The sequence below is a fragment of the Vitis riparia genome, chromosome 16 (assembly GCF_004353265.1).
Source record: "Vitis riparia cultivar Riparia Gloire de Montpellier isolate 1030 chromosome 16, EGFV_Vit.rip_1.0, whole genome shotgun sequence".
Classification (NCBI taxonomy): domain Eukaryota; kingdom Viridiplantae; phylum Streptophyta; class Magnoliopsida; order Vitales; family Vitaceae; genus Vitis; species Vitis riparia.
This window is the reverse complement of record NC_048446.1, coordinates 19,854,691-19,993,280: the sequence shown is the minus strand read 5'-3', so window position 1 is coordinate 19,993,280 and position 138,590 is coordinate 19,854,691. Positions and strand designations below refer to the sequence as shown.

The 138,590-nt window shown below is 33.7% G+C and overlaps 12 protein-coding genes and 2 long non-coding RNA genes across 25 annotated transcripts; 11 read left to right on the top strand and 3 right to left on the bottom strand.

The window, feature by feature from the left end:
• Nucleotides 1–3,505: 3,505 nt before the first annotated feature.
• LOC117934318 (ABC transporter C family member 10-like) lies at nucleotides 3,506–10,079 on the top strand. Its single transcript, XM_034856005.1, has 12 exons — nucleotides 3,506–3,754; nucleotides 4,030–6,113; nucleotides 6,304–6,624; nucleotides 6,717–6,803; nucleotides 6,947–7,534; nucleotides 7,620–7,784; nucleotides 8,119–8,413; nucleotides 8,581–8,795; nucleotides 8,863–9,168; nucleotides 9,286–9,349; nucleotides 9,428–9,667; nucleotides 9,755–10,079. Exons 2-12 carry the CDS (start codon nucleotides 4,056–4,058, stop codon nucleotides 9,865–9,867), a joined length of 4,452 nt encoding a protein of 1,483 aa, XP_034711896.1. The 5' UTR covers nucleotides 3,506–3,754; nucleotides 4,030–4,055; the 3' UTR covers nucleotides 9,868–10,079.
• Nucleotides 10,080–10,156: 77 nt separating this feature from the next.
• Nucleotides 10,157–12,174, bottom strand: LOC117934319. Its single transcript, XM_034856006.1, has 2 exons — nucleotides 11,657–12,174; nucleotides 10,157–10,548 (listed from the first exon to the last, which is right to left on the bottom strand). Exons 1-2 carry the CDS (start codon nucleotides 12,016–12,018, stop codon nucleotides 10,443–10,445), a joined length of 468 nt encoding a protein of 155 aa, XP_034711897.1. The 5' UTR covers nucleotides 12,019–12,174; the 3' UTR covers nucleotides 10,157–10,442.
• Nucleotides 12,175–12,641: 467 nt separating this feature from the next.
• On the top strand, nucleotides 12,642–17,980 carry LOC117933019. The gene is made up of 3 exons (XM_034854364.1): nucleotides 12,642–15,369; nucleotides 15,486–15,677; nucleotides 17,132–17,980. The coding sequence occupies exons 1-3, from the start codon at nucleotides 13,079–13,081 to the stop codon at nucleotides 17,703–17,705; spliced, it is 3,057 nt and encodes a 1,018-aa protein (XP_034710255.1). The 5' UTR covers nucleotides 12,642–13,078; the 3' UTR covers nucleotides 17,706–17,980.
• A 486-nt stretch (nucleotides 17,981–18,466) lies between these two features.
• On the top strand, nucleotides 18,467–24,618 carry LOC117932905 (putative pentatricopeptide repeat-containing protein At3g49142). Of its 7 annotated transcripts, none has more exons than XM_034854215.1 (4): nucleotides 18,467–19,158; nucleotides 19,240–19,313; nucleotides 19,657–22,475; nucleotides 23,895–24,618. In XM_034854215.1, the coding sequence occupies exon 3, from the start codon at nucleotides 19,872–19,874 to the stop codon at nucleotides 21,906–21,908; it is 2,037 nt and encodes a 678-aa protein (XP_034710106.1). In that variant the 5' UTR covers nucleotides 18,467–19,158; nucleotides 19,240–19,313; nucleotides 19,657–19,871; the 3' UTR covers nucleotides 21,909–22,475; nucleotides 23,895–24,618. The 7 variants fall into 7 exon arrangements, with proteins under 7 accessions (XP_034710106.1, XP_034710107.1, XP_034710110.1 ...); XM_034854216.1 differs by having other exon boundaries at nucleotides 18,467–19,313; nucleotides 19,657–22,169; nucleotides 22,284–22,475; XM_034854219.1 differs by lacking the exon at nucleotides 19,240–19,313 and having other exon boundaries at nucleotides 18,467–18,820.
• Nucleotides 24,619–25,920: 1,302 nt separating this feature from the next.
• Nucleotides 25,921–29,075, top strand: LOC117933985 (protein CURVATURE THYLAKOID 1A, chloroplastic-like). Its single transcript, XM_034855574.1, has 5 exons — nucleotides 25,921–26,144; nucleotides 27,385–27,479; nucleotides 28,026–28,133; nucleotides 28,229–28,300; nucleotides 28,821–29,075. The coding sequence occupies exons 1-5, from the start codon at nucleotides 26,000–26,002 to the stop codon at nucleotides 28,884–28,886; spliced, it is 486 nt and encodes a 161-aa protein (XP_034711465.1). The 5' UTR covers nucleotides 25,921–25,999; the 3' UTR covers nucleotides 28,887–29,075.
• A 168-nt stretch (nucleotides 29,076–29,243) lies between these two features.
• LOC117933987 lies at nucleotides 29,244–38,404 on the bottom strand. The gene is made up of 2 exons (XR_004654400.1): nucleotides 38,035–38,404; nucleotides 29,244–29,577 (listed from the first exon to the last, which is right to left on the bottom strand). It is a non-coding gene; the product is annotated as an uncharacterized LOC117933987 (long non-coding RNA).
• LOC117933984 (acidic endochitinase-like) lies at nucleotides 32,053–33,179 on the top strand. The gene has a single exon (XM_034855573.1). The coding sequence runs from the start codon at nucleotides 32,095–32,097 to the stop codon at nucleotides 32,986–32,988; it is 894 nt and encodes a 297-aa protein (XP_034711464.1). The 5' UTR covers nucleotides 32,053–32,094; the 3' UTR covers nucleotides 32,989–33,179.
• Nucleotides 38,405–44,316: 5,912 nt separating the features above from the next.
• Nucleotides 44,317–45,363, top strand: LOC117933066 (acidic endochitinase). Its single transcript, XM_034854431.1, has one exon. The coding sequence runs from the start codon at nucleotides 44,348–44,350 to the stop codon at nucleotides 45,239–45,241; it is 894 nt and encodes a 297-aa protein (XP_034710322.1). The 5' UTR covers nucleotides 44,317–44,347; the 3' UTR covers nucleotides 45,242–45,363.
• An 11,838-nt stretch (nucleotides 45,364–57,201) lies between these two features.
• On the top strand, nucleotides 57,202–58,250 carry LOC117934070 (acidic endochitinase-like). The gene has a single exon (XM_034855669.1). It carries the CDS (start codon nucleotides 57,206–57,208, stop codon nucleotides 58,097–58,099), a length of 894 nt encoding a protein of 297 aa, XP_034711560.1. The 5' UTR covers nucleotides 57,202–57,205; the 3' UTR covers nucleotides 58,100–58,250.
• A 7,355-nt stretch (nucleotides 58,251–65,605) lies between these two features.
• On the top strand, nucleotides 65,606–71,462 carry LOC117934310. 2 transcript variants are annotated; one of them, XM_034855996.1, is made up of 2 exons: nucleotides 65,606–65,711; nucleotides 68,611–71,462. In XM_034855996.1, exon 2 carries the CDS (start codon nucleotides 68,897–68,899, stop codon nucleotides 71,003–71,005), a length of 2,109 nt encoding a protein of 702 aa, XP_034711887.1. In that variant the 5' UTR covers nucleotides 65,606–65,711; nucleotides 68,611–68,896; the 3' UTR covers nucleotides 71,006–71,462. The 2 variants fall into 2 exon arrangements, with proteins under 2 accessions (XP_034711887.1, XP_034711888.1); XM_034855997.1 differs by lacking the exon at nucleotides 65,606–65,711 and adding an exon at nucleotides 67,165–67,413.
• An 829-nt stretch (nucleotides 71,463–72,291) lies between these two features.
• Nucleotides 72,292–79,049, bottom strand: LOC117934311 (plastidial pyruvate kinase 2). The gene is made up of 12 exons (XM_034855998.1): nucleotides 78,604–79,049; nucleotides 77,292–77,579; nucleotides 76,957–77,122; nucleotides 75,757–75,891; nucleotides 75,561–75,671; nucleotides 75,371–75,459; nucleotides 74,917–74,979; nucleotides 74,625–74,800; nucleotides 74,075–74,177; nucleotides 73,783–73,931; nucleotides 73,297–73,405; nucleotides 72,292–72,763 (listed from the first exon to the last, which is right to left on the bottom strand). Exons 1-12 carry the CDS (start codon nucleotides 78,835–78,837, stop codon nucleotides 72,656–72,658), a joined length of 1,731 nt encoding a protein of 576 aa, XP_034711889.1. The 5' UTR covers nucleotides 78,838–79,049; the 3' UTR covers nucleotides 72,292–72,655.
• A 795-nt stretch (nucleotides 79,050–79,844) lies between these two features.
• On the top strand, nucleotides 79,845–116,667 carry LOC117934058 (protein timeless homolog). 4 transcript variants are annotated; one of them, XM_034855652.1, is made up of 20 exons: nucleotides 79,848–80,002; nucleotides 80,420–80,572; nucleotides 80,699–80,858; nucleotides 81,702–82,020; nucleotides 82,498–82,635; nucleotides 82,714–82,903; nucleotides 83,014–83,144; nucleotides 84,106–84,318; nucleotides 92,543–92,709; nucleotides 93,064–93,142; nucleotides 94,607–95,131; nucleotides 95,229–95,599; nucleotides 95,904–95,987; nucleotides 96,081–96,185; nucleotides 96,418–96,675; nucleotides 96,915–96,983; nucleotides 97,128–97,355; nucleotides 98,272–98,379; nucleotides 99,081–99,194; nucleotides 99,425–99,882. In XM_034855652.1, exons 1-20 carry the CDS (start codon nucleotides 79,900–79,902, stop codon nucleotides 99,708–99,710), a joined length of 3,801 nt encoding a protein of 1,266 aa, XP_034711543.1. In that variant the 5' UTR covers nucleotides 79,848–79,899; the 3' UTR covers nucleotides 99,711–99,882. The 4 variants fall into 4 exon arrangements, with proteins under 4 accessions (XP_034711547.1, XP_034711544.1, XP_034711545.1 ...); XM_034855653.1 differs by lacking the exon at nucleotides 95,904–95,987 and having other exon boundaries at nucleotides 79,847–80,002; XM_034855656.1 differs by lacking the exons at nucleotides 98,272–98,379; nucleotides 99,081–99,194; nucleotides 99,425–99,882 and adding an exon at nucleotides 116,349–116,667 and having other exon boundaries at nucleotides 79,845–80,002.
• An 8,824-nt stretch (nucleotides 116,668–125,491) lies between these two features.
• Nucleotides 125,492–129,686, top strand: LOC117934103 (receptor-like protein EIX2). 2 transcript variants are annotated; one of them, XM_034855719.1, is made up of 3 exons: nucleotides 125,492–125,926; nucleotides 126,017–126,685; nucleotides 129,418–129,686. In XM_034855719.1, the coding sequence occupies exons 1-3, from the start codon at nucleotides 125,530–125,532 to the stop codon at nucleotides 129,453–129,455; spliced, it is 1,104 nt and encodes a 367-aa protein (XP_034711610.1). In that variant the 5' UTR covers nucleotides 125,492–125,529; the 3' UTR covers nucleotides 129,456–129,686. The 2 variants fall into 2 exon arrangements, with proteins under 2 accessions (XP_034711610.1, XP_034711609.1); XM_034855718.1 differs by having other exon boundaries at nucleotides 126,017–128,625.
• Nucleotides 129,687–130,436: 750 nt separating this feature from the next.
• On the top strand, nucleotides 130,437–135,117 carry LOC117934173. Its single transcript, XR_004654446.1, has 5 exons — nucleotides 130,437–130,573; nucleotides 130,660–131,078; nucleotides 131,999–132,138; nucleotides 132,714–132,794; nucleotides 134,163–135,117. It is a non-coding gene; the product is annotated as an uncharacterized LOC117934173 (long non-coding RNA).
• The last annotated feature ends 3,473 nt before the right edge of the window (nucleotides 135,118–138,590 follow it).

Below are 138,590 nucleotides of genomic sequence, written 5' to 3'. Positions count from 1 at the left end.
TGAATTTAAAAAAAATAAAAAATTTAAAATAACATATAACAACTGTATATTTACTTTGAGCTATTTGATAATTATTTTTAGAAGTAGTTTTGTATTCTAAATATATATATATATATTTGATAATTAAAAATTATTTTTAATTATTTATTTATTTATTTATTTTGAAAAAAAGGATGTTTCCATAAAATATCTTGGCTTTTATTATTTTTACTTGTTTTATGATAATAATAATTATTAAAATATGTAAAATAATTAAAAATAAAATATTAGACTTAAAAATTACTTTTAAAAATATTAAAAAAAAACAAGTTTAAAACATTTTTAATTTCTAAATAGACTTTTTTTTTTATAAAATATTAAAGAATAATTTTCAAAAACTATTTTTTAAAATCATTTTTGAGAACAATTACCAAAAAAACTCTTTAAATTTATTTTTTTATTTTCCTACTTTTTCTCTATATAAATATTTTTTTAGCATTTTCTTTCACACCTTACGGGATCAAACCTAATAAAAAAGTTTGAAGAAAAGAAAATAAAGACAAAAATAAATATAAGAAAAAAAGATAAAAATATTTATAAAACTATGGTATTAGTTATCTTTACAAAAATTGAGGAAAAGAAAATTAGATTATTAAGGAATGCACTTTTTAACCTGAAGGAAAATCTTAGTTTTTTTTATTCATATTTTTTTTTTTATGAAATTCAAATTAAGAAAATTATTTTTTTAAAACAATTTTTTACTTTTTCTAATATTGAAAATATTAATCAAGTATAGTCTAAATATTTAAAAAAATTTGATAATTATTTTACTTGCATAAATTTGGATGACTTGTCCTCTACGGTATGACTGAATCCCAAAAGGAGCTGACTTCTATAGAATTGGCTAGTGTGGAAGATCACCTTTTGGTCTTGCGAGCCTACATGGAAGCTTAGCAAGTGGAGCATGGCTTACAGATTACGGCATTGCTAGAAGCCTCCAAGCAATTACGCTAAGAAAATGAGCACCCAACGCATAGCTGTTTCCGGTCACACAGCACCCCTATTGTTTAACCAGCCCGCGGACCCACAACCTCCTTAGGTACGGCATCGGCCAGATGACACTGGACCCTAACCTCTTCAACAACATGTTGCCTTACCAAATTGAGCCTGAGATTCACACGGGTCGGCCCTTGATCTAGTGACTAAGTTTTTCCACATACGACACGACAATCTAGGAGAGCCATTTGATCACCTCGTGCACTATCGTCTGGCTATGACATTGAAATCGATGATAATTACTCCCTATTATGCAAGGTTTTACCAACGACACTTCGTCCTCCAAGGGTCAACCTTAGACTAGTTTCATAGGTGGCTTCCAACTATATCTTCAACTTTTGCTAGCTCGTCCGATATCAGTTATACTTCATGTGTGGGCAGTTTGATAGCGTCAACAACTTCATGAAACACTTTGGCAATGTTGTTTTACTGTTGGATTAGGTGAGTAGGGACATCATGATAGAAGCTTTTAAAAGAGGTCATTCTCTTGAATCCATTGATCTTGGAACCCATCCGTTTGGATCCTCCTTCATCAATGAATAAGTTGTTCCAGCATGCTAACTAATATGCATTACTCAGGCGATCTTAAAGTAGCTTCTTTATGCGTTGCCTTCTGAACCCATGCAAACACATGTCGATCGACCAATGGCGAACGCATCCCAATTTTCCTTTTTGGTTGAGCCAAAAACATAGGACTCCCCCTACTACAGGATCATGAAAATCGTTTGGTAGTTGAAGTCACGAGATGAGACACAATCCATATAGTGAAATCCCCTTAGCAACAGTTTTTATACCCCATTCCTAGCTGCTCCCAATGATTAAAGGTGGGATAGACTTCCAAAGCTTTCAACCAAAGCCTTAAACCTATACACTTGGCTCAAAAAATATAAAGAAAACTAGAATTGAGTGGTCTTGAAGCCATTCATAGGAGATCCATTGGGAAAATAATTGTTAAGCACTTTTTGTAATTTACTATTATCGATTGAACAATCACCATTCCACTAGTTGTTGGAGGAATAAAGGTATAATCGGTAGCCACTAAGAGGTACAAAGGTATAATAGATAGCCACTAGGAGAAAGATAACCTCGACAAGTGCCTACTGCGAAAGCAATTCACAAACCCCTCCTTGATTAGTGGATCGATGCCCCTTAGACTTCAAAGTTTTTGTCAAACTTGTAGATCAATTCCTAACAAGTAGCATCAGGGTTTTTGCTCATTAGAGTTGTCAAGAAAAAAATTGCTATTTATACAACCTATGATCCACGTAAGTTCAACAAAAATATGATAAAAATCACTTTAACCACTCTTAGTTCAATAAAAAAAATTGAGCAACTTGGTAATGAAATTTACTTTACGTAAAATGATGGTTTTTTTCCTTCTTTCTCTAGTTGGGTGTAACAACCCGCTCCCAATTATATAGATATTATCCGCTTTGGACCCAAAGGGGCCCTCATGGATTTAAAATGCGTCTACAGGGTTAAGTATGGACTCTTCTTAACCTTGTAAACGCGTTTTAAAGTCGTGACGGTCCATTTGGGTTCAAAGCGAACAATATCTACACGATTGGGAGTGGGTTATTACAAATCGTATCAGAGTTGATCCCCGACCTCGATGTGGGGGTTTGTTTGGCCTTGTAGGGGGTGTTTGTCTGTTTGACCCCGTAATCCTATGGGACACAACGAGAACATTGTGTCTACATAGAAGGGGTATTTGTGACATCCTACATTGGATAGAGGGAAAAGTTTCTGACACTATATAAGTATAAACTCTTCTTAACTTTGCAGACGCGTTTTAAAGCAGTGAGGGCCCCTTTGGATCCAAAGCGGACAATATCTACACGATTAGGAGTAGGTCGTTACATTGGGTGTTTGCAATAGTAGACTTCATTACAGCTACTTCAATGGAAAATAGAAATGACAAGAATCACTTCCATCTCTTCTACTTCAATGAAAACATAAAATATATCTATATATATTCCCCTCTTGTTTATTTCTACCTAAATCCTATTCTTTTATATCTTAAGTCAACAATTTAGACATATCAATACCCGGATCAACAGTCCATGTATCAAATCATTTCCTTAAAGTTGTCCTCAAAATATAAAAGCTCTTTCCAATAGAAAAAACCAAAATCTTGAAAGGCATATATGGTTTTGACATGAACCATTGATTTGAAACAAACATTATTTTATAGCATTCGGCCATATTTTGACGTCTCGTTGTCTGATACCATGCTTTTATTATTTTGGCAAAGGCTAAAGCTTCCCATCAACATGTGGCCTCATGAGATATTTAGAATTAAATAGCTTCAAATGCTTGTCCTCCTTGTTTGTTTGCTTATTATGAGCATTTATTGTTTTAATCGTGTGCTCATTTCTTATTGCCAGGGATCCAATGCACTTGCCTTGGACGGTAGTTGATCAGCCTTTGTAACATCTTGTGACTGAGCCATCTTCACATGGGGGGACTTCAAACTCCCTGAGGAAACTATGGTGTAAGAAATATATACGAACTGTGGGAGGACTTCAAACTGACTGGAGAACTTTTTGAACTTGGAGACACTACTTTCAAAGATTTTCTCCAAATCTAAAGATCTCATCATATTCACAAAATCAGAGCATGTTTTAAACTTCCTAAAGTAGTGTTGATAGGGTTCTTCAAGAGAAACCTCTTTACTAAAACTGTAAGAGTTACCGGTTTTCTGAAGGAAGGAAGAAAGGTATTTTCAAGTTTCACTACTTTATAGAAGCTCCATTGAAGCTTCAATCACTGTGTTTAAGCCTAAGTTTTGCATTTGAGCTTCCCTAGTTCTGGGTTTACAAAGAAGTCTCTGTAAGTCATTTCTCTCATTTGCACTTGTTAGTTTCAGGGCGTCTACCAGTGTTTTTCTACTAAAAGCTATCAAATACTTCCTTTTCCTTCTATTCATATCCTTTGGAGATCTAGTAGACAAGTTTTCTTATCGATGTTCTATTTTTCATACATGTGGAACAGGATCTAGAAAACAGAGGAGGAGACAAATGGGGGACTTATGGACTCTGTTTTGTGGGGAATCTAACTGTTCAGACACTGGTAGGAGGACAAGCAGTTTCAGTTTTGCAGCTTTTGCCAACCCCTCCTCATGTATCAACCATGCATTCCTAGTTTGCTTTGATATCCTGCTCTTAGCTATGTTTGTATCCAATATGATTCAGAAAGCATTATCAAAAAGAGTTCGCATTCCACCTCGATTTCAAGGCTTTTCACCATTGCAGATAATATCTGCAGTCTTTAATGGTTGTCTTGGATCAGCATACTTGAGCTTAGGCATTTGGATTTTGGAAGAGAAGTTGAGGAAAACCCACTCTGTTTTGCCTCTTCATTGGTGGATACTACTTCTGTTTCATGGATTCACATGGTTGATCCTGGCTTTAATTGTGAGCCTTCGGGGAAGACATCTTTCAAAAGCCCCATTTCGGGTTCTATCCATTTTTGCCTTCCTGTTGGCAGGAACTATCTGTGTTTTATCTCTTTTCCCTGCCATTGTCAACAAAGAAGTTTCACTCAAAACAACTATGGACGTTCTTTCTTTTCCTGGAGCAAGTTTATTGTTGGCATGTGTTTTCAAGGATTACAATGATGATGAGAGTGAGGAGATTGTTCATGGAAGTGGCCTATACACTCCTCTGAAGGAAGAGACTACTGGCAACAGTGAAGCTGATTCTGGTAGCTTTGCTACTCCATTTGCCACTGCTGGATTCTTCAGCAGGATGTTTTTTTGGTGGTTGAACCCTTTAATGAGAAAGGGTACCGAGAAGATTTTAGAAGAAGAAGATATACGTAAGTTGCGTGAGGTAGATCAAGCAAAAAACTGCTACTTGCAGTTCTTGGAGCAACTGCACAAACAGCAACAGAATCAGACATTGTCTCATGCGTCAATCTTGAGGACAATTATTTCATGCCACTGGAAAGAGATTTTCATTTCTGGTTTCTTTGCACTGCTGAAGACACTCTCTCTGTTGACTGGTCCTCTACTTCTTAAGGCCTTTGTTGAGGTTGCAGAAGATCAAAAAAATTTTACATTTGAGGGCTGTGTGTTGGCCTTATCACTTTTCCTTGGGAAGACCATAGAATCCTTATCCGAAAGGCAGTGGTACTTTCGCAGCAGGATTACTGGTATGAGGGTAAGGTCTACTCTAACAGCAGTCATTTACAAGAAGCAACTGAGATTATCCAATGCTGCTAAAATGGTGCACTCACCAGGAGAAATAACAAACTATGTTACAGTAGATGCTTATAGAATTGGAGAATTCCCTTTCTGGTTTCATCAGACATGGACAACAATCCTTCAGCTCTGCGTAGCACTAGTTATTCTCTTCCAAGCGGTGGGGTTCGCAACAGTTGCAGCCATGGTGGTAATAGTTCTAACGGTACTCTGCAATGTGCCCCTTGCCAAATTACAGCACAAGTTACAGACTAAGTTCATGGCTGCACAGGCTCAGAGGGTGAAGGCTAGTTCTGAGGCTCTTGTGAACATGAAGGTGTTGAAATTATATGCCTGGGAAACCCACTTCGAGAATGTGATAGAAGCTTTAAGGAATGTGGAGCTCAAATGCCTGTCGAGGGTGCAGCTGCTAAAAGCGTATTATTCATTCGTCTTCTATGCATCCCCTATACTGATCTCTGGTGCCACTTTCGGGGCATGCTATTTTCTTGGAGTTCCTCTATATGCTAGCAATGTTTTCACCTTTATAGCAACTCTACGGCTTGTTCAAGACCCTGTTAGATTTATCCCTGATGTTATTGGGGTGGTTATTCAAGCAAAAATTGCATTCTCACGGATTGTGCAGTTTCTTGAGGCACCTGAGTTGCACAGTGGGAATGTCCAGAAGAAGAATAGCATGGAGATTGTAGATCACTCTATTCTAATCAACTCGGCCAATTTTTCATGGGATGAGAGTCTATCAGAGCTGACACTAAGAAGCATCAACCTAGAGGTTAGACCTGGTGAAAAAGTCGCTATATGTGGAGAAGTCGGCTCAGGTAAGTCAACCCTTCTGGCGGCAATTCTAGGGGAGGTTCCTAATACTCAGGGAACTGTAAGTTCAGAGTGCTTTCCCTCTTCTTCACAGTTATTGTATATATCGTAATATTTTTTTTTTAACAGTTATTTCTTTTCATCTTAGACTACAATATTTCAGAATGAGAATAGCCTAGTTGCCTCTAGATTGAAAAAACTATACTTATCATCGGGGAGTACTCAGGCACACTTTTGTTCATACTCTACAGATACAAGTCCGTGGGAAGATTGCTTATGTTTCTCAGACAGCATGGATTCAGACAGGAACTATACAAGAGAATATTCTTTTTGGGTCTGAAATGGATACTCAAAGATACCATGAAGCACTTGAGAGAAGTTCATTGGTAAAGGACCTTGAGATGTTCCCCCATGGTGAACTCACTGAAATAGGTGAAAGAGGAGTTAATCTAAGTGGTGGGCAGAAGCAGCGGATTCAACTGGCTCGTGCACTCTACCAGGATGCCGATATATATCTCTTGGATGACCCATTCAGTGCAGTTGATGCACATACTGCAACGAATCTACTGAATGTAGTTATACTTTCCTAACACCATTAGATTTTACTCCTTGTTTGCTCACTAGCTCGTGACAAAGACTAACTAGTTGGTCTTGATTATTGCAGGAATATGTAATGAGAGCACTATCAGGGAAGACAGTCCTACTTGTGACTCACCAAGTTGATTTTCTTCCTGCTTTTGGTTCTGTTTTGGTTAGTTTCTTTCACTGGGCTCATTAACTTTCTAACCCTTTTTCCTTTTTGGTATTTTTTATGGAAGTAACTTTTGGTTAGAATGATCAAATAAAACCTGGCTCTTCAGAATCATTTAATAAAAGTTCTAAGTTTTTTGACAGTTAATGTCAGATGGGAAAATCCTACATGCAGCTCCTTATCATCAGCTATTGACGTCAAGCCAAGAATTTCAGGACTTCGTGAATGCACACCAACAGACTGCTGGTTCTCAAAGGCTTACAGAGGTTGCTCTACCCCGGAGATGTGAAACCTCTACTGGAGAGATCAAGAGAACTCACATTGAGGGAGGATCTAATGCGTCTGGACATGATCAATTAATCAAGCAAGAAGAGAGAGAAATAGGAAACCCAGGTTTTAAGCCCTACATGCTGTATCTAAATCAAAATAAGCAATTCTGGCTCTTCCCCATAGGTGTTCTCTGTAACATTGTGTTTAGTGTTGGTCTGACATTACAGAATGTTTGGATGGCTACTAATGTTGAAAATCGTAATGTTAGTACCTCGCAGCTCATTGTGGTTTACTTGTCAATTGGATGTGCCTCAACAGTGTTCTTGCTCTGTAGAACCCTTTTGATGGTTTCCTTGGGCCTTCAATCATCAAAATCTCTATTAGCACAGCTATTAAACTCCTTTTTTCGGGCACCCATGTCTTTTTATGACTCCACACCTCTAGGAAGGATGATAAGTCGTGTAAGAATCTCAAAAACAACATTTCACTTACTATTATTACTATCATTATTATTATTTGGATTTAGAGAGTTTCACCCTTGTACAGGTTTCATCAGATTTGAATATCATCGATCTTGATCTCTTGTTTGGCATAGTCTATACTGTTTCAAGCACAGCAGCTGTTTGTGTCATTCTTGGAGTACTGGCTGCAGTCACCTGGCAAGTCCTATTGGTTTCCATACCTACAATTTATCTAGCAATGCGGTTACAGGTAGCTGTTTTATCTTCAAGTAACATTAAGAACCCGTTTGGCAGTGATTTCAGGAAGCACTTTTAACCTTTTTAATACTTGAAAAATTTTATCATCCAAGTGTTAGAAAGACTATAAACGTTTTCTAGAATCACTACCAAACACACTCTAAATGACACATCTCCAAAAAACTTGTGGGTGCATGGAAGAAGAGAAAGCACAATTGTTTTACAAGTCATGTTTTTCATTCTTATTGTGATGTCTTGGCCAGAACGCTTGGTTTTGTGTGCCAATTGCTATTCCCTTTCTAACTGAACGAGTAAACCTGAAGGTGTTTGTTTTGTCTAATCAACAGAAATACTACTACGCCTCTGCAAAAGAAATGATGCGGATCAATGGCACAACCAAGTCTTTGGTAGCAAACCATCTAGCTGAATCCGTAGCAGGAGCTATGGTAATAAGAGCATTTGAGCAAGAAGACAGATTTTTTGCAAAGATTCTGCACTTAATTGACACAAATGCCAGTCCATTCTTCCACGCTTTTGCAGCAAATGAGTGGTTGATTCAGTGGTTGGTGACACTCTCTGCAACTATTCTCTCATCTTCAGCTCTCTGCATGGTTTTGCTTCCTAAAGGAACTTGTAGCCCTGGTGGGTACTTAATTTTCAGCAAAGAGTTACTATTTCCATTTTCTGATACCATGCACACTTAATATGATTGTGCTTCAATTTTCTCGAGAAAATAAATCGAAAAATATAATTATCAGCTAGAGATTGTAGTATATGATATAGTTCTAAATACCACTAATCTTTTCCAGGGTTCATTGGAATGGCTCTATCTTATGGGTTATCATTAAACTTGTCCCTGGTTAACAGTACTCGAAACATATGCACTCTAGAAAATTACATCATTTCTGTAGAGAGGCTTAACCAATACATGCATATACCAAGTGAAGCCCCTGAAGTGATACACAATAATCGTCCTCCACCCAATTGGCCTGATGTGGGTAAAGTTGAGATTCAGAAGTTGCAGGTATTGTCTGTGGTAACATAAAAACTAATTATTATTAGGGTATTGAGAAATTCTAATGTCAAAACAGATCAGGTATAGGCCCAGCTTGCCACTAGTTCTTCTTGGGATCAATTGTACATTTGAAGGAGGGCACAAGATTGGCATTGTTGGCCGGACTGGCAGTGGGAAGACCACGCTCATAAGCGCTCTATTTCGCCTTGTGGAGCCAGCAGGAGGGAGGATTTTAGTAGATGGCCTTGATATCTCTATGATTGGACTTCATGATCTACGTTCACGTTTTGGGATTATACCTCAAGATCCTACTCTTTTCAATGGGACTGTAAGATACAATTTGGATCCCTTGTCTCAGCATACCGAGCAAGAAATATGGGAGGTAGTATTCAATTCCTTTTTGTGTAGCTGAGTCAACATTAGGAAGGATTCTCGATCTGCCAGTGGTTGAACAATACTTTGTATAACCAATAACAATCATCCCTTTAAATTTTCACAGGTTCTTGCTAAGTGTCAACTTCAAGAGACCGTTCAGGATAAAGAAGAGGGCCTAGACTCCATGGGTAAGATTTCAACATTTAAGCACATCGTATGTGTAGTTGCTATACTTGGAAATGACTATGAACAGCCTATTGTTTCAGTTGTAGAAGATGGATCGAATTGGAGCATGGGGCAAAGGCAATTGTTTTGTCTGGGACGTGCTCTATTGAGGAGGAGCCGAATACTGGTTCTTGATGAAGCAACAGCATCAATTGACAATGCAACTGACTTAATTCTACAGAAAACCATTCGGACTGAATTTGCAAATTGCACTGTGATCACAGTGGCTCACAGAATACCAACTGTGATGGATTGCACCATGGTTCTTGCAATCAGTGATGGTGAATTTCATTCCCCCTCCTAAAATTTTCCTTACAAGTATGTAAATTCCTTAGATAATCCAAACAACATGTTTTGTTTTATTCCAGGAAAACTGGAAGAGTATGACAAGCCAGCAGATTTGATGAAGAAAGAAGGATCCTTGTTTGGGCAGCTTGTCAAGGAATACTGGTCTCATTTTCACTCTGCTGATTCATATTGAATCTCATCTAATATAGCTGTTCTCACTTGGGCTCTTGTAGGAAAGAAGTAAACAGGATGAAAAATACCATAATAAGACTAGTCCAGGATCAGATAGGATATCAGTCAACTTTTGAGTGATTTCCAAACAATTCATGGCAGAAACTAACTCCTGTATTTTTTGCAAGCCTAAATCTCAGGGCCCTAAATTAATCAAGCTTACTTAAGTCAAAACCAGGGGAAAAAATCTGGAATTTTGTTGTATCCTGCATTATTTTCTTTCAGAATGTAATGAGAACAAAAGGAAATAAAGGGAAAAAAGGAACTGAGTACTAATGCTACAAACTTCAAGGATATTGAAACAGAAAAATTCAACAAAAAATACTTTATGCTTATGTAATTGAACAAGCATACTTAGTTAGAATCTCTTTCAAGAGTATGAAAAGCAGAAGGCCACTGGCATATCTGAATGAAGAATGAACAACTAACTCTAAGTTCTATTATCTAGCTATTAGGTAAAAAAGAGATCTGGTGGGAGGTAGTTGGGCATGAATGCATCAAATTCAGCCAGTAAAAAGCTGGACTTAGTTCCGTTTCTTATGGTCCTCCAAGTATGGCATTCTCAATATCCTCTCTGCTCAGTGCATAGCTGAATCTCCTCTCTACATCCTTCTCCAGATTTCCCGGTCCACTCTTCAGGTACCTGCATGTTAAATACAATATTCATGGTCCACATGGTGGGCACAAATAAAAAGGGAAATCCAGACAAAAATAAATTGTAACCTAAGTGCACAAACAACAACACTGAACAAACTCTTGAGATGGTACAGGATCCTTTGGCATGGTACCTTGTCTTAGGACTGAAATTTTGTCTGGTCAGGGTTGGGTTTGCCATCAAACCATAACAAACAATAGTCCATAACATCAACCAAAAAACCGTGCAACCCAACCCGCCTCCACCCCTCCACCGCATACACATGCACGAGCACAGTTGCACACATCAGGACCCAAGCTGAGAAATGATACGTGCCAAGGTTTCCAATCCAAGTTCTTTCTTTAGGAAAATGCTAAATAACACATGAACTATACAGTTTGCTTCTTCAAACAAACATGATGGATAAATGTAATTCTTTGGAAATTCATGGATAATTATTGTCTGTATCAATTTGAAGAAGTCAATTGGAGAATTCATTCATGTTATTTAGCAGTACTCTTTTGTTTATACATGCCTTTCCAACAGTGAAGATGACCTTGAATTTCAGCCAAGAAATTACAAGAGAAAATGGCTTCCTAGGGGGATCTCTTTCCCAAATTCCTTAATCCTCATTCACTTTTTAACCAAAAAAACGGCAGTTTTGCAAACTTTCAATATCAAAACACCAACAACATTCTCATTTACAGTTCTATGCTTATTCCTATTCAATTAAAATTATCTTCCTCACCACCAACATGCATCAAGAAACCTCCTCCAAAATAGCCCACCTATCCATTTGCAAAGAATCCAAATATCAAGGAGCCTCATTTCAAGCCTTATTTTAAGCCTATTTCGATTGAAAATTCACTTCTAACTTCTCCAACCTGTTCTCATGCAAGTTGCAATTCAGCAAGCAATCGGACTAATTGATAACATCCAGGCTATATATATATGGGTGGACTAAGGCAGACAGATTATTCAGAAATCCAGTTTAAAAAATATTTTGCAAAATTTCGCCAAATTATTTAAAATTTTCCAAATTCAACTGTAGCAACTTCAATACCATGAATCTATTCAATGAAATAATCCGAACCCATATCACAAAACCACCAAAAACCTGATATAGAGATCGGTGACATCGAGCGAGAGCTGGGCGTGCCACTCAGGCTTTTCCACGAACCAAATGGCTCGATCCTCTTTGCTCTGGAAAAACCCTAGATTCCTCAACCACGCCTCCAAACAAGGAAGACTGTGGGAGTACAGGGGCTTCTTCTTCTCCGGAAGCTTCTTGAGCCACTCATCTTCTGCAGCAGAGGAGAGCTCTGCGCCAGAGGAGCTTGAGAAAACTAGCGTTAGGGGTTTTCTGGGTTTGGAATTTGGAGGGAATTTGGGGTAAAAACAAGGGTTTATAGTTGAAGATTTGGGGGAAAACAATGTGGTGTCAATGCTAATGAACTTGGATACAGAAACGGTGGACATTTTGTTTTGGATTTTTTTTTTATTTTGAATAGAATTTTCTTGCGAATTTTCAGATTTTTTTTGGTGATTTGGAGGGAGAAAAGCTCAGTTCGTTATCTTCATCTTTGATTTGAGGGTGGTCTGGCTGGCAAACGGAAGAACGTTCGAGAAGGAAGAGACGAACGGTAAGACTAAAACGACGTCGTTCTGAGTGTTAAATGGGAAAAACCAATGACGTTTTTGCTTGGTACACTTATTTTTAATATAAATTGGATTTCACCAAAAAAAAAAAAAAAATTATAGTAAATGTTAAAAGTGGTTAATTTTTTTCTTTTTCAAATTAATTTATATTTTTTATTTTTTATTTCATCTTCATTTATTAGAATATTTCAGATTTTTTTTCTGACTTTGGATTAAAAAACAAACGTCATCTTAGACACAATAAGAAGTTGGTGGGCCATTTAGGGCTTGAACATGTGAGATAAGCCCGTAGCGTAGGGGTTGGGCTAGCCTGTGGATTTCTGGGCTTTTGCATTATTGGGCCGAGAGCTTCGGCCCAGGTGATCACACCAGAGGCATTTTTTATTTTTTATTTTATTGTCACTTTGTCAGCTGAAAATTTCCGTCCGCCATTTCTGCTTTCCCGCCAATCAAACAGCATTCAAAGTTCCATCTCGAGCTCTGGCACTCTCATATCCATCCAAACGACCTTTGGCATCCATCTCTGACGGCGCACGTTAGCCTGCTCCATCTGGAGAACATTCATCTCCCTCTGTTCGATCTTCGAGATTGAAGATTCTATCTCAGACTCTCAGCTGATCTGCAACATCCATCTCCCTGGCGCACGTTAGGCTGCTCCATCCGCAGTCAACGCCTCCTTCTCTCTCTGTTCTTTCGACGGCACTGGCATTAACATCATTCCGACTATCTTCACAGAATTCATCCAGTCGGCGCACGTTAGTCTTTTCCATCTACAGTCAACACCTCCGTGTTCCATCCAGAGTCCGATCGCGAAATTCAGCAACTGTGAGGGCGCACGTCTTCCCCGGCGCGCCTTAGCCCAGTCCCTCTGCAGAACGATATGGCAGAAGCCCTAGATTTCTCACAAACGCAGCGCATAGTCCTCCTTATAGACCTGAACCCTCTACTCCAACTCCAAAACCCTAGCCCCTACCTCTACACAATCCTCACCTCTGCCCAAACCCTACTCTCCTTTTCCTCGCTTTCATCCTCTCTCTTCACCTTCAAGCTCTTCTTCTCCTCTCTTTCACCTTTTCTCTCCTCCTCTAAGCTCCATCGCCTCCTGGGTAAATCCGCCGCGGCCTTCTCCTTCGACCACCCGCCTGAAACCCTTGTTTCCCTTTCCAAAACATTGGAATCTCTCTCTTCGGCTTGTGAATTATCAGATTCGGCTCCATCACGGGCTTCTCATATTGCTGAATCTATGATTCAGCTTGTGCATGATTATTCGTGGGAGCAGCAGGTTCATGATATTCTAGGTAAGCCGAACCATGATCATGATCGTTTCCCTGTTGTTAGGTCGAATTTGATTGTTTTGTTTTCACCAATTTATAGATCTTTGAAATGGGTATCTGAGTTTGTGAGTGTGGAAGTGGAGGATGAATTATTAACCAATGTAGATGCATTCTCTAGGAAATTTTGTGGATTTTTTGATAGTGCGAATGATGCATTTGTTAGTAGAGATATTCATTTCACTTGGGTTGATGTTAGGCACAGATTAGCATGTGGTGAAGGAAAGGGTGAGACTAATGAATCCAATGAACCTGAGTTGGATATAGGGTTTTTTAAGCATGGGATCAAGAACTTGGGCTGGGGCTTTTCTTCAACTGATACAATTATTCTGGGTTCTGCTCTTGTTCCTTTTGGGTTAATTTATCCAAGGATTGGGATTTCGACTAGTCCTTTCAATTGTAGTAATTTTTGTAAGGTAATTCATGGACAATTGACTCTTGAGATCTCAGATGTAAGTGGGAAACCTTTGGAATGGAAATGTTGTGACCTTGATTTGATCAATTTGAAGATGTTACCTAGGCATAGATGCGAGAATGTTTTGCATACATCAGAACCTACATATTTACAAAGTATAGGTTGTGATGAAGGAAAAACATTTGGGGGGCATTTTAGTGAAGGAATAACAAAAATCCATGTTAAGGCAGTGCAGAAATATGATGAATGTGTGAAAATTGCGGGATGCTTGTCTGACCCCATTCTAGTGCGTGGATTCTCTGGGGAATCATGGAAAGATAAAAAGGAAAGTTCAGGTGATTTTTTTGCAGATAGGGTTCTTGAAATTCTAGCAACTGAAACAGGAGAGTTGATGCAGAGAAAATGTGAACCCTTCTGGCAAATACTTCTGAGTTTTCTCTTTAAGGAGGGCTACTGGGCCTTGGTGTCTCTATCGAATGGCAATGGGGATTCATGCATGGGAATTCTCAAGCCTTTTACTGTTCATTCGGGTCTACTTTCTACTATAGATAATGAATTCTACCCTCAAAACATGGTAGATGGTTTCTGTGGACCAAAGGTGGCCCAGTTTGTTACACAGAGAAGCCGTGAAGTTTGTAAACATAGTGATGATATGAATGCATCAAATGGGATTATTGACTCTCAAAGTGGGCATTTTTCATCTCAGGAATCCGGGGCTCCAGGAAGTGGCAAACAAAAAATGAATAAAAAGCATTCCCATTTGCATCAGCCCCTTGCATGGAGCTCCTTCTGCAAGGCGGCCTTTGAGCACAATGAGATGGAAATAGGAGAGATTTACTTTGCCAAGGAAGGTAAGAACACAAAGAAGTTGAAATTTCTTAAATGCTGGATGAAACAGATTAAGAAATCAAGTTGTAGCATAATCATACCAGATGGGTCCCAGCTACATCAGGATATTCCAAAAGAAACCCAAGAGCGGCTGACAGTGTTGCACCAAGAAAGCGAACAGCCAATCTCTCTATCTGTATCAGCTCAAGAGGATGTTTTGACTGGGGCTTCTAGAATACAGGATGAAGCTGCTCTTGATTTTTGCTCAGAAACTTCAGAAGCTTTTTTCAGCGTTCTTTCAGGAAAGATACAGGAGGGAATTGAATCTGAAGGGGTGGACTTGGGGGCTTTGGCAGAGCGACTTGTGAGCTCGTCTATCCACTGGTTACATCAGAAGTTTGAAATGGAAACATCAGAGAGTCAAAATGCTGAGCAAAAAGTAGATGATCCTTATGGTAGTAAAGCTGTTGTTGAACTAATTAAACTTCTAGTAAAGGAGCCTAAGGATTTGGCAGCAAAGCACAAAAACAATGATCCACCTTGTGAATCATCTGATCCAAGATCAACCAGATTGACTTCAGAAAAAATAGTTAGAGAGTATCCTTATCTCTTTTTCACATTTACATATAGCACACTATTGCTTTATCATTCTAATAAGCTGGAGTCAATTGTTTGCCTCCTATTACTGTAACCTTTTCCTTAATAAGCTCTAGATATCAGTTGCAGATTTTGTTTAGAATGGAGATACTTTGCTCAGGAGTCACACAGAGTATTGAAGAGTCTACAAAACAAAAGTTTGTGAAGCAAATTTGCTTGCTTTTAGAGACTATCCAGTGCCATATGGAGGGAGGCTTTTTCGGTGATTGGAGCCTTGATAATTATGTGGGAAAGATCATAAAAAGCAGGTAAACATATCACTCATATAACTAAGTTGACAATACCTTTGCTTATGAAACTATTATTAGATCCCCATCTTATGCTACCCCGGCTTTTCCCCGAGGATGTGGTCATTCTTCAGATATCTCTTCCTCGTAGTGTTATTGTCAGGAGCACCTTTCTCCCAAATTGTCAGAGCTCCTTTTTCAATTTTTATTTTTATTTTTCAGTTCAAACACACATAAAATTAAGTGCATACATGCTTATGTACATATGTGCATTCTTTGCTTGTGAATCGATATATAGTTGTAAGTCACGAAATATGATTTACTAAGTTGTAATTGTCTGTTGATTGAGAAGGCAGCAAAGAATAGTCACTCTAGACAACAGTAAGAGGCTTCAATGCAATAGTCACAAACTCTGATTATCAAGAGAGGAGCATTATATATCTTACCAACCTTTTGTATGAGAATTTCCTTTGGACACCTTCCTTGAGCTATAAGTCACGTTGGTCTTATTTTATGCTAGCTGTATCATGTGCATGAACAACAATCCCCTTGAAACAATAATCACTTTTAAATTTTGATGGGCTTGAAACTTTTGATTTAGATCATCTCATGCTCTTTGCTTGTGATATACTCACATTCTTTTGTGGGTATTGCTCTTTCGCATTCATTTTTTATGAGTGTTGGAAATTGATGCAATTCAAAGCAGATAGGAAGAAACATGAGAAATAAGAGACTAACATACCCCACAGTATATTTGAAGAATAATGATGGAACACAACTGACTTTGTAAATCAGTTTAAATTATGAAGAACTGTTATATGCAACATACTTACCGGACTGTTGTACCAGATCTGATGAGAGTCAAAACCTAACACTTGTTGGACATTATACTTTGCTCTTTATTGTCAACCCAACCTGCCACTAGGGCCCCATTTGCTTTGCAAAGGAGCTTTTAAGTTCAGAATAATGAAGCTTGTCGCTCCATGTAGCAGCCTAGAAATATACTTGCCAATTGCACACTGGGAATGCCAAAACTGGATTGTGGAAATCCTTATTCCAGATAAGTGGAAAAAGGTGAAAATCTCTTATATTAGGTCACATTTCTGTTTTGGAACCACAATTCTATGCCTCATCTTGGAACCTTGTAAGGTTCACCACACTCTTGGTAAGAGTCTAGCTTCTATTATGTTGAAATATTCAAGAATAAAAAAGAAAAAGAAAAGTGAAGATAAATTTAATTCATGCAGCATAGACAAATTATATGGATCTCCAAAATAGTGGAAAGGAGTTCTCTTTATTTATTTATTTTTTTATTGCACTTGATTTTTGAAGATGATTGTTTATGCTCATGTTTTATTCATCACATGCTATGCATATACTTGCCTGAATAACAGAGCATATTAATACTAGCATTCCATGCTTAAAAAGAGATGAGTAGCTGTGACTAATTAATGTTTGAATTGCTAAAATGGCAGGTATTCTCACACTCTTGGAGATATAGTCCATAAAATTTATACTCGAATGGACTTGTTGCTGTTTGGTGATGAGGATGAATCCCCCGATCCCTTACTCAACAGTGAGGACAGCAACCAATCCTGGAGAGATAAACCAGATAGAGACGAGATAGGTGACAGTGAAAGAGCAAACGAACTCATCTCTGCAGAAAATGAGTCATCTCAACCACTAGAAGACGACAATGGCATCCCTACAGGGAATAAGGGAGAGGAGCATGCCCGCAGGTTGATTGAAGCTCGTGAGAGGAGAGAGAGGGCTCGAAGATTTGCATCTTTCACAAGCTGGGTGCCAGATTTGCAGAGAGTTTGGGCCCCCAAGCAACCAAATGCAATGAAACCTAAGTCAGACTCCTATAGGAAGCTATCAAAAAGGAAGGACCGTCGTAGGGCAAGCTATGACATGGTATGTGAGACCCCAATGTCCTCAAAGAAACGGTCACTCCCAAGAAGAAGCAGTAGTGATGACAACGACCCCCAAGATCATGGGACTCACTCCAGCTCAGTCTCAAAAGCTTTGTTTCAGGATGACCGGTGACAATCATTGCTTGAGGCAGCCCCATTAATGGCTGCTTGCACATAGTTTTTCATGAAGATGATACATACAGGCTTATAAGTTATAACAACTAGCTTTCAGGTACATGCTTGCATGGAAGTTAACCTGGACCAGGATTAGATCATGAAGGTTATCAGATTTGTACACTTTGTCACTTCTCTGATTTAGCTAATGTCTGTAAAATGATTTCAATGTTTAATGGCTTTTTTAATTAAAGGCCATTTAAATTATATATACATTATTCAAAATCTTCAAAATCGTTATAAATAATTATAATTTATCAATATATTATACGATAATAAATAAAATAATTAATAATTTTGAAAACAATAAACTACATAATTATTATAATTTAAATGACTTTAAATAATAAAATCTTATTTTATCTTAATAATTAAAATTTTAATATATTTAATTGAATTAGAAATATTAATAATTTAATAAATCTTCATGTTATCTTATTATAGTTTAAATTGTTAGTATTAATAATAAAATATTGAAATGTATTTAAAATCTTAATTATTTATAAAAAAATTATAATTATTTTTAATTTTAATAATATATAATTTATATATTTATAATGTTAGTCGTGAAAAACTAATCCTAAAAATATAGTAAGTGAAAGATGGGACCCGATTGGAGCAATCGGAGAGAGTGGCAGGTGCAGAGGAGTGTAGCCCATTGATAGCCTTCAACTTACCGCACTTTCTCAACGTCTCTCTCTTTGCTTTTGCTGGCACACTAGAAACCCTAGTTTTCTCCTCTCTCTCGAAACGACGCCGTTTTCGAAGTGCCTCTCCTGCCCTTGAAATCCACCATTTCTAAAGGCAAGTACCAGTGATTCAGGTCCGGCGCCCATCTCTATGTTTTTCCGTCTCTGTTTGGTTCCCGAGAAAACGGAGGAAACTGTTGAAATTTTTTTGAATCTTGTGTTAAATGTTGTCTTGGTTTCTGAAAAGTGAAATAGTCACCCTTACTGAGCAGTTGACTGCAGGTTTCTTTGTTGTGCTTCGTTTTTCTCGTGTTCCGACCTGAGAATTTCGATTTGTTTTCCTTTCCTGCGGTTTCTCGGCGACCGAACGGAGGTTTAATGGAATGTGCGGTTTGTTCTCCTCTTGTAGCAATAATAATTATAATAATAATAACAATTATTCCCAAATATCACAATGAATAAAATCAAAAGGTGCAACCAATGAGATTGAACTGTGGGAAAAAGGTAAACTGGTTTGTTTGGCTAGTGGACAAATGTCACAAACATGCTGAGAAGTAAAAATTACTTCTGGATGATGGATGCCCCAGCTGTTGATGCCAAATTTTTGAGGTACAATTGACACTGAGCTAGGTGTGGATTCTGGTTGGGTGTAAGATAGTACAACCCGTTATGTTGCTTGTCCAGACCAATCATCTTCTTCGTAAACACCAAATGAAAATCAGGGTAAAATATCACATTGCATCTCAATGCTTGAGTAAGTTTGCTAATTGATAACAAATTAACTCCAAATTTTGGAACATGTAGCACCCCATCAAGAATCAAGTTAGGTGACAACTTAATAGACCCAGTGGATTTAATTTCTGCTTCACCATCATCAGGTAATTCCACAAAATCATGATTAGTATCGAATTTATTTTGGGTCAGTGGTGACTTGGATATGTGATCTGTCGCACCACTATCCACAATCCAATATAAGGTTGAATGTGAACCATATTGAGTAGTATTGCAATTGGATGTGATTATACCTATGGTATTTGCAAAAGATTGGTTATTACCATTCCCTCTCCAAGGCAAGGCCATGAGTTGATCATATTCCTCAGCGGTAAATGTAGTCACCCCTGTAGTTGGTTCAACTGTATTAGTTTGAATGATGTGTGCAACTAATTTCTTTGTCTTCACATTCTTGCCATGCTATTTGTGACCAACCGGAAATCCATGCAGGTAATAACAACGATCAATGAGGTGGTGGTTTCGATCACAATAGCTGCAAGTTGCTTTCTTGGAGTCTCATTTTCTTGCATTGCAGAAGGCCAACTTGTTTGAGCAACTTGTGTCATCATACCAGATTACAGTACGATTTGTTTTCCTTTGATACATATTTTCATATTTCATGAAAATTTTGTAGAAAATTTTTTTAGGCCTAAACTCCAAAATTTATGACAGCAATAAATCCTCTTCACCGCCATTTCCCAGCTGCGAAACAGTTACAAACCCTGGTTTTATCAATCCAAAAACCCAAATTCACCCAACAGAATGTTGTTCTTACTGAAAACTTGTGTGGTCAAATACTGGACAAGAACCCAGACATCAAATATTTGAAAAAACTCCACTCCAAGATTTGCATTGATCATGATCTTCACTCAAACCCGTCACTTGGCATCAAATTGATGAGAGCTTATGCTGTTTGTGGAGAACCCTGGTCCACTCGCCACATATTCGATGAAATTCCTAAGAAGAATGTTGTTTTCTTTAATGTTATGATAAGAAGTTATGTGAACAACCATTTGCACAGTGATGCTCTTCTTGTTTTCAAGAACATGGCCGGCCATGGGATTGATCCTGACCATTATACGTACCCTTGTGTCTTAAAAGCCTCTTCTGGGTCAGAGGATTTGTGGGTTGGTATGCAAATTCATGCTGCGGTTGTGAGAGTTGGGCTTGACTTGAATGTGTTCGTAGGGAATGGGTTAATTTCCATGTATGGGAAATGTGGTTGTTTGGTGGAGGCTTGTAGAGTTCTTGATGAAATGCCTTGTAGAGATGTTGTTTCATGGAATTCATTGGTTGCCGGTTGTGCACGGAATGGGCAATTTGATGATGCCTTAGAGGTTTGCAAAGAAATGGAGTTGTTGGGTTTGAAACCAGATGCTGGTACAATGGCTAGCCTCTTGCCTGCTGTGACTAATACATGTCTTGACAATGTTTCATTTGTTAAGGAAATGTTCATGAAGTTGGCAAATAAGAGTTTGGTTTCTTGGAATGTGATGATTGCAGTTTACATGAATAATTCAATGCCTGCTGAAGCGGTTGATATATTTTTACAGATGGAAGCTCATGGGGTGGACCCTGATGCAATCAGTATTGCTAGTGTGCTTCCTGCTTGCGGGGATCTGTCAGCTCTATTGCTTGGAAGGAGGATTCATGAATACGTTGTTAGGAAGAGGCTTCAGCCAAATTTGCTATTGGAGAATGCCTTGATTGATATGTATGCCAAGTGTGGATGTTTAGAGTATGCAAGGGAAGTGTTTGATCAAATGAAGTTTCGTGATGTTGTGTCATGGACTTCAATGATCTCAGCTTATGGTATGAATGGGAAGGGCCGTGATGCTGTGTCTCTCTTCTCAAGGATGCAAGACTTGGGTCTGAATCCTGATTCCATTGCCTTTGTTTCAGTTCTCTCAGCTTGCAGCCATGCAGGATTATTGGATGAGGGCAGATACTACTTTAAATTAATGACTGAGGAGTGTAAGATAGTTCCACGGATAGAACACTTTGTTTGCATGGTAGATCTGTTAGGACGTGCAGGGCAAGTAGATGAGGCTTATGGTTTCATCAAACAGATGCCAATGGAACCCAATGAAAGAGTTTGGGGGGCTTTGTTGAGTGCTTGTAGGGTGTATTCTAACATGATAATTGGGCTTCTTGCTGCTGATCAACTTTTCCAATTATGTCCTGAGCAGTCAGGCTATTATGTCTTGTTATCCAATATTTATGCAAAGGCAGGTAGATGGGAGGATGTAACAACAGTCAGATCAATCATGAAGACTAAAGGAATCAAGAAAATGCCTGGTGTTAGCAACTTCGAGCTTGACAATCGGGTTCACACCTTTCTTGCTGGTGACCAATCACATCCACAGTCCAAGCAGATCTACGAAGAGCTAGATGTATTAGTAGGGAAGATGAAAGAAGCAGGCTATGTCCCTGAAACAGATTCTGCTCTTCATGATGTCGAAGAGGAGGATAAAGAATGCCACTTAGCAGTTCATAGTGAGAAGTTGGCTATTGCCTTTGCTATTCTAAATACTGCCCCTGGATCACCTATTAGGATTACTAAGAATCTTCGTGTTTGTGGGGATTGCCATATTGCTGCCAAGCTTATTTCCAAGATTGTTGGGCGTGAAATCACTATCAGGGATACTAATCGTTTTCACCATTTCTACAATGGTGTTTGTTCATGTGGTGATTATTGGTGAGCCAAGCCTTCAGGGAGTACTCCTCAGGTGCAGGAAATAGTCTATCCACCGGTTATATTGAAAGTTTGAAATGGAAACATCACAGAATCAAAATGCTGAGGTAAAACTAGATGATCCTTATGGTGATAAAGCTGTTGAACTAATTAAACTTCTAGTAAAGGAGCCTAAGGATTTGGCAGCAAAGCACAAAAATCTTGATGCACCCTGTGAAGCATCTGATCCTAGATCAACCAGATTGACTTCAGAAAATATAGTTAGAGAGTATCCTTATCTCCTTTTCATATTCACATAGTACACTATTGCTTTATCATTCTAATAAGCTGGAGTCAATGTTTTGCCTCCCATTGCTGTAAAATTTTCCTTAGTAAGCTCTAGAAATCAGTAGCAGATTTTGTTTAGAATGGAGATGCTTTGCTCAGGGGTTTCACTGAGTATTGAAGAATCTACAAAACAAAAGTTTGTGAAGCAAATTTGCTTGCTGTTAGAGACTATCCAGTGCCATTTGCAGGGAGGCTTTTTTGGTGATTGGAGCCTTGATAATTATGTGGGAAAGATCATAAAAAGCAGGTAAACATATCACACATATAATTAAGTTGACAAAACCTTTGCTTATGAAAGTATTAGGTCCCCATCTTAAGCCATTCAGGCATTGTCGCTGAGGATGTGGTCATTCTTCAGATATCTCTTCCTCGTAGTGTTATTGTCAGGAAGCACCTTTCTCCCAAATTGTCAGTTCTTCCTGTTCAATTTTTATTTTTATTTTTCTGTTCAAACATACATATAAAATTAAATGCATACATGCTAATGTATATATGTACATTCTATATTTCTGAATTGATATATAGTCTTATGTTGCAAAATATGATTTACCTTGTAATTATCTGTTAATTGAGAAAGCAACAAAGAGTAGTGACTCTTCAATGCGATAGTCACAGACTTTGATTATCGAGAGACGAGCATTTATTCTATATATCTTACTAATCTTTTATTTGAGAATTTCCTGCGGACCCCTTCCTTGAGCTATTAGTAATCTTGTCTTATTTTATGCCAGATGTCTGTTATCATGTGCATGAACCACAATCCCCTTGAAACAATCATCACTTTTAAATTTTGATGGGTTTGAAACTTCTTATTTAGATCATTTCATGCTCTTTGCTTGTGATGTACTCACATTTTTGTGTGGGTATTTCTATTTTGCATTAATTTTTTATGAGTTTTGGAAATAGATGCAATTCAAAGCAGATAGGAACAAACAGGAGAAATAAGATGACAAACACCACAGTATATTTGAAGAATATGATGGAACACAACTGACTCTGTAAAACTATTTAAATCAAATATTAGTACATTTTATGAAGAACTGTTATATGCAACAGACTCAGGACTGTTATACTAGATCTGAGGAGAGTCAAAACCTATCACATGTTGGACATTATACTTTGCTCTTTATTGTCAACTTAACTTGCTACTAGGACTCCAATTTCTATGGGAAGGGGATTTTAAGTTCAGAATGTGCAATTTCTATGCCAATTGCACATTAGGATTGCCCTGCATGGGTTGAGGAAATCCTCATTCTAGAATCGTGGAAAAAGGTGAAAATCCCTTATTTTAGATCACATTTCTGTTTTGGAATCACAATTATATGCTTCATCTTGGAACCTTGTAAGGTTCACCACACTCCTGATAAGAGTCTAGCTTCTATCATGTTGAAATATCTGGGAATAAAAAAAAAAAAAGTGAAGCTAAATTTAATTCATGGAGCACAGACAAATTATATGGATCTCCAAAATGGTGGGAAGGAGTTCTCTTTATTTATGTTTTTTATACCACGTGATTTTGAAGACAACTGATTGTTTATGCTCCCATCTTGTTCATCGCATCCTATGCATATACATACCTGAATATATTAATACTAGCATTCTATTCTTACTTAAAAGAGACAAGTAGCTGTTGGACTAATTGATGTTTGAATTGCTAAAATGTCAGGTATTCTCACACTCTTGGAGATATAGTCCATAAAATCTATACTCGAATGGACTTGTTGCTGTTTGGTGTGAGGATGAATCCCCCAATCCCCTACTCAACAGTGAGGACAGCAACCAATCCTGTAGAGAGACCAGATAGAGATGAGATGGATGATAGTGAAAGAGCTAATGAACACATCTCTGCAGAAAATGGCAGCCCTAAAGGTATAAGGGAGAGGAGCATGGCCACAGGTTGATTGAAACTCATTAGAGGAGAGGAAGGGCTCGGAGATTGCATCTTTCACAAACTGGGTTCCAGATTTGCAGAGAGTTTGGGCCCCCAAGCAACCAAATGCAATGAAACCTAAGTCAAGACTCCTAAAAGAAGCAATCAGAAAGGAAGGGTCACCCCCAAGAAGTGTGATGACGCCGACCCCCAAGATCATGGGACTCAATCCAGCTCAGTCTCAAGGACTTAGTTTCAGGATGACCAGTCACTCGATCATTGCTTGAGGCAACCCCATTAATAGCCGCTTGCACATAGTTGTTCATGAAGATGATACATATATAGGCTTTATAAGTTATAACAACTAGCTTTCAGGTACATGCTTCCATGGAAGTTAACCTGGATTAGAAATTTGTACACCCTCTGCCACTCATCTGATGTAGCAATCGTCTGTCAAATGATTTTAATGTTCTACTTTTCTTTGACTTGCTAACATGAAAAACTGTTAGAATGCTAGTAACTAACAGGTTTATGATTAATTTATATCATGTGATATTTGACCTGATTTATACTTCTCTGCATTTCTTACTAAATTTAATGAAATAAATTATTCATTTCAAAAAATAAAAATAACAGAAAAAAAAAGGGAAGGAGAAAAGAAAAATTGCCCTAACAATCTATTTGTTAGTGTCAGCAGGTATATATCGTGAGCAAGTATTTTAAGGTTTAAAAGCTTTTAGGAATTGTGTATAACTTATGATTTAGTTACAATGCCCAAATAGAAGAAAAAGTTTACGACGTTATATTATGGATTTTTCTTAACTATGTAGGAAATGTTTTAAAGCCCTGAAGGCTTCTTTATGTATGTAATTAAGCTATTAAATTGATTTGTCAAAATAATTTTTAATTTTGAATTATAATATTGCGATAATTGTGTTTTGGTCCATATAAATTCATCGTTTAAGTCCAAGATCCAAAAACAAGTGTGAAAATTGAAAAGAAAAATATAAATTTTTTATCTTTTTAGAAATGACCTTTATTGACTATTAAAAAAAAAGTAGAAAAGTATTAATTTAAATTTTATTCCTTTTGTAAACCTCAATAAATTTAATATAATTTAGTGATTCGAAAAAAAAAAAAACCATTTTCCAAAAAAAATAAAAATAAATTATTATTATTATTTAAAAATCAAATATCTTGGAAAATATATATTTTTAAAATTGTGTATATGAAAGATAACTAAAAATATGTCAAATTTATTTTTTTTAAATGATATATTTTTTAAAAAATAATAAATTTTCAGAATAATTATTAAAAAAAATTTAAGATCAAAAAGTTTGTTATGGTGAAAAATAATTTTAAAAAATATATTGGTATTTTCATATTTTATATTCTCATCATCAGTTATATAATTTATATGAATCAAAGTTTAATTTTTGTATCCAGTACAAAACACTATTGTCTGTATAATATAAATTATGTCATCAATTATTTTTAATTTATTAAATTAAATTAAATTATAACAAAGAGTACCAAAAATCAACACATGTTCAATTACATGCCCTTGTGTTTGGATTTCCGATTGTCCTTGTTTAAAAGGAGAAAAAGATGGGACTAGTGGGCTTTGTCTGTGGGGTACCCTACAAAAAAAAACAACAACAGGGTGTGGACGGTAGTGTGGATTTTAGATTAGGCAATCCACCAATCAGAGTCCTCCATATGCCACGTGTCATCCAATGACTCCATTGTTGAATCTAAGAAAAAAGGGGTGAAAAATCATGGATAAATAAACAAATATCAGTAATGAATGACAGAGAGGTCAACCACGTAAGGAGCAGTGGAGGACAGAGGGTTTTAGAGAGAGGAAGTAGAGAGAGAAAGAGAGAGAGAGAGGCATTGCCATGGCTACAGCTTACACAGCAGGCGCGTCTTCCATGGTTGCAGCCATATCAAGGCCACGCCTCCCGTTGACGTCGTTTCATCCCCGCTCTTCTCTGCCTTATCTTCCACCTCGCCCCTCTTCTCTTTCTCTCAAGCTTTTCTCAGGTACAACCGTTCTTTCTTTTTTCCTTTTTTTTTCAAGCTCTGTTTGGATGCTGAGAAAATGTAGGAAAATGCAAGAAACCAACATTGCATAGTGGTTTGTTTATGTACAAGGCATCCGTTCTACTGAACTGTATATTGGTTAATTGTGGTTTGACTTGTTCTGGAATCTTTGCTCCTTCGATAGCTTTAAGCTGGATTTTACAAACCCAGAAAATACGGTTGATGAATGATGTGGGTACTGGGTAATTTCAATTTTTCTAGAATGTCTGTGTATTTTGTTGATTTAAAATTGCGAATAATTTGTTGGGTTTCAGCTGTAGTTCAGATAGCTATGCCCTAAAGGCTGCAGTGTACTTTTGTTGAAAATTTTGGGCTTTGTTGGATTTGGTAAAATACCAAACCCCTTCTCGAAATTGAGTACCCAATGGACCCAAGCAATATCCACACTTGGTTTTTTGAAAGATTACTCCAAGCTATTGCGTCTATTGTAAGAAGTTAGTCAGAGAAGGGTTAGAGATTTTGGCTTCTTTTTCTATTTTTTGGTGAAAAGATAGCTACTTAAAGCTTTATAGATTGAGGGGTTGTTGTTGATTCTAAAGCATATCAGTTAAAATCTATTAAAGGTGGAACTTCTTTTCCAGGACTTTGATTAGTTGATCTCAGAGTTCCCTTTATCCAAATATTTTTTCCTTAAATGTGTGGGAGAAATTTTGATTTACTGAACTAGAAGCCCCATGTTGGAGTGCTGTCTCTACTGAGAGTAGTTTCAGCTTCGGGCTGGTATCTTTTTGAGGTTAAAATGAATGGGGATTTTGTAGATTTTTATAACATCATGTTTATGACCAATATTTGAAATCATAAGTTAGATAAAACTTTGGTGAATACCATGGCAAATGGTAAATTCGATGGAACTGAACAAATAAAAAATGATACAAATAAAGTATGATGATCTTAGTGTGAGGTGGAGGTTAATATTTTGAGTTGGGTGTGAGCATCCTGGTTCATTTGTTTTCTTTCTCGTGGGGTTTAACAATTTTTCTGGTAAATGAGAAGGATGGCATTATGTTCTCCAGATAGGATTGAGACACAGATGACCTGACATGCTGGTTCCATAATATACTGGAATTTCTGTTGTGATTTCCTACCATTTGTATCTTAAAAAATTTAGCAATTGTCTCATGAAGATTCATCTCTTGGAAAACCGTGTGCATAATGAATAATGATAATCTCTGTGAAACAGATTCCAACAGGTTTTCTTCGCTCCAGATCAAAGCCTCTTCAGATGAATCTGGTCCAGTTGATGCAGGAGAGTTATTCTCGGATTTGATGGAAAGGGTGAGAACTGATCATTTTCTCTCATACTTTGCATTTAGTATTTGGTCGTGAGAAATGAGTCAGAAAATGCATGCAGTGAACTCCACCTATGGCCATTGGATTTTGGTGTCTTTACACACATATGAGACTTATCACAATGTGTAACATTAATGGGTATAAGCATTGATATCCGAATGATCACCCTTTAGTACTACATGGTTTCAACCCTTCTTGAGTTTAGCCTTTACCAGGTAACAAACTTAGGCATAAAGATGAATCACTATTACCTTCAATTTTTCAGTAATATGGAAGTGACACCATCCTAGTTACTGTGTCTGTCCTCTGATCTATGACTACATGATCTAGTGGGTCTTTGCACTCCTAGACCGACAACAATGGCCTCTAGGTTATAGAGTGCCGAGTTTTCTCTTTTTCTTTTTTTTTTTTTTTCTTTTTTTTTTTCTTTTTTCTTTCAAGACTGGGATCATGTCTGACTGCCCAAGCAGTCAGTCATATTTTTCCATTTTATTACAAGCCTCTGTCTAAATTTCCTTTACCTTTTAACAGTGGGATGCACTCGAAAACAAATCCACAGTTTTTATCTATGGAGGTGGGGCAATAGTTGCAGTTTGGCTGTCTTCCATCATTGTTAGTGCTATCAATTCGGTCCCTTTGGTAAGTGATCTTACTGTTCTGTTATTTTTAATAAACAACATACATTTGGGTAATGAATATAAAGCTTCTGAATTAATCCGTCTTTCATTTGCCAGCTTCCAAAAATCATGGAGTTGGTGGGACTTGGATATACTGGATGGTTTGTCTACCGATACCTTCTCTTTAAGGTAAAATCAGAAAAACCTCTCTATGAGTTGACATGTCTGATATTGAAATTAGCATCTCCAGTGACTATAATATGCCACGAATGTGACTCCATACTCTAATCAAATATGTCGTCTAAGAAACAATTGGATTATAAGCATAATATTAAACTATCTCTGACTTCTTTGGAGGTCCAAGTTATATGAGCGTGCTTCTTTAAGCATGTTTAACCTCAATTTGTGGCATTATTTTCAATAATTCACAAATCATTACAAAATTGCTGCAACTTATCTTCTAATTATTCTTGACTGATCCATAGTGGCAGGCACTGTGAATGCTTCTTCCATGCTATTTAAACTTTAGTAAATTTTAATTACTTTCTTATCCCAAAAAAAAAGGAAAAATTCCTAATATTGCAAGTCATACTTGTTCTTAATACTTCATGGATTTATGTGTTCAATTTCCTTTTAATATTGTTTTGGCATAAGCTATGGTCTTATAATGCAAACTACATGTTGCTAACAATTGTGGTTATTTTCCCAGTCAAGCCGAAAGGAACTGGCCACAGATATTGAAGCATTGAAGAAAAAGATTTCAGGAAGTGAATAGCCTCACCAATTGCAAGGCAATAGTATGTTTTGCATTTTGTATGATCCTTGATCCTAAAAGATATGGATATTCTAATGTTCTTCATAAGAGACACTTGGATCCTGTACTATATTCTTGGGTAGTGGTCGATGTATCAACCAGATTGTTTTTGAAAATATAATTAGCAATTCTCTTCACAAATAGCTTCAACTATGCTAGCATATCTATTGGTCCGGCCTTGGGTTTGCTCCTCAGTGGTCACCAGTTCGAGTCCCCATAAGGCCATTGGAGGTTTACCCAATCATTAACTTCAGGGTCCCATGGGATTAGTCAAGATGCGCGTAAGGTAGCTCGGACATCCACGGATATCAAAGAAAAAAAAAAAACCATGCTAGCATATCTACTAAGAAAATCAACTTAAACAGGTTCTTCTTGCATTTACTTATATGCTACCACAAAAGCCCTCATGCTATATGTTTGTTGTCTGGATTTAACCCCATCAGCACACAATTGTTCCTGGGTTTTGAGCATTTCGTGAAATGACTCGCTCCCTTTTGCATCCAATTTGTACATTCCATATGGAGGAGTGTGTTGCAATAAATTATATCAGTGTCAATCGATCCTGCATTGGGTGTTTGTCCAAATGCCTTGCAATTTTGTCGAACACAATGTCATGGTATCATTGTGATATTCCATATCTGGAGAGAAATTCCTATATATGTAAAGAACCCATCTTAACTATGTGGATGTATTTTAAAACCGTAAAAGCTAAAGTGGACAACAGGATTTTAGTAAAAAAAAAAAAATCATAAAGCTGAATAAGCTTAGCCGAAAAAAGAAACATGTGGCTGATTCACCTTAGAAAATCTATCAATATTGAGAAGAAATATTTTAAATGCAACTAAATTCAAGAAATCTTTATCCACTACCTGAAATCTATTAGATATCCTTTCCACTCTACCACTGTGCCTAGAAAGTCTTAGATAATTATTTCAATTTCATTTTTAATTGGCTTATTCTAAATCTATAAATGGACTAAAGTATGAATCCTCTACATGAACTGAGAGATGATTCTGGGATGATGTTTGATTGATGCATATTGTTGCACAAATTTCTTAAAGAGACTAGGAGACTTAGAACGCGTTTAACAGTGATTTTTATAAGTGTTTATAGTATTTTTAATACTTAAAAAATAAAAAATTTTAAACATTAGAAATGTCAAAAACATTTTCTAGAGTCACTGTCAAACATATTCTTATTGTGCCTGAAGGTACAGAATGATAAACCATCAAAAATAAAATAAAATTGTTCAGAAGCAAGGAGTAAAGAAATGTGAGAAGATAGACTCGAGGCAAGAACAAAAAAAAACACTAAAGAAGAAAAGAAAAAGGTAGCAATCAGTGCACTCATGAGAACCTAGAAACAGAAACCATACATGAGGAACAAAGATGAACGGGTCTGGACCCAGTAAAGAGCAAACATTGAGTTGATGGAATGAGGGATTTTCTGGCCTGAAATGAACTGATAAATAGGCCCGAAAGAATGAAAAGTTGAAAATTTTGTGGCCAGCCTATGGTAGTGAACGACCACTGGTTTACATTTAGTCCCAAACATGTCAGCTAGACAAAGTCTTGAATAATATTATGAATTTATGAGTTCATCGCCAAAGTATAGGTGGTGCTTTCCCATAAAAACCAGAACTTGACACATGCAGTTAGATGTACTACAAGTGTACAACCATAGAGATGCAAGTATGTGACAAAAATTGCATATAAACAAACTTAATATGCAAAATCATCATTGCATAGTAATTTGTTTATGTACAAGGCATCCGTTCTACTGAATTGTATATTGGTTAATCGTGGTTTGAATTGTTCTGGAATCTTTGCTCCTTCGATAGCTTTAAGCTGGATTTTACAAACCCAGAAAATACGGTTGATGAATGATGTGGGTACTGGGTAATTTCAATTTTTCTAGAATGTCTGTGTGTTTTGTTGATTTAAAATTGCGAAGAATTTATTGGGTTTCAGCCGTAGTTCAGATAGCTATGCCCTAAAAGCTGCAGTGTACTTTGGTTTTTTGAAAGATTACTTCAAGCTATTGCGTCTATTGTAAGAAGTTAGTCAGAGGAGGATTAGAGATTTTGGCTTCATTTTCTATTTTTTGCTGAAAAGATAGCTACTTAAAGCTTTATAGATTGAGGAGTTGTTGTTGATTCTAAAGCTTATCAGTTCAAATCTATTAAAGGTGGAACTTCTTTTCCAGGACTTTGATTAGTTGATCTCAGAGTTCCCTTTATCCAAATATTTTTTTTCCATAAATGTGTGGGAGAAATTTTGATTTACTGAACTAGAAGCCCAATGTTGGTGTGCTGTCTCTCAGTTCTCTACTGAGAGCCGTTTCAGCTCCGGGGCTGGTATCTTTTTGGGGTTAAAATGAATGGGGATTTTGTGGATTTTTATAACATCGTGTTTATGACCAATATTTTAAATCATAAGTTAAGATAAAACTTTGGTGAATACCATACCAAATGGTAAATCCAGGTTAATATTTTGAGTTGGGTGTGAGCATCCTGGTTCATTTGTTTTCTTTCTCGTGGGGTTTAACAATTTTTCTGGTAAATGAGAAGGATGGCATTATGTTCTCCAGATAGGATTGAGACATAGATGACCTGACATATACTGGAATTTCGGTTGTGATTTCCTACCATTTGTATCTTAAAAAATGTAGCAATTGTCTCATGAAGATTCATCTCTTGGAAAACCGTGTGCATAATGAATAATGATAATCTCTGTGAAACAGATTCCAACAGGTTTTCTTCAATCCATATCAAAGCCTCTTCAGATGAAACCGGTCCAGTTGATGCAGGAGAGTTATTCTCAGATTTGATGGAAAGGGTGGGAACCTATCATTTTCTCTCATACTTTGCATTTAGGATTTGGTCGGGAGAAATGAGTCAGAAAATGCATGAAGTTAACTCTTCCTATGTCCTGAAAATGCCCAGCATTCTAGGGAAACTTCTAGGAAAAAGGCTTGCATGATCATAACATTTTAATATCGTCTTTAAGCTTCTCTCAATCTTATTATTTGTTAATATTTATAGAGCCAACGAGAAAAGACATGACTCGGTTAAAGTTTGCGAGTCACGACCCTCAACTCTAGAACTCTATAAAAAGGACTCACCCCCACACACATTAATCAAGCACAGGCCACAACAGCTCTTTCAAGAATGGCTAGAACCCCCCAATCCACACCTCTGCTCATCTCCCTCTCAGTCCTAGCTTTCCTCCAGACCACTTATGCCGGTGGCATCGCCATCTACTGGGGCCAAAACGGCAATGAAGGGACCCTAACCCAAACCTGCAACACCGGAAAATACTCCTACGTTAACATAGCCTTCCTCAACAAGTTCGGGAATGGCCAGACCCCTGAAATCAACCTTGCAGGCCATTGCGACTCTGCTTCCAATGGCTGCACCTCCGTCAGTACCGACATAAGTAACTGCCAAAGTCAAGGCGTTAAGGTCATGCTCTCTATAGGTGGTGCGATTGGAAGTTACTCTCTGTCCTCTTCCGATGATGCCCAAAACGTAGCCAACTATCTGTGGAACAACTTCTTGGGAGGACGATCATCGTCTCGGCCATTAGGTGATGCAGTATTAGATGGCATAGACTTTGTCATCCTGCTCGGTTCGACCCAGTACTGGGACGACCTTGCTCGAGCCTTATCGGGTTTCAGTCAGCGTGGGAGGAAGGTATACCTAACTGCAGCCCCTCAGTGTCCATTCCCAGATAAGTTCATGGGCACTGCTCTTAACACAGGCCGTTTTGACAATGTTTGGGTGCAATTCTATAACAATCCCCCATGCCAGTATACTTCTGCCAACACCACTAACCCTCTGAATTCATGGAACCGGTGGACTTCATCGATAAATTCACTGATCTTCTTGGGTTTGCCGGCAGCCTCTGCAGCTGCCGGAAGCGGGTTTATTCCGGCCAATGTGTTGACCTCTCAAATTCTTCCGGTCATTAAGACATCACCCAAGTATGGAGGTGTGATGCTGTGGTCAAAGTACTATGATGATCAGAGTGGATATAGCTCTACCATTAAGAGCAGTGTGTGAACTGGTTCTTTCTCTGCTTAGTCTATCTATATCAATAGTAATAGATTGAATAAGCTTTCATCCTTGATGAATGTATGGAAAAAATGAAAGAGAAAATTATGGGGAATATTGTATGGAAAATTGGAAACAGTTGTCCTTGACTTTCCTTTTAAATATGATCAATTTCGCTATGCGTGACTAAGAAGGCTTAGATTTTCCAACCTAAAATGGGCCAACGATTCCCAATAGATGCCAATTAGTCTCACTTATTTTCTTTACAAACATAAAATGATAATAATAATTTTATATTTTACTTATATATAAAATATATATATATATATATATATATATATATATATATATATATATATATATATATAGGTTTACCTATATACTTATAAGTTTTGGTGCATGTTATAGAAGGACAAGATTTTTTAAAAGTTTAAGTTTACAAAATTTAGTTTCAATATACATATCATGCTTTTACCATCCTAAAATTAATATTATTTATTGTATTTTTTATAGTTAAATAAAAAATTTATAATTTTTCCTTATTTTTTTCTTTAAACTTTCACATATCAAGCATAGCCTTAAAAGTTTCATTTATTTTATTTTTTTAGAAAAACATGCAGGCTTCCTACTTATTTTATTTTAAATTATTTTTAAATAAAATAATAGAATCAAAGCCATAATTCAGTCTAGGGCAAGATTATTACTAAGCCGAAGCTAATCTCAACATTTATTAAAAGAGTGGATGAAACACAAATAATTTATTAATTAGCTATTTGATACCATATCATAATAGCAAATAGTACACATATATTAATCTAGTGGAAAAAATGATAATCAAAATGATGATAAAGTAAAAAAGGATAGATAAGGATTAAGGAGATGATTGGACAACTTGGATAGTGATAATCCTATGATAATTAGATAAATACATAAATAAATAAATAAATTTGTTAAAATAGTTGTAAATCCCAAAATTTGTAGCAAATCTATTCTCACTTTTTAAGTTTGTTTTATTATTATTTGTTTATTTGATTATTTTTTACTTCATTTTTTAGTTTTCCTTTTATCTTTCTTTTTCTTTTTTTGTTTTTCCCTTCTTTTTTCTCCCATTTACACCCAACTCTCTCCCCTTTTTTTCTCTTCCTATTTTTTCTCTCTTCTCATTTTTCCTTTTCACTTCTTTCATTTTTCTTTCCTTGTTTTTACCCCATTTCACACCCGACTCTCCCATTTTTTCTCTCATCTCATATTTCCCTTTTCACTTTTTTCATTTTTCGCAAGTTTCTTTTTCTTCTCATTCACACTTGACTTTTTTTTTTCTCTTCTCATTTGTTCTCTCCTCGCTCTTTACCCTTTTCATTCATTTTTCTCATGTTTCTTTTCATCAAGTCACCATGTTTCGACCACACACACTAGCCCAAACCATTGGGTTAGCCTTGTTGTAGGAAGGGACAATGAAGGCAATTCTCAAGGAAGTCAAGGACTCTAACAAAAGTGGAGAGAGTACATTGAACTCTATGGGAATCAGAATGAATTGGAATAGTCAATTACCACCCATTAAGAGGATTTCCTTCTTTTAACAAGGAAGAGGATGTTACGACCCAAATAAATGATCCCTAGGATCCCTCAATTTTTGGTTTCTATTCCTAATTAGTTAAGGAAATAAAGAATCCTTAGAATTAGTTTTTATTTTATTCAATTTCTATTTCTATTTAATAGTTTATGTAAAATAAGGAGAGTGCAATGGAAAAGACATGAAAAAATATTGTCAATAAGAAAAAATTGTTCTCTCAATTTTGCATCTTTTCTTTGGTCATTAGACTCTCTTTTCTTTTTCTTTTTTTATATTTTTTTTTCCACACCCATCCACTCTCACCTGCCACCACCATCACTATTGATCGATGGCCCCCACTAACAGCAACCATTTTCGATGACTCCCCTCCACCCCTCCCTGCCTCTCCCCCCACCTCTCTTATTCTCTCATTTTCTTTCATTTTCTATTTCTTTCTCACCTCACATATTTTCTTCTTTTTTTTGTTATTTATTTTATGTTTTTTTATTCTTTTTTTCTTCTCTTTTCCCTTACTTCTACTTCTTTGCCACCTTCCATCCATGGTTTCCTAAAGAAATTGATTATTTTATTTTATTTTATTTTTATATTACATTGATTGATATTGATTATTTTCATTATTTTTAAGTATGCATTTACTTGATTTAGATGTTATTTGTGGACTTTGGGTTGAGTGCGGACCCGCATTTTTCATGATTTCTTATTGGTGAAAGACTATATATATGCCACTTATTTTATTTTATTTTAAAAATGAAAATAAATCAAAAAAGAAAACCCTAAAAGAAAATTTGACTTCGTAGTTTTGAAAAAGCATATCTTCAAAAAGCTCGAGTTTGGGTCTAAGGATCATATTACCTATTGGAAGGTACCTCAAAGAAGTAGCACCTCTTTAATATCTAAACAGGTCTCTATTAGCTAGATTAAGGGAAATATGGCAATTGACTAATTGACTTAGGGTACCAAGAAAAGCTAAGGTGATTATGAAATTCTATTAACATTAGCATTCCAAACAAGAATTCAAATCGCAATCATAAAGAAGAGTTAGGGTATATACCTAAAATGTTTTTTAAGCACTATCACAAGACATCAGAGTTAGTTCAAACAACAAGATATATAACACAGATCTCATTAGAGAAAATCAAGCAAGCATCATGGCAATCAGAGATAGCATCAAATATGGACATAACTCACAATAACATGCATATTCATGTAATTTCAAAAGTTGAAGATTAGGTATGTACCTTAGCATCGGGCCGTCAATTACACACTACATGAGAAACAGGATTAGTGTACAATAACAAGTATAGAATAATCACAAGTATGTCATAGAGCAAGGCAAAGATCAATCCATATTCACTAAGCATAACAGCCAAAAGTCAAAGGAGAAAACTCATGTGATGCACCCCACCAATGACCAATTTATCTTTGCATGAATTAAGTCCATAAGCTTCATATTCCTAATAGTCAAAAAGGAGGGATCATAGAAATTTGGGGGAATTCCATTAATTATAGGATTTAAACCATGTTTATTAAAATTGAGAAAATTGAGAAAAATATTTTTCAAGAAAAATAAAAGAATGCATGCCAAAAGGAAATTGGCTGCAAGTTAATTTGAAGAAAAGATTTTTATTAAACTAGAAAAGATTTTTAAGGTGGAATTTCAAAAGAAGTGAATTTATCAAAAACAAAGTTTTAAAACCAATTTTAAAAAGCATGTAAAAAATTATTGGAATATTATTATTATTTTTTTGTTGTTGAAGTAAAAGAATTAAAAAATGATGAAAACAAATCAATTCAATAATTGGGAAAACAAGGAGCTGCGTGTTTGGGACTTGGAAGACTGCATTGAGGTAAGAAGGGTGAACATGCATGGCCACAACTGCATGCACGTGGGGAGGATGGTGACGGACAGGTGGAACTATGTTCAGCAGTCTCAACCTAGTTTCTAGATTCAAAGCATTTATTGGCTTTGGATCTTTCTTATTCAACACTTTCTAATCCATTGTACATTCAGCAGCCCTGATCTTCTCTCAATTCTTGGAAGCTGTTTTCACCAACCTCCACTTCCATATTCTTTGGTTTCTGATCATTGTCGGCTACTTGAAGCTTTGTCTGGAATAGGGCATTAGGCTCAAGGAATGCTATATTATCTCTCAGAGAAGCTATGACAGGACTTCATGCAAACGGCGGAGCTTTCAGTCCTATAATTTCACTTCCAGAAGAGCCCACTCTTTCTCCCATCTAATGAATCACTTTCATCCTCTCACTCCCATGAGCTCATGCACCTTATTTTCAAACAGAACTTCACGGACAAAGGAAATTAAGTAGATTGTGGTAGTTCCCCTATCCCTGTATCCATGATGAATACATTCCGAGGTGAGAGTCTTCTCCGTTCCATTGCTTTCTGGTACAGCTGCAGCTTACGGAAAAATAAGAACCTAAGCTGTGTTCAGGGAGTGAAGGCCCCGAGATGGTTCGACACTTTCATGAGCTTCGATCAGCTTACGGAACTTCTTTATTTGAGATTCTTGTTAAAGTTTGCAAGTTCTCCATTACCAGTAATCTCTGGAACCAAGTTCAAGAATCTGCAGTTCATGAGGGAGACCATCCACTTCCGAAACTACATGCACGCGAAAAGTGAAGGGAATGAACCAAAGACAGGTTGGGCGTACAATTGGAGCTGACATTCTTTCCTCAGCAGATTCGTACCACTACTTCATTATTTTAAAGGAGAATGAAACAAAGATGGAGCTTCTGAAAAGTGGAGCCAAGACCCAAATCAGAACCAGAGAAACCATCACCTTCAGATGAGTATACAGATCTTTGCATTGCCTGGGAGTCATCTCGTGTATCCTGCTGGCTTGAAAGGTACTAATCATATTTAAGATATTATCCCTCCATGACAGTAGCTTTGATTGAAGGTATTGCCACTGTTGAGATAAAGAAAAACCCGCCAGAACTACAACCCAGAATACTGCGAACAGAGAACCCCAGAAGTAGGAGCAACCACTGCAGCCAACTAAATCACATCCAACAACTTTATTGCCTTGAAGAAGAAATACCCAATCTGATTCAACAAACTGCAGCCATGTGCAAAACCCCACAAGCAACCCACACTGTACATGGTCCTCTTCAAAGTTTCAGCTTTTCTTAAGATATTCATGCTATTATGACTTCCAAAGATTAAGGTATCAAAGATGGAAAAGGGCAGAAACATAGACGCAGAAAGATAGCAATGAAATCCAAGAAGAACAGAGAAGAAACAGACAAAGTACAGCAAATAAGCCACATTTCATGCTCTTTCAATGGATTAAAAACAACTGAACGTACCAAGGTGAGTTTAAACAAAATTTGAACATGATTCCTCAAACATCAAGCAGCAAAAGAAAAAACCCAATAATCAACAGAAACATCAAGTAGCAAATAACACCTAATAATCAAGAGGAAAAGAGAATAGCGGAAGATAAGAGATGTACTGATCATACCTGGAAAGCTTTCCTCTGCTTCTCTTCTTTTGCTGCTATCCTGCTCCTCTACTTCCCCCTCTCTCTCCTTCTCTGCTCTTCACTGCCCTCGTTTTATGTTCCCCCCTCTCTCTATTCTGCTCCTCTCTCTAAAGAATCAACCGAGATGCATGATCTGCCCTCCTCTGTTTTTCTTCTTTTGTCGTCCAGAATCCCCCCTTGCCTCCAGAGTCCACCCTTTGGTTCCCTTTTTCTTTTCTCACAGCCCCCGAATCTGCCCTCTCTCAAGAATCAGCCGAGATCCTTATTCTTGCATAATCCTCTCCTTTTATGGACGTGGGTTGCTCTTGCCTTTCAATGGCTTGAGGCAGCCGTCCAGATGCAGCACCGTGGTGCTATCTTCTTCCCATAATTAGATCCAACTCCCATATGCAAGCTACTGCTTTTTTATTTGGTTTCTCCATCCACCCTATGCATGAAAGGTAAAGCTTCTCTTTTCGATTCTCAATTCCAAAAAAAAAAAAAAAAATTCTAGCCTGTTGAGTGTTGACCTTATTTTTCCTTAAAAATTTGTGACCTTAGATTCTCCTTTCCAAAATATGGAACCAATTTGCTCATGCAAAATAGAATAAAATAAATATAAGTTAGAAATGATGTGGTTGAGAAATAAGAAAAATAATAAATAAAATAAACCAAAATACAAGTCTGTGTATGTAACCAAATATTCAAATAATGCAACATATAATAAAAATCAAAATATCAAACTTATGAAATCAAAGATCAGAAAATCATCTCTTGATTTTCTTCTCATGATCGAAATCAAGTCCAAATACTCACCTTAAACTCAAAATCATGCAATCAAGAATAAACAAACAAAAGTGTGACCTTGAAACATCTAAGTGAAAAAGAAAAAAAAACAAACACTAAACTAAATTCAAGGGGTTGCCAAAGTTACAGTGTGGGGTCTAGATGAGTCCCTGAACCAAAAGATTTATGAAGGTAACTAAGAAAGAAGCTTAATGAGTATCAATCGACTACCAAGGAATTACTATGAAGTATTGAAAGAGTACTCAATAGGACATGTACTGAAGAAACAAAATAAAGGGTCTACATTGAGCTTAGGTGATTTAAAGATCATTTGGGTCTACATTGAGCTTAGGTGATTTAAATATCATTTGGACCTTGATTCATATTTACTATTTGGGTTTGACTTGGGTTTTATTTGGATTCATTGATTATTGGATTTTGGTTTTGTGATATTGAATTTAGGCCTTATTGAATTTATTTTGATTTGTTACATTTTACCTTGATTGATTGGACTTATATATTGGTTATTAATTTAGAATTTTGGACTCAGGCCTATAGCATGTTGATTATTTCTATTGGGTTTCATTTATTAATTTGGGCTCATTTTTATTAGTGAAATTTATTAGACTAATTTGAGGGTTGTTTTGGGGCTTATTGAAAGCTTTGTATTTTTTGATATTTACTTTAGACTCATTTTTGTTTTACATTGGCCCATTTCATTACTCTTATTGGTATTCTAGTAGTTGAGCTATACTGGCTTAGCACAGATGTGTAACACGTGGAGAATTAAATTTCATGAAAGAAAATGAGGCTCAAGAAGACTATAAATAGAGCATAAGACCTTAAGCAAAAAGAGAGCATTAAACTTATTGTAAACCTATTTAGATACACATTTTCTTTCATCGCTTCTATTTAGTTTCATTGCTATGGACTCTTGTAAATATCTTTTTATATATATTTATAGGTTATGTACAAAGTTGAATCATGAACCGTTAACTTTTTCAGTTCAATAGCCAATCTAATTTGAAAAACATTGAGTTTTATTTCTTATTTTGTCTTCTCTTTTAAAAATAAATAATAACTTCAACTTTTTCAAAAAAAATCAAATTTTCACATAAAAACGAGTCTCGTCATCAAGTAGGGATGCATATGAAAAATACATGTCTATAATATATTAAACCAAAAAGATACTTAAAATAAAAAACTATCTAAAAATATTTGATTTACGAGATTTAAATTATATCTTTTTACAAAAAAAAAATGATATAAATACAATTACTTCCCATGCTTTTTTTTTCTCGGGTAATTGAATTTCCGCATCAAAATTGACCCACAATAAATAGAATTATCGTTTTCTCAACAAAACAAATAAAATAAATTAACTATAAAAATAAATAAATAAAAATAATGGTTCTTCCTACAAAAATGAATTTCCATGCAAAAAAGTGGGTTGGTATAAAAAACTACTTTCATTTGGTTTTGAAGTCCAAATAAGTTCATCAAATTACTAAAATAATTGGTTTGCTTTACAAGGTCATTTCTTCTTCTTCTTCTTCTTCTTTTTATCTTAAAATAAATTTTAAAATAAACAAATAATGAACTAATTATATGCAAGTAAAATTACTTTCCCAAAATAATTAATTCATTAGAAAAATTAAAGCCTAGTTATTTTATTACAAAGGTCAATACAAACCTAACACGAATAATTATTTTATTTTGACTTCATGACTAATTGGCCTATCTATTTAAGAACAAATTTAAAATGAGTCAAATATAGGTTAAATAGTTTAAAGTTAATCAATAAGATTATTAATTGGGTTAATTCAAATTATATTTATGTTACACAGATTGACCCAAAAACTGTCTATTTATTAAACGGATTATATAAGTCGACAAGAATTTGACTCAAATTTGCTTATACTTGATCTAAACCTATGAAAAAACATCTTAAGTTCAAATTATATTAACAAATCATATTAAACTTTGTTACCCCTAACGATATTACCACTATAGCTAGAGCAAGATCATTCCTTCAATACATCCAAAATCATTCCTGCATCAAAATATATATTCATGTCTTCTCTTGTCTCATGTCTGCCTGATTATATATAAAATTAATTTTAAAAATTAATTTAATTTTTATTTTATTTTTATTTTTAATACATATATATAATAAATTACTTCTCAATAAAAAAAATTATAATATTTTAATTATTTACTTTAATGTAATTAAAAAATTAATATTTTATTTTTAAAAAAATTCTTACATAAAAAATTAAACAAGACATACAAGATGGATATAGGAAATTTGCATATCAGCCTCACCCCATGCCATTTTTTTTTTAATAGGATAGGGATAAGAATTATTTTAAATAAATGGGACATGATTGAAAAAGGATGACCCATCTCGTTGCCATCCATCCCTATTAATAATATGTCCAAAATAAATAAATAAAAATCATACCACTTCATGTAATAGCCACCACACAATATTGCAATAAGAATAAAATAAAGGAAAAAAATTAGAATAAAAGTTAAATTAGAAAAAAAAAAATATATAAAAAAAATAAAATAAAGTTAAAAAAAATATAAGGATGGACGTGAAAGCACATGGGCTAGGAAAAAGAGGGGCCAAACCATATTGGGCCAAGAGGGAACGAGTCTACATTGGGCCCTGCACTGGGTTAAGGACTGATACCATATGATGGCATAGGCCTAAAATGAGCTAAGTAACAAATCTGGGTATAGAATAGGTTAAGTTCATGGGAAAGAAAATGGTAAGGAAAAATTTAATGTTTTTTTATTTGATGTTTATGAAAAAATTGGAAAAAAATCAAGGATTAAAACATCGGTAATCACGAATATATTGGTACTTTGATTTTACGGATATATCGGATATATTGGAGATATATCGACTGATATTTTGGAAAAAAATATCGATAAGCCTAAAATTGATCAAAATTTATAAAAATACAAAAAAAACTTCATAAAAATGTAATTAGAAGTATAATAGATATTTTAAAGTTGTTTTATTAAAGAATTTGATATATGTATAATATGATTTATCATATTTGATAATAATATCGTATGCAACGATAAAAATATAAATTTTATAAGTATACATTTATTATTAAATTATATCTAATATTATGATATTTGATTATAATATGTCTAACTTAAAAAAATATATTAATATTAAAATTATGATTCATTTAATTCAATTGTATTAAATAATATAAAATAAATTATGATATATGTACAATTTTTAATATTTAATTCATTCATTATTGATATTGAAAACACTGTGAAAAAAATTATTATGATAATTTTTATATTTTTAGTAATCAATAAATAGAAATTTTTTTATTTAATTATAAAATAATTATATTTAATTTACTCTCTAAAATATTCTTTTAAAAATTTCTTTACACGATGACTTTGAATATATATTTTAAGTATAATCTATTCAACAAAGGACAAGCTTGCCTAGGAGTCGGAAGCGTTGAACCCCAAACCCCTTTCAACAGCACAAAAGAAGGAGAAATTTGAGGGTGCACGGTAGCGATTTGACTGACCGAAATATCCACGATTTCTTGCAACATTTTCCTCCTTAAAAAAATCATTTGGATATTTTTTTAAAATAAAAAGTAATAATAATTTTATATAAAAAAATATATAAATTTACTTTATATTAGGGTTACAATTTGGACGGGTTGATTAGATTAATGACTAACCCGAGGCCAACCCAAATTAAGAAATAATCAACCCGAACTCAACTCACCTAAACTCTAACATGAGATATTCAAACTCAAGTTCAAACTTCATATTTTCAAACTCAGATTGAGTTCGGGTTATTCAAATTAGACTCAAATTGATCAAGTTAAATTTAGGTTGATTGGACTACATAATTCAAAATCTATTTTAAAAAAAAAAACTTTTTTAATGTATTTATACAAAAATTTAAATAACAAATAAGATAAAATTTTAAGATAGTAATAAAAGAATAAATATAAATTTATTTTTTGAAATGAAATATATATAATATAATTTTAAAATAAATAAATAAATATTATTATATAAGTTAAGATGCATTATAAAATATTATAAAAACAATAACTGAGATTGGGGTAGCTTTGGGTTGTTACATTTCATATATTGAAAATCAAAACCATTTGATTTAACTATGATGTCATTATCGTAAGTAAACTGTATTTGGTGCTCTTTGCTGACGACCTTGCATCTGGCCGGCGAGTAATTTTTGTCCTCTTTCTTTTACATGTATGTGAAGTTTCCTCAGCAGACTTGTTGACTCGCAGTCAACCAAATCAATTTTCTTATCTTCTTAAACAAATCATGTTTCCTTCAGACAAGGGAAAAGCAGAGTCGAGATAGGCCCCGCACCAGTTGCAACTTTTGACATTTTCAGAGGCATTAAAAGCTCGGTGGAGACGACTTCAATGGAACCAGCAGCCTGCTTCAACCCTGCTCAACTTGATTCCTTCGACTGTAAGATGAGAAAGTCACATGTAAGTGACAAACTCATCTAGAAAGTAGTTTTAGTCAAAATTGTTTTTTAAAAAAATTAAGTGTGTAAAAGAATTTAGAAAATATTTTTAAAAATATTAAAAATCATTATTTAATAATGATTCTTGAAAGTATTTTTAATATTTTTAATACTTAAAAAATTTTATTTTTAAAGTACTAAAAAGACTAAAAATATTTCCTAAAATTACTATCAAATGTACTATAATAAAAGTGATTTGATAATGATTCTAAAAGTACATTTAATTTTTTTAATATTTAAAATTTTGATTTTTTAACTATTAGAAATATTAAAAATATTTTTTAAATAAATTATTCTTTTAAAAACACTTTCAAATAAAACACTTTTACTAAAAACGTTTAAAGTAAAAATATTGTCAAATTCACAGAGGATACAAAGAAACACTTAATAAATGAATATGTTAAAAATATTTTTACAATTAGAGTCCGTCCGTTTTGTAGTGATTTTATAAAATATTTTTAATCTTTTTAATACTTAACAAAATTTATTTTAAAATATTTTTTAAAACCACTATCAAATACATTTTTAATAGAAAATTCTATAAAAGAAATATAAATAAATAAAAAATAATAAATAAATAAATAACACTTTTACAAAAAGTCATTTGAACTAAAGTCACGCACGTTAGAATCATTCCAAAAGAAATGTGAGGTGATGACAATGTCCAGCATTCAAGGGAAACTTCCAGGATACAGACTTGCATCCTATGTTGATTGTCTCCCACTCCTCCTCCACCTCCATTTATCTATCTCTGAAAGCTCATCTCACTATAATAACATTTTAATATCTTCTTTACAAGATTATCTCAATCCCGTAATTTGTTAATATTTATAGACCTATACGAAAAAATACATGACTCAGTCAAAGTTTGCGAGTCACGAGCCCCTGCTCTAAAACTCTATAAAAAGGACGTACCCCCACATACACGTTATTCAAGCACAGGCCAGACAGCCTCCTGCAAGAATGGCTAGAACCCCCCAATCCACACCTCTGCTCATCTCCCTCTCAGTCCTAGCCCTCCTCCAGACCTCTTATGCTGGTGGCATCGCCATCTACTGGGGCCAAAACGGCAATGAAGGGACCCTAACTCAAACCTGCAACACCGGAAAATACTCCTACGTCAACATAGCCTTCCTCAACAAGTTCGGCAATGGCCAGACCCCTGAAATCAACCTTGCTGGCCATTGCAACCCTGCTTCCAATGGCTGCACCTCCGTCAGTACCGGCATAAGAAACTGCCAAAATCGAGGCATTAAGGTTATGCTCTCTATAGGTGGTGGGGTTGGAAGTTACTCTCTGTCCTCTTCCAATGATGCCCAAAACGTAGCCAATTATCTGTGGAACAACTTCTTGGGAGGACAATCATCGTCTCGGCCATTAGGTGATGCAGTATTAGATGGCATAGACTTCGACATCGAGCTCGGTTCGACCCAGCACTGGGATGACCTTGCTCGGGCCTTATCGGGTTTCAGCAAGCGTGGAAGGAAGGTATACCTCACTGCAGCCCCTCAATGTCCATTCCCAGATAAGTTCCTGGGCACTGCCCTTAACACAGGCCTTTTTGACTATGTCTGGGTGCAATTCTATAACAATCCCTCATGCCAGTATTCTTCTGGCAACACCAATAACCTTCTGAATTCTTGGAACCGGTGGACTTCATCGATAAATTCACGGATCTTCATGGGCCTGCCGGCATCCTCTGCAGCTGCCGGAAGTGGGTTTATTCCGGCCAATGTGTTGACCTCTCAAATTCTTCCGGTCATTAAGAGATCAGCCAAGTATGGAGGCGTGATGCTGTGGTCAAAGTACTATGATGATCAGAGTGGATACAGCTCTACCATTAAGAGCAGTGTGTGAACTGGGTGGTCTATCCATATCAGTTGTAATAATAGATTGAATAAGCTTTCATCCTCGATGAATGCATGGATAAATTGAAAGAGAATATTATGGAGAATATAGTATGAAGAATTATGAAGAGTTGACCTTGTCTTTCCTTTTAAATATCAATTTCGCTCTAGTGGTGCCTGGTGGTGCCGGGTGCGGGACTAAGAAGGCTCGGAGTTTCAAACCTAAAATGGGCCAATGATTTTCAATGGATGCCAATTAGTCTCACTTCAATACACTTCTTATTTTCTTTGCAAATATAAAAGGGAAAATTGTGTTTTGGACTCAGCTGGCCCAAAAATTAATGTATGGTCCATATAAGTTTCATATTTAAGCCCAACACCCAATGAAAGAGTGGAAATTGAGAGTAAGGATATTATCTTTAAAAAATCCCTAAAATACCCTTGACTATTAAATGAAAAAACTAACCAATCACTTCACCTTTCTCATTCTCTCTTTGACTCTTTTGCCCTTCTCTCACCTATTTAATAGTGGAATCAACTTGAATCATTTTTCTTCATCAAATATGAAAGATGGTTAAAAATTATTATTACCAAATGTATTTTTGAAGTGAATAACTTTTAAAAACCTTATCAAATATTATTCTTTTTTTCAAACTTACATAATATGTAATAAATATCATTTTTTATTTCAAACCTATATTATTTCTCATATATATTACATAATTTTTAAACAACTCCTAAAATATTAGTATTATTTGTTTACTCTAACTTGTAAATTAGATATCATCAAATATTATATTTTTTTCAAATTTATAGAACATATAATAAATACTTTTTAAATACCTCATAAAATATATATATATATATTTTTTCTAACTTGCAAATTAGGCACATGGTGTTTATTATTTTTTTTAATATAATGTAAATATTCACATGCATATATATATATATATATATAATATTAATCAAGAAGACAATATTTATAAGTCTAATTTACCAACCTTCCAATAATTTTGAAAATGTAAATAGGGTAATTGGCCGAATTAAAGTCTTCAAAAATATTCAAAATTTCTCCATTCCAGAATTACCTAATTGCTCTCCACACTAATTCTAAATATTTTTTAATAAATATTTAAATATTTAAAACCATTAAAATAAATACTTTCTTATTAAAGCAATTTTTTCAAAGTAATAAGATAAAAATCATGAAATCTTCAAAACTATAATTACAACAAATATTTTTAACTTTAAAACTAATTTCATAATTTAAATTAATGATTTTAAAAAATAAAAATGTTATAAAAATATTTTTTGTTTATTTTTAATGCCATTTAAAAATGATTTTTTTAATCTCTATTGATAACAATGAAATTATATTTACAAAAGCAAAATAGTAAAAATATATATTTCATTTAGTTTACTTATAATGAACAATTCAAACATGATTTATTTTAATTTTATTTCCTATGTGTTAATTTTTGTAGAGAATATCTTAATGACATAGTTTGGTAAAAAAAGAAAAACAAAACTATCAATAATCGTCTTAATGTCAAATTCAAGTTATTTAAAAATCCTATAAAACCTATTAGAAACCTTGCACACCCTTGTACACTTAGCACATTTCCCTTGTACAGTTAGTGTAATATCCTTGTACAGTTAGTGTAATACCCTTGTACAATAACACAAATTTCATGTATCTCCTAATTTATATATCCATGTAGGTGTATTAATCATATTTTCAATGGTTTGGTTGAGAAAATGGTGGATGACTTAGGGTTAATTTTTTTCCCCAAATATCATTATTGGGAAAAATATTAGAATTTTCATGTAAGAGTTAAATAAAGTACATGACATAGGTGTATAATCATTGGGTAACAAGGAAAATAAAAAAGTAGTTTAGAATCAATTAAAATCATTCACAAAGGGTAATCTTGTACACCTTTGTACAATTAGTACATTTCCCTTGTACACTTAGTGTAATACCCTTGTACAATGACACAAATTTTATATCCCTCCTAAGTTATGTGTCCACGTAGGAATGTTTAACCATATTTTCAATGATTTAGTTGAGAAGATGTAGATGATTTAAGGTCAAAAAAATTTTTCTCCAAATATTATTATTAGGAAAAATATTGGAATTTCCATGTGGAAATTAAATAAAGTGCATGACATATATGTACAATTCATGAGTGATAAAAAAAATAAAGGAATGACTCATAATTGATTATAATATTTCACAAAGGGTAGTCTTGTACACCTTTGTACACTTAATACATTTCCCTTATACAGTTAATGTAATACAATTGTACAGTGATGCAATAAATAAATAAATAAATAAAATTTATTATTTTTTTATTCTCATATAAAAAAAATAGTACTAAACAAGGTTTTCAATTTCATTTTAAAAAATAGTTTTCATTTTTTAATTAAAAATATTCTCAAAAAGAGACAATATAGAAAATAAAAATTATTTTTAAAAATAAAAAATAAAAACTAGAAAAATATTTTAAAACCAAACTCAAATATAATCTATATAAATTTTTAACTACTTGTTTTTTATATAAGAAAAATTCAATCTCTACTATGTATTGATATAATCCACTTCTAAAGTTCGGTTATATGAAAACATTTTAATTGAGTACTTAAAATAAAAACTTTCCATCCATCCTCTTTCTTTCTTTTTCTTTTTCTTATTTTAATAAATTTTCAATTAATTCAAATCATTAAAATAAATCCTTAATAAACAAATTTGTAACATTTCATATAACTTATTACTAAAAGTCATGTTAAAAAAGTTATTAAAATAAGGAAAAAAGAAGATTAAAAAAAATAAACATTTTATTTTATAATAGTAAAAAAAACTTTAAAATACTTTTTAATATAAAAAATTAAAATAGTGAATATATTTATTTTAAATAGTATTTTAATCATTAAATTATTTACTTCTAAAATATAAAAGATAAAAATAAATGTAAAATGTAATTTTTATTTATTTAAATTAATATTTTTTTAGAAAGTATTTTTCAAAATAGTCTTTGAATCATTAATATAATTTTTGTTTATTTATAATTTAAAAATAAAAAAAATAATTTTGATTTTTCAATTATTTATAAAAGAGTTTAAAAAATAATGAAAAATCCAAAAATGGTTAAATAAGAAAGAATTGTGTGATGTGAATGGTGGTAGAATAAAGACAAAAATGAGTCAAGTGGGTATTTTTGTCTATTCTCATCTCATATCCTTGAAATCAATTATGGGTGTTTGAAGGACTCTTTATTAATTATCAAAGCCATTTGGTCTAAAGCCCAATTCTCCCGATATAAAATCATAATAATATTTTTTATATTTACTCTTGTATTAAAAACTATAGATTTAACCCATGTACTTCAAAATTATTTTTAAAAACTTTCTTAATCTTCCTAAAAGTTTAGGTACAAGAGTTATAGAACAACAGAAATTTCGGAAAGTTTAAATTTGTAGAATTTAGGTTCAACATGATAACATTCTCTTAATACCCTAAAAACAACATTACTTATTATATTTAGTATAAGTAAATAAAATTTTATATTTTTTCTTTTATATATATTTTTTTAAATTTTCTCTTTTTTTCTTTGAACTTTCATATACCAAACATAGCTTTAAAAGGTTCTTTTATTTTATTTTTTAGAAAAACATGGAGGCTTATTATTTATCTTCTTCTAAAATTTTTAAAAATAAAATAATAAAATTAAGATCATAACTCGGTCCATGGTCAAGTTATTACTAAGCCCAAACTAATCTCGATTTGAGTTGACGAAAAACAAATAATTTATTAATTAACTAATAGTACCATATCATAGTATATAATATACATGTATTAATCTATAAAGTATGGTGAACTTGGTAAATGGACAAGTTAGATAGTGATATTCTAACTTCATTTAAATAAATAAATAAATTTGTTAAAATGATTATAAACCCCAAAATTTGTTTCAAATTATTCTCACTTTTAATTTTATTTTATTTTTTTTTATTTTTTTTGTTTTTTTAATTTTTTTTCTTTTTCTTGTTTTTTCTTTTTTTTTTTTCATTTCAAATCCGACTCAGGCTCCGTTCCCACCTCCCCTCTTTTTTTCTCTTCTCCCCTTTTCCTTTTTCTCTCTTTTCTTCCTTTTCTTTTTCCGTCTTCTCTCCGCCTATGCCTATCACCCAAAACCCATCTCCAGCCGTCCCCATTCGCTCTCTCTCTCTCTCAGTCTCTCTCTCTCTCTCTCTCTCTCTCTCTCTCTTCCTTCTTCTCTTTCTCCCTTTTCTTTTTTACCAGTTTTTTTTTATTCTTTTCTTTCTTTCTTTCTTCCCCTTTTTCTTTTCCACACCCATCCACCCGCACTTTCACTTGCCGCCACCACCACTGCCAGCCGGTGGCCCCCACCGGCGGCAGCCACTTCCGACGACTTCCCCCCTCACCTCTCTCATTCTCATACAGTCCTGTATAAATCTATATGATTAACGTTTTAACTTCATAATTAATCTATTTATTTAAAATGAGTTAAATATTAGTTAAATAATTTAAATTTAATTAGTAAAATTATTAATTGGATTCATTCAAATTATATTTATGTCATGCAGATTGATTCAAAAATTAATTAATTATTAAATAAGTTATATAAATTGATACAAATTTGATTCAGATTATATTTTATCTAAACTCATAAAATACATGTTAAGTTTGAATTATATTAACATATTGTATTACCTTACTGATATTTCCACTATAGCTAGAGTTAGGTCATTCCCCCGATCCATCCAAATATGCATTCATGTGGTAACGTGAAGTTAGCATTCAAATGAAAACATGAGTCATGTTTTCAAAATTGTCCACAAGCTTTATAATTAGGAATAGAAATGGCGCAAGTTTTTTTCGAGTATTTCTAGTCTCTAATGAGACGAGTTCGAAATTTAAATAAATAGATTAAGAGCAAACATAAGGTTTTTTAAAAACTTGGGGTAGGTTTAAATATTACATTGTCCTACTTCATTCCCACTCCAATTGTATATAAAATTAATTATGAAAAATAATTTCAACAAATTTTAATTTTTAACATATATAACAATAATAAAAAATTACTTTTCAATAAATAAAAAATTATAATATTTTAATTATTTATAAAACATATTTACTTTAATATAATTAAAAATTTTCAAATGTTTTTATTAAAGAAAAGTCTTTCAAAAAAATTAAACAAAACAGGATGGGATGGGTATAAGAAATTTGCATATTCACCCTACCTCACCCTGTTTAATTTTTTTTAATGGGATAAAGATGATAATTATTTTAAATAAATAGAAGAAGATTGGGATAAAGGTGATTCATCCTAAATCCATCTCATTGTCATCCATATTAATAATATATCCAAAATAAATAAATAAAATCATATCATAGCCACAGCAAAACATTACAATAAGACTAAAATAAAGGTAAAAAGATATAATAAAAATTAAATTAAAATCAAAAAATAAAAATAAAGTAAACATAAAAATAATGATGGACTTGAAAGAACATGGGCTAAGAAAAAGATGGCCAAATCATATTGGGCCAACAGGGAACGAGTCTACATTGGGGCCTGCACTGGGTTAGGAACTGATAATGGGCCATGCCTAAATCGAGCTAATAACAAATGGGCTTATATTGCATTGGGGCAGGACAGATCTGGGTTTAGAATAGGTTATGCTTTAGTTCTAAATAGTTCAAGGCAAAGAAATTGGTAAGGAAAAATTTAATGTTTTTTTATTTGATTGTTTATTATAAAATTGGGAAAAAAAAATCATTTGGATAAACTTTTTGTTTTTTGTTAAAAATTAAAAATAATTATATCCAGAAAAATTATTTTCAAAAATTTTAAAATTGAAAGATATGTTTGGCAACTATTTTCGATTTCAATATTCTATTATAAAATAAATAAAAAATTGAAAAATATATTTGATTATTAAAAAACTATTTTCTGTTTTTTGCTCTTAAGAAGATAAAATGGGGTGTTTTCAAAGAACATCTTTTAATTATTTTTAATTACTTTTATTTTTTAAAATTGTTTTAAAAAAATAATTGTACAAATATGCATAATGACTTAAAATAAAACTTTAAACACAAAAATCATTTTTAAAATATATTTAAAAATATTAAAATGGATTAAAAATATTTCAACTTCTCAAGCAGACTTCTGTTTTATAAAATATCAGTTCTCAAAAATTATTTTTTAAAATTGTTTTCAAAATAATTATCACATAGGGTCTAAGACTTTATTGAAAACAAAAAATAGGAAATTATCCTCATAAGATATTGTTTTGACACTTTTTGTTTTTCGTTTACAATTTTTATATTAAAAACGGAAACTGTTATATAAAAAATATAAACTTATTTATGTTTTTAACAATCACTTTAAATTTTGAAAAAATTAATAAAATAAAATGTTTTTGATAATCAAGCCTTTTTACTTTATATAAAAATTATTATTGTTTTTTTATCCGAAGTGACAAAAATTAAATTATTAAAAAAAAATCTTAGAAATATCACTAACCCGCATCACAAATTTCTGCCGCCATTTTTTTATTTTTTTTTACCATTTTCTTGGAAGCCCTCAACAAGCCTTCTTCCCACTGGAGATACCCAATGAGAAGTGAGAACCACCACACAGTCGTCTTCTTCCTCGTTTCCATCATCGGCTCCAATCTCCGTCGAGCCACATCCCTGTTGAGGCTTTGCGTCCCGATGATCCACGTAGCTGCTAAATAGACGCACGCTTTCAACCAAGATTAAGTTCTGGTTCAGTTGTCCCTGCAAAAGATGTCCGGACAGGGTGTCCGGACACACCTTCCGGTGGTTTTGTCAGTCATGGCTAGAGAGATTAAGCAATTGACCTTTTTCTAGGTATAGGAAGCTTACCTTCCTCCTTGTGTGAAGGTCCTTATATATAGTGTTAGAAGTTTTGCCTCCCTCTTTAATGGTGGGGAGACTTTTTGACTCGTCATGATACCTCTAAGTGGTGGCAGGGCCATCATCACCCTATGGGCGGCTGTGAGATCGTGGGAGGTGACTTGTCATCATTGAACGTAGGCTGTGTCAGGCTCCGTAGCAAGGCACGCTCACTTTAGTCAATAATCCGGACAACATATCCAGATAGGATATGCTATCGTCTGGATGTGATGTTCGCAAGTGCCGTGTGATTCTTCCTGAGGAAGTCCGAATAGGGGAGCGCGCCACGTGTCCTCTAAGGGGAGTTGGGATGAGTTGTTTCGGACAGTGAGGCGCGCCATGTGTCATTAGGGGGAGGGGTCCCTATAATCCCTATCCGGCATCCGTCGCCCCGCCAACGGCACCACCGACAGTCTCAAATACCGTAACAATAATATCTAAAGTGAGAAGATATGACCCAGCTGTTGGAATGATTCTCCTATATTTTTAAATCATATCCTCTTCATTTTAAAAATATTTTTTTATGGCCACGTGCTATAAAAAGTCAAAAACCACTTCCAAAAGGAATGATGCCATGTCCACTTACCTCCACCGATAAAAAGGATCAATGTCCACTTTTTAATAAGTATTTTATAAATGAAAACTATTAAAGAAAACAATATTTCATAACAACTAGCACATATAGTAGTGTTTGTTATTGATCTCATAGAGTTCTAATAGCTTGATCATAAAAAGTTCATCCATTATAAAAAATTAAAATTTTATATAATAATAATTTATTTTTAATTGAGTTTAATAATAAAATAATAATAATAATATTTATTATTATTATTATTTTGTGTTATGTGGAACCATTTCTAAATAGTAATAATTACATCACATCAAAAAGGCTAAAAAAAACTATGAAAGGAAATTTTTTTCCTTTTAGTTCACTAATTATTAACCAATCACCAATAGCCAAGATAAATAGTAAAAAAATAAAAAATAAAAGATGAAAAAGAAATGTTATCTCCAAAGTGGTAGACAACACCCAAATTTTCTCAAGTAGGTGTAAAATCATGCAACTTTTTAAGAAAATCACTTTTTATTATATTTGATCTTTATAGTAAGATTAAGTGCATAAGGTGTGATTTTCTACCAACTTTTTGTAATCATGATCCATCTCCTTATTTTATTTGTTTGCATCCAAGTGTTTGGTCATAGTTATTATGATTGTTTTTCCTTTTCTAGTCACTTCTTTACTTTGTGGTAAATTTGCTAAAATTTTAGATTGGATTTTGATCATCTAATATTCTATTTGTGTCATATAATGAATTAAAAAAAAAAAAAAAAAAACATTATTGTGTTGTAACAATACCACTCTTAAGCTTAGAAATGGATCATTCAAATAATGATGGTTGAATATCATAATTGACTTAAGCATATCTTGATTTGATTCAAAAATTAGTATCATAAGTTAGACTCGTGAGTTGGAACCATGGTTATAGGTTTGAACCACAAAAGCGTCATGTGTTACTATGAACTCATGGGTTTTTCACGTTGTGAGTATTGTGAAACGCTTATTGTCATCTAGCATGATCCCTAAGTGTCATCTAACGCAAGGCATGTTCAACACAAAAGTCATGAGGTATTATTCGTCCATCCCAAGGTACAAACGGATACAAACAGCTAGGTACCATGCATTCTTGCCTGTCAAGCATTAACTGCAACGAACATTAAATGCATTGTGCATTGATTTACGCAACTGTTATTAGAATAAAATGTCAAGCATTAAAGCTCATCAAGATATAACAACTATTATGAGTCAGCAATCATTAGCATTAAAGACAGAAACGCACAGTCAAAGACACACTTAAGACACCTGAGAAGATGTTACATTTGGGCAATGATAAATAATCATTTTTCATAACAGAAAAGATATGTTGTAACTTTTTCCAAAAATCTCTTACTCAAGTCTTCTATCTTTGACTTAAGCTTCAAAGGGATGTATCCGAAAAACTCATCTGGACATTCCTTTATGTAGGTTCAAAAAGTTGTCTATATCACCCGAAGGTTAGTTGGATGCCTCTTTGTTGGTCATGTACCAACACACATGATATGGTCAAAACCTAATGCAAAAAATAAGTTAGAAGTAATTTAAGTTCTTCTATTTGATTTATTATAAAAATATCGAGAAAATTAAATATAATAAAATTTATTTTAAATTTTATATATTTTTCAAACTTTTTATTGAAAAAATATGAAAAATTTATTGTCCAAAAAAAAAAGGCATTGAATTATCTTCTAAAGTGCTCAAATCTAGATTTATTGTTTCACCTATGAATTCTCTACCCCAAGTCATGTCATGAATGAAATTATAAAAATTTTAAAAGCGCTCTATTTTACATCATAAATGCTTTAATTTTTTTTTTTACAGAGAAAAAAAAAGATGAAATTATAAAGAAAAAGTTTTTTTACAAGTATTTTTTTTATTTTTTATTTTTTGGAGAGAGTGAGAGAAACTCCTCATCTCTTTATTTGTTAGATTGGGTTAGGAAAACCCTACTTGAGTACCCAAATCCAACTCCAACCGTTATTAACCCGTTCAAGATATCACAGGTTTAAAAATATTTTTTAATGTCTGAAAAAAAAATTTCTTACAATAATTAGATGTTAGGCAATATTTTAGAAATTGCTTTTAAAAATTCGAATAATCACTAAGAGTAATTTTTGAATTAACTCAATGATGTTTCTTCCAAAATTATTTTTCTTTTATGCAACATAATATAAAAAATATTCTTAAAATCCTTTTTTTTATGCCATGAAACACTAACTATTTTTCTATAATAAAAATTATTATACATTAAAAAAATGTTTATCGGGATCATTCCTAGATTAACCCCAAAGTTATTTGAAATATATTAATTTCTATCCCTTTATATTTAAAAAGTATAAAAAATAAATAAAAAATAAAAATCTATTTTCTAAAAAATAAAATGTTGGCATCCAAAAATTATTTTAACCTTATCTGAGTCAGCAATATTTAAAGTCATGTGTTGGTTCACAAGACATCTGCCACCATTGATGATTGTGAAGATGTTTCAGAATATTTTTAAATTTTATTTTTTTATTAAACAATTATTTTAAGAGTCTATCACCATCTACATTAGCCTACGAAATAAAATAATTTTTTTTTCCATAATTTGAGCCAAAGAAATTCATATATAACTAATTGATGGTATGGGATGTTGGAGCTGAATTTCCTAAACTGCAGTCCTCTACTTGCCGCACGTTTTTATCTGCAAATCAAGGCTTACCCAATGTTGCCCCGAGTTAACCTCCTCCGATGGTTAAGTCAGTTCGGGCTTTTTTTTTTTTTATCTCCAAACAACAAACATTATATGAGCGGTGGCGGTGGTGATCCCCTGCACACAGTATGGACTCATATCGTTACAAACCACTAGAATGAAAGAAAAAAAAGAGCCCCAAAATAATACATATATGTAGAAATTTTGTATTCTTCTTCCTCAATCTAATAAAATTACGCTAGCATATCTACTAAGAAAATAGGTTGTTCTTCCATTTATTTATATGCTACCATAAAAGCTCTTTTGCTATATGTTTGTTGTTTGGATTTAACCCCATCAACACAATTGTTTTCGGGTTTTGAACATTTCATGTAATGACTTGCTCTTTTTTTTATACAATTTGTCCACTCCATATGAAGAAATGGATCATTATAAATTATATCAGAGTTAATTCATTTCGTAAGGGTCATTATAAATTATATTAGAGTCAATCCATCCTACAATGGGTGTTTGTCCAAATGGCCTTGCAATCTTATGAAACACGATATCATGGTGTCGTTGTGAAACTATATAAATGTATTTTTAGAACGTAAAAGCTATCTCATTTACAGGGTTGTTACATTTCATGTATTGAAAATGGAAACCATTTGAACTATGATGCCATTATCGTCAGTAAACTGTCTTTGGTGCTCTTTGCCGACTGCCTTGCATCCGGCCGGCAAGGAACTAGGCCCTGTCTTTGTCATCTTTCTTTCACATATATGTGAAGTTTAGCAGAATCATTGACTCCCAATCAACCAAATCGCTTTGCTTATCTTCTTAAACAAATCATGTTTCCTTCAGACTAGGGAAAGACAGAGTCAAGAGATAAGCGCCCCACCAGTTGCCACTTCTCACATTTTCAGTGGCATTGGAAGCTCGGTGGAGAGGACTTCAATGGAACCAGCTACCAGCTTCACCCAGCTCAACCAAGTCTCTCAAGCACTCAACTGGATTCCTTTGACTATAAGATGAGAAAGTTACACGTATGTGACAAAACTTGAGTACATTTGCCAAAAAATCTGGAAGCGTTTTCACCTTAAAAAATGTTTCTACAAAAAAAAATTATTAGGTGTTTGATAAAATTTAAGAAATATTTTTAAAATTTTAAAAAATATAATTTTTTTTAATAAATATTTAGATGATTCTAATAAATACACTTTAAAGGGAAATATTTTTATTAAAATCATTTGAAGTAAAAATATTATCAAATGCACTACTAATGGATTTTCGAGTTTTTTATGGAGTTCGACTCGTGCCAAAAGACTGGTGAGGTCCTGAAAATGTCCAACATTCAAGGGAAACTTCTAGCCTACGTTGATTGTCTCCCACTCCTCCATCGACATTTATCTATCTCTGAAAGCTCATCTCACTATCATAACATTTTAATATCTTCTTTACCAGCTTATCTCAATCCCGTAATTTGTTAATATTTATCTTGCATCCTATGTTGGTTGTCTCCCACTCTTCCTCCATTCCATTTATCTGTCTCTAGAAGCCCATCTCAATTATCATAACATTTTAATATCGTCTTGAAGCTTCTCTCAATCTTATTATTTGTTAATATTTATGGAGCCAGCGAGAAAAGACATGACTCGGTTAAAGTTTGGGAGTCACGACCTTCAACTCTAGAACTCTATAAAAAGGGCTCACCCCCACACACATTAATCAAGCACAGGCCACACCAGCTCTTTCAAGAATGGCTAGAACCCCCCAATCCATACCTCTACTCATCTCCCTCTCAGTCCTAGCTTTCCTCCAGACCTCTTATGCCGGTGGCATCGCCATCTACTGGGGCCAAAACGGCAATGAAGGGACCCTAACTCAAACCTGCGACACCGGCAAATACTCCTACGTTAACATAGCCTTCCTCAACAAGTTCGGCAATGGCCGGACCCCTGCAATCAACCTTGCAGGCCATTGCAACTCTGCTTCCAATGGCTGCACCTCCGTCAGTAACGGCATAAGAAACTGCCAAAATCGAGGCACTAAGGTCATGCTCTCTATAGGTGGTGGGGTTGGAAATTACTCTCTGTCCTCTTCCTATGATGCCCAAAAAGTTGCCAATTATCTGTGGAACAACTTCTTGGGAGGAAAATCATCGTCTCGGCCATTAGGTGATGCAGTATTAGATGGCGTAGACTTCAACATCGAGCTCGGTTCGACCCAGTACTGGGATAACCTTGCTCGAGCCTTATCGGGTTTCAGCAAGCGTGGAAGGAAGGTATACCTCACTGCAGCCCCTCAATGCCCATTCCAAGATAGGTTCCTGGGCCCTGCCCTTAACACTGGCCTATTTGACTGTGTCTGGGTGCAATTCTATAACAATCCCCCATGCCAGTATACTACTGGCAACACCAATAAGCTTCTGAATTCATGGAACCGGTGGACTTCATCGATAAATTCACGGATCTTCTTGGGTTTGCCGGCATCCTCTGCAGCTGCCGGAAGTGGGTTTATTCCGGCCAATGTGTTGACCTCTCGAATTCTTCCGGTCATTAAGAGATCAGCCAAGTATGGAGGCGTGATGCTGTGGTCAAAGTACTATGATGATCAGAGTGGATACAGCTCTAGCATTAAGAGCAGGGTGTGAAGTGGGTCTCTCTCTGCTTGGTCTATCTATATAAGTAGTAGTAATAGATTGAATAAGCTTTCATCCTCGATGAATGTATGGATAAATAGAAAGAGAAAATTATGGAGAATATAGTATGAAAAATTATGAACTTGGATTTTCCGACCTAAAATGGGCCAACGATTTTCAATGGATGCCAATTAGTCTCACTTCAATACACTTCTTATTTTCTTTACAAATATAAAATCATAATAATGATTTTTATATTTTACTAATGTATAAAATTAAAAAAAAAAAAAAAAAAAGATTTATCCCATATACTTAAAAATTATTTTTAAAATTTCTTTTAAGTTTCTAAAAAGTTTAGGTGGATGAGATTTTCTAAAAGTTTAAGCTTATAGAATTTAAGTTCAATATACATATCATGTTCTTAACACCCTAAAAATAATATTATTTATCATATTTTGTATAATTAAATAAAAAATTATAATTTTTCCTTATATATAAATATATATATATATATATTTAATTTTTTTTATTTTAGAAAAACATGAAGGCTTATTACTTATCTTATTTTAATTTTTTTTAAAATAAAATAATAAAATTAAAACCATAATTCAGTCTAAGACGAGGTTATTACTAAGCCTAAACTAATATCGATCTCTTGATGAAAAACAAATAATTTATTAATTAACTAATGGATATCATATCATAATAGCATATAATACACATATATTAATCTAAAAGGCACGGTGGAAAAAATAACAATCAAAATGATAATCAAGTAAGAAAAAATGGACAAGGATTAAGGGGATAAACAATATAGTGATAATCATATGGTAATTAGATAAATATATAGATAAATTCATAAATTTGTTAAAATGGTTGTAAATCCCAAAATTTGTCAAAAAACTATTCTTACTTTTTTATTTTATTAATATTTATTTTTTTGATTTTTTTCTTTTCATTTTCTCTCTCTTTTCCTTTTTCTTTTTTTTTCTTTGTTTTCTTGTTTTTCCCTTTTTTGTTTTGTTTTTTTTTTCTTTCTCACATTCACACCAAGCTCTCTCCCCCTTTTTTTCCCATCTTATTTTTTCTCTCCTTCCCTTTTCGTTTGGGTTATTTGATTAAAAATTTAAAAGGGTATTTGAAAACTTAATTTTTGAAATTTGACTTCCTACCCTTTTTTCCTCTCATTCACACAAAAACACTTTTATTATTTTCTTATAAAAATAATAAATTCTTTTAAAATTTATCTATAAATATTTGAAATGATAAAGGACATTTATATTAAAAAAAAAAATTATTTTCATATATATATATATATATGAGAAGAATTAAATTCACAATTTAGAAATTATTTTATTATTTTTAACCAAATATTTCCTTCACTTCTTTACACTCGACCCCATTCCCTCTCTCTCTCTTTTGCTTCTTCTCTTTCTCTTTCTCTTTTTCCCCTTTTTCTTCTTTTCTTTTCTTTTCTTTTCTTTCTCTCTTCCTTTTTCCTTTTCCACACCCATCCACCCTCACTTGCCGCCGCCACCACTGCCGGTCGGCCCCAACCACTTCCAACGACTCTCCACCTCTCTCATTCTCATATAGTGCATCAATCTATATGATTAATATTTTAGTTTTACGGTTAATTTACCTATCTATTTAAGAACAAATTTAAAATGAATTAAACAACAATTAAATAGTTTAAAGTTAATAGGTAAGATTATTAATTGGGTTAATTCAAATTATATTTATGTTATGTAGATTGATTCAAAAACTATCTATTTATTAAACAAGTTTTATATATTGACGTAAATTTGATTCAAACCTAATTATACTTAATTCAAACCCGTGAAAAAACATGTTAAGTTTGAATTATATTAACAAATCATATCAAACTTTACTACCACAATGATATTACCACCATAGCTAAAGCGAGGGCATTCCTCCCAATCCATCCAAAAAATCATCCATACCTCCAAATATATATTCATGTGACCATGTGCAAGTTAGCATTAGAATGACATTTGAAAAAATGAGTCACGTGCAAATTGTCCTCAAACTTTATAATCAATGATGGAAATATAGTGAGGCTTTTTTAGTACTCTCTATCCTTAATGAGATGGGTTTGAAATTTAAATAAACAAGTTATGAAGAATTTAAGGTTTTTTTTTTTTTTTTAAAAAAAAAACTTATGGTAGGTTTGAATATTACATTGTCTTGCCTCATTCCTGCCCCAATTATATATAAAATTAATTATGAAAAATAATTTATTTTATTTGTTAAATAGATATAACACTAATAATAAATTACTTTTCAATTAAAAAACTATAATATAGTAATTATTTATAAAATATATTTACTTTAATTTAATTAAAAAAACTCAAATATTTTTTTTTTTTAATCTTTCAAAAAAAATTAAACAAAATAGGATGAGGTGCGTATAGGAAATTTGCATATCCACCCGCCCCACTCATTTAGTTTTTTTTTAATAGGATAAAAATGAGAATTATTTTAAATAAATGAAGCAATAATGAAATAGAGGTGATCCATTTCGAACCCATCCCTATTAATAATATATCCAAAATAAATAAATAAAAATCATACCATAACATGTAATAGCCACCACAAAACATTACGATAAAACTAAAATAAAGGTTAAAAAAAAAAGAATAAAAACTAAATTAAAATTAAAATATATAACTAAAGTAAACATAAAAATAAGGATGGACTTCAAAGAACTTGGGCTAAGAAAAAGAGGGGCAAAATCATATTGGGCCAACTGCCAAGAGGGAACGAGTCTACATTGGGGCCTGTACTGGGTTAAGGACGGATAATGGATCATGATGGCCTAAATCGAGAATAGGCTTATGTTGTATTGGGGGCAAGGACAAATTCTCAAGGCAAAGAAAATGGTAAGGAAAAATTTAATGTTTTCTTATTTGATTGTTTATGAAAAAAATTGAAAAAAAAATCATTTGGATAAGCTTTCGGTTTTTTTTTTCGTTAAAAATAAAAAGTAATAATAATTTTTATTTAAATATATAAATTTACTTTATATCCTCAAACATTATTTTCAGTAATTTTAAATTTTAAGATTTTACTTTTGTTTTCAATAATTTGAAAACAAAAAGTAGGAAAAGTATCCTCATCCTAAGATATTGTTTTGACACTTTCTGTTTTTTGTTTTTCAAAATAAAAATGGGTTATAATTTTTATTTTAAAAACAGAAACTGTTATATTAAAAATATAAACTCATTTATGTTTTTAAAAATCACTTTTAAAATTTTAAAAATTTAACAAAATAAAATGTTTTTGATAATCAAGTATTTTACTTTATATACAAATTATTATTGTTTTTTTTTATCCGAAGTGAAAATTAAATTATTTTTAAAAAATAAAAATTATTAGAAATATCACTAAGCCGCAGCACAAATTTCTGCCGCCATTTTTCTATTTTTTTTACCATTTTCTTGGAAGCCCTCGGCAAGCCTTCTTCCCACCGGAGATACCCAATGAGAAGTGAGAACCACAACACAGTCGTCTTCCTCCTCGTTTCTATCATCGGCTCCGATCTCCGTCCGGCCACATCCTCCGTCTGGCATCCGTCCCCGCCGCCGACAGTCTCAGATACCGTAACAATAGTATCCAAAGTGAGAAGTTTTGATCCGGTGATCGGAATTTGGTCAAAGTGAGAAGTTTTTTTTCCTATGACCCCTTTAATAAGAGCACCTATTTACAAATTTACCCCCAAAAAATGAGAATTTTTAAATCAGAATATTTATAGTTTGAGAAGTTTTTTTCTTTTTGTCCCTTTAATCAGAGCACCTAATTACAAATTTACCCCCCAAAAAAAAAGAGAGAATTTTTAAATCATATCTTCTTCATTTTAAAAATATTTTTGTACAACCACGTGCTATAAAGGGCTCTCTAAGTCAAAAAGCACTTCCAATCACTCAGAAAAGTCGTAACAATTGGATGGAAAAAGGAATGATACCATATGATGCCATGTCCACTTACCCCCACTAATTAGAAGGATCAATATCCACTTTTTAATAACTACATTATTAATGAAGACTATTAATGACAACAATATTTCATAAGAACTAACACATATACCGATTGTTGCGGGACCGTCAACACCTCGAACTTTGGGTTTTCGAGAAGAGTTTTAAAGACTTAATCATGAAATATTCCTCGATTATCAAAACAAAAATTAAAAATTCATATAATTATTATTATTATTATTATTATTGTGTTACGTGGAACCATTTGCTATATAGTAATGATTACATCACATCAAAAAGGTTAAAAAAAACCTAAAAAAAGATAAATTTTTCGGTTTAGCTCACTTATCATTAACCAATCACTAATAGCCAAAATGAATCATAAAGAATTAAAAAATAAAACATGAAAAACAAATGTTACCTCCAAAGTACTAGCCGACACCCAAAATTTTCTCGAGTGGATGTAAAATCACACCACTTTTTAGGAAAATCACTTTTTACTATATTTGCTCTAATGGAGGATTAAGTGCACATGCTATGATTTTCTAGCAACTTTTTGTAGTCATCGTCCATCTCCTTAAATTATTTGTTTATATTCAAGTGTTTAATCATAGTTATTAGGCTTGATTTTCCTTTTCTAGTCACTTTTTTCAATTCTCATTAATTTCCTAAAATCTTAAATTGCTTTTTGATTATCTATTATTTTATTTGCATCGTATAATGTATTAGGAAAAATAAAAGCATATTATTGTGATGTAATAATACTGCTCTTAAGCTCGAAAATGGATTATCCAAATAATGATAGTTAAATACCATAATCGATTTAACATATCTTGATTCAATTTAAAAATTGGTATCATAAGTCGTTGGATCCATGGTTATAAGTTTGGACCTTGAGGGTGTCATGTACTATGAAGTCATGGGTTTCATGTGATGTGGTCAAAACCCGATCTAAAAAATAAGTTAAAAGTAATCTAAGTTCTTTTATTTATTATAAAATTATGAAGAAAATTAAATATAATAAAATTTATTTAAAAGTTTATATATTTTTCAAAATTTTTATTTAAAAAATGTTAAAAGGTTATTGTAAAAAAAAGAAAAAAAAGTTTTCTAAATACCCAAAATTCAAATTAATTGTCTCAACTATGAATTTTCTACCAGAAGTCATGAATTAAATTTTCTTTTCTAAGTCATGAACGAAACTATAAAAATTTGAGAACTATTCTATTTCATAGCACAAATGTTTTAATATTTATTTTTTATGAAAAAAGGATAAAATTGAAGGAAGAAAGCTTTTTTTCTTTTTTTTACAAAAATGTGTTATTTCAATCTTTTTTGTTTTCTTATGCAACATGATATAGAAAATATTCTTAAAATTAATTATTTTTATATAAAAAATTTATAATAAAAATGATTATAAACTAAAAAAATTTATTTGAAATATATTAATTTCTATCCCTATATACTTAAAAAAATATTAAAAAAGAAAAAAGAAAAAAGAAAATCTCTAAAAAAATAAAATTTCTGTGCTTTCTATGACATCTAACTTTCCCAGTTGAATCCAAGAATAGCTTGAGTTGGCATCATGTCAGCATGCAAATTTTTTTTAACCCTATCTGAGTCAGCAATGTTTAAAGTCATGTGCTGATTCACAAAACATCCGCCACATTGATAACTTCGAAGATGTGTCAGAATATTTTTAAATCTTGTTTTTTTATTAAATAATTATTTTAAGAATCCATCACCATCTACATTCAGCCTATCAATAAAATAATTTTTTTTCTCTAATTTGCGCCAAAGAAATCCATGTATAACCAATTGATGGGATGGGGATACATGTACAATCTTCTATCGCAGAGGAATTTTTTTCAGGCAGCAGCCCACGTGGCAAAATCTACTTGGTCCAGATCTTGGGGCCACGTGTTTAACAAATTCGAAAATTCCACGTTGGCCTCAAGGTCGGAGCACTATCAACGGTGACGAACCGCTACCTAGGTGGAAAATGGCACGTCATCAGTGACGTCATGCGCTCGGGCTTTGATTTCCGTTTTCACCCATACGTATCGCCACGAGGCAGGGCTAATGAGCGGTGGCGGTGGTGATCCCCTGCGCACAGTACGGACTCGTATCGTTACAAACCACTAAAATGAGAGAAAAAAGAATAAAAAAAATCCTAAAATAAATTCCGTGTTCTTCTTCTTCGATCTAATAAAATTATTTTTAAAAAATTATTATGACGTGGCAAAAAAGGTCTTATTCTCATTTAATATTTTATTGACTAAATTTTGGTTGGATTCATCGATATGAATCTAGATTTTGTCATACATAAGCATTGATTTTACTTGAGATGAGATCCCAATTACTATTTAAGAATCCCCCTTGATTCTTACCGTAATTATGTTTGGTTTCGGAAAACTATTAAGGAAAGAAAAAAAATGAAGGAAAAATTATTTTTTCATATTTGGTTGTCCTATACAAAATATAAAAAAAAAATATATAATTAAAATTAATTAAAAACTTATGTTTTTTTAAATTATTTAATCTATATACTCATGAGTTAAAATAAATAAAATAAGTTTAAAGTAACAAAAAAATAATTTATCAACTTTTAATCTATTTTTTTTTTATTTTTCTTCACTTTTTCATTTCTTCAACTTTTCTTTTTTATTTTCTTTCCCTTACATTTTCCTTCAAATTTTCTGAAACCAAACATATTTCATTTTTTTTTTCAAAAAAGAAAAGTAAATTTATTTATTTTTAGTTATAGTAACTAAAAAATAATTGGATAAAAAAATATATTGTTGCTATATTTGGTCCCAAAAAATACTAAAAAATGCTAAAAAAAGTATTAAAAAATCAAATATAATTAAAATTTATCAAAAATGTATATGCTTTTAAATTATTAAATCATAAATAAGTAAAATGATTTTGAAAATGCATATAAAAATAATTTATTAAATTATTCTTTCACTTTTTATTTTCTTTTATTTAATTGACAAATAATTTAATTTGAACATAGACATATTGGACCTACTTTTCAAGGAATTCCAAAATAATCATTCATAAAATTGACAAGTAATTAACCTCAAAAACCAATTAATTACCTTAATAAATAATATTTTTGGGAAAATATAATTATTTTTAGAAAAATGTGAGATACCCACAAATTTAATCCTCTAAAACTTTATAATTGAATTTACAAAGAACATTTATGAATCATTTTACACATTCTAAAACTAGAAATTTGACCTTTTTAACCTTGAAATATACGAAAGTTCTTAATTTTGATGTTTGGAGTTTGACCCGTCCATTATCATGGTAGATTTGTCTTTTTAAGTCTCAGTAAATGTTGAAATCCAATTGGACTTTATCCAGTAGTGACAGATGGGAAGCGGCTGGAGAGATTGGAGAAAGTGGCGGATGCAGAGGAGCGTAGCCCATTGACAGGACTCGCCTTACGACACTTTCTCAACATGCGCGTGTCTTCTCTTTTCCTTTATAAACGTTTCTCTCTCCTCCCTCCCTTTGCTTTTGCCGGTACACTCGAAACCCTAGTTTTCTCCTCTCTCTCTCTCAACGACGCCGTTTTCGAAGTGCCTCTCTAGTCCTTGTAATCTGCCGTTTCTAAGGTAATTGTCAGTTATTCAGGCCCTGCGCTCATCTCTATGTTTTTCCGTTTCTGTTTGGTTCCCGAGAAAACGGAGGAAAATGGTGAAAAATGTTTGAATATTGTGTTTCGTGTTGTCTTGGTTTCTGAAAAGTGAAAAAGTCTGCTTGACTGAGCAGTTGACTGCAGGTTTCTCTGTTGTGTTTTGTTGTCTCGTGTTTCGACCTGAGAATTTCGGTTTGTTTTCGTTTCCTGCGGTTTCTGGGCGACCGAACGGAGATTTAATGAAATTGTCCGGTTTTGGACTGATTTATGAGTGATGGCGCTTCTACTGAGCTGATTCTGTTGAGATTTGGCCTTGCATGTTTTTGAATTTCTTTATATTTGTTGAAAGTTTTTCACCGGTGCTGATTTTGTGGATAGAAGATGTGCTGATTTTCTGGATAGAAGATGTTCGAATTTATCTGATTATGCTCGGATTTTAATGGAATTGATGATAAGGATATCTGATTTGAGGGTTTTTTTTTCACTTCTTTTCTTAAATCCTTTTTTACTGGCTTTGTAATTAGTCTTTATGTGAATGTCGTAGATCTGGTAAACGAAATAGACAAATTGCTACTTGTAATTTTGCTTTATGCTGTTTGGCTGTGGAGGAAACAGAGGAAAAGCAGGGAAACATTTTGAATCTTCCTCTGTTTGTATTTTTAGTTGGTTTTTTAAAATGAAATTTACGAGTTGATGTACTGTTTGTTCTTTCTTTCTAAAAGGTTTACTGTCCAAAATCTCTCTCATTCTTTTTCATAAAGCAAATGGAGTACTGAGGTGTTTGCTACCGGAAATGAATGTTAAATGAATGCGAAGTGGTATTTTATTGTTATTCATTCATTTATATGAGAATTTTCAATGACATCTCTTTGTTCTCATCTTGTAGCAATAATAATAGTAATAATATAGTAATAGCGACGACAATAATATGATAATAGCAATAATAATAATAATTCCCTGTATATGACTTTTCTGCCTTTCATTCTGATTAGCATATTGTATACTGAATACTGATTTACATTTATCACCTTGGTACTTTCTGTTTCTCTAGATTGGGGTGCGTTTATGAATTTTTTTGATAACCTAAACATCCAATTGTATATGTATTTACCTAACCAGTTTTTCTTTGAGCATTTGGTTCCTGCTTCCTGCTCCAATAGATGGTAGTTTCCTGTGAATTTTTTGTTTTAAAGTTTAATGACCCTTATCTATGAAACCATTTTTTTTGTTTTAAATATGTAAAGAAATAATATAAATGGGGGATTTCCCCATTTATATTATTTCTTGTTGGTTGTTCAGGCCTGTGTCATGGATGGGTAATATGCCAAATTAATATTAAATGGGAGATTTCCCCAACTTTAATTGGTTGAGGTGCAGTTTCTGGTGAAATCCTCAATTTCCGGTGATCTTCATGTCTTCTGTTGATGATAGGGATTTTGCCAAGATAAAGAAATATGGATGGTTCACAATATGGTGTTGCAATCCATATATTAGATGGATAATTGACCAAAATTGAGATTGAATTGGTGATTTCCCCCATTGTTAATTTGTCAGGCATGGTATCTGGTGGTCCACGTGTACTCTCCTATGATGGATATTCACCAAGATGATAAAGAATGTGCATGGCCTGACAGTAATCCCAGTTGTGATTATGGGAGCCAATTTGGGACTAAGAGAAGGTCAAAATTCATATTAAATTGGAGGTTTTCATTAACATTAACAGGTTCAGATCCGTCTGCAAATTACCACCTGTATTCCGTTTATGATAGAGATTTGTTAAGAAACAAGTACAAGATAAGGGTTCTTAGCTATCAGGCCTCCTTTTTGAGATGAATGCTAGAAAAGGCAGTAACAGGGGAGGGATATTTGCAATAGACTCTTTGGTTTAAGGATAGCTAGACAGGTGAACATGCCTTCACAATTAGGTAGCTGGGTAAGTAGTGCACATGGGGTCACAAAAAGGAACACATACAAGAGTATCATTTTCTGACAGTTCAAATGAAATTTACCAAAATAAACCTAAAGATAGGGGAGTCGGGTGTTTAATGAGTAGTTACCAAATTAAACTCTGTATAGGCCCTGAGTAAAGTTATAAATTTCATAAGGAGAGATTGAAGCCTAGACCAAAAAGCCTTCTTTTCTAGAAGGGTATAACATCAAAATTCTCTTACCTGATTTGCCTTTCCTAATTCGCATTCTTTTATTAGTTATTGTTTTAACACAAGGCACTTTCTTTTTAAAACAAGTGTCATATTCCTCTGGAACTCAACAATCATATGTTGGAGAGAATTATTTTTTGTTATTTTGTTTGTTTGTTGCTAGAGGAAATTCTTATTCATGTATGCTAGTGTATTGTTCAAATGTGATGAATCATTTCTCAACGTTATGGTAATGCTGGTTGTTTATTGCTTTTACCAGCCAACTAATTCCCCTTCTAAGCCTTTTGTTGAACTATTAATTTTCTTAAAAGCTTAAACTTATAGGATTTGGGTTCATAATATATATCATATTCTCCAACACCCTCCCTCACATGTAGCCTTCTTTTTTTGGACTTACACGTGAGCTTAATAAATTGGACACATGACGTCCCACCAAACAAGATACCATGTTGAACTACCAATTTTCCTAAAAGTTTAAGCTTGTAAGATTTGGGTTCACAATGTATATCATACTCCCCAACACCTTTTATGTGAAACCTTGGGACTTTACCTATTAAAAAAAACTTAGGATACTTGGAGTATTATAGAAAGTTAATCTATGCTCTTAGTTACTTTGTTATACTGTTCTTGAGCATTTCAGCACATAGCCATGATCTTTTTCCTTTGCTTTGGCATGTTATCACATTCTGATGAATTTTTTTTTTTGCTGTGGAACAGGATGATTGAATTCCAGAGGGTTCTTGCAGTGGATATGAATTTTTCTTAATTTATACTTGCCAGCTGCTTCTGACTTGTCAGAGTTACTATCAACTCTTACATAGAATGGACCGCTGTGATACATCGGGATTTGTCAGTGGGGGTGGGGTATACTCTCTTGGAGACCCTCAAACCTAGTTTTGTTTCTCTTTTCTTAGCTACAGAAATCAGAAAAGCATTTTTTTTAATTATTAATTGAAATTCTGGGTTGGCTTAAATAAGAGAGCTCTCTGTCTGCTAAGGTTACATGGACAACATCTCTCGGCATTTTACTGCTAACTTTACCTCAGCTTCATCCAAGCATCCAGGCATTTTTGGTGATCCAGTAGCTAGTTATCCTGCAGACACAGCCTTAAGACTTGATCTGCCAGGTGTTCCATATCCTTATCTCCTAAACTCAAAGGGAGCCAAGAGGAAATTCGACACAATTGATGGACCCAGGAGGTTGCAGGGTGGCTCTTCCCTTGTTTTTGGGTTAGGCCATTCATCGAGTTCCTCAGATAGCAAGGGGAGTTCAGCAACTGCTTGCACTACCATTTCCTCAATGAAAGAAACTGAGGATGACTTTTTGATGGATCTTAATCTAGACTTCAATCTCCATATTGGTAAGGAGAGGACCCTTAATCCAAAGAAGAATTTCCATTCAACCCCCAAGGGACTGGAAGTGGAAAAACCTAAGCTTGACCTTGTACTAAGTCTGTCAAGTGGGTATGCTGAATCTGATATTACCAGTGTTACCCCTGATTCTGGTCCATTTCAGAGTAACGTAGAGATGCCAGTCACACCTAGCACAGTTGAACTTGTTGATGAAGGATCAACATCACTTAGATGGAAAAGAAGGCATTTTCTGCCTCCATTGCATCCTCTGCAAAATACGGATACTGCTGCTGGTTTTATCCCTTGTGCTGTCCATACTGATCCAACTCCAGTTACTCTGAGCCTTCCACCAACTGTGATAGCAATGCCTGAAAGTTCAGTGTCCTCTGCTCTTGAGACTACAAATGGACAACAGCAACGCAGCACTAGTGTAAAAACCTGTCAGGTTGAGGGATGCTGGAGAGGAGCAAGGGGTGCTTCTGGTCGTTGTATTGCCCATGGTGGTGGTCGTAGATGTCATAGAATTGGCTGTCAGAAGGGAGCTGAAGGCAAGACTGTATTCTGCAAAGCCCATGGGGGTGGGCGAAGATGCCAACATCTTGGGTGCACAAAGAGTGCTGAAGGCCGCACTGACCTCTGTATCGCCCATGGCGGTGGCAAGAGGTGTAGTAGTGAGGGTTGCATCCGTGCTGCAAGAGGGAAATCCGGCTTGTGCATTCGTCATGGAGGGGGCAAGAGATGCCGGATGGAAAATTGCACAAGGAGTGCAGAGGGATTCTCTGGTCTCTGCATTTCTCATGGAGGTGGTCGCCGCTGCCAGTATCCAGAATGCACAAAAGGTGCTCAGGGGAGCACAATGTTCTGCAAAGCACATGGTGGGGGCAAAAGGTGCACAGCTCCAGGGTGCACAAAGGGTGCAGAAGGTAGTACACCATTCTGCAAGGGCCATGGAGGGGGGAAAAGGTGTACATTTCAAGGAGGTTGCACAAAGAGCGTGCATGGAGGTACCTTGTTTTGTGTAGCTCATGGTGGGGGCAAAAGATGTGCTATACCTGAATGTACCAAGAGTGCAAGGGGCCGGACAGCTTTCTGTGTTCGTCATGGTGGAGGGAAAAGGTGCAAATCTGAAGGGTGCGGAAAGAGTGCACAAGGAAGCACTGATTTTTGCAAAGCTCATGGTGGGGGAAGACGCTGCTCTTGGGGTGTGCCAGGATCAGGGTTTGGCGACCAAACTACCACTCCTTGTGATAAGTTTGCTAGGGGGAAAACTGGCCTTTGTGCTAATCACGGTGCTCAGGTGCAAGACAAACGGGTTCATGGTGGTAGCACACTTGATCCTACGCTGCAGGGACCAAAACCTAGCATGACTGGAAAGATGAAAAATATCATCACTTCTGAAAACGTTGGTGCTGAGGTAATGACAACAGTAGGCAGCGGAGGGAAGTTGTTGGGTGTTAATTATTTTGGTTCACCAGGCTTTGGACATTCTATGCAGATGCCAACCCAGGACAATGCTGGTCCAGTTCAAATTTCACTCCCAGAAGGCCGGGTTCATGGGGGAAGCCTTATGGCAATGCTTAGAGGTGGTATTGGTGGTGTCGGGGCGGCAAGCAGCAGTAATCAGGCTGTCTGTGGCCCATCCGTGCAAGGAAAATCATACACCCTGCCCCTTGATTGGATGGCAAGTAGTGGTAACCAATCAGTTGGTGGTCCATCAGGAGGAGGAAAATCTTACCCTGTTCCCCATGGTTGGATGTAAGCATATCTCGGTCCTTTTCGTTGGATTATGTTCTTATTAGAGCTTCATCTACATCTAAATTGTGTGCTTTTCTAGTTTACTTTGGTTGGGGTTCTGTTCTGCAGAACATTAGGATGAGAAAATTTGGGCTCTCACTTAATTGACTCGCAGGGCTTAGAAATGGGTCGCTGTGTAATAAGAAATAGGGCTAGTGTTTTGGATTAGTTGAATTGGTGGTGTTTCTCATGTAAATATTGGTGCCATTAGGTTGGGAGGAGAGAAGGGGGGGAAGAACTCTTTGTACACAGCGTTTTTTTTTTCCCTTCTTTATGTTCATTTGTAAGTGAAGTCAGTCTCTAGTTGTAATTAGTATGTTCTGTAAAAACTTAGGATTGTGGTTAGGGGGGTCGGTGGTGGGGGAGGAGACCATGTAAATAAGGGTTGTAAATTTAATTCTATGGTTTCCTTTGTTTTATAATTTTACTTTATCTAATTATATAAGTATTTTAGTTCTAATCATGATCAAGGTATGTTCCTGGTTTGGTTGAGTTACTGGATTCGTATTCTATGGAGTGAAACACAAATCAACCAACCTGACCTCTTTGCAGGGGAATTGCTTTCATCCCCGCATCAAACGAGGTTACAATTCACATCGCTTTTCGTTTTTCACCTTTTAGCAAAATAGATTTTTCAAAACTTCTCCATTTTGGTTAATTTTTATACACGTTGACGTATCTCTTAATCAGGATTAGCACTTGCATGCATTGCATTAGTTTGTTGTCTTGCTAAAGCAAAGGCCAATTGGATATTTTCCTGTCCGGCCCGGCCTTTTGGACCGGGCCCAAGCTCCAGCTTGAAAGCGTCTAATTATGGGCCTAGAAGTTGTCTTGGACCTTGTAAACGATCTTAGGGTCCAGGCCCATTTGAGCCTAGGGCTGACTTCAAGGTGGCTATTTCTGGACCTGGGCCTCTTCTGGACCTTAAGGTCTGATCTTAGGCCCAAATTAGATTTGCGCCCAATGCTGTAAACTCATGTGGCCCAGCCCAGCTCTCAGCCGATTTGCAAACCATTTCGCAAAGTTCCTAGCACTTAGCCACGCTAGAGGTTCTATCTCGGAAGTAGATAAGGATTGCTCTTGCCATGCGCTCAAGGGCTTGAAACCTGGTTTCACATCTTTTATCCACGAATGGGGTTCAAAAAGACTGACTAGGCTTTGAGTAGCAGAGGAAAAGGCATGCTGCAGTCAAGCGACAACCTGAGATGAAAACGATGCAATGTGTTCAAGTTTGAATTGTAAAATCATGGATTCTTCTTCAATCTCCACCTACCTCCATTATATAATTGAAAAGCATCACTAAAAAGATTTATACTATTACTACACACCAGGATAAATCTTACTACCGCACACAAATAGAAGGGTGCACCAGCAAGGTTTTCAAAGGACTCCAACTAAAGCAGCATGCTACAACATTTAACCGCCATAATGAAACAAAAAAGGATGAGATAACTGAATGGAGAATTGAAAGTCTGCTTGGGCAAGAGTAGGGTAAATGTCCGAGTGAGCCAAAGCCATGCCAATCCAACATCTGAAGCCACCAAAACTAATTTCTCTAGCTGTTTTAAATTATTCGGCCCCAGCTGCTATGCAGTTCTCCATTCTTTTTACTGTCTTAAACTTTCCTGACCTGGATATTGTGTGTGGATTGGAACCGCCAGATCGGCTGCCGGCCACTCTGAACAAGAGCCACCTCTTCTCCTTCCTTCACCATCCCTTGCTTCTGTATACATGCAAAAACATTTACATTAGAAGAAATATCATAACTGTACTCCTTGCAAACATACAGAGGCCTGGAAACATAAATACCAAGGACGTGTGGGTTGTGTGTTTGGTGGAAGGGGCTTCACTTCAGCTGCATATACTATGTGATTAACTAGGTTTCATGATAAATTTTTTATCAGGGTGGTCAAAAGTCCCCTTTCTTCAATCTTATCTTTCATATTCCCCTCTGAGAAAAGGCCCACCATTTGAATGGTGCAAGGCCAAATAACATCATTGGCTGGTCATAACGTGTCCCATTTGCGAGCAACAGATTGTATAAGGTACAGATGGGTTCAACTGAAGCCATGAGCCCAGATAAAGAGATGGATATTTGATGAGGTTTCCAGGTTGAAGAAGATGGTTGAATAGCTATATCAAGAACTAGGCGGAATCTTGTTTCTGGTAGTTACCAACCCACTGATGAGCAGATTGGTGCAACTCAATTGCTGCCTTATAAAATGGATACAAATGAATAGATTTTTGAAACCTTACCTGCAACAAAGTCAAGGCATTTGCAAAGGTTTCTTCGGCATCATCTGAGAACTCCATGTATATGGGACATACCCCTTGGTACACGGCTAGTCTCTGTTGTACTCTCTCCCTGCATGGCCATTAAAGTAGGTAACAATATCAGTCAATTTATTGAATTTGTAAACTTGATTTACAGGAGACTGCAACTTGCATTACCTTATCTAATACTAATCAGGTTGTCCAAGCAAAATGAAACTGGAACTAGCCATTTTTTTATGATAGTCAAATTTATAAATGTACACAAGCTACAATAAAGGAGTGCTTATGGCATAGTCAATATAGCCAGACCATAAAATTGATTCTTTCAAATTATGGAATAGAGGGACTGAGATTACATCCCAATCACCGAAGAGTATGTAACATATTTGGACAGGCAGTACAGCCTCCTACATGCATACTTGATGGTAAAACTATGCAGATTATATCAGTCGAGAATAATAGACTTACTCATTTGTAAAGGCAAATATGGTGCCAGAAGGTCGATAATGGCTCAGAAGGATAGCCATGAAACCAGTTCTAGTGAAAACAACTATTGAAGTACCGAGAGTATTGGACATCATGGTTGCATGGAAAGCAAACATTTCGCTCATATGGTTCTACAGAGAAAGGAAGCTTATGGTAAGTATTCATTGTTAGCAGTCAAAATGGAGTACAAATTTAAACTTTTTTTAAAAAAATTACATTACAAAAACAAGGCCAATGCAGCATTAAAATAAATATAAAGGATATGTTAAATGACCTTGAAAGCCTGACCAAGATTTGGTGGCATTGGGCTACCAACCAAGGTTGCTTCAGTTCTTAAGGAAACTGTATGCATGACTTTCACAGCTTTCAAGGGAAACCTGCATGTAAGTCAAAACCAGTTAATTTAATTGTGTTAAGCCATAATCATTTGTATTAATAGGCCGCATGATTAGAAGCTTTTCAGTTTTTTTGGTAGTTATATCACTAAAAGTTTATATTTGGCCTTCAATCCCAGTGCTGCTTAAGACATGACACTTCAGTAACTCTCAATATGTAATCCTAATATTCTAACCAAATTCTGTTCTGCAAACATTCCTAATCAATCCAATTTGAAGATTGTTTCCCTGGGATAGCTCGATTCTAATAGCATTATAGATAGTATGGGATCCCCTCAACACAGTACACAAACATATAGAATCACTTTGGGGGCTTGCAGTACGCTGAGCCTCAAGTGCCAAACATTTTTTTCCCAATATGAAACAAGGTGCTCCCATTATCTCCAGCTACATCTTAAGGAACTAGAAACTCCAAGAGAAAGAGCTTACTTTCCATGAGCAGTTTCTCCAGAAAGCATAACTGCATCAGCACCCTCTCGGACGGCAATGGCAATGTCTGATACCTCTGCTCGGGTTGGTGTTGGGTGAACAATCATGCTTTCCAGCATATTGGTTGCTACAATAACAGCTTTTCCCATGCTACGACATATCCTGATTATCTCTTCCTGCAGTTTGAAATGTTGGTAAATACTCAAGTAGATGCTTGTTATAAAACATGAAAGGCACTTCTGGAAGACCCTATTATCTCTATCATCTCTTCAATCAGAAACAAAGAAATTACCTGTAGCAATGGGACCTCCTCAATAGGAAGCTCGGCACCAAGATCCCCTCTAGCAACCATTGCCTAACAAAATGTTTTCAGCATTTAGATCCATGAACTGTCCAGGTCAATCATAAAGCCTAGTTGCAAGGTCTTTGATATCTGAATTAAGAAGCATTTCCTAGATCTTTCTCCATGTTTTCACAATGCTAAACTCAGCTCAATTCACATGTCAGAACTCAATTCTTAAGAAGCTGGGAAAAAAAAAAAGGAGGTTTGGCTATCAGCAAGGAACCAAACCCACAACTACTTCTGTTCAAATCAACAGTTAAAAGATACCTCTTTTTTCTAGTAACCCAGACACCAAAATCTAAGATGAAACTAGACAAACTTAACTGGATCTCTATCGAAAATGTAATTAATCCATAAAAAATAGCAGTACTAGAAGATGCAATACAAAGATTCAGATGATTACCCCATCAGATGCGGTAATAATTGAATGTAGATTGGGAATGGAGTCGGCACTTTCAATTTTAACAATGACATGGATATCTGCATTACAGCCTGCCGAAACAAGGTAAAGATTATAAATGGTGAAATTTGAAGCAAATTACAGATCAAGCAAGTTATTTAGTTATTTCTAAATGAATATCCTAAGTATTTACTTTTCAGATAGTTCTTCAATTCATGGACTACTTTTGCATCTTTAACAAAGGAGACTGCATAAAAGTCCACTTTATTGTCAACACCAAACTTGATATCATCCCAGTCCTTTTCTGCAGCAAATCAAAGCAAATTGTTATTTTGAATTGCAAAACAAAGCATTTGCTATAAGCATTGGGGACTCATTCCATGTCCAACCAGTAATTGATGGCAGTGTTGCACTTTTTCCTCGAACATTTAGATGCCTTCTAGACTTGAGCTCTCCTCCATCAACAACTTCACATTTCACTGAATCTCCAGTCTTGGACTTGACCATTAATGACATCATACCACCTATAGCATAGATCCAGAGTCAGGGGCTTCAAAAATCACATAAGAAATTTTTATTGCTTCAAATGATTTCACATGTTGATCTTCATATTCAGAACATTTTCAGAGCACCCAAAATTTTGCTTGGCAGAAAACAAGGATGCAAATCCAGATTTTCAGCTAGTGTTGAAATGTGAAGACAACTCTGCCCCAAAGAAATTTATACTAACCTTTTTTTAGTAACTAATAAGATGACAGTAATACTTAGCTTGAAACAAGTGATTCATCAAACTCCCTATTGAGGATATTAAGAGTTCCGAGGTTGTGGAGCCCAGGAAGTATTGAGGTATGGAATTAAAATTGTTATGATGATTTAGTTCATGATAATCTTTTATGTACAATATCCACTGAGAGGTGACAACTAAAGCAGGAAACCCGTCTTCTGGATGTTAAGGTTTCTGAATTATGAGATAGTGAACAGGTATAGCTTCCAATCATAATCATTTACTAGAGCACTTAATACTTATATCACTTAAGTATCTCTTTTTACAACCTATGGAGCACTAGGCTACTGAAAGTTGTAAAGAAGGAGGTTCTAATTGCATTGTCGAATGGAAAACCTCGATTTCTAGACCATGATAGTCCTTTTTCATACTTTCCACAGGGAATTATAATTTATTTATCTAGAAGCCCTTTGGTCCCTTTGGTTTCACTTTAGTACTTAGACAATATTAGATGTTGACACCAGTATCAGATAAATTTCAATAGACTAGAGATGTGCTGCTGTGCATAGGCATTCATACAAAAGGATAAATAAGTAAACAATTTTCCCAAACAATGGTTCAAACTCAACAGAACATGTAAAGTGAATTGACAATAATTCAAAAATATTAGGCAACTACGCATGAAAATTAATTTCTGCCTAATTTAACTGGCACCCTCCTGTTTGATAAGAAGAGTGTCACACTTAGGCAAGAAAAAGTAGGAAAAGTTAATTGAGGATAAGTGGGTGAACAAACTGATGGATAGTAAAGGAAAGAGGTTAGTTACAAAACCTATTTGTATGACAGAAAAAACATGGTTTCATACCATCCACGAGAAGCATGTCGCCCATTTCTACATCATTGACAAAATCATCATAGTTAACACTAACACAATCTGCTGTCCCAACGCCTCTTTGAATTGTGAAGGTGAATTCCTGCCCACTTTTTAACATGATTGGCTGGGGCAAGTCCCCACTCCTGACCTCAGGGCCCTGGTAGCAAAGAAAAGGAAGTAAACAAGATAATTGGCAAGTAAGAAGGGATCCACTAAATGAAGGGTATTATCTGAGCATTCCAACAACTAAGTAAACTGGTCAATTTAAGCAACTGAATGCAGCAACATAAAATGTAAGTAGGACAAAGAACAACTAGAAAACTTGCCTTGGTATCAAGCATGATTGCAATGACATTATCTTTGGATTGTGCATTATACTCTTTTACCAAATCAATAACCTTCTGATGAGATGCATGATCTCCATGAGACATATTCAGGCGGGCTACATTCATTCCAGCCTCAGCCAGCTTCCATATCATTTCCCGTGTGTTGGTGGATGGACCAATTGTGCAAACAATCTTTGTCTTGCGTCTAACCGTTGGCTTAGACCACATACCAACAGATGTCTCACCAAGCTGTTGAATTCCCCGTAAAAGATGATATTGCTCCTCTCCCTGATCAGCATAGAGCAACAAAAAACCGGTAAGATAAGTACTAAGTTGCATTGAGGATTACCTTTGCAGCTGTTTGCTGCTTCTGATAGAAATATTTCCAGAAATCAAACATGATGTAGAACTAAACTGCAGGTGGAATAATCATTAAACGTTGATGCTGTTATTATAGTGGAAAATAGCAAAAAGGATAATTAAATAAAGTTGACAAAACTACATGATCGTTACAAAATTTGTATTTTGTTGAGTTGCAAAGAAATTTAGGGAATTATACTAAACAAAAATTCACAATCCTTAGGCTCCATTTTGACCTCTGAACACAAGAAGGAATCAAAAGGAAGTACTGTAATAGCTTAAAATGGATACTTTCTAAAAAAATATCCGGCAATGACTGTTCCTTTCCCAAGTTCTTCTAGAGATCCAAAATGAACCTTCAAATGTTCAGTACTTGAGACCAAGAAACAAAGATTTCTGCTCAACCGAGCTTGGCATAACCATTAGTCTTATTAAAGGCAAGTCTTTCATTTTCCAAAAACCAAATCAACATAAAACATTAGATTCACACATGCATTCACTTTCTCAACAACCAAACAGAGAGTAAGCAAAACAATAGCTTACGTTCTAGAATTACGCAGAAAGCACAATCTACCGATCAAGCTGGCTTACTATAATCAAAATGATAGCGCTCGGTTCAGTTTCCAAGAAAACGTAGCATAAAAATAAAAAAAGTAAGCACGATAAAATCTCAAACTTCCGCTCCCAATCACCACAAGCCTTCCGCTTCAAAATCACATTTCCACTTCTTATCCTCCACTTCCTCGCAATTCCTAAGTTTTGAAAACCATACCAAAAAACAAAGCCCCACCCTCAAAATCACTCTCTTTCCGTCCCTTCCTCTTAATTCCTACGTATCGAAAACCATCCCAAAAAACAAAGCTCCAAATTCAAAATCACACTCTCTTTTCCTCCAATTCCTCAAGAAGAAGAAGAAGAAAAAAAAAGTAAACCAAACAGTACCACCACAAACCTTCGCATCCTCTGGTGTGACCGGAACAACCTCCGTCTCAGCTCGCACAGATCTCTTCGCCGCCGCAATCGGACCGCCCCTCCAAGCCACTCTCCGGCTCCTCCGCTCTTCGCGAGCCAACACTTTCGCAGCGAAACCGGAGGGCTTCAGCTTCTCAAATCGCTCATGCACGGATCCAGAGCTAGGGCACAGAATCGAGCTCTGAATCGCGCGAGTCGCCACCACCTGAGCCATTGCAGAGAGAGAGAAAAAAAAAAAAAAAAAACAGAAGAGATAGAAACAATGATCGAGAGAGAAAGAGGAGGTGAGAATTGGGTGGAGGGTTGTGGAAGATTAAGCTTGGAGGTTAGGGTTAGAGAATGCGGTGGTTGAAGAAACCGCCGCTGAATTTGGCGGAACTTGAAGCCTTCCTTCTCGTTTATATCGAACACGAAATGTAGAGGCCTTTTTGATTTATTGTTTTCACTGTGGCATTATTATTGAAATCGGGTTTTGGGTTTTGGGTTTTTGTCTCAGGACACGGGGAGATGACACGGTGTCGTTTTGCAAGAAGCATCGCTCTCCCAATAAGCGGGCCCCACAACGTTCCCCTCGCGCTGGCGGTCTGAACTTTGAATACCTTGGTTGCCTTCGGAAATAAATTCGTTTTTATTATTTTAAAACAAAATATATTTAATTAAAAATAAATAAAATAATTCCTACATAAAAAAAGATCCACATTTTTCAAATATTTAATACAGCCATTCTATTGAAAATACCTTTTATTAATTTTCTTAAATTTCTAATTCATTTCTACATTTGATTTCTGAAAAATATTAAGAAAATAAAAAAATGGTAAAAAAATAATTTTCTCGTATTTAATTTCATAAAAAATATAAAAAAATCAAATATATTTTAATTTTATCAAAATATTTATATATTTTAAAATTATTTAATCTTTATATAATAAAAAATAAGTAAAATAAATATATAAAATTTAAATTTATTTTTAATTTCCTTTCTTTTACATTTTTATTTTATTTTATTTCGCTTATATTTTTTTTTCAAAATTTTCGAAAACCAAACAGCCTTCAAAATAGAAAATTTTGTCTCCAATTAAGATGCAGCCAATGGTTTTCTGCCACATCACCAATTGCCCTGATTTTTTCCTAGGCCGCAGACTGCCGAATACGTCCCAAGAAAGCGCGGGAAACTTTGCATCCGTTTCCGTTTCCGCGCCATAGTTACCCTAGCAATAAACTCCTCAAAATCGGAAAAAAAATTTACGCTTCGAAACCCTAATTTTGATCTCAAGAGATGGACATGGAAGGCTTGTCCGTGATCTGCGCTGGTCTGGGATCTATCGATGAGGACGATGGTGGGAATCGGATCGGCTACGCGAAGACCGACTATTGTTTGGGTATGAATTTCTGTTTGGTCGGTGAGAAATTGTCGGAAGAGAGAAGAAAGTTAAGAAAAATGAAGTTTGAACATCGAGATTTTATGTCATTTTTGTTTTTTTTTCTTTTTCTTTTTCATAGTCTTCGGAAATTGAAATGTACCCGATGTTTGGTTTCTGAGAAAATAGGGGAAGTACGAAAATTATGACATTTTTATGTTTTTTTGGTTACTTGACAATATACGATCGCCTCGATTAAGCTAAATGGCTGTATCTCAGAACTGCGAATTCTTTTTTGTATTTCTGACACTTTTCAGCAATTTTATTGAAAGATACTCCGAATTTCTTTAGTTTCTAACTACATTGGCAACCAAATAAGCGGGATTATTTTATCTCATTACATGTTCTTTTTATTTATTTTTTCCAATTCATTGGCAGATAATTTAAAGGATTTGTTGAGATTTCTGAGGCGTGATGATCCGCAGTCAAGATCAGTGTTCAAACAAGTATGCAAATGGAACACAGTTTCCAAAGATTTGATACCAATAATTGAACATTGTCAAGATGATCGCAACTTGGTGTTAAATGCCGGTAAAGGGCTCTTTATACTTCATTACATGTTTTTTTTTTTTTCAATCAGATTATACTTCATTACATGTTAATTCACGAAGTGCCTATAATGGGTTTTATTTGTTGATTGTTCTTTTTATATTGCAGTGAAGGTTTTGGTGTTTCTTACAATGCCTATTGAGGCTTCATCCAATGATATTTCACAACAGATAGAATATTTATGGGGGTTGAAGTCTTCAATTACACGCAGCAACACTATTGCGGTGGTTATGTCACTTCTTGAGAGCCCATTGGAAAATTTGGAATGGTAAGCAAGACTTTTTATGTAGTTTCCTTCCCCCATTCATGGGTTCTTGTGTATTAATCTCTAATTTAGTCAGTTCCATATTTACATCATAATATCCTTTAATTACCGAGAAGCTTTTTGCAATTGCCTTATGAGGTAAAAGCCTCAGTTTATCTCTCTTGTTGGCAGTGTCCATTCTCTTGAGTTGGAGAAATGAAACACTATACCTCTCAGGAAACACAGAACACTACCTTGGGTATACCTTGACCATGCTTGCAGAAATGTATTATTGAAGCAGCAAAAGATAGTTAGATATTATCAAAGTACACATGCAAATCAAGAATGACCTTAGCAATCGGAAACATTGGATAAAACTACCCACTAATAGCATAAGATCCTTTATAATTGGGAAGAGTTCTCAGGCGTTTTCCTCATTCAATTCATTATTGTTACTAAGATGACTACGTTTGAGGTCTGATTGGTTCCATGCCTTGGATGAAAACTTTTAATCTACGAAAGTGACTGGCAATCATAAAGCATTAAATTGGTTATTTGGAAAATTAACATATACCAACCATTCTTGATCGCATGCTTATGTAATCAGTAGGATGTAACTGCAAGTGTTCATTGAATAACAAAATGGCTGGTAGATTCTGTGATTAGATCAGATTTGTTTTCCATTTCTTTATTCACTGCTTACGTGCTTTAATATGAACGGGCTAATTGTTTATGCAGTTGGATTTGGCAAGCTTTTTCTTATTGTTATGGGCTTAAGTTTCTGTGAATTTTTTTTCATTTTAGGTACTCTGTTATCATTGTTTTATTTATGTGCTTTTGGTTTTTGACTAATCCTATGCCACACAGTGAAGCATTCACAGAGGATGACTGGAAATTGGTCCAGCTCGTGCTTACCTTGTTTCGGAACATTTTAGCTATACAAGACATCTCATTGCAGCAGAAGGCTGGGGAATCTGCCAGTCAATTTTTATCCCTGAGAGACAGATTTTTGGAACTATTGTTCAATGAGAATGTGATGGACTTGATCTTGGTTATTACCCAGAATGTTGGTGGTTCTTCCAAATATTTCCGTCAAGATAACCTGCTTTTATTAGAAATTTTCCATTACATATTTATGGGTCAAGAGCCAGAGTTGCTTGCTAAAGCACATCTAAATTGTTCCAAGGTTGGTTTCTCTTTATCTCTTTCAGCATCTTTTCTGGTGACAGTAAAAGTTTGCATTACATTGGGAAAAAAAATTTGAGCAAAAATTGAGAGAAAATACGGTGACAAAGTTAAATTTATTAGTTAATAAACTTTGATAGGGTCATACCAAGTTGCATTGACTAGGCTCTAGGTATAATTCTGGAATATCAATTGAATGATAGATCAGCAGCTAATTTGATGTATAATAATTTTTTTTTTCTTTTCAAGTCCATAAACTGTTGAGTCTCATCACACCTGCATCTACTTTCTCAGTTTAGAAGCCATTGATCTTATGGTTTATAGCTTGGTACTAATTATAGCTTAGTTGTTGGGTCTGATGTTTAGTTCTCATTGATTATTGATGTCGTCTTTCTCAAGTTATTTGATTGGTGTAAAAGAACCATGTTAAATCAAAGGTGTGTTGTAATATCTTATATTCATAATTTTTGATTTTCAGGTGGATGGGGACACCAAAACTTCACTTAATAGTCTCAAGTCCATAATAGAAGAGGAGGAAGAAAAAAGAAAACTTTTGAGGATACGGAAGTTAAATCGTTCTTCACAATTTTGTGGAGCCTTTACACGGGTTACCATGGTATTAGGCTAATTATTCCTGATGCTTCTGATGCTTTTTATCCTGAATTCTAGTAACATAGGTGTTTTCTTCCAACAGGATGGTTCAAAAACGTTTTTCAAGGGAAATCCAACTTTTACTTCTCATGATAAGTTTCTTAAACCTCAAGTTCCACGGGGTCCATTAAAAAAGATTGTGTGGGATCATGGAAGTTTACCTTCAGCGAAGGATAACATTCTGGAGTTGGTCCATGATTTTGTGAACCAGTTTTTGTCAGGAGGCTATAATGGTATATCTTTTGTAATGAAATGGTCATTGTTTTTTACTTTGTTCTTGCTTCTCTTGGTTTTACATTATTGTGCTGATGCATAGTCTGCATGTAAATGTGTTGTGTATCAGTTCTGATGCAGTCTATTTGTGAGGACATTGAAAAAGAACATCATGCAATTCAGAACAGCGATGTGGTTGTTTTCTTTCAGGTTTCTCAGTTCGTTACATCTTTCCAATATCACAAGTTCTTGATCTCTAAGGTGAGAAATACGTACTATGTATTCATATCATCAGGTTTCTTGTGCTTGGGCATGTGCTATTTTCTCTAATTGGATAATTGGGTAACTGCATTTTTTTTATTTGTGCTTATGTTTTTTCTCAAAATTTGCCACTTTTGATGGCTAATGTTTGTATACTGTAGTACTCAATGATATGGAGCAAACTTGTCTAAAATTAGTTTTATGTTTTAACTTCTCTATTTTTGGACAACCGAAGCTTATCATCTATATAGCTTGAGGAGTTGCAATCTTGTTATAAAGTAAAAAGGATCTGGACCCTTGATGAATGTGAAGGTAAAGCAACTTAACCTGAAGGGGTATGATCAAAGTATATTATATGTCGTTATATCTAAAAGATGAAGGATCATGATTGGCTGAACCTTTCTGTAATGACGATCAGTGTGCTATTGAACATTGAGGAAGTTTAGCTCTTGTTTCAATTTCTCACGCAGGAAAATTTTCTGCCTACTGAAATTTTGTAATTTTGTTGATATTGCATTTTTTGTGATTAAATGTGGAGATATTGTAGATTTTGCACATGGAAAGGTTGAAAATATTCAGTTTTTTTTTTGAGGGAAAAATTGAAGTTTGTTTCAAAATGATGTTAAAAGATATTGTCAAACTTTAAACCCTTGTGTAGTTTTTTGTATGCACAGTTCCATTTTGAACATTTTGTCTCAATTAAGTTGTTTTTAATCAATACAGTTTCCATTGATATCCATTTCTATGTTTTCTAATTTTTTTTTCTCAAAATGCTCTTTGAAGATATTATCAAACTTTAAACCAAGATATTGTCAAACTTTAAACCCTTGATTCCCTACTAGAGGCTTTTGTATATGCAATTCCATTTTGAGTGTTTTAATTAGCTTCAATATTTCATCTCAATTAAATGTTTTTTGATCCATACAGTTTCCTTTGATGTGGATTTCTATATTTTTTTCAGCCAAATAGGGGAATGGATACATCTGAGACATTTGCCAATGAGTATACTGATAGTACATTTTTCAAAGGCGATATATGTGGACCAATTGCAGCAACAATGAATGAGGCCATGTTTCTGCTTGTAGTTTTGAAGTGGCGTAATGCATTTGATGGCTTGAAGGAGACAAATGACTACAAGTTTCTGTCTGCAGCAGGGTCCCTTATGAAAAATATGGTAACTTTTACTTCCTGTTTGAACTTAATGTTTTGGCATGCTAGCTTTGATTATGTTAAAAAATTAGTGCAGTTTAAAATTATTACAAAAGTAGCTTAAGAGAATACTTTGCCTATTTGATTAGATTTTTTTTTTTTTTTTTGGTTTTCATTCTCAAGGAAGGCAGAAACCAAGTTTGAAAAACCTGTTTGCATGTTGTTTTTCTATTTTCAGTTTTTGGAAAGTTGACTTTAGAAAAGGGGAAAAAACTGAAAACATCAATTTGGGGTTTTTAAAATTTTGTTAATAAAAGTGATAACACTTTTTAAAATATTGAAAACACAAAAATAAACAAAATCACATAAAAGACCTTGTGAGACCCATAATATTAAACAAATATGAATATTATAAATATAAAAGGAATATAAATATGAACAAAATAGTAGGGGTATAAGTAAAACCGAAAAAACTGAAAAGATGATCAAAATCAACTAAAATTGATCATATTGGTTCGGTTTTCAATAACCATAAGGTTAGTTTGGTTTGAGAATTTTCAAAACCAATTTTGTTGGTTTGGTTTTCAGTTTCCTTGCCTCCAAACCAATAAAAATCAAACCAAACCAAAAGATTTGTATGTAATTGTTCATTTTTTGATGAGTTTTTTTATATTAGACTCTATTAAAGTAATTCACTATTCTTAGACTATGGTTAAATTAATTTTTAAATGTATTCATTATATTTTGAACTAAAAAATTTGAACATATTTTGAATTTCAAATCCAAGTGGGTTTTAGTTAGTTTTAAAAAAAAGTTAGAACTATGACCTTAATCAAACTTGGTTTGATTCAGTTTTTACATCACTAAAAGGTCAGTTTGGTTTTGATTCAAGCATAAACCGACTATGTCGGTTCAACTGCTTTTTTCTCCAAAAACCGATTGAACCACACTTTTTCACACCCCTACAAAATGGTACATGATAAGCTCATATATATTTGAAATTAAATATTATCTTTTTTAATAAAAGTAATTTGTTTTATTTATTACACTATAGATGATTATAAGCGGATATATTTTATATTGTTAACTAATTCATTTTACTTGATTAATTGTAAGCATATTAGAACATTTTATTACACTGTTTAAAAATAAAAATATAGCAAAGAAAATGAAAAAGAATAATCAACAAATGCAGAATAATAATAATGTCACATATAATAAGATATTCTATGCATAAAATATAACACATTATGTATTACTACTCATAATAACACATAATAACAGTGCATATATCATAAACTATTTAATAACATTATCCTTAAAAAATAATATATTTTAGAACATATAAGTATATATATTATATGATATTTTAATTATATTTACTTTCAACCTTTTGCACATGAGCAACAACTCAAAATAAACAATGTTTTGTAGATTTCATCTTTGAAAACTAGCTTTTACTTTTCTTAATGAAATGCATTTTCAAGAAAAAAAAATAAGTACAACTGTTTCCTGACAATGAAAATATTTTCCAAACCAAGAGCATCCTTAAATTTTCATCTTCACTTGCATGATTTGCTGGGGGCAGAGATGCTTATTTTATGTAATTCCCGTTTCTTCTTCTTTAAGATCACAAACAGGAAAGAAGATGACATATCTTTTTACAACTGGGGTTGGGGTCACCTTCCATAAAACATTTTATCTTTGTTGGTCTTTTGGACAACAAAGTTCCTGAGTAAAAAAGATACTGATTTTGAGCATGTGTTTAATTTTTGTACTATCTGTAGGTATAGATACTTTGTTTATTAATGCAGAAACCCTGTTTGGTGATTTATTTGGAAAAACACTATTTTGTTTTTTGGCATCAATTTTTTTGATGAGACATTGAGAATTGAAATAAAGTCCTGGAATTTTATACTGTTGTTCAAATAAATAAATTCAAAAGCAGTTGGAATATAAAATTTCAAGCCTTCTTTTAAAAAGACTACTAGAGAGAACATGTGGGATGTCATTATTGTGATTTTTTTATTTCGTTTGGTCTTCTCTTAATGAAATTGTGAAAAATTAGTTGTTTGAAAAGTGAAGAATTTCTGAATTCCTTTTTTGATTTTTTTAGGTACACACCATACACATATATATACATAAATGACTGAATAAGAAAATATCAATCTAGCTTGATTCTCTCCTAAAATTAGGAAACTGAATCATCCTAAATGATCTCTCCTTTTTTATTTCTAAAATACTTTCTTAAATTAAAACCTTAACTTTGAATGCCAAATTTCAACACTCCCCCTCAAGCTGGAGAATATATATCATATAATCCCAGCTTGCAAGTTAAGTCTTCGAAGTTAGGCCTAGGTAAAGCTTTGGTGAGGATGTCTGCGGTTTGGTGCTTGGTAGGAACATAGTTCAATTTAACCGTCTCACTAGTCACCTTCTCTGTGATGAAGTGTCTATCAATCTCAACGTGCTTGGTCCTGTCATGATGCACGGAGTTCTTTGCTATGCTTATAGCTGCCTGATTATCACACATCATCAGAATTGGAGATGAACTCGTTTGTCCCAGTTCACTAAGAACCCTTTTTATCCAAATCCCTTCACAGATTCTCTGTGCAAGAGCTCTGTACTTAGCTTCTGCACTACTTCTGGCTACAACTGATTGCTTCTTACTCCTCCAGGTAACAAGATTTCCCCAGACAAAAGAACAATATCCAGAAGTGGACCGCCTGTCAATGATGTTTCCTGCCCAATCCGCATCTGAGTATACTTCAGTGTCACGGTTCTCTGTCTTTCTGAAGAATAGACCTTTCCTTGGTGTCATTTTTAAATATCTAAGAATCCTGTAGACTGCTTCCATATGTTCCTCAGTGGGGCTGTGCATGAATTGACTTACAGCACTCACTGCAAAGCCAATATCTGGCCGAGTGTGTGAGAGATAAATCAAGCGCCCGACGAGCCGCTGATATCTCCCCCTGTCTACCGGTGTACTTTCTTTCTCGATACCAAGTTTCTTCTGACTATCCATAGGAGTATCAATTGGTTTGCATCCAAGCATACCGGTCTCCTTAAGAAGATCGAGTATGTATTTTCTCTGAGAGACTACAATTCCCTTCCTTGATCTAGCCACTTCCATACCAAGGAAATATTTCAAATTTCCAAGGTCTTTAACTTCAAACTCTTCTGACAAATACTTCTTCAAATTCTGTAATTCCTCCATATCATTCCCAGATAGAATAATATCATCAACATAGACTATCAATATGGCCATTTTCCCGGCATGAGACTTCTTGACAAATAGAGTATGATCAGCCTGACCTTGTTTGTAGCCCAGCTTCAGGACTGCTTTTGTGAATCTATCAAACCAGGCTCAGGGAGATTGTTTAAGGTCGTACAAGGATTTTTGGAGTTTGCAAACCTGATTCTTTGCCATACTTCCTTCGAAACCAGGTGGTATTTCCATGTAGACTTCCTCTTCTAGGTCACCATTTAGAAACGCATTTTTTATGTCCAGTTGTTGCAAGCACCAATCTTGATTGACAGCCAATGAGAGAAGGATCCTGATAGTGTTCAGTTTTGCAACAGGAGCAAAAGTCTCCTGATAGTCTATCCCATAGGATTGTGTAAACCCTCTAGCTACCAAACGAGCCTTGAATCTCTCGACTGATCCATCTGCTTTGTATTTTATGGTGAAAATCCACTTGCACCCACTGGCCTCTTCCCAACCGGCAAATCTGTGATAGTCCACATCCCATTCTTCTCAAGTGCATCAATCTCATCTTGTACTGCCTTCTTTCATTCTTAAATTTTTAATGCCTCTTGTATTGTGTTGGGAACCTGAGTATCATCAAGAGAAGTAGCAAATGCTCTATAAGATGGTGATAGCCCTTCATATGTAACATAATTCCCAATTGGATGATCTGTACATCTCCTAACACCCTTCCTCAATGCAATCGGCAGAGTAGAATCATCAACGCTGGGAATTAACACCTCTCCAGCCCTATCCTCACCTATGTTCTCTTCAGGAAGACTTGAATTGGAGTCAATATATTGGCCACATGTTGACTGTGATCCGTGCTCTAATTCCTGTCTTTTCCTCCTCCTGATGTAAACTTGTAAGTTCTCATTAGCAAGTTGTGGGGCTATAGGTTGAATAGGCATGGGAGACTGGATGGTCATAGGAGAAGGAACATTTGTGTGCTGGGCTGGCTGGGACTGATGACGGCATGGGTGTGGACAACTCAGTGGGCGTGAATTGGGAAGGATTTGGTGACTCTGAGTGAAAAGAAGGTACACCCTCAAGAAGAGACTCTCAAACTTGATGTTCATTCATGCTCTCCCCCTGAACATGAGATTTGGGATAGAAGAAGACATGTTCAAAGAAAGAGACGTCCATGGTGGTGTAAAATCTTTTGTTGGTTGGAGAATAGCATTTGTACCCTTTTTGGGTTGGAGAATACCCTAGGAAAATGCACTTATTGGCTCGAGGAGCAAATTTGCTACGATTTTGAGGATACACATGAACGAATGCCGTGCAACCAAATACTTTGAGTGGTAAATCAGAAGAGGCTGCACGGGTGTGAGGAAATTGTTTTAAGAAAAGTTGACGTGGGGATTGAAAGGTAAGCACTCTGGATGGCATACAGTTAATCAAATAAGTAGCTGTGAGAATAGCTTCCCCCAGAAATAGTTTGGAACATTAGAGGAAAACATAAGGCACCGGGCAACCTCCAAGAGATGTCTATTCTTGCGTTCAGCCACCCCATTTTGTTGTGGGGTGTCAACGCAAGAACTTATGTGGATAATGCCGTGATTTTGAAGATAAGTACTGAGACTACTAGTAAAGTATTCCTTTGCATTATCTGACTTGAGGACTTGAATTTTGGAATTGAATTGATTTTGAACCATAAGATTGAAGGTTTGAAAAATGTGCCCGACCTCTGACTTTTCTTTCATAAGAAAAACCCATGTTACCCATGTATGATCATCAACGAATGTCACAAACCATCGAGTGCCAGAAATATTTTTGGCCACACATCACTATGTACTAGAGAGAAAACAGTCGAAGGTTTGTATGGGATTTGAGGATATACTGTTCGAGTATGCTTTGCAAACTGACAAATTTCACAGTGATAAGATGCTGGATTTTTATTGATAAATAATTTGGGAAACAATTTTGCAAGGTAAACAAAGCTAGGATGACCAAGGCGATAGTGTAACATTATAATCTCACTATCTTTATTGACCTTAGAATTTGACACAGAATTGAAAGACTCTAACATACTCTGAGACTGTACGCAACTTGCTTGAGAGACTTGGTTTGAGAATTGGCCACATGAGAGGAGGTAGAGCTCGGAACACAGTTCAGCACTGCCAATCATCTTCCCCGATTTCAAGTCCTGAAAAACACACGAGTTTGGATAAAATTTAGTAACACATTGGAGATCACGGACCAATTTGCTAATGGACAAAAGATTACAATCCAAGTTTGGAACATGGAGGACAGAGTCAAGATATAAGTCTTTAGTAAGTTTTATAGAACCTGTCCCGACAATTTTTGACTTTGAACCATCAGCAATATGGACGGATGAATGACCATTACTTGGCTTGTAATTTTGAAGAATGGCAGCATCTCCTGTCATGTGATCAGAAGCACCTGTGTCCACTATCCACGGCTTCATTCTTCCTCGATTAGCAGTGAAGGCTACACCGATAGTACTGCCACTGCCAACTTGGCTTAATAGTTTCTGTAGCATCTCCATCTGCTCTTTGTTGAATGGACTCGGCTCGGGAACAGATGTGCTCTCAGAGTTGGCAGCCACGTGTGCTCTGCCATCTTTGTCAGACCGTGACTTTGGTTTCCAATCAGCTGGTTTGCCATGAAGCTTCCAGCAAGTCTCCTTATAATGGCCTGGTTTCTTACAATAATCACACCAAGGCCTATCCCGTTTCTGACGATCTCCACCACTACTATTAAATGACCGAGCAGCAAGGGCAGAGGCATCCAATGTTGGGGCAGGTTGCTCTTTGGATCCCATCATCACTTTCTTTCTACTTTCTTCACGCCTAACCTCTGAAAAAGCCTCCCTGAGACTTGGCAGGGGTTTAATGCCCATGATTCGGCCTCTAACATCATCCAATTCCCTGTTTAGTCCTAGGAAAAACTTGAACAGTCTCTTTTGTTCCACAATTTTCCTGTATGTTGCTGCATCATCAGAACATTTCCATGAGTGAGTCTCGAATAAGTCAAGGTGCTGCCATACCTTGTGAGTGTGTTGTAATACTGAGTAACTGTTTGCTCTCCTTGGCGGAAGTCATGTAGGGCTGATTCAACCTGAAAAAGTTCTGAAGTATTTTCAGAACTTGAGTAAGTTTCTTTGGCTGCATCCCATATGTCCTTTGCAGTCCTAAACAGCAAGAAATTTTCACCTATGTCATTGTTCATGGAATTGATAAGCCATGACATGATCATGCTGTTTTCAATCTTCCACTTCCTGAAACCCGGTTCTGTAGTTTCTGGCATGGCTGCTTCTCCAGTGAGGTACTCATCCTTTCCTTTATCGCAAATGAACAGCAACACAGATTGTGACCACTGTAAATAGTTATGGCCATTTAATTTGCGTCCTGTGATGAGAATAGGAGAGGAATCACTGCCACCAAGGTTTGGAATTTCAGATCTGCCCCCTGATTCTGGTGACGTGACGCTGGATACTTGTGATGATGCCATTCCGTATTTTGTCATGGACCGGAAAGGTAGAAGAACACTTCCCAAGGCATGTGCAGGGATTGGAGTTGAGGAAAAATAGCTGGAGGACGTCGGAAAAACTGATCGGAGGGCCCGCGGAGGCAAAAGAACCCCAAAAGAGGCACGTGCAGGGCTCGGATGGCAGAAACAGGTACGTAGGATGGCTGGTCGGCGTCAGGCGAGCCTGGAGTAGGAAGCGCGTCGCCGGAAAGTGGCTCACGCGCCCTCACACGCCGGCGCGTGAGATACAGTTGCCGGCCGGAAAAACGTGTGTGGGCGACGCGTGGATGGTTTTCTGGCTCCAGTGCTTTGGGAAAAGTTGGAGATCTCCTCCAGGCGCTCCTTGCGGTGTGAAAAAAAACCGTCGCCGGAAAAGTCGCCGGCGGTGAATGTTTTCTGACGACGATTCGACCGACCGGAAAGCGTTTTCTCCCTTGACTCTGAGAACAGGGACTGATAACCGGAATGAGAGATGGCCAGAGAGAGAGATGATCGGATTGAGAGATGGCCAGAGAGATTTGGCCGGAATGAATGATGGCCTGAATAAGAGGTGGCCAGAAGTGATTAGGGTTTCAGAAAACTGGCTCTGATACCATGAAGAATTTCTGAATTCTTTTTTTGATTTTTTTAGGTACACACCATACACATATATATACATAAATGACTGAATAAGAAAATATCAATCTAGCTTGATTCTCTCCTAAAATTAGGAAACTGAATCATCCTAAATGATCTCTCCTTTTTTATTCCTAAAATACTTTCCTAAATTAAAACCCTAACTTTGAATGCCAAATTTCAACAAAAAGAAAAGAGAAGTATGCTTCAGGGCCTTGTGATAATGATTTTCGATCTATTGCACAAATATGCAGACACCTCAGTGGTAGAAGCAAAATGAAAGGAAGTTTTACCATTATTATCTCCTAATAAGCTAAACTATACTGTAGGATTAGTTTTTTATGTTGTGAAGATTCTGGAAAAGAAGACCTGTTGTCCATGGAAGAACAAGGGATGCCAGAAATGTCCCCAAAATCTATACACACCGATGTAGTTTTGTTTCTTGTGTTTGTCAGTGTCTATGTTGAAAGTAAATAGGATCCACAGGTTTGAGTTGAGTGTATCCAGGAGAATATTGAAGAAAAAAAAATCATAGGTCATTAATTATTCCATCACAAGAAAGGTATTGAATAATCCTTGTTTTGTCAAAATTTCTAATTAATAAGGTGGACTTATTTGTAACTGGCCAATTTTAGTTAGACATGTGTAGACAGATGTATTAACAGTTTTCAAGCAGATGAATAATGGATGGTGAAAGTGTCCTACACATCATAGAACATCAAGCAAGGTGCAGGAGTTCCCTTTACGTCTTGGGATCTATATTGTTAACACATGCATCTCAAATCTCATTATTTGTGTTTTCTTTTGGGAAGTTTTTAATGAGGGCAGAATAATAAATTTGCATATAGCTCTGAGATATCTGTCTAACCTTGCTGGTTTTTCCATTTTGCAGATTCGCATGTTAGATTTAGTGCTTAAACTATCACTGGAAGATTCTAAAGAGCCTCAAACAGCTCGAATCCTTCTTTACAAGTTATTTTATGACCAGACTGATCAAGGGATGACTCATTTTCTCTTGAATCTGATCAAATCCTTCGACTCTCATAAACAACCCAAAAGGTTTCCCCTTTGATTTCAACAACTTAGAAGTTCATTGTTGATGATGATGTTGTTATATTTATTATTACTACAACTAATTTGATGAGCAATTATTGTTATTATTTTTTTCGTTATCTTATAACACCATCATCTGGTCAATAGTGGAATATAATGTCATGACTGCATTGAAATTCTTGACCAAACAGAAAAATGGAAAATTGTACTATCTATTTTAAAGCATTATAATCAATATAGGCATCATGATGATGAATCAAGTCAACCTTGCCCTTTCATTTTTGTGGTGATGAATGCATTGAAAGAAAGTAATATTTCATGTAGGGATCTAGACCCGACTAATTTTATTATTCTGGTCAGTGATCTTGCAGATTTGGTCGAAATGATATATATAGTTGTACAGCTTATGGAGAATCTTCAGGCTCACGGAACATTAAGGGTACGTTATGTTTTCTTTTGTGGGCTAATCTTGAGTGGGGAATCTGTTAATTTGAGATTATTGTTTATAAATGGAAAAAATACGCCTATGAATTCTAGCTGACATCATGCATATGGAAGTTGAAAACACCATTAAATGTCTAAGACATCTTTGCTGATAAAAGTGGGCCGAGTACATAATGTCTGCCCTATTCTTTTTGTTTGTTAATACAAAGTGCTTACTGCTGTATAAATGTCTATATACATTCATGAACTCAAAGTTAACAATATTCAAGTAAAGTGATCATTGATTTCCTGTAGTAATTTTTGACTAAAGCATTAGGTTTATGTGCATATCATGAAGTCTAGTTGGTGATTTACTTGTTAAACATGATGTCAGGCAATACATATACCTTTACCTATTCTGTAGTGTCAGCGACTAAACATCTGTATGCGTTGGGCTTTTTGCTTCTAAATCTCTAATGGAGCCTGCTGCTATTCCTATATCCCCCTCCATACTTTGCAATTTTGCCTATCTAGACCTGGAACAGAATTTCCATCTCTGCTCACCCTTGTGGGGGAGTGTTGATAGGGGGTCTAACCTTTGACTCCTCTTCTGAGATCTTGCAGAGCCCCCTGAATCAGGTTTTAATGGCTTATGTTTGACTCTGGTAAGTCAGTGAAAATTTGGGGTTGCTCACCCATACAGGATAAAGAATATCGTCCTTTATGTTGAGCAGGACAGACTTGAAGAGTACTGAAGACCATTGCTTGAAGCAGTTTTGGTGCTTCTCTCTTCCTCTCTCTCTCTCTCTCTCTCTCTCTCTCTCTTTCTCTCACCTGAGGTTCCCTAGTTACCTGTTCAATCATGTGGACCCAAATAGGGGTGGAACCCACATGCCAAATAAATGATGCCCCATCCTCTTGGCCAGGTCACCTATCTATCTATCTATCTATCTATCTATCTATCTATCTATCTATCTATATATATATATATATATATATATATATGTATGTATGTATGAATGTATGTATGTATATATGTATGTATGTATACATTATTTATTTATCGTTTTGAGTTTTCACATTCATCTGTTCTAATTTTTATTTTATCTGTTGATTTTTATTCTTGCAAGGCAAATACACTTTGTTTCTTATCTTGCTTGAGTGCCTTTTTTGTTCTTCTGTATAATTTCAGCTTCTTTGGAAGTTTGTAATTTATGTCAAGTTTTGGTTTTAGTGTAGTTTCTCTTGAAAAGCTGGTCCCATGCTTGGAGAAAGGAGGGTTGTGGTAGGTGGATGCCCAATGCAAAAATAGAGTCACTTTATGAACAAGAAATCCTTAGTAATTTGAGTTTAAGGCTTTGTTGAGTTAATCTAAAATCAGTATAATGTATTATGCTATATCTCTAAGACGATGGATTGTCAAAGTAGGAAATGTTTATGATGATCCACATTTATTTCTTGTAAATTCTTTTGTGATTAGGTTTCTAGAAAGTCAAGAAAGGGGAGAAAGAAGAGAACATTGAGTGACAAGAATGAAAATGAAGGAGAACATGGAGATCATGGTGTCATTCAGAATGAAATTGGTGTCTCCAATTGTGGACAATCTGCAGATCTGAACATGTCGCAGAAAGAAAGCTTAGAAAATTCGATTTCTGATGGAAGACAAGAAGCCGTCATACAGATTGAGACTGAAATACCTGTGCTTGGGACAGGAAACCTTGGAGGCAGTCTGCCACATATGGATGTCCAAAAGGCAAAAAATACTACTGATGATCTTCATTATGGAACTGATGATTCTTCGGGTGATGAGCAGGCAGCTGTGGTTGATGAAGTTGATTTTAAGGTGTCTACCTTGGTTTCTGCTTTTGCAAATAACCATGTTATCCAAAATTTATGTTGGTTGCTTAAGTTTTATAAGAGCAATTCAACCACGACAAATCACTACATTATATGCATTTTGCGGAAGATCTGTGATGATTTGGAGCTCTCTCCAATGCTATACCAGGTTAGAACTCAAAAAACATCTTATTTAAGAATAGTTTGCAGCAATGAGGAAAATGCAATTTATATGTATATATATTTTTTTTGACTAAATTTTGCAGTTATCACTCCTCACCATATTCTACAATATCCTGTGTGAGCAGAAGTCATGTCCATGCAAGGATTATGAAAATATTGTTTGTTTCCTGACAAATTTGGTTAGAAAAATGCTAAGGAAAATGAAAAGTCAACCCCTTCTTTTTGTGGAAGTTCTCTTTTGGAAAACCCGTGGAGAATGCCATTACATCACTTCCCAATCTTTATTGCATGAACTTGGAAGTTTGAAGAAAGAAAGTGGAAAATGGGGAAATATTTCAAGGCATGGAGAAATTGGCTCAACAGAAGGCAAGGGATGGATGCACAGAAGTATAGCAGATGCTCTTGGGGAGGATGAAGCTGATGTTGTGATCTCTCATGAGCCTGTATATCAAAAGTAAGATGTGTTTATGGAGCTTTAGTATTCATGTTATTATTGGTTCTTGAGTTTTGCAGTTTATTTTTCCTTTATGAACTTTATAAACATTAACTAGGATGCTCTAGCAGAATGTTTAACATCTTCACTCATCCATAGATAGTCTGATCTTATTTAGAGATTGGTGTTTCTTTTCATAAAGAGGGAGAAAAGTATTTTATTTAAGTTTCGTCATATAATTGGAATGGTACAGAAATACTACTAATGCTTAGTAATCAAGGAAATAATTTACAAGTGCTACCATCCTTTTTTCTCTTGGGGACAGAAATGATGATAATTTTAGTGAGGTGGAGGAAGGCGTCACTCCTATTTCAAGTAGCAAAATCGATGGGAAGACAAATTCTGATAAGTATGATGTTCAACAGTAAAAGTCTTGAAAAACTACTTTTTTCTTACATCTCATGGTTTAGAAAGTCCTTGGTTGATGCTTTCACTGTTGCAGTGCGGGGCATTATGCGGAACATGAGTCTGAAAGAGTTTCTAAAAGAAAGAGAAGGCTTGTTCTCAGTGCTGAGGTGGAGAAAAACATTAAGGATCTCTATGAGAAGTAAGTGCACTTGCATCCTACTGTTTTACTACCAGTAAGTATTGGATGTAAATGTAGTTATCTGAATCATACTGAACTTAAGGTCTGACAATTAAGTGATTGCAAGTCTGTTTTGGTTTTTCTAATTATATAAGTTATGCTTGCATGGTTTTATAGAATCAATTCTTATTTTATTCAGCAGTTTCTGAAATAGTTTGCATGGCATCCATTTTGACAAATACTGCTGCTTTAGATTCAAAGATGATAGACATTGTAGCCGTCTCATTGCGGAAGCCCTTGATCCTGATTGTAAAGTTTCTCCAGTCCAAGTTTCCAATAAGCTTAAGCAGCTAGGTTTGAAAATTGCACCAAAGAAAAGGATGCTCCAAGTTGATGTACCTTTGTCTGATAGCACTTATCAACTAATGGAAGAAGCTAGAGCAGTTGGAGGAGAAAGTGCTCATCTTGTTTGCTCAAACAATTCAGAGGGAAGTTTAGTCAGGAAATCTTTGTGAGTATTTATCAGCATCAGTACATTTTTAACATTATTTTCATATACTCTTTGTTATGAGAGCAATTTTTTTGTGCACAATTGGGGTTTGAGCTCTTGCTTTGGTAGTTGTGAAATTGCATACTGTTTTTTGAATAAAAAGCACAAGCTTTTGCTTGTTCCTGAATGTGGAATCTTAATTGAACTATTTTCTATTTCATTTTTGTAAGTAAATTTGCTAATTATTGTTATTTTCTTAGGCATACAAGAAAAAGAGTACGTGCCTTCAGCAAAGATCAGGAGGAAACGATTAGAGCTTTATATGAACAGTGAGTGTTTAATTTTTTTTTTTGGTGGCATATACATGTCTCAAATTTGATTTCCTTTTGCATAATTGATGCCAACTATTGTGCTTTTGGAGCTATTGATGCTCTTTTTCTCTTTTAAATTAAGTTAGATTTGTTTGCTTACAGGTTTAAAGGCCATAAAAGGTGCACCTACATGATTGCAAGTGCTCTGGCTGGTGATGATATGCTCACGGCTGCCCAAGTTTCCCGTAAACTTAAGCAACTTGGCTTACATGTTCCTCGACGGAAAAGAGCTGAAGGCAACATGCATTTGAGAGATGAGGATCTTAATGACTTTGATACAGCCAAAGCACAGGGTTCTGATGATGAAACATTGTTGTCACTAAGAAAAAGGTTACTATATCTTTATGTATTCTATGTGATTTTGCAAATGAAGTTTGTTTATATGCAATTTTTGTCACATACTTGCATCTCTATGGTTGTACACTTGTAGCACATCTACCTGCATGTGTCAAGTTCTGGATTTTATGGAAAAGCACCACTATACTTTGGCGATGAACTCATAAATTCATTATAATATTCAAGAGTTTATCCAGCTGACATGTTTTTGACTAAATGCAACCCGGTGGTCATTCACTACCATAGGTTGGCCACAAAATTTTCAATTTTTTCATTCATTTGGGCCTATTTATCAGTTCATTTCTGGCCAGAAAATCTCTCATTCCATCAACTCAATGTTTGCTCTTTACTGGTCCAGACCTGGTCATCTTTGTTACTCATGTATGGTTTCTGTTTCTAGGTTCTCATGAGTGCATTGATTGCTACTTTTTTCTTTCTTTTCTAGTTTTTTTTTTTTTTGTTCTTGCCTCAAGTCCATCTTCTCACATTCTGTTCTCCTTGCTTCTGAACAATTTTTTTCTTGATTGCCCATCATTCTGTACCTTCAGGCACAATAAATGTCCTGCCCCCCTTAAGAAATTTGTGCAACAATATGCATCAATCAAACAGTATCCCAGAATCATCTCTCAGTTCATGTTAGGATTCATGTTTTAGTTCATTTAGAGATTTAAAATAGGCCAATTAAGAATGAATTTGAAAATAATTATCTAAGACTTTCTATGTAGAGTGGTAGAGTGGAACGGTGGAAAGGATATCTAATAGATTTCAGGTAGTGGATAAAGGTTTCTTTATTTAAAATATTTTACTCAATATTGATAGATTTTCTAAGGTGAATCAGTCATGTTTCCTTTTTTGGGTAAGCTTATTCAGCTTTATGATTTTTTAACTAAAATCCTGTCTGATGTTTTAGGAGCAAGAAGGAGAATCACAGATTATTGCGTGAAGAGGTACCAGAACAGAATATTGAAGGAAAACTTATGCAAAGTTCCGATGATGAAACCCTAAGCTCTGTTCTGAAGTATCTCTCTCTCTCTCCCTCTCTCTCTCTCTCTCTCTATCTCTATCCTCTTATCTCTCTCCAAAAGCACAAAAACAAACAATAAGGTGTTTTTCTTGTGTAATCTGCATCTTTGTTTCTTCTTTCTAAGATTCAACCTTCAATGAAAATTAAATTATTGCATGTTGGATTGATGAAAACCTGCTGGTGATGCCCTCCATTTCTTAGTTAGCTCAGAGCAAATTCAAGCAAAAGATGTATGTGCACAGATCGTGGAATTAATGGTATACCATTACAAGTAATGCATTCCCTGCTTTCGTAATGGGTACATGATGCAATTTTCTCAGTTTTGCAATAGGGTGTGTTTCCTGGTATCAGAGAACACAAGTGATACAATCATGGCTACAATCACTTTTTTTTTTTTTGGGAAATATCATGAGATTGTTGATTAGTACCATTTCATCAATCCATTGACATACAGTACAAGATCCTACTGTACAATGTTACCCATGGGGGAAAAATCATAATCATGTTTCTCTTTTTTTTTTTAGTTGCTTGGCTCTACTATTTGGAATGTAATTATGTATTCATTCTTTATCTTATGAATTCTTGATTCGAACATCGTGTTAAAAAGCTGCTCAAATTGGCTTGAATGCCGACTATCTTTTCCTTTTCATTTTGTCTTTAGCTAATATCTCTCTTGGTGTATCTTTTGGACACAGGAAAACTAGGAGACTCCCTCCAAAGTTGGATGAGAAGCATACAAGCACTTCAAATGGGGGATTAGGGATTGATGATCTGTCTGGCAATGTAGTTGCTAAAGATGTCACGAAAAGGTATGGTATTTGTCATTCGAAACCCCTTAATGCTGGTAATAGAATAGCTTGTGGAATTTTCTTCTTGTCCTAGAATGTTGAAAAATATCATTCAAAAAATTTTGGAAGTGATAATGATATATTTACACAATAAATATTTTGAGGAAGAATTCATACATAGTTGCACCTTATTGTTGAGCCTGGTTTTTTCTTCTCTGTGGGGCCTAAAACCTCTAAACTTTGATTCTTAGGGATGGACACACCCTATCCAATGAGTTGGAAGTTGCTGGAATTAAAGATGATGTTGCTTTCAAGCATGTCAGCTTGGATGACAATTCAGAAGATGAAATTATGGCCTTTAGTAGTGAAAAACAGTTGGGAGCTGCATCCACCAACAATAGGGATATCTCACCACATCAACAAGTGGCTGACGAGTTGGCTGATTCGGGGGATGACATAGCTTCTAGTGCATTACCAATAAATTCTACAAGTAGAAGAAAGTTGAGGATGGTAATTGATTTCGAGGATGATGAGTAAGTATTATGATTGGCTAGGTTTGTCTCTGTTAGTGCTTACTTTATAGTTGTACTGTTATTGGGTTGTATGAATCGATCAAATAATGTGAATAGATGTGATCTTTCATATACAGATGCCCCATGTTTTGTAAGTTCATTTTTGTCATCTATAAATGGGATTTATTCATCCTCAAGACTCTGCAGAGTAAAGATAAACTCAATGGCTATTGATTTTTTTTTTTCCTGGAATTTTTTCATGGGAGGTTATTCTCGACTCTTGGGAAAATGTCAAAATGGGTATGATTATTACTACACTAATGGTGGTAGTAGTGACCATAACACATCCAAGATGTAAATAACCTAGAACAATGCTCTTGAATTTATCGTTAGATTTTTGTGTCACTACCTTATAATGGACAACTGTTTCCTACCTTAAAAACTATATTTGGTGGTTTTTTGAAAATTGTTTTAAAAATAGGTTGTTTTTTAGAACAAATGTTTCTAAATATTTGTCATAGAATATTTCAAGAAATGGTTGAAACTCCCAAGAATGTTTCCCAAACCTTAAGGTTGTAGATTTGTGCACGGGAGTTTCATGAACAATAAACTAAGAAAATTGCTAGAAAGACAAAAGCCCTTGGTCACTTTGTCTTTTTTAAATTGTTTATCTTTAAATGAATTTTATATATCAAGTTTATTGTTTTGTTTGACAATCAACCTAATTTAAGTTGTATATTTTTTCTAAACCAACTTCTACGATTAGTTGAAAACTTATCATAAATAATTATTTTAATCTAATATTAAAAATGCACGTATGTTATAATGTCTTGATTCATTGACTTGACTTCAAAAGTTAAAGTCAATAAATCGAATTGAAACATTTTTTTTTTCTAAACCAACTTCTACGATAAGTTGTTCTTTCCTTAGACCAACTTTTACGGTTACTTTTGCTAGCTATTTTCAAATTAGTCATAAGTTGGAAACTTACCATGAACAATTGTTTCCATCTAATGAAGTATTTTTCTCTTTCTTAAGATTTTTAAGTACAAACTACTTCATGTTAAGAATTCAAAGTGGGGGTCACTCTATCATCTCTATTAGAAAATTTTATTTTAAAATTAAAATACTGCATTTATTTATAATTATGATTATAAAAACTTTTTAACTATTCTAAAATATGTACCAATATCTTTTAATTTGTATTTTGTTAATAACATCAGCTACATCGTTTTGAAATAATGACTCTATGTTCTTTAAATAATATTAAAAAGAGAACATGATATTGCAAAACTTGGCCAAAACTTTCATCATCTTTATCATTAACATTTTTATTTATACATTAATATATTTGGAAGAAAAGTTAATGAAGAAAACTTTCATAAAAAACTATAAATTTTCAACTTTAATTAAGAAAAGTTAACCTACCAATATTTAATCAAAGTAGGAGAGAGAAAAAACACCTTAATTTTAATCTTCAAAAAACATATAACTTTAGTCATTGCACCTATTTTTTCCATTTTATTCCTTTCACATGCAATGGTAGTTTTGATCATTATACCTTTGAAGACTTGACACTCACAAAATTTTCAAGTTTTTTCATTATATCTTTTCAAGTTTATTTTAATTTATTTCCCCCTTTGGTTATGCTCATTTGAATGCAAATAAGAGCCAAAATATATGATTTTACTCTTCGTTACCATATGAAGTTTAGGCTTGAAAATTTCATGCATATTTGATCCTTGAGTTATAATAATTAAATCTAGCATTATACAAGAAAGAAAACAAAAAGTATAATAATCAAAAGTTAGTGTTTGTTGGAAAATTAAAATCGACTTGAAATTTGTTTTTCTTCTACGTTATTTAGATATTGATTTATTGACTTGTTAATTAAAGTTGAAATATTATAGTATTTATTTTTTGTTATTTGTTTTATCAAAATGTCTTAATTAGTGACCTATAAAAAAAATCTCTTAATTAGTGATTCTGAAATGATAATAATAGATAATAAAAGAGATTGATACTATTCTTAGCAATTATAAAAAGCTTATACACTCCAAAAACAAATAAATGTATCTTCAAATAAAAAAAATAATTAAATAGACATGCATTCAATTTCAATTTGTTAACCTTGAGTACATTGTATGAATCTAAAGTTGGATTTCTTAAATATTAAAGAAAAAGTCTATTCAATATTTAACGAGATGAGAAAAATCTTTACCTATTACAAATTTGAATGATGAATCGTAGATGAGGTTGCACTAAGGAATTTTCTTTGTGTATATAAATTTCAAAGTATTTTTTGGTGAGGTTGCACTAAGGAATTTTCTTTGTGTATGTAAATTTCAAAGTATTTTTTTTGACAAGATAGGTTCATAGACTCTAGTGAATATCTACGTCAGCTAAGAGCAAGCTCTAGAGATAGGTTTGATATAGTGAATTATTACTTGACTTCAATAGAAATTACATTATTATTATTATTATTGTGAAAATAAATGAATGAGATAATTGTCACTTTTTAAAACAACCTCTAGAAATAAGTCCAATATAGTGGATGACTTGACTCCAATAAAAATTATATTATCTTTTTTGTCAAAATAAAATGATGCGATGATGCCATTTTTTTGACCACTACTTTTATAATAATAACAATAATAATAATATTGGTAGAAGGAGTAACATATCATTATGGTTAGACTTGACATTTTGTAAGATATGAAATTAAGATGATGGTTAGAATTTATATTATGTAGCATGGTTAGACTTGAAATATAATTTAATAATTTGTCTTGGAATCTAATTACTTATTTGTAATCATAACTTGAAATTGGGCTCGATCCACCTTATGGGTCTTGACCCAATTACTTGGTGTGATGACCTAATATAGACTTAAGAGTTTCATAATGGATGAATCCGTATGTTTTAAGGCTAGGTCTCATCACCTCTCTAATCTAGACTCAAATAACATAATTAACAATTGGGTGGCATGTCCCATTAACAACTATCAAAACAAGAGAAGGTTGAGGAAGATCCATGTCACGCATGTGCATACAGTTTTTCTTGTAATATATTTTGTTTTACCATTTTGTACTGAATTCTTCATCCCATCAATATCATGAAATCAATAGGTACTCATCTATTTCTTCTATGGTTTTGTATTCTAATTGATATGTAATTTAAGAATTAAATTGACTCAACTAGGATTTGGAATAATTTCATGTTAGATAAAAGAGGATCAAAGAAAGATAAAAGTCTTCAAAATTTTGAGTGTATCACAACATTAAAAGATTCTCAATTGCTCTAGTGGGGAGGAATAGTGCACGAAGGGAGCAAGACCAAGCCGAACCACTAGGAGAGTAAACCCTTCCCACATGTCAAGTTGAATAAATGAATGTAGCCTCAACTAGAGAGATCAACCAGCGCCTTTTATTTTAAGCCATCGGTGGTGCAGAACGCACTAATTCGCGACCAACAAGTTTTCCAAAACCGAACCGATTTCGATAGATCCCAGGATCAATACAATAAAAAAACCTATGAATTATAGTAGAGCAGTTGATGTTGGATTATTTCGAGCTTGATCCAAGGCAGTTTGAATATTGTTCCAGTATTCCCCATTTTCTTTATCCAGTAGAAAGGGGGTCTGGTACCTTTTGAGCCGTAAAATTCAATTCTTTATTGAAGACTCTAGACTCGAATTTTTTACAATAGAGGGTTGGTGGGAAGGTCCTGCTTCATCCCACGCCACACTTGGTGGATTCACCGATGTGCCCTCCATTTCCGTTTTGGAAAATGGTTCTAACAAGACCCGCATCTCGAAGGAATCCTCCATCCACAAAGAAAGTTATGATGATTAGATCCAACATCACAAATCAAAGGAAAAATAAATAAATAATGATGAAAGTTACAAGCTTGTTGGAAAATTAAAATTGGCACTCTTTTCTTTATTTTAATATTGAAGGCATTGACTTGCCTTAATTAAAGTTGAAACATTAAACTACCTTCTTTGTCCTTCCCTGCATCAAGATGTTTTATTTTTTAAAGTAAATAATGATAAAAATTTGATTAGACTTTATGATATTATGTTCACATTTTGGTGGCACTTGAGAAACAATAGAGCAATTCTTTGCTGAGACCATTGCTATCAAAAAGTACAAAATGTTTCTTTAATCATAATCTAGTGTAAAATAAACAAATTTTTTCTCACTAAAATAAATAAACATGTACCCAATATAAATTTCTTAATTCAAAGTATATTATTGGCATTCGGTGGTGGATTTATTAAAGATTAAAAAACATAGAAACCATTCAATATTTAGCTAGAGATAAAATAAAATTCCAAATTACCTTTCAAAAGACAAATTATTGATGGCCACATGATAATAAATTTTCTTGGTATAAATTTCAAAGTACTTTTTGACAAAAAAAATTAGTGGATGACCAAGTCAATATCCATGCTAGCTAATGGCAACATTTAGAAGTGAGTTAGGTATAATGGATGACTTGACTCTCTCTCTCTCTCTCTCTCTTGACTCTCTCTCTCTCTCTCTCTATATATATATATATATATGTGTGTGTGTGTGTTCTTTTATCGAAATAAAATAAAAGATTGAATACAGTGGATGACTTAATTACAGTAGAATTTTTCATTATGATTCTTCCATCAAAATAAAATGGAAGATGTTCCCATTTTAGTACTAGTATTGAAATAAAATATGTTCAAACACAAAGTGAATGTAAATAGAAGATAGATTTTTATAACCAAAATAGAATTTAGTTTTATAAGTAGAAGGGGAGATTTCTTAATTCAAAGTATATTTTTGCATTTGGTGGTGGATTAGTTACATATTAAAGAACATAGAGACCATTCAATATTTAGCTAGATATAAAATAAAATTTCAAATTGCATTTCAAAAGGCAAATCATTAATGGCCACATGATAATAAAATTCCTTGGTATGAATTTCCTTGTTTACATTATCCTCTATATGGGTCAAATATAGTGGATGACTTCTAAGTTAATAGACATTATACAAATATAATGGTCTTGGTATATATAAATTCAAAGTGATTTTTGGACAAATTGGATCAATGGGTTCCAACCTAAATTTATGCTAGTTAAAAGCAACATCTTTAGATAGGTCTAATATAGTGGATGACTTGACTCCGATAGACATTATTAAATTTGTTTTTGTAAAAAATAAATGATAATATTTTAAAAAATTTAACAATAAATTACCTTTTGAAAAAATTTCTCTAATTGTCATTTATTTAGTAAAATTTATGGATTTAGTAAAATATTAATATCTATATTTTATAATTTTTTTATCATTTTTAATAAAAGAAATATAAGTTGTGTTTTTCTCATTAATTCATTTTTTAAAAAATTGATCATTATATTATATTATTTAAAAATTTATGATTCATTAAGAATAATTTTTATAAAAGGTAAAAGTTTAAAAATAAACAAGAAGAATGATGCATGTAGAAAGATGAATCATGACTTGTAAAATAAACAAAAATGAAACTTATAAAAAGAGAATTAGTATTTTTATAAACTTAAAAATAATATATATATACATATGAAATATTTTATAATTAAATGTGTTTATATCTGTCAAAAAGAAGGAACATTAGTAAAGATTCCAAGGTTAGGCGTAGGCCTTCAACAGGTTTTCATTCCTTTTGGACCTATAATCAACATGGTATATAAGTCAATGCCTGGTTTGCTCAGAAATCAAAAACCAAAACTTGCAAGTCCTTGTTATTCCACAGTATCCTTGGTTTGTGTTGAACATGGGTGGAAGCCCCTTTCAATATTATTTTGGCCTTTTTCTGCTTTTGCTGGGTTTCAAAGCTGGGTTGGGATCCAGTTTGAGGGTGGGTGATGCTAAAGTTGGGTGCATAGAGAGGGAGAGACAGGCTCTCCTTCACTTCAAACAAGGTGTTGTCGATGACTATGGAATGCTTTCTTCATGGGGCAATGGGGAAGACAAAAGAGATTGTTGCAAATGGAGAGGAGTGGAGTGTAACAACCAGACAGGTCATGTGATCAGGCTTGATCTTCATGAGCAATATTTGGGAGGTAAGATATCTCAGCTTGGTCCTTCATTGGCAGAGTTGCAGCACTTGAAGCATTTGAACCTCAGCTGGAATGATTTTGAAGGTAATTATATACATATATACCTTGTGAAAGTTCATCAGTTTGTCTCAGCAGAACATAATTCTCTTTTCCCAATTTTACAGGAATTCTTCCCACTCAACTCGGAAATCTTTCCAACTTGCAATCCCTTGATCTCCGCTATAATAGGGATATGACCTGTGGAAACCTTGACTGGCTTTCTCACCTTCATTTGTTAACACACCTTGACTTGAGTTTTGTTAATCTTAGTAAAGCAATCCATTGGCCACAAGCAATTAAGAAAATGCCTGCCCTAACTGAGTTATACTTGAGTAATACTCAGCTTCCTCCTATTGATCCAACAATATCCATTTCCCATATTAATTCTTCTACTTCTCTTGCTGTGCTCGAACTCTTTGAGAATGATCTCACTTCTTCAATATACCCTTGGTTGCTCAACTTCAGTAGCTGCCTTGTTTATCTTGACCTCTCTAATAATCATCTAAATGGTTCAATTCCAGATGCTTTTAGAAACATGACTACTCTGGCATATCTTGATCTCTCTTTCAATCAACTTGAAGGTGAGATTCCAAAGTCCTTTAGTATCAACCTTGTTACTTTGGATCTTTCTTGGAACCATCTGCATGGTTCAATTCCGGATGCCTTTGGGAACATGACTACTTTGGCATATCTCCATTTCTCTGGGAATCAACTTGAAGGTGAGATTCCGAAATCCTTGAGAGGTTTGTGTGATTTACAGATATTATCCTTGTCTCAGAACAATCTCACTGGACTGCTGGAAAAAGATTTTCTGGCCTGCTCTAATAACACATTAGAGGTTTTAGATTTATCTCATAATCAATTCAAAGGGTCATTTCCCGATCTTTCAGGATTTTCACAGTTGAGAGAATTACATCTTGAATTCAATCAACTAAACGGAACTTTACCTGAAAGTATTGGACAACTAGCTCAACTTCAAGTGTTGTCCCTTCGTTCAAATTCATTGCGAGGCACTGTCTCGGCAAACCACCTTTTTGGTCTCTCCAAACTGTGGGACTTGGACTTATCATTCAACTCCCTTACAGTCAACATAAGCCTTGAGCAAGTTCCCCAGTTTCAAGCCCGAGAAATAAAGCTGGCCTCTTGCAAATTAGGCCCACATTTTCCTAATTGGCTTCGAACTCAAAAATATTTGTCTATGCTTGATATCTCTGCTTCCGGAATTGCAAATGTCCTTCCCAATTGGTTTTGGAAATTTACTTCAAATTTGTCTTGGTTTAACATTTCCAACAATCACATCTCAGGCACTTTGCCCAATTTAACTTCACACCTATCTTATCTGGGAATGGATATAAGTTCAAATTGCTTGGAAGGTTCAATACCACAATCTCTTTTCAATGCTCAATGGTTGGATCTCTCCAAGAACATGTTTTCAGGCTCAATTTCTTTATCGTGCGGGACTACTAATCAGTCTAGTTGGGGTTTGTCTCATCTCGACCTCTCAAATAATCGACTGTCCGGAGAACTACCTAAATGTTGGGAGCAGTGGAAGGATTTAATTGTCCTTAATTTGGCAAATAATAATTTTTCTGGGAAAATTAAAAATTCGATCGGCTTGTCATATCATATGCAAACATTGCATTTACGTAACAATAGTTTAACTGGAGCACTACCTTGGTCCTTAAAGAACTGCAGAGATTTGCGTCTTCTAGATTTGGGAAAAAATAAATTGTCAGGAAAAATACCTGGATGGATTGGAGGAAGCCTGTCAAATTTGATTGTTGTCAACCTAAGATCCAATGAATTTAATGGAAGCATACCTTTAAATCTGTGTCAACTGAAAAAGATTCACATGTTGGACCTTTCAAGCAACAATCTATCTGGTACTATACCAAAATGTCTCAACAATTTAAGTGGCATGGCTCAGAATGGGAGTTTGGTCATTACTTATGAAGAAGATTTGCTTTTTCTTATGTCCCTCTCGTATTATGATAATACATTGGTTCAATGGAAAGGAAAAGAATTAGAGTACGATAAAACTCTTGGACTTGTGAAGAGCATTGATTTTTCGAATAACAAGTTAATAGGAGAAATTCCGACAGAAGTAACTGATTTGGTAGAATTGGTGTCATTGAACTTATCAAGAAACTATTTGATTGGACCAATCCCTTTGATGATAGGTCAATTGAAATCGTTGGATTCTCTTGATCTGTCACGAAATCGACTTCATGGTGGAATCCCTGTCAGTCTTTCTCAAATAGCTGGTCTAAGTGTTTTAGACCTATCGGATAACATCTTGTCAGGTAAAATTCCATCAGGCACTCAATTACAAAGTTTTAGTGCCTCCACATACGATGGAAATCCAGGACTTTGTGGGCCACCACTTTTGAAAAAGTGTCAAGAAGATGAAAATAGGGAAGTCTCCTTCACTGGTCTTAGTAACGAAGAGGACATTCAAGATGATGCAAATAATATATGGTTTTATGGAAATATTGTTCTTGGATTCATCATCGGATTTTGGGGAGTTTGTGGAACTTTACTACTCAATAGTTCATGGAGATATGCCTATTTCCAGTTCTTGAGCAAGATAAAAGATTGGTTGTATGTGACAGTAAATATGAATAGAGTACGAAGGAGCCTCCACAGTTAAATGGTAAGACTTCTCAAATTCTCTCCTTAGGTTTTTTGAATAAAATGTATTACCTTAGTTGTCACTTTCTATTATTGTTCAAATCCCTTTTCTATATAATTAACTTACCTCTCACAATATATGGAGATAAAATAAGATTTTGCAAATAGAAATATCCTATTTTGTTTGATTTAGAGGTGAAATTTAACTATAACTAAGGAAGCCTAGAATATTTTAATATGCCAAATATAACAACACTGCATTTTTAGTTCTCATTGTACATATAGATTAATGATATGGCTTGAGAATCATAGTTGAAAAATTATAATTATCACTATTTTTTTCTCATCTTGCTTTTGCTTATAGTTTTACCTTTTGTCGACAACTTGCTTTAATTATCTTTAAGAATCTTTGAGGTTTTATTGTAAGAAGCATACCACTTACTTTCCCTTATATTAATAAAGAAAAGTAACTTTGCAGCTATTGAAGACATTTTTTTTCAAATTGATGAATATTATTTCATCTGTGTATTACAGAACTTCAATTGGATGGCATCTCAAGGATTAACAGATGATATATGCTTGCGAGTAATAGGTTATTCAGTACGAGACAACTTGAATGTAAGAGTATTTGTGTCTATTGAACTTGTCTACCTTCTAAATAACTCAAGCATGTATTAAGTTTGTTTATTTGATAGTCGGTGTGGCTTAAGTTTCTTATGTTATGCTCTGTTTAAAGCTTTTCAAACATATTATTTTTGCTATATCATATGTAAGGTTTGGTCCTCTATAATTGATTTAGTAATTTGTTTTAAATTTTTTTATTTCCTTCGTAGATTCAAATGTATTAGAGGAAGATATCAAGTCCTTTGTGGTGCAATGCTAGAAAATAGTTCACTTAATTAAAAAAAAAAAACGTTTTCTTTTGCTCAAAAACTATTAGCAACTAAAGCCATAGTATCAAATGGGACATGGTAAGACTAAGAACAGAAACAGAGTGTTCTGTTTCTCTGGTGCTCAAGCATGGAAGTTATTATAATAGAGAGAGACAGCTGGTCAGAATAAAACAAAATTCAAAACATGGTGTTTCTCACAATGCCTATAGAGGCTTCATCCACTGATATTCCACAACAGGTAGCCGTCAAAAACCCTTCTGTTGAGTAGGTGAAAAGAAGCTCCATACTTCTCAGGACACACAGAACACCTTGGGTAGAGACCTTGACCATGCTTGCAGAAATGTGTTTTTGGAGCAGCAATCAGAAGTATAAGAGGCTTTATATTTGGGAACAATCCTCATGCATTCTCCTCATTCAATTTATCATTGTGACTGAGATGACTACATGTTGAGGTTTGGTCAATTCTAGGAAGGTGACTGGTAATCATAAAGCATTTACCAACCATTCTTGAATACGTACTTATGTCATTAGCAGGATGGAACTGCAAGTGGTCATTAATTAAGCAACAAAAATGGCTGGTAAGATTCTGTGACATTGATTGTATATATTCAAATGTTTTTTATTTCAGGTTAAATTCGGCTTTTGTTTTTTTATTTTTTAATTCACTACTGCTTACATACTTCTTGTATATGAACAGGCTAATTGTTCATGCCATTGAATTTGGCAATATTTTCTTATTGCTTGGGGCTTAGGTTACTGTTCATTTTTTCATTATTATGTTTTTATGTTTTGTTTTTATGACTGATCCCATGCCACACGGTAAGCAAGCGTTCACAGAGAATGACTGGAAATTTGTTCAGCTTGGGCTTGCTCTATTTTAGAACATTTTAGCTGTTCAAGACATCTCGTTGCAGTAGAGGGCTGGGAGTCTGCATGCCACTCAATTTTTATCTCTGAGTAACCAATTTTTGGAGCTGTTATTCTTCATTGTTTTCGAAGATGAGCTGTTATTTTTGGGGAAATGCTGTGTGATAATACACAATAGTATGAATTGGGATATGGTACTACTGAAAACAGAGCACTCTGTTTTTATGGTGCCCAAGCCAGAAAGCTAATGTCTCACAGCGAGGTCTGATTTCCAACTGTGAATCAAATTGCTCGAGGTACTTTATATGCAGATTGTTGCAAGTCACTTTGGTCATTAATCACCTTCAGGGGATGATGATGATGGGAATTGGATCAGTCATGCCAAGACTAACAATGGAAAGTTTGTTACAAATTTTTTGTTTCTGTAGTTTTTTCCCACTGTACCTCCTTTTTATTTAATATTGAGATTGCAGTGAAGGTTTGGGTGTTTGTCACAATGCCTGTCGAGGTGCCATCAGATGATATTTAATGACAGATAGGGTATCTATGAGGGTTGAAGTCTCATTATATGCGGCAACACAGTTCTTGATATTTAATGACAGAATGGTAAACGAACTTTATATATGGTTTTTTCCCTTCTCATGGGTTCATTTGTAAGTGTCCCAATTTTCAAACGGATGAATAATGATCAGGAGTTCGCCTTACCTCTTGGGATCTATGTTGACACATCCATTTTGGGAAGTTTTTATTGAGGACAGAATAATAAATTTGCATATAGCTCTGTGATATCTGTCTAACCATGCTGGCTTTTCCATTTTGCAGATTTGCATGTCAGATTTAGAGCTTAAACTATCACTGGAAGATTCTAAAGAGCCTCAAACAGCTCACATCCATCTTTACAAGTTCTTTTATGATCAGACTGATCGAGGGTTGACTCATTTTCTCTTGAATCTGATCAAATCCTTCGGCTCTCATACCAACCCAAAAGGTTTCGATCCCCTTTCATTTCAACAACTTAGAAGTTCATTGTTGATGATGATGTTGCTGTTATATTTATTATTACTACAACTTATTTGATAAGCAATTATTGTTATTATTTTTTCTTTATCTTATAACACAATCATATGATAAATAGTGGAATATAATGTTGTGACTGCATTGAAATTCTTGACCAAACAGAAAAATGGGAAATTTTGCTACCTATTTTAAAGCATTATAATCAATATAGGGTATGATGATGATGAATCGAGTCAACCTTGCCCCTACATTTTTGTGGTTATGAATGCATTCAAAGAAAGTAATACTTAGTGTAAGGATCTAGACCCGGCTAATTTTATTATTCTGATCATTGATCTTGCAGATTTGATAGGAATGATATATATAGTTGTACAGCTTATGAAGAATCTTCGGGCTCATGGCACGTTAAGGGTATGTTATGTTTTCTTTTGTGGGCTAATCTCGGGTGGGGAATCTGTTAATTCGAGATTATTGTTTATAAATGGAAAAAATATGCCTATGAATTCTAGACAACATTAAATGTCTAAGAGATCTGTGCTGATAAAAGTGGGCCGAGTGTATAATGTCTGCCCTATTCTTTTTGTTTGTTAATACAAAGCGCTTACTGCTGTATAAACGTCTATATACATTCATGAACTCAAAGTGAAAAATATTGAAGTAAAATGATCATTGATTTCCTTTAGTAATTTTTGACTGAAACATTAGGTTTATGAGCATATCATGAAGTCTAGTTGGTGATTTACTTGTTAAACATGATGTCAGGCAATAAATATACCTTTACCTATACTGTAGTCTTAGCGACTAAACATCTGTTTGCGTTGGGCTTTTTGCTTCTATATCTCTAATGGAATGTGCTGCTGTTCCTATACCCCCTACCATACTTTGCAATTGAGCCTATCTAGACCTGGAACAGGATTTCCAGCTCTGCTCCCCCTTGTGGGGGAGTGTTGATCGGATAAAGAATCTTTAACTCCTCTTCTGAGATCTTGCAGAGCCCCTGAATCAGGTTTTAATAGCTTATGTTTGACTCTGGTAAGTCAGTGAAAATTTGGTGCTGCTCACCCATATAGGATAAAGAATATCGTCCCTCTACGTTGAGCAGGAGAGACTGAAAGAACACTGAAGACCATTGCTTGAAGCAGTCCTGGTGCTTCCCTCTTCCCTTCCCCCCCCCCCCCCCCCCCCCCCCTCTCTCTCTCTCTCTCTCTCTCTCTTTCTCTCTCCTACCTGAGGTTCCCTAGTTATCTGTTCAACCATGGACCCAAACAGGGGTGGAACCACATGCCAAATAGATGATTCCCCATCCTCTCGGCCAAGTCACCTATATATATAAATATACTTGTTCATTTATTTATCATTTCAAGTCTTCACATTCATCTGTTTTAATGTTTCTTTTATATGCTGATTTTCATTCTTGCAAGGCAAATGCACTTTGTTTCTTAGCTTGCTTGAGTGCCCTTTTTGTTCTTCTGTATAATTTGGGCTTCAGTGGAAGTTCATAATTTATATCAAGTTTTGGTTTTAGTGTAGTTTCTCTTGGAAAGCTGGTCCCATGGTTGGAGAAAGGAGGATTCTGGCAGGTGGATGACCAGTGTAAAAATATAGTCACTTTATGAACAAGAAATCCTTAGTAATTTGAGTTTAAGGCTTTGTTGAGTTGATCTAAAATCAGTATAATGTATTATGCTATATCTCTAAGACGATGGATTGTCAAAGTAGGGAATGTTTTTGTTATGATGATCTACATTTATTTCTTGTAAATTCTTTTGTGATTAGGTTTCTATAAAATCCAAAAAGGGGAGAAAGAAGAAAACATTGAGTGACAAGAATGAAAATGTAGAAGAACATGGAGATCATGCTGTCATTCAGAACGAAATTGGTGTCTCCAATTGTGGACAATCTGCAGATCTGAACATGTCACAGAAAGAAGCTTAGAAAATTTGATTTCTGATGAGAAACAAGAAGGATTCGTACAGATTGAGGAGCCTGAAATACCTTTGCATGGGACAGGAAGCCTTGGAAGCAGTCTGCCACATATGGATGTCCAAAAGACCAAACATACTATTGACGATCTTCACATTATGGAACTGATGATTCTTCGGGTGATGAGCAGGCAGCTGTGCTTGATGAAGTTGATTTTAAGGTGTCTACGTTGGTTTCTGCCTTGGCAAATAACCATGTTATCCAAAATTTATGTTGGCTGCTTAAATTTTATAAGATCAATTCCACCAGGACAAATCGCTACATTATATGCATTTTGCGGAAGATCTGTGATGATTTGGAGCTCTCTCAAATGCTATACCAGGTTAGAACTCACAAAACATCTTATTTAAGAATAGTTAGCAGAGCAATGAGGAAAGTGCAATTTATATGTACATTTTTTGTTTGACTAAATTTTGCAGTTATCACTCCTCACCATATTCTACAACATCCTATGTGAGCAGAAGTCATGTCCATGTAAGGATTATGAAAATATTGTTTGTTTCCTGACAAATTTGGTTAGAAAAATGCTAAGGAAAATGAAAAGTCAATCCCTTCTTTTTGTGGAAGTTCTCTTTTGGAAAACCCATAGAGAATGCCATTAGGTCACTTCCTAATCTTTATTGCATGAACTTGGGAGTTAAATCTTTATTGCATGAACTTGGAAGTTTGAAGAAAGAAAGTGGAAAATGGGGAAATCTTTCAAGGCATGGAGAAATCAGCTCAACACAAGGCAAGGGATGGATGGACAGAAGTATAGCAAATGCACTTGGGGAGGATGAAGCTGATGTTGTGATCTCTCATGAGCCTGTCTATCAAAAGTAAGATGTGTTTATGGAGCTTTAATATTCATGTTATTATTAGTTCTTGAGTTTTGCAGTTTATTTTTCCTTTATGAACTTCATAAATATTGACTAGGATGCTCAAGCAGAATGTTTAGCATCTTCAATCATCCATAGCTAGTCTAACATTATTTAGAGCTTGATGTTTCTTTTCATAAAGAGGGAGAAAAGTATTTTATTTAAGTTTCATAATATAATTGGAATGGTACAAATACTGCTAATGCTTAGTAATCAATTACCATCCTTTTTACTCTTGGGGACAGAAATGATAATTTTAGTGAGGTGGAGGAAGGCATCACTCCTATTTCAAGTAGTGAAATCGAAGGGAAGAGGAATTCTGATAAGTATGATGTTCAACAGTAAAAGCCTTGAAAAACTACTTTTTTCTTACATCTCATGGTTTAGAAAGTCCTTGGTTGATGCTTTCACTGTTGCAGTGCGGGGCATTATGTGGAACATGAGTTTCTAAAAGAAAGAGAAGGCTTGTTCTCAGTGCTGAGGTGGAGTAAAACACAAGGATCTATATAAGAAGTAAGTGCACTTGCATCCTACTGTTTTACTACTAGTAAATATTGGATGTAAATGTAGTTATATGAAGCATACTGAACTCAAGGTCTGACAATTAAGTGATTGCAAGTCTGTTTTGGTCTTTCTAATTATATAAGTTATGCTTACTTGGTTTTATAGATTCAATTCTTATTTTATTCAACAGTTTCTGAAATAGTTTGCATGGAATCCATTTTGACAAATACTGCTGCTTTAGATTCAAAGATGATAGACATTGTAGCCGTCTCATCGCCGAAGCCCTTGATCCTGATTGTAAAGTTTCTCCAGTCCGAGTTTCCAATAAGCTTAAGCAGTTAGGTTTGAAAATTGCACCAAAGAAAAGGATGCTCCAAGTTGATGTAGCTTTGTCTAATGGCTCCAATCAAATTATGGAAGAAGCTAGAGCAGTTGGAGAAAGAAGTGCTGTCTTGTTTAATTTGCTCCAACAATGTAGAGGGAAGTTTAGTGAGGTAATCTCTGTGAGTATTTATCAGCATCAGTACATTGTTAACATTATTTTCATATACTCTTTGTTATGAGAGTAATTTTTTGTGCACAATTGGGGTTTGGGCTCTTGCTTTGGTAGTAATGAAATTGCAAACTGTTTTTGGAATAAAAAGCATTTTTTTTGCTTGTTCTTCTTAAGTGTGGAATCTTAGTTGAACTATTTTCTATTTCATTTTTGTAAGTAAATTTTCTAATTATTGTTCTTTTCTTGGGCACACAAGAAAAAGGGTACATGTCTTTAGCAAAGATAAGGAGGAAACAATTAGAGTTTTATTTGAGTAGTGAGTGCTTAATATTTTTTTTTTTAGTGGCATACAAATGTCTTAAATTTGATTTCCTTTTGTATAGTTGATGCTGAATATTGTGCTTTTGGAACGCTTGAGGCTAGTCCCCTTTTTCTCTTTTAAAATAAATTAGATTTGTGTGCTTATAGGTTTAAAGACCACAAAAGGTCCACTTACATGATTGCAAGTGCTCTCAATGGTGATGATACGCTCACAACCACCATAGTTCCCCATAAACTTAAGCAACTTGGCTTACATGTTCCTTGACGAAAAAGTGCTGAAGGCAATATGCATTTGAGAGATGAGGATCGATCTTAGTGACTTCAAATACAACCAAAGCATAGGATTTTGATGATGAAACATTGTTGTCATTAAGAAAAAGGTAACTATATCTTTACAAATTTTATGTGATTTTGCAAACTAAGTTTGCTTACATGCAATAATTTTTGTCACATACTTGCATCTCTATGGCTGTACACTTGTAGCACGTTTGCTTGCACGTGTCAAGTTCAGGTTTTTATGGGAAAGCACCACTATGCCTTGGCAATGAACATAATAAAATTCAAGACTTAATCCAATTGACATGTTTTTACTAAATGCAACCTAGTGGTCGTTCACTACCATAGGTTGACCACAAACTTTTCAACTTTTCATTCTTTTGGGCGTACATATCAATTCATTTTAGACTAAAGAATCCCCTTATTCCATCAATTCAATGTTTGCTCTTTACCGGTTCAGACATAGTCATCTTTGGTACTTATATATGGTTTCTATTTCTAGGTTCTCATGAGTGCATTGATTGCTACTTCCTTTTTCTTTTCTTTTCAATTTTTTGTTCTTGCCTCTTGTTCATTTTCTCACATGCTATTTTCCTTACTTCTGGACATTTCTTTCTTGATTGTCTATCATTCTATACCTTTAGGCACAATAAGTCTTTTGACTGCCTTAACAAATTTGTGTAACAACATGCATCTTGCAGGATATATTTATACTTTGGGTGGTACTGCAGTTAATCGGATATCAAAGTTGTAGAAGATAGTTTTACTTTCTACTACTGAGGCAGAGTATGTTGTAGTGACAGATGCTAACAAAGAGATGATGTGGTGTAGTCTTTCTTGGAAGAATTGGGTCACAAGCGTGAGTGAAGTGTGTTACATTGTGATAGTTAGAGTATTTGACAAAGAATGTTGTTTATCATGCTAGGACAAAGCACATACAGGTTCGGTATCACTTCATAATATCAGCTTTGGAAGATGGAGTTTTAATACTCTAGAACATTTAAGGGAATTGAAATCCAATTGATATGTTGACAAAAATTGTAACGATTGAGAAATTGGAGTTGTGCACACCATCAATTGGACTTCTTGGCTAAAGATTGAGAAGTTATAGTTGCTACAAGTGGAGACAATTGATGATGGATTAGTCTTCAAGTGGGAGATTGTTAAGATATATGAAGCTTAATTATTATACTAATAATAAGGGTATTTTAAGTTAGGGTATTTTGGGGATTTTACACATGATTTGGTTGCCCTATTTATATTTTGTTTAGGGCAGCCAACTATGAGAGAAAGTTTTATTTTTTGGGGTATTAAGAGAGAAAAAAACGCAAAGAGAAAAACCTAAAGGGTGAGGCATTTTGGAATTCTCTTGTACTCTCTTTTCATCATAGTGAAAATCTACAGTGGCTACAAGTTGACGTAACTCTCACATTGAGAGTGAACCATTATAAATCTCGTGTGTTTTTTTGTACTTTGTTTTTCGCATTGGTTTATTATCACTTTTGAAAAATCGGATTAGGATGTTTTTAATCCTAACATTTTTCTCCTTTGGCCTAATTCACACGGTTGTACCAAATTTCGTATAAACATGCAAAATTGCCAAGTTTGGTTTTTCAGTTCTTCTTTGATGTTTCCTTAAACTTCTTCCTTTAATACCAAGTTAGTTACCTCTAATAAATTCAAATCTTGATTCAAATCAATTTGCATTGCTGGGAACATGGATGAGAAATACTCTCAAATCTCACATTTTAGAAATTTAAGCTTCATTCACCTTTCAAAATTTCTATATTTCAATAAGTCACTCTTTTCCATTATGCATTTGGATCACCATCAACATTATTTTCTTCAAGTTGATTCATTTATTTGTTACCCAATTAATAAAAAATCACACCTTGAAATGACTCCAAACCTTACAAAAATTGTTAGTAACTTTTGTAAGAGAAACAACATATTAATTAGTTATTTTCGATATTATTACTACTCAAAAGATGTTAAATGCACGATAATTTTTTTTATCTAAAATATGCTCTTTTTGAATAGTAATTAATCTTCCACTTAGATCTTATAATATCTTAATTTATTGACTTGACTTAAATTTTTTGAGAAATGATGAATCCTTCATTATTGTACTTTATCCTCTAGTAGATGACTTAAAAATCTATGTTATAGGGCTTTTATTATTATTATTATTATTATTATTACATCTTAATTTTTCAAGTCAACAAATCGATTGTGATTTTTTAAATTAACTTTTACAATTTTTTATTAGCTATTTACATTTTATGATAAGTTGAAATTTTGTAGTAAATAATCATTTCTATCTAAATAAATATTAGATGGTTTCTTAGTCCTCTTGAATTTTTAAGGGTTCATGATGGGATGCAATTGTTTTCTCTTTAATAAATTATTTATTTTAAAAACTATATTTATTTACTTTATGAATATAGAAACTCTTTCTAGCTTTTTAAATTAGTACCAATCTATTTTGTATATGGTTAATAACATTGATTATATTCTTCTAAAAATAATGGTTCTATGTTCCTTAAATAATTTCAGGATATAGACATGACCAAATTTTCATCTTTATCATCAACATTTTTATTTACAAGTTAAGATATCTTGATAAAGGAATGAATAATGAATTATAATATTTCAGCTCTAATTAAGCTAAGTTAATCTACGTGCTAAAATTTAAATGAAGTAGTAGAGAAAAAGGAAACTATAACTCAATTTTAATTTTGCAACAAAGATATAACTTTAGTCATTACACCTTACTATTATTTTTTTCTTTATTTTTTTCACATGTATTGGTAATTCTAGTCATTATGCCTTGTAAGACCCTATGCTCACCAAATTTTATGGTCTACTCATCATATCTTTTAAAATTTTGGTTACTTGTAAAGTACTCAAGACTTTTAGCAATGTCATATTCTTCTTACATCTAATTTAAACATCACTAAATTGAGTGTTATGTATTTGTCGGTCCACATACTTACTATATAACCTAGGATGACCAATCAAGTCATTACCATATAACATGTATGCTTGTTGTAATCAATTCAACCTTCTTATAGTATTTTAAAATTCTTATCATTTTGGTTAAAGTCATTTTAATGTAAAAAAGAACCAAGACATATCCATTAGATAACTTTCCTCCCTGTTGTGCAACTAGCCATATGGATTTTAGACTTGAAAAATTAAAATTGTGTATTGCATTTGACAAAATAAGATAATCAGGACTAACATCTTATGTGAAAGAAAATAAAAAGTAATAATCAAAATTTCATGTTTATTGGAAATGAAAATCAATAGAGAATCTTTTATTTTTTTCTCCTAGTTTGTTTAGATGTTGATAGATTTATTTGTTAATTAAAATTGAAATATTATAATACTTTATTTTTGTTATTTCTTTTATCAAGATGTCTTAATTAATGATTCAAAAATGTTAATAATAAATTATAAAAGAGATTGTTGCTACTCTTAAAAATTATAAAAAAAGTTTATACACTCAAAAAGTAAACAAATGTAAAAAATAAATTTTTATTAAAATAAAATAAATGTATGTCCACTTTGAATTTATTAACATGAAGTAAATTGTAGGCATCATAAATTAAGATTTTTTTATTGATTAAAGAAAAAAGACCATTCAACATTTAGCTAGATGAGAAAAAAAATCTTTATTTATTACAAAATTCAAATTATTTTTTGGATGATGAATCATTGATAAGAATAGGTAAAGAATTTTCTTGGTATATACAAATTCAAAGTGATTTTGGACGAATTGGATCAATGGAATCCAGCCCATATTTATGCTAACTAATGGCAACCTCTCTAGATGGGTTGAATAGAGTGGATGACTTGACTTCAATAGACATTACATTAAATTTTTTTGAAGACCATATTTATGTTAGCTAAAAGTAACCTATCTCTATCTAGATGAGTTCAATATTATAATAATAATAATAATAATAATAATAATAGATAGTGGATGGCTTGTCTCCAATAGACATTACATTAAATTTTTTAATAATGGGTCAAATATAGTGGATGGTTAGGCCCAATATAGTGGATAACTTGTCTCTAATGAACAATACATTAAATTTTTTTGAAGACCATATTTATGTTAGCTAAAAGTAACCTCTCTCTCTCTAGATGAGTCCAATATAACAATAATAATAATAATAATAATTATGGATAGTGGATGGCTTGTCTCCAATAGACATTATATTAAATTTTTTAATAATAGGTCAAATATAGTGGATGACTAGGCCCAATATAGTGGATGATGACTTTTATTCTAATAGTCATTACATTAAATTTTTGTGGATGACTTGACTCTAATAGACATTACATTAAATTTTTTTGGAGACCATATTCATGTTAGCTAAAAGTAACCCTCTATCTAGATGAGTCCAATATAATAATAATAATAATAATAATAATAATAATAATGGATAGTGGATGGCTTGTCTCCGATAGACATTACATTAAATTTTTTAATAATAGGTCAAATATAGTGGATGACTAGGCCCAATATAGTGGATGACTTGTCTCTAATGAACATTACATCAAATTTTTTTGGAGCTCATATTTATGTCAACTAAAAGCGACCTATCTAGATGAGTCCAATATAGTGGATGATGACTTTGACTCTAATAGTCATTACATTAAATTTTTGTGGATGACTTGACTCTAATAGATATTACATTAAACTTTTTTTGGAGCCCATATTTATGTTAGCTAGTGGATAATAATAATAATAATAATAATAATAATAATAATAATAGGTCTAATATAGTAGATGACTAGGTCCAATATAGTAGATGACTAAGTCCAATATAGTAGATAATTTGATTCCAATAAACATTACATTAATTTTTTTTTGGAGCCCATATTTATGTTAGCTAAAAGCAACCAATCTAGATGAGTCCAATATAATAATAACAATAACAATAACAATAATAATAATAATAATAATAATAATAATATCAAAGGTGCAAATACAAAATTAATTATAATAATACCATTGGTACAAATGAAAAATTAATAAAATATATAATGATGATCAACATTATTAGCCTTGAATATTATGAAAATACAAAATAAACACTGAACGTCAGTTAAGTTGCTTAGACATAGTACAAGTTATGTTGATAGAACTTATTGTGAATAGGTAATTATTAAAAAGACATGGAAAGTTGATGAGTATCAAAATCTTGAAAGACTTCTATTATTGTAGATGGTTTTTTTTTTTCGAAGGGGATGCAACTTTATTCTCTTTAATTGAATTGTATTTTATTTTAAAAACTGTATTTATTTACTTTATGAATATGGAAACTCTTTCTAGCTTTTTAAATTAGTACCGATATCTTTTGTATTTGGTTAATAACATTGATTACATTCTTCTAAAAATAATGACTCTATGTTCCTTAAATAATATCATCATATAAACATGACACCACATAACACAACCAAATTTTTATTGTTATCATCAATACTTTTATTTACAAGTTAAGATATCTTGATGTAGGGATGAGTAAAGAATTAGAAATTTTCAACTTAAATTAAGCCAAATTAATCTAAGTGTTGATATTTAAACAAATTAGGAGAGAAAAAAAAACTATATCTCAATTTTAATTTTCCAACAAAGATATAACTTTAGTCACTACACCTTATTATTATTTCTTTAAGTTTTTTTTTACATGTAATTAATGGTAGTTCTAGTCATTATGCCTTGCAAGACCCGATACTCAAAAAATTTTCAAGTCTACTCATCATATCTTTTAAAATTTTGGTTACTCATAAAGTATTCAAGACTTTTAGCAATGTCATATTCTTATCATTATAACTAAGAACTTTGACTAATTCAAAAAATAAACTAAAAATACTTTGCAAAACATCAAAAGTTAGTTATTACTTTTTGTAGTTTAAATATGAGTGTTATGTATTTGCCGGTCCATATATTTACTATATAACATAGGATGGTAAATTATTTCATTACCATACAACATGTATGCTTCTCGCAATCAATTCATCTTTGTTTTGTTTTTGTTCTTTTTTAATTTTTATCCCTTTTGGTTAAACTCATTTTAATGTAAAAAAAGAACCAAAACATATTCATTAGATGATTTTTCTCTTTGTTGTGCAACTAGCCATATGGATTTTAGACTCAAAAAGTTAACGTGCATTCATATTTGACAAATTAAGATAATTGGAAGTAGCATCTTATGTGAAAGAAAATAAAAAGTGATAATCAAAATTGAGTGCTTACTAGAAAATTAAAATCAATAGAGAATCTTTTATTATTTTTTTTCTCCTAGTTTGTTTAGATATTGATAGATTGACTTGTTAATTAAAGTTGAAATATTATAGTACTTTATTTTTGTTATTTCTTTTATCAAGGTGTCTTAATTAATGATTCAAAAATGTTAATAATAAATTATAAAAGAGATTGTTACTACCCTTGAAAATTATAAAAAGAAAATTTATACCCTCAACAAACAAATAAGTGTATCTTCTAATAAATAAATTTTTATTAAAATAAATAAATATATATGTCTACTTTGAATTTATTAACATGAAGTAAATTGTAGGTATCTTAAGTTGGATTTCTTATTGATTAAAGAGAAAAACCATTCAACATTTTCCTAGATGGGGAAAAAAAATCTATATTTATTACAAAATTCAAATTATTTTTTGAATGATGAATTATTGATAAGGGTAGAAAAGGAATTTTCTTGTTATATATAAATTCAAAGTGATTTTGGACAAATTGGATCATTGGTCTCCAACCCATATTTATGATAGCTAAAAGCAACTTCTCTAGATGGGTCCAATATAGTATATGACTTGACTTCACTATATATAACATTAATTTTTTTGGAGCCTATATTTATGCTAGCTAAAATTAACCTCTCTAGATGGATCCAATATGGAGGATGGCTAGATTCTAATAGTTGTTTCATTAAATTTTTGGCCCCAAATGCCTATATTTATGCTAGTTAAAGCAACCTTTCTAGATGGATCCATGGAGGAAAATATCGGTAATCACGGATATATCGGTACTTCGATTTTACGGATATATCGGATATATCGGAGATATATCGGCAGATATTCTGGAAAAAAATATCGGTAGGCTTAAAATTATTAAAAACTCATAGAAATGCAAGGAAAACCTCATAATAATATAATTAGAAGTATAATGGACATTTTAAAGTTGTTTTATTGAAAAATTTGATATATATATATAATATAATTTGCGATATTAGATGTAGTTATATCATATCGATCTATAAGAAATGTTAATTTTGTAATTGTTCTCATTGTAAAGCCACATAAAATATTTCATTTCATTAAATATCAATAATTTGTACACATTAAATTCATTAAATAAACATATTTCATATTCAAAATATACTAGTTCATGTTAATTAAATTAATTAAATAATTTAGCATGTTAATTAAATTAATTAAATAATTTAGCTAAGTTAACTAGTTTAATTTAATTCTAGATGTGAAAATAAATCACAAATAATCATCTAAAATAAACATATCAATTTATAATTAAATAATCAAATTAACCTAAGTTAATTCAATAAAAATATAAAAATTAATTACAATTGAATGTAAAAATAGCATTAAATCATCCATATTGCAAACATACTAATTAATTGAAAATACATGAATTAATTACAATTGCAAACAAAATTAATTACAATTTAAAACAAATATACCTTAAAATGATTAAATAATTGAGCAACCTTAATAAAAATTGGAGTAATGAGAGAGCAAATGAAGAATGAAAGCAAAAATGGATGAAATGGATGAAATTTGGGCTATTTATAGAATAAATTTGGGCCAAAATAGCCGTTGGAACATTAATTTACCGTTGAAAATCAATTTTGGCCGTTGGATAAAAAATTGGGAGCAATCTGGCCGTTGGATCGCCATATTACCATTGGAATCACATCTAGGCCGTCGGATCAACACGGGCGTGATCTGGGCCGTCAGATCAAGTTGCATGAAGGAGGGGAAATATCACAAAAAATCAGCGATATATCTCCGATATATCACCGATATATCTCCGATATATCGCCGATATATCACCGATATTTTGTCACCAGAGGCGATTTTTTCAAAATATCTCCGATATATCTCCCAGAACCGATATATCGCCGATATATCGCCGATATTTTGGCGATATTTACGGAAATATCTCTCCTCGATTTTTCTCCTCAAAATGTCGTGTCGCCGCCTCCCGATACAAGATATATCGGCGATATATCGCCGATATATCCCGATATTTTCCTCCATGGATGGATCCAATACAGATGATGACTAGATCCAATATAGAGGATGACTTGACTAATAATCCTTTATTTTTCATATTCCCACTCAACCACCACTTTATAATAATAATAATAATAATAATAATAATAATAATAAATATGACCTTTTATCATATAAATATATTAATTATGAAGATAAGAATGACTCATATATTTATGGATCACCATTACAAGTAAATAATAACCAAGATATTTCTTATAATTACAACACACATAAACGCAAATTTTTTGATATGCTGGAAGGTATCCCTATCAATAATTACCTAGGCGAAGATGATATTATGTATATAGAGTATATAAAGAAAAACCCGGATAGAAAATATTTTGATTGGAAAATTCTCCATTTTTGCTTTAGAAAGAAGGTCGATATTGAGGTCTGGATCAATACCAGTATCAACAGTAATAAAAATACCAAGACCGGGTCGAATAATTATCAAATAATTGATAAGAAAGGTCTTTTTTATCTCACACAAGATCAAGAAATCAAATTATCCAATCAAAATGGTTTTTTATTTTTATTTTTTATTAGATAGGGATAAATAAAGAAACACTAAATCGTTCCATATCGAATATAGAACCTAGGTTCTTCCTAGAATTTGTGCTACTTATAATACATATAAAATGAAACCTTGGGTTATACCAATCAAATTACTTCTTTTAAATTTTAAGGAAATAAAAATTATAATAAAAATAGAAATAGAAATAGAAGGCAAAAGGGGAATCTTTTCATATCATGGAATGAAAAAAAAAGTTATATTAAAGAATAAAAATCAAGAAGAAAAAGAATTTGTAGGACAAGTAGATATTGGATAAGATGTATAAAACCAAGGAAATCTTGAATTAGTCCTCTCAAACCACTAAAAAGATATTGAAGAAGATTGTGCATGATTAGACTCAAACATGCAAAAACCTACAATAAAAAAACAATTCAAGAATCACAAGAAAGCAAAACTTGATTTATTCTTAAAAATATATTTGTTTTTTCAATTGAAATGAGATGATTCTTTAAATAAAAAAATTATCAATAATGTCAAGGTATATTGTCTCCTACTTAGACTGATAAATCCAAGAGAAATTTCTATATCTGCTATTTAAAAGGGAGAAGTGAGTCAAGATATAAAAGCAATTTATAAGGATTTAACTCTTACAGAATTATTGAAAAGAGGTATATTGATTATAGTCATTTATCTGTAAAAAAAAAATGATGGACAATTTATTATGTATCAAATTATAAGTATTTCATTGGTTCGTAAGAGCAAGTACCAAACTAATAAAAGATATTGAGAAGAAAGATATGTTGATAATAAGAATTTCATGCAAGATGTCTAAAGATAATTGAAAATAATAATAATAATAATAATAATAATAATAGTTATTTATTTTTAATCATAATTAAAGGTTATCATATCTTTAAATAAAATACTCAACATGTTGCTGGGAAGGGTATATAAGTCAATGCCTGGTGTGATCAGAAATCAAAAACCAAAACTTGCAAATCGTTGTTATTCCACAGTATCCTTGCTTTGTGTTGAACATGGGTGGAAGTCTCTTTCAACATTTTCTTGGTACTTTTCTGCTTTTGCTGTGTTTCAAAGCTGGGTTGGGATCCAGTTTCATGCTGGGTGATGCTAAAGTGGGGTGCATGGAGAGGGAGAGGCAAACTCTCCTTCACTTCAAACAAGGTGTTGTTGATCATTTTGGAACGCTTTCTTCCTGGGGTAATGGGGAAGACGAAACAGATTGTTGCAAATGGAGAGGAGTGGAGTGTGACAACCAGACGGGTCATGTGATCATGCTTGATCTTCATGGAACGGGTCAAGATGGAATGGGTGATTTCCAAATTTTGGGAGGTAGAATATCTCAGCTTGGTCCTTCATTGTCAGAGTTGCAGCACTTGAAGCATTTGAACCTTAGCTTCAACCTGTTTGAAGGTAATTATATACATACCTTGTGAAAATTCATCAGTTTATCTCAGCAGAATAAGATATCTCATATAATTCTCTCTTTTCCTTATTTTACAGGAGTTCTTCCCACTCAACTCGGAAATCTTTCCAACTTGCAATCCCTTGATCTCAGTGATAATTTTGAAATGAGCTGTGAGAACCTTGAGTGGCTTTCTCACCTTCCTTCGTTAACACACCTTGACTTGAGTGGGGTTGATCTTAGTAAAGCAATCCATTGGCCACAAGCAATTAATAAAATGTCTTCTTCCCTAACTGAGTTATACTTGAGCTTTACTAAGCTTCCTTGGATTATTCCAACAATATCCATTTCCCATACTAATTCTTCTACTTCTCTTGCTGTGCTTGATCTCTCCTTGAATGGTCTCACTTCTTCAATAAACCCATGGTTGTTCTACTTTAGTAGCAGCCTTGTTCATCTTGACCTCTTTGGTAATGATCTAAATGGTTCAATTCTAGATGCTCTTGGAAACATGACCAATCTGGCATATCTCGATCTCTCTTTGAATCAACTTGAAGGTGAGATTCCAAAGTCCTTTAGTATCAGCCTTGCTCATTTGGATCTTTCTTGGAACCAGCTGCATGGTTCAATTCCGGATGCTTTTGGAAACATGACTACTCTTGCATATCTTGACCTGTCTTCTAATCATCTAAATGGATCAATTCCGGATGCTTTGGGAAACATGACTGCTCTGGCACATCTTTATCTCTCTGCGAATCAACTTGAAGGTGAGATTCCGAAATCCTTGAGAGATTTATGTAATTTACAAATATTATTATTGTCTCAGAACAATCTCTCTGGACCGCTGGAAAAAGATTTTCTGGCCTGCTCCAATAACACATTAGAGAGTTTATATTTATCTGAAAATCAATTCAAAGGGTCATTTCCCGATCTTTCTGGATTTTCACAGTTGAGAGAATTATATCTTGGATTCAATCAACTAAATGGAACTTTACCTGAAAGTATTGGACAACTAGCTCAACTTCAAGGGTTGAACATTCGTTCAAATTCCTTGCAAGGAACTGTGTCGGAAAATCACCTTTTTGGTCTCTCCAAACTGTGGAATTTGGACTTGTCATTCAACTCCCTAACAGTCAACATAAGCCTTGAGCAAGTTCCCCAGTTTCAAGCCCAAGAAATAAAGTTGGCCTCTTGCAAATTAGGCCCGCGTTTTCCTGATTGGCTTCAAACTCAAAAACGTTTGCAGGAACTTGATATCTCTGCTTCTGGAATTTCAGATGTCATTCCCAATTGGTTTTGGAATTTAACTTCAAATTTAGTTTGGTTAAACATTTCCAACAATCACATCTCAGGCACTTTGCCCAATTTACAAGCAACTCCTTCTTTGGGAATGGATATGAGTTCAAATTGCTTGAAAGGTTCGATACCACAATCTGTTTTCAATGGTCAGTGGTTGGATCTCTCTAAGAACATGTTTTCAGGCTCAGTTTCTTTATCGTGTGGGACTACTAATCAGTCTAGTTGGGGTTTGCTCCATGTTGATCTCTCAAATAATCAACTATCAGGAGAACTACCCAAATGTTGGGAGCAGTGGAAATATTTAATTGTTCTTAATTTGGCAAATAATAATTTTTCTGGGAAAATTAAAAATTCGATTGGCATGTTATATCAGATGCAAACATTGCATTTACGTAATAATAGTTTAACTGGAGCACTGCCTTTGTCCTTAAAGAATTGCAGAGATTTGCGTCTTATAGATTTGGGAAAAAATAAATTGTCAGGAAAAATGCCCGCATGGATAGGAGGAAGCCTATCAGATTTGATCGTTGTCAACCTAAGATCCAATGAATTTAATGGAAGCATACCTTTAAATCTTTGTCAATTGAAAAAGGTTCAAATGTTGGACCTTTCAAGCAACAATCTATCTGGAATTATACCAAAATGTCTCAACAATTTAACTGCCATGGGTCAAAATGGGAGTTTGGTCATTGCTTATGAAGAAAGATTGTTTGTTTTTGATTCATCAATATCCTATATTGACAATACAGTGGTTCAATGGAAAGGAAAAGAACTAGAGTATAAGAAAACTCTTGGACTTGTAAAGAGCATTGATTTTTCGAATAACAAGTTAAATGGAGAAATTCCGATAGAAGTAACTGATTTGGTAGAATTGGTGTCATTGAACTTATCAAGAAACAATTTGATTGGATCTATCCCTTTGATGATTGGTCAATTGAAATCATTGGATTTTCTTGATCTATCACAAAATCAGCTTCATGGTGGAATCCCTGTCAGTCTTTCTCAAATAGCAGGTCTAAGTGTTTTAGACCTATCAGATAACATCCTATCAGGTAAAATTCCATCAGGCACTCAATTGCAAAGTTTTAATGCTTCCACATACGATGGAAATCCAGGACTTTGTGGGCCACCACTTTTGAAAAAATGTCAAGAAGACGAAACTAAGGAAGTCTCCTTCACTAGTCTTATTAATGAAAAGGATATTCAAGATGATACAAATGATATATGGTTTTATGGAAATATTGTTCTTGGATTCATCATTGGATTTTGGGGAGTTTGCGGCACTTTATTACTCAACCGTTCATGGAGATATTTCTATTTCCAGACCTTGAACAAGATAAAAGACTGGTTGCACATGACAACAACAACAAATATAAATAGACTACGGAGGAGTTTCTAAAGCTAAATGGTAAGACTTCTCAAATTCTCTCCTTAATTTTTTTGAATAAAATGTATTACCTTAGTAGCCACTTTATATTGTTGCTCAAATCCCTCTTTTATTAGTTAACTTACCTTCCACAATATATGGAGATAAAATAAGATTTTTCAAATAGAAATATCATATTTTGTTTGATTAGAGGTGAAATTTAACTACTAAGGAAGCTTAGAATATTTTAACATATCTGATATAACAAGACAACATTTTTAGCTCTCATTGTATATAGATTAATATTATGGCTTGAGAATCGTAGTTGACAAATTATAATTATCACTATTTTTTCCCATCTTGCTTTTGCATACAATTTTGCCTTTTACCAAAGTTCAATTATTTGGCTTTAATTATCCTTAAGGATATTTGAAGTTTAATTGTAAGAAGTATACTAAGGTGGTGTTTGTTTTTTTACTTAATTCTAAATAGAATCTTAATGTTTAATAGTGTTAAATATTAGGTTGTTTGTTTTTGTAGTATTTTATTTCTATTAAGTATTTGAAAGTAAATAAAAACCAATATGTTTTTTTTTCTATTTAGAAAAAGTTACATATTTTAACTTTTTCTATTTAGTAAAAAGTTTATAATAAGTCATGAAAAAGTAGAAAAACAAATAACCTAAATTCTGAAAACAAATTGTTTTCAGCAAAAAGCCAAAAAAACAAACACCACCTAAGTACTTTCCTTTATATTAATCAAGAAGAGTAACTTTGCAACTAGTGAATACAGTTTTTTCAAATTGATGAGTATTATTTCATTTGCGTAATGCAGAACTTCAATTGGGTAGCATGTCAAGGATGAGCAGGTGATACATGCTTGTGAGTAATGGGTTTACTCGGTGTGGGACAGCCTGAATGTAAGAGCATTTGTGTCTATTGCACTTGTCATCTTATAAATAACTTTGACATGTATTAAGTTTGTTTATTTTATAGTTGGTGTGGCTTAAGTTTCTTATGTAATGCTCTGTTAAAACCTTTTCAAGTATATTATTTTCATTATATCATATGTAAGTCTTGGTATTTTGGTGCTCTATAATTGATTTAGTAATTTGTTTTAAAATTTTTCATTTCCTTCATAGAATCAAATATATTAGAGGAAGATATTAAGGCCTTTGTGGTGCAATGCTAGAAAATACTTCACTTAAAAAAAACGTTTTCTTTTGCTCAAACACCATTAGCACCTAAAGCCATAGTATGAAATAGTACATGGTAAGACTAAGAGCAGAAACAGAACACTCTGTTTTTCTGGTGCCCAAGCATGGAAATTATTATAATACGGAGAGACATCTGGTCAGAATAAAACAAAATTCAAAACAGAGCTTTGATTTCTCTTTGTGAATCATAATGCAGATAGCTGTAAAGTGACTTCTGCCATCAATCCAAAGTTTAACTGGGAATTTGAAATATATTACCTTATGTTTGGTGTTTGAAACAACTGGGGAAGTGTAATGAAAATTCTCTCATTTTTATATTGTTTTGGTTATGGGGAAAAAAGGGATCATCTTTGTTGTTTTTTTTTTTTTCCTTTTTTCAAGGGGAGCCAAAAAGTGGTGGTTTGATTATTTTATCCTATGACACCCGAATATTTTAATTTTATCCAATGTACCGTGTCGACATACTTTGATCTGCAAGTGGAACATTACCAAGAAGATTCACAACTTGGTGCTAAATGCTGGTAAGGATTCTTTCTATATATACTTCACCACATGTGTATGCAGGAAGTGTCTACGATGGGTTTTATTTGTTAATTGTTCTTTCTATATTGAGGCTTCATCCTCTGATATTCCACAATAGATAACCGTCAAAAACCCTTCTCTTAGAGTAGGAGAAAAGAAGCTCCATACTTCTCAGGACACACAGAACAACACCTTGGTTTGAGACCTTGACCATGCTTGCAGAAATGTGTTTTAGGAGCAGCAATCAGAAGTGTAAGAGGCTTTGTATTTGGGAACACTCATGCATTCTCCTCATTCAATTTATGCTTTGTTTTTATGACTAATCTTATGCCACACAGGGAAGCGTTCACAGAGGATGACTGGAAATTGGTCCAGCTTGGACTTACTTTATTTCAGAACATTTTAGCCATTCAAGACATCTCGTTGCAGTAGAAGGCTGGGGAGTCCGCATGCTAGTCGATTTTTATCTCAGAGAGACTATGATTTTTTGGGGAGTTCAGAAGTTGAATGTGGGGAAGTATCCTTCACTGGTCCTAGTAACAAAGAGGACATTCGATAATAAAGCAACTAATACATGGTTTTAATGGAAGTATTGTTCTTGGATTTATCAGATTTTGGGGAGTTTATGACACTTTACTATTCAAATAGTTCAAGGGGATATGCCCAATTCCAGCTCCTAAGCAAGATAAAAGATTGGTTGTATGTGACAACAACAACAAACATGAATAGACTATGGAGGAGCCTCCAAAGTTAAATGGTAAGACTTCTCAAATTATTTCTTTAGTTTTCTGGGTAAAATGCATTACCTTATATTTCTAAGCCAAAAAATTAAGAATGAAAAGTAGACACATTATGCTATTGTTCAAATCCCTCTTCTTTTCTTTGATTGACCTTCCATAATATATCAAAGAAACCTTAGATTTTGCAAATAGAAGAATCATTTAAATGAGCAAGCTTAGCAGATTTTAATATATTCATTATAACAACAATGCATATTTAACATTCATTGTGTATATATTAATATTATGGGTTGAGGATCATAGTTGAAGAATTATGATTATCAATATTTTTATATCTTGTTTCAACTTATAACTTTTTCTTTTACTAATGTTTAAGTTAATTTGCTTTAGTTGTCTTCAAATATCATACGAACATTCAAAGTCTGATTGTATGCAGCGTACTAAAACCATCTTTTTACTAATCAAGAAGAGTAACTCAACAACAAAGAAATTATTTCAAATTGATGAATATTATATCATTTCATCTTTGTATTGCAGAACTTCAGTTGGGTTGCACCTCAAGGATTAATAGCTAATATATGCTTTTGAGTAACAAGTGTATTAAGTGTGAGACAGTTGCATGTCTGAATGCAAAAGCTTGTGATCCAATAAATAACTTCATCATGTATCAAGTTTGTCTATTTGATTGTTAGTGTGGCTTTAAGTTTCTCGTGTTATCTTCTATTTAGAGCTTTTTAAACATATTATTTTTGCTATTATATGGTTCGGTATAATAGAGAGGTTTATTTTTGTCATACTACCCATAGTATGAAATGGGATATGCTACTACTAAAAACAGAGCAATCTGTTTTTCTGGTGCCCAAGCATGAAAGCTGCAGTAAAATAGAGAGGTTTGATTTCCAACTGAGTCAAATTGCTTGAGGTACTTCATATGCAGATTGAGTGAAGGTTGGGGTGTTTCTCACAATGCCTGTTGAGGCTTCATCCGATGATATTTAACAACAGACAGGGTATCTATCAGGTCAAAGTCTTCAATTACAGGCAGAAACACAGTTCTTGATTGGAAAATTTGAAATGGTAAGCAAACTTTATATGTAGTTTTTCTTCCCTTCTCATGGGTTCACTTGTCTTAAACCTCTGATTTAGTTAGTTCCATATTTAGACCATGGCATAGGCAGATCAAACAGAACTAGAAATGGGATTCCTTTCATTAACGAGAAGCCTTTTTGCAATTGCCTTACTAGGTAACAACCTGAGTTTATCTGTGCTCATTCCCTTGAGCAATTCAGGACATCTCATTGCAGCAGAAAGCTGGGGAATCTGCCATTCAATTTTTATCTCTGAGAGAGATTTTTGAAACTGTTGTTCCATGAGAATAAATGATGGACTCAATCTTAGTTTATTACCCAGAATCAAATGACAAATAATTGTCTAGTAAATGGTAGAATATAGTATCATGACTACATTGAAATTCTTGATTAAACAGAAAAATGGGAAATTTTGATAACTATTTTAAAGTATTTTAATCAATATAGGGTATCATGATGAATCAAGTCAACCTTGCCCCACATTTTTGTGGTTATGAATGCATTGAAAGAAAGTAATATTTCGTGTAAGGATCTTGACCTGACTAATCTTATTATTCTGGTCAGTGATCTTGCAGATTTGGTAGAAATGATATATATGGTTGTGTACAGCTTATGGAGAATCTTCAGGCTCATGGCACATTAAGGGTAAGTTATGTTTTCTTTTGTGGGCTAATCTCGAGTGGGGAATCTGTTAATTTGAGATTATTGTTTATAAGGGGAAAAAATATGCCTATGAATTCTAGCCGAAATCATGCAGATGGATGTTGGAAACACCATTAAATGTCTAAGAGATCTTTGCCGATAAAAGTGGGTTGAGTACATCTTTTCGTTTGTTAATACAAAATACTAACTACTGTATAAATGTGTATATACATTCATAAACTCAAAGTAAACAATATTAAAGTAAAATGATCATTGATTTCCTTCAGTAATTTTTTTATTAAAAAATTAGGTTTATGAAGTCAACTTGTCAGGCAATGCATATACCTTTACCTATACTGTAGTCATAGCGACTAAACATCTGTATTTGTTGGGCTTTTTGCTTCTATATCTCTAATGGAACCTGCTGCCGTTCCTACATTCCCTTCCATACTTTGCAATTGAGCCTATCTAGACCTGGAACAGTTCCAGCTCTGCTCACCCTTGTGGGGGAGTGTTGATAGGATAAACATCTTCAACTCCTCTTATGAGATCTTGCAGAGCCCCCTGAATCAGGTTTTAATGGCTTATGCTAGACTCTGGTAAGTCGGTGAAAATTTGGGGGTTCTCACCCATATAGGAGAAACAATATCATCCCTTTATGTTGAGTAGGAGAGACTGAAAGAGTACTGGAAACCATTGCTTGAAGCAGTTCTGGTGCCACCCTTTTCCTCTCTATCTCTCTCTCTCACTCTTTCTCTCTCTCTCTCTGACACATAGACACTGTCATGTGCAGCAATTTTAATTTATTTATTTCAGATATTTTGGTTTATTGAGTTAGTTCAAATAACTAGCAGTAGTGGGCTAGAGAGTGGGTAACATGAGCTATTTTTTGGTAATTGTTGCTGTTTAATCTCTAAGTTGTTGAGTCTGTTAAATTATAAATTTCCTTATTCTTGAGCAATAAAACCATCAGATGAAAAACTTCCAAAAACTTGTCTTTGTTATCTGCTTTCCAAATTCTTTCAATTCTGCTCATATTTTGCCTTAGCAACATAGCTCGAGGGCAAGGGAGGGGACAGGATCATGCCATTAACTTAGAACGTGACAGACACACACACACACCTGAGATTCCCTAATTATCTGGTCCCATGCTTGGAGAAAGGAGGTTGTGGTAGGTAGATGACCAGGGTAAAAATATTGTCGCTTTATGAACAAGAAATCCTCAGTAATTTGAGTTTAAGGCATTGTTGAGTTGATCTAAAATCAGTATAATGTATTATGCTATATCTCTAAGACGGTGGATTGTCAAAGTAGGGTATGTTTTTGTTATGCTGATCTACATATATTTCTTGTAAATTCTTTTGTGATTAGGTTTCTAGAAAATCAAGAAAGGGGAGAAAGAAGAAAACATTGAGTGACAAGAATGAAAATGAAGAAGAGCATTGAGATCATGCTGTCATTCAGAATGAAATTGGTGTCTCCAATTGTGGACAGTCCGCAGATCTGAACATGTCACAGCAAGAAGCTTAGAAAATTCTATTTCTGATGGGAAACAAGGAGGATTCGTACAGATTGGGCCCGAAATACCTGTGCGTGGGACAGGAAGCCTTGGAGGCAGTCTGCCACGTATGGATGTCAGGAAGGCCAAACACAATACTAATGATCTTCATTATGGAACTGATGATTCTTGGGGTGATGAGCAGGCAGCTGTGCTTGATAAAATTGATATTAAGGTGCCTGCCTTGGTTTCTGCTTTTGCAAATAAGCATGTTATCCAAAATATATGTTGGCTGCTTAAATTTTATAAGAACAATTCAACCAGGACACTATGCATTTTGCAGAAGATCTGTGAAGATTTGGAGCTCTCTCCAATGTCATACCAGGTTAGAACTCAACAAACATTTATATGTACATATTTTGTTTGACCAAATTTTGCAGTTATCACTCCTCACCATATTCCACAATATCCTGTGTGAGCAGAAGTCATGTCCATGGAAGGATTATGAAAATATTGTTTGTTTTCTGACAAATTTGGTTAGAAAATGAAAAGTCAACCCCTTCTTTTTGTGGAAGTTCTCTTCTGGAAAACCGGTAGAGAATGTCATTACATCACTTCCCAATCTTTATTGCATGAACTTGGAAGTCTGTAGAAAGAAAGTGGAAAATGGAGAAATATTTCAAGGCTTGGAGAAATTGGCTCAACACAAGGCAATGGATGGATGCACAAAAGTATAGCAGATGCACTTGGGGAGGATGAAACTGATGTTGTGATCTCTCATGAGCCTGTATATCAAAAGTGATGATGATATATTTGCACAGAATAAATATTTTGAGGAAGAATTCGTACATAATTACAACTTATTATTGAACCTGAGTTTTTGTTCTTTGTGGGGCCTAAATATCTCAACTTTGATTCTTTGGGATGGACGCACCCTATCCAATGAGTTGGAAATTATAGGAATTGAAGATTGTGTTGCTTTCAAGCATTCAACTTGGATGACGATTTAGAAGATGCTGAAATTATTGCCTTTAGCAATAAAAAACAGTTAGGAGTTGCATCTGTCAACAATAGAGACATCTCACCACATCAACAAGTGGCTGATGAGTTGGCTAATTTGGGGATGATATAGCTTCTAGTGCATTTACCAATAAATTCTACAACTAAAAGAGAGTTGAGGATGATAATCAATTTTGAGGATGATGAGTAAGTATGATAATTGGCTAGGTTTGTTTCTTTGTAAGTGCTTACTTCAAATAACATCTCTTAAAGATTTTTTTCTTGAAAATGGGTTTTTTATTTTTTATAATGGACAACTGATTTCTACCTTAAAAATTATATTTGGTGATTTTTTACTAAAATTGGTTTGTGAAAATTTGTTTTGAAAATAAGTTATTTTTTAGAACAAATGCTTTTAAACATTTTTGTAGAATATTTCAAGAAAAAATCGAAAACATGAAGAATGTTTATGATGGTAGATTTGTGCATGTGAGTTTCATGAACAATAAACTAAGAAAATTGTTTTATATGTGTTAATTTCTAAATAAAATTTTGTTCTTAAAAATAATTCAACCTTGTTTTAAAAAGCTATTTTTGAAAATTATTGTTTAAAATATTGCTAAAAATATTTACGCCTTCAGTATTTTATTTAATCAAATTGTTATCTTTAAATGACTTTGATGTATATCAAGTTTCTTGTTTTGTTTGATAATCATCCTAATCTAGATTGCATATTTGTTATCTTTATTTAAGGGTTGTTTTTTTTTTTTTTTTTTGTCCATACTCTTCTTGATGTTGTGATGTCTCCATTCATTGACTTGACTTCAAAAGATAAGAATAATGAACCTTTTATTACCTTGCTTTGTCTTTTAATAAGTAACTTAAAAATGCATGTATATTGTGATGTTTCAATTGATTGACTTGACTTCAAAAGTTAAGAAATAATGAACCTTTTGCTATTGTACTTTGTTTTGTAACAAATAACTTAAAAATCCATGTATAGGAGGTTTTCCTTTCTTAAGTCTAAGTCAATAAATCGAATTGGAAGCATTATTTATTTATTTATTTTTAAACCTACTTCTATGATTGCATTTTTTAGTTATTTTCAAATTATGATAAGTTGAAAATTTATCATATATAATTATTTCCGTCTAACTAAATATTGGATTGTTTTTTCTTCCTTTGAATTTTTAAGTATAAACTATTTCATGTTAAAAAATTTAAAGTGGATCTAACTTTATTTACAATTTAAGATATTTTGATTAAGGGATGAATAATGAATTATAATATTTCAACTATTAAGTTAATCAATTAATATTTAAACAAAGTTGGAGAAAGACAAAGACGACATCTCAATTTTAATTTTCCAACAAATTAAGATATGACTTTAGTCATTACACTTAGTTATTTCTTCTTCTTCTTCTTTTATTTTCCTTTGTTTATTTGACATGCAATATTAGTTCTAATCACCATACCTTTGAAGACTTTAAACTCGCAAAAACTTTCAAGTCTTCTTATCACATCTTTTAAAATTCTAATCACTCATAAAATATTTAAGACTTCTAATAATGTCATATTTTTGTAACTATTAACTAAAAGTTTTGGCCGATTAAAAAAAGAACCCAAAGTACTTTGCAAAATATAAAAAGTTTATAATTATCTCTTTTAGTTTAAATGTGAGTGTTATATGTTTGCTAGTTCACATATTTGTAGTATAACCTATGATGGTTGACTAGACCGTTGCTATGTGACATGCTTATCTCAATTATTCATTTCTTTTAATTTTATTAATTTTCTTTTCCCTTTCATTTCTACTTATTCTATTGTAAAGAAGAACCAAAGCACATTCACTAGTTGATTTCACCCTTGGTTGCACAAGTGACAATATGGAGCCCGTCTCTACACTAAAAAAATTGTGCATTTTGGGTCTAACAATTTATGATATTAGACCTAGCACTACATGTGAAAGAAAACAAAATATGATTTATGTTGAAAAATTATAATTGTCATAAAATATTTTATTTTTTTCATACATTGTTAAGCTATTGATAGATTGACTTGTTAATTCAATTTGAAATATTATAATATCTTTTTTATTATTTCTCTTTTAAAGATGTCTTAGGTAGTGATTCAGAAATACTATTAATAAATAATAAAAGAGATTATTACTAATCTTCAAAATTATAAAATGTTTATACACTTTGTTAATTCTCAAAATTATAAAGAGTTTATATAATAAAAAAATATCTTCTAATAAATATAAATAAATAAATAAATAAACATTGTCTACATTGAATGTGTTAACTTGAAGTACATTGTAGAAATAGATTTTTTTTAAGGATTAATGAAAAAGACCATTTAATATTTTGTTGGACATTAAAAATCTCTATTTATTACAAATTATTTTTTTAGATGATGAATCATTGATAAAGATGGGCTAAGGATTTTTTTTTGGTTTATATAAATTCAAGGTGCTTTTTCGCATAGTCAACTCTAGCCAACTGCTATGCTAGCATAAAGCAACTTCTAGAGATGATTTGATATAGTGGATGACTTGATTCCAATATAAATTACATTAATTTTCTTTCTTTAGTCTAGACTTCATGTGGTTGATCATACAATGAAGAGTAAAATCATCTGATGAATTTGTTATGGTTCTTCTGTATGTTAAAATAATTAAATAGAGCTAAAAAGAAATATAATAGATAGTTACTCTTGTTTGTATAACATCTTCCACTTAGATCTTATAATGTCTTAATTCATTGACTTGACTTAAAAAATCTAAGAAATAATGAACCCTTTATTATTGTACTTTGTCTTCAATTCTAACAGATGACTTAAAAATCTATGTTATAATATTTTTTTATTACATCTTAATTTTTCAAGTATAGTCAATAAATCGACTTGGATTTTTAGACTAACTTTTACTAGCTACATACATTTATAATAAGTTGAAATTTTGTTGTAAATAATCGTTTCCATCTAAATAAAATATTGGATGGTTTCTTCGTCCTCTTGAATTTTTAAGGATTTATCATTGGATGATTATATGCTACTTCATGTTAAGAAATTCAAAGGAGATGCAACTTTATTCTCTTTAATAGGATTTTATTTTATTTTCAAAATCACATTTATTTACCTTAATTATGAATATAAAAACTTTTTCTAGCTTTTAAAATTAGTGCAAATCTTTTACACATTTTGTTAATAACATGGATTCGATCCTAAAAATCAACATATAAACATGACACCACAAAATACGGCCAAATTTTCATAGTCTTTATCATCAACATATATTTTGA

Coding starts and splice junctions, on each gene's coding strand:
- LOC117933984 (XM_034855573.1), top strand. CDS start 32,095: ATGGCTAGAACCCCCCAATCCACACCTCTGCTCATCTCCCTCTCAGTC.
- LOC117934318 (XM_034856005.1), top strand. CDS start 4,056: ATGGGGGACTTATGGACTCTGTTTTGTGGGGAATCTAACTGTTCAGAC. Junction 6,114..6,303: donor TTCCTAATACTCAGGGAACT/GTAAGTTCAGAG, acceptor CATACTCTACAG/ATACAAGTCCGTGGGAAGAT. Junction 8,414..8,580: donor TAAAGGAACTTGTAGCCCTG/GTGGGTACTTAA, acceptor AATCTTTTCCAG/GGTTCATTGGAATGGCTCTA.
- LOC117934319 (XM_034856006.1), bottom strand. CDS start 12,018: ATGTCCACCGTTTCTGTATCCAAGTTCATTAGCATTGACACCACATTG. Junction 10,549..11,656: donor GTCACCGATCTCTATATCAG/GTTTTTGGTGGT, acceptor TTTAACATGCAG/GTACCTGAAGAGTGGACCGG.
- LOC117933985 (XM_034855574.1), top strand. CDS start 26,000: ATGGCTACAGCTTACACAGCAGGCGCGTCTTCCATGGTTGCAGCCATA. Junction 27,480..28,025: donor TCTCGGATTTGATGGAAAGG/GTGAGAACTGAT, acceptor ACCTTTTAACAG/TGGGATGCACTCGAAAACAA. Junction 28,134..28,228: donor CTATCAATTCGGTCCCTTTG/GTAAGTGATCTT, acceptor TTCATTTGCCAG/CTTCCAAAAATCATGGAGTT.
- LOC117933066 (XM_034854431.1), top strand. CDS start 44,348: ATGGCTAGAACCCCCCAATCCACACCTCTGCTCATCTCCCTCTCAGTC.
- LOC117932905 (XM_034854219.1), top strand. CDS start 19,872: ATGACAGCAATAAATCCTCTTCACCGCCATTTCCCAGCTGCGAAACAG.
- LOC117934311 (XM_034855998.1), bottom strand. CDS start 78,837: ATGGCTCAGGTGGTGGCGACTCGCGCGATTCAGAGCTCGATTCTGTGC. Junction 74,801..74,916: donor AGGAGGTCCCATTGCTACAG/GTAATTTCTTTG, acceptor TTCAAACTGCAG/GAAGAGATAATCAGGATATG. Junction 73,406..73,782: donor ATATTTGCCTTTACAAATGA/GTAAGTCTATTA, acceptor ATGGCCATGCAG/GGAGAGAGTACAACAGAGAC.
- LOC117933019 (XM_034854364.1), top strand. CDS start 13,079: ATGGCAGAAGCCCTAGATTTCTCACAAACGCAGCGCATAGTCCTCCTT. Junction 15,370..15,485: donor TCAGAAAAAATAGTTAGAGA/GTATCCTTATCT, acceptor AATAAGCTCTAG/ATATCAGTTGCAGATTTTGT. Junction 15,678..17,131: donor GGAAAGATCATAAAAAGCAG/GTAAACATATCA, acceptor CTAAAATGGCAG/GTATTCTCACACTCTTGGAG.
- LOC117934103 (XM_034855718.1), top strand. CDS start 125,530: ATGGGTGGAAGTCTCTTTCAACATTTTCTTGGTACTTTTCTGCTTTTG. Junction 125,927..126,016: donor TAGCTTCAACCTGTTTGAAG/GTAATTATATAC, acceptor CTTATTTTACAG/GAGTTCTTCCCACTCAACTC.
- LOC117934058 (XM_034855652.1), top strand. CDS start 79,900: ATGGACATGGAAGGCTTGTCCGTGATCTGCGCTGGTCTGGGATCTATC. Junction 84,319..92,542: donor GGTCCCTTATGAAAAATATG/GTAACTTTTACT, acceptor TCCATTTTGCAG/ATTCGCATGTTAGATTTAGT. Junction 98,380..99,080: donor ACCCTAAGCTCTGTTCTGAA/GTATCTCTCTCT, acceptor TTTTGGACACAG/GAAAACTAGGAGACTCCCTC.
- LOC117934070 (XM_034855669.1), top strand. CDS start 57,206: ATGGCTAGAACCCCCCAATCCATACCTCTACTCATCTCCCTCTCAGTC.
- LOC117934310 (XM_034855996.1), top strand. CDS start 68,897: ATGGACAACATCTCTCGGCATTTTACTGCTAACTTTACCTCAGCTTCA.